The 143,827-nt window shown below is 50.0% G+C and overlaps 1 protein-coding gene across 1 annotated transcript; it reads left to right on the forward strand.

The window, feature by feature from the left end:
• Positions 1–18,605: 18,605 nt before the first annotated feature.
• On the forward strand, positions 18,606–113,804 carry ARHGEF39 (Rho guanine nucleotide exchange factor 39). Its single transcript, XM_029583468.1, has 13 exons — positions 18,606–18,701; positions 23,749–23,798; positions 41,343–41,533; positions 51,022–51,116; positions 66,005–66,125; positions 66,240–66,358; positions 79,059–79,129; positions 83,434–83,562; positions 93,835–94,064; positions 100,532–100,620; positions 109,334–109,421; positions 111,514–111,641; positions 112,811–113,804. The coding sequence occupies exons 1-13, from the start codon at positions 18,640–18,642 to the stop codon at positions 112,866–112,868; spliced, it is 1,431 nt and encodes a 476-aa protein (XP_029439328.1). The 5' UTR covers positions 18,606–18,639; the 3' UTR covers positions 112,869–113,804.
• Positions 113,805–143,827: the final 30,023 nt, after the last annotated feature.

The raw sequence follows: 143,827 nt of genomic DNA on the forward strand, positions 1-143,827 counted from the left end.
CGGTCAGAAAGCAAACAGAATGTTGGGAATTATTAGAAAGGGAATGGTGAATAAAACGAAAATGTCATAATGCCTCTGTATCGCTCCATGGTGAGACTGCACCTTGAATACTGTGTACAATTCTGGTCGCCGCATCTCAAAAAAGATATAATTGCGATGGAGAAGGTACAGAGAAGGGCTACCAAAATGATAAAGGGGATGGAACAGCTCCCCTATGAGGAAAGGCTGAAGAGGTTAGGACTTTTCAGCTTGGAGAAGAGACGACTGAGGGGGGATATGATAGAGGTGTTTAAGATCATGAGAGGTCTAGAACGGGTAGATGTGAATCAGTTATTTACTCTTTCAGATAATAGAAGGACTAGGGGACATTTCATAGGGCCGGGGGGGTGCGTTAGGTAGGGGAAGGTGGGGGGAGGGCAAAGGAAAGTTCCCTCCGAGGCCGCTCCGATTTCGGAGCGGCCTCGGAGGGAACAGGCAACACGCGCCAGGCTCGGCGCGCACAGGTTGCACAAATATGCACCCCCTTGCGCGCGCTGACCCCGGATTTTATAAGATACACGGGGCTATGCACAAAAGTACCCCCTCGCGCAAATTTATAAAATCCAGCCCTTAGTGTTTGGGTAATTGCCAGGTTCTTATGGCCTGGATTGGCCACTGTTGGAAACAGGATGCTGGGCTTGATGGACCCTTGGTCTGACCCAGTATGGCATTTTCTTATGTTCTTTTGGTAAAACTGAAAATATGATGGGAAAGAGAAGAGTGGAAGAAAAGGTAGCTAAAGAGGTAAAGTGAGGTAAAACTTTATTTCTGGTATAAATGCGATTGACCCTAGGTTTATTTACCCTGAAGAGCTGGGTGAGTCCCTGATTCAGCCAGAGAGAGAAGGTTAGAGGGGAGGGAGGTAGCTCCGTCCCCCTGGCAGCTCGGGAGCGCAGTACATTCAGGTTAGAGGGGAGGGAGGTAGCTCCGTCCCCCTGGCGGCTCGGGAGCGCAGTACATTCAGGTTAGAGGGGAGGGAGGTAGCTCCGTCCCCCTGTCGGCTCGGGAGCGCAGTACATTCAGGTTAGAGGGGAGGGAGGTAGCTCCGTCCCCTGGCGGCTCGGGAGCGCAGTACATTCAGGTTAGAGTGGAGGGAGGTAGCTCCGTCCCCTGGCGGCTCGGGAGCGCAGTACATTCAGGTTAGAGGGGAGGGAGGTAGCTCCGTCCCCCTGGCAGCTCGGGAGCGCAGTACATTCAGGTTAGAGGGGAGGGAGGTAGCTCCGCCCCCTGGCGGCTCGTGAGCGCAGTACATTCAGGTGAGAGGGGAGGGAGGTAGCTCCGTCCCCCTGGCGGCTCGGGAGCGCAGTACATTCAGGTTAGAGGGGAGGGAGGTAGCTCCGTCCCCCTGGCGGCTCGGGAGCGCAGTACATTCAGGTGAGAGGGGAGGGAGGTAGCTCCGTCCCCTGTCAGCTCGGGAGCGCAGTACATTCAGGTGAGAGGGGAGGGAGGTAGCTCCGTCCCCTGTCGGCTCGGGAGCGCAGTACATTCAGGTGAGAGGGGAGGGAGGTAGCTCCGTCCCCTGGCAGCTCGGGAGCGCAGTACATTCAGGTGAGAGGGGAGGGAGGTAGCTCCGTCCCCTGGCGGCTCGGGAGCGCAGCACATTCAGGTGAGAGGGGAGGGAGGTAGCTCCGTCCCCTGGCGGCTCGGGAGCGCAGTACATTCAGGTGAGAGGGGAGGGAGGTAGCTCCGTCCCCTGGCGGCTCGGGAGCGCAGTACATTCAGGTGAGAGGGGAGGGAGGTAGCTCTGCCCCCTGGCGGCTCGGGAGCGCAGTACATTCAGGTTAGAGGGGAGGGAGGTAGCTCCGTCCCCTGGGCGGCTCGGGAGCGCAGTACATTCAGGTGAGAGGGGAGGGAGGTAGCTCCGTCCCCTGGCGGCTCGGGAGCGCAGTACATTCAGGTGAGAGGGGAGGGAGGTAGCTCCGTCCCCCTGGCGGCTCGGGAGCGCAGTACATTCAGGTTAGAGTGGAGGGAGGTAGCTCCGTCCCCTGGCGGCTCGGGAGCGCAGTACATTCAGGTTAGAGGGGAGGGAGGTAGCTCCGTCCCCTGGCGGCTCGGGAGCGCAGTACATTCAGGTTAGAGGGGAGGGAGGTAGCTCCGTCCCCTGTCAGCTCGGGAGCGCAGTACATTCAGGTTAGAGGGGAGGGAGGTAGCTCCGTCCCCTGGCGGCTCGGGAGCGCAGTACATTCAGGTTAGAGGGGAGGGAGGTAGCTCCGTCCCCTGTCAGCTCGGGAGCGCAGTACATTCAGGTGAGAGGGGAGGGAGGTAGCTCCGTCCCCTGTCAGCTCGGGAGCGCAGTACATTCAGGTGAGAGGGGAGGGAGGTAGCTCCGTCCCCCTGGCGGCTCGGGAGCGCAGTACATTCAGGTTAGAGGGGAGGGAGGTAGCTCCGTCCCCTGGCGGCTCGGGAGCGCAGTACATTCAGGTTAGAGTGGAGGGAGGTAGCTCCGTCCCCTGGCGGCTCGGGAGCGCAGTACATTCAGGTTAGAGGGGAGGGAGGTAGCTCCGTCCCCTGGCGGCTCGGGAGCGCAGTACATTCAGGTGAGAGGGGAGGGAGGTAGCTCCGTCCCCTGGCGGCTCGGGAGCGCAGTACATTCAGGTTAGAGGGGAGGGAGGTAGCTCCGTCCCCTGGTGGCTCGGGAGCGCAGTACATTCAGGTTAGAGGGGAGGGAGGTAGCTCCGTCCCCTGGCGGCTCGGGAGCGCAGTACATTCAGGTTAGAGGGGAGGGAGGTAGCTCCGTCCCCTGGCGGCTCGGGAGCGCAGTACATTCAGGTTAGAGGGGAGGGAGGTAGCACGGTCCCCCTGGCGGCTCGGGAGTGCAGTACATTCAGGTTAGAGGGGAGGGAGGTAGCTCCGTCCCCCTGGCGGCTCGGGAGCGCAGTACATTCAGGTTAGAGGGGAGGGAGGTAGCTCCGTCCCCCTGGCGGCTCGGGAGTGCAGCACATTCAGGTTAGAGGGGAGGGAGGTAGCTCTGCCCCTGGCGGCTCGGGAGCGCAGTACATTCAGGTTAGAGTGGAGGGAGGTAGCTCCGTCCCCCTGGCGGCTCGGGAGCGCAGTACATTCAGGTTAGAGGGGAGGGAGGTAGCTCCGTCCCCCTGGCGGCTCGGGAGCGCAGTACATTCAGGTTAGAGGGGAGGGAGGTAGCTCCGTCCCCCTGTCAGCTCGGGACCGCAGTACATTCAGGTTAGAGGGGAGGGAGGTAGCTCCGTCCCCTGGCGGCTCGGGAGCGCAGTACATTCAGGTGAGAGGGGAGGGAGGTAGCTCCGTCCCCTGGCGGCTCGGGAGCGCAGTACATTCAGGTGAGAGGGGAGGGAGGTAGCTCCGTCCCCCTGGCGGCTCGGGAGCGCAGTACATTCAGGTTAGAGGGGAGGGAGGTAGCTCCGTCCCCCTGTCAGCTCGGGAGCGCAGTACATTCAGGTTAGAGGGGAGGGAGGTAGCTCCGTCCCCCTGGCGGCTCGGGAGCGCAGTACATTCAGGTGAGAGGGAGGGAGGAAGCTCCGTCCCCCTGGCGGCTCGGGAGCGCAGTACATTCAGGTGAGAGGGGAGGGAGGTAGCTCCGTCCCCTGGCGGCTCGGGAGCGCAGTACATTCAGGTTAGAGGGGAGGGAGGTAGCTCCGTCCCCTGGCGGCTCGGGAGCGCAGTACATTCAGGTTAGAGGGGAGGGAGGTAGCTCCGTCCCCCTGTCAGCTCGGGAGCGCAGTACATTCAGGTTAGAGGGGAGGGAGGTAGCTCCGTCCCCTGGCGGCTCGGGAGCGCAGTACATTCAGGTTAGAGGGGAGGGAGGTAGCTCCGCCCCCTGGCGGCTCGGGAGCGCAGTACATTCAGGTTAGAGGGGAGGGAGGTAGCTCCGTCCCCTGGCGGCTCGGGAGCGCAGTACATTCAGGTTAGAGGGGAGGGAGGTAGCTCCGTCCCCCTGGCGGCTCGGGAGCGCAGTACATTCAGGTTAGAGGGGAGGGAGGTAGCTCCGTCCCCCTGGCGGCTCGGGAGCGCAGTACATTCAGGTGAGAGTGGAGGGAGGTAGCTCCGTCCCCCTGTCAGCTCGGGAGCGCAGTACATTCAGGTTAGAGGGGAGGGAGGTAGCTCCGTCCCCTGGCGGCTCGGGAGCGCAGTACATTCAGGTTAGAGGGGAGGGAGGTAGCTCCGTCCCCTGGCGGCTCGGGAGCGCAGTACATTCAGGTTAGAGGGGAGGGAGGTAGCTCCGTCCCCTGGCGGCTCGGGAGCGCAGTACATTCAGGTTAGAGGGGAGGGAGGTAGCTCCGTCCCCCTGGCGGCTCGGGAGCGCAGTACATTCAGGTTAGAGGGGAGGGAGGTAGCTCCGTCCCCTGGCGGCTCGGGAGCGCAGTACATTCAGGTTAGAGGGGAGGGAGGTAGCTCCGTCCCCCTGGCGGCTCGGGAGCGCAGTACATTCAGGTTAGAGGGGAGGGAGGTAGCTCCGTCCCCCTGGCGGCTCGGGAGCGCAGTACATTCAGGTTAGAGGGGAGGGAGGTAGCTCCGTCCCCCTGTCGGCTCGGGAGCGCAGTACATTCAGGTTAGAGGGGAGGGAGGTAGCTCCGCCCCCTGGCGGCTCGGGAGCGCAGTACATTCAGGTGAGAGGGGAGGGAGGTAGCTCCGTCCCCCTGGCGGCTCGGGAGCGCAGTACATTCAGGTTAGAGGGGAGGGAGGTAGCTCCGTCCCCCTGGCGGCTCGGGAGCGCAGTACATTCAGGTTAGAGGGGAGGGAGGTAGCTACGTCCCCTGGCGGCTCGGGAGCGCAGTACATTCAGGTGAGAGGGGAGGGAGGAAGCTCCGTCCCCCTGGCGGCTCGGGAGCGCAGTACATTCAGGTGAGAGGGGAGGGAGGTAGCTCTGCCCCCTGGCGGCTCGGGAGCGCAGTACATTCAGGTTAGAGGGGAGGGAGGAAGCTCCGTCCCCTGGTGTCTCGGGAGCACAGTACATTCAGGTGAGAGTGGAGGGAGGTAGCTCCGTCCCCTGGCGGCTCGGGAGCGCAGTACATTCAGGTTAGAGGGGAGGGAGGTAGCTCCGTCCCCCTGTCAGCTCGGGAGCGCAGTACATTCAGGTTAGAGGGGAGGGAGGTAGCTCCGTCCCCCTGGCGGCTCGGGAGCGCAGTACATTCAGGTTAGAGGGGAGGGAGGTAGCTCCGTCCCCCTGTCAGCTCGGGAGCGCAGTACATTCAGGTTAGAGGGGAGGGAGGTAGCTCCGTCCCCTGGCGGCTCGGGAGCGCAGTACATTCAGGTTAGAGGGGAGGGAGGTAGCTCCGTCCCCCTGGCGGCTCGGGAGCGCAGTACATTCAGGTGAGAGGGGAGGGAGGAAGCTCCGTCCCCTGTCAGCTCGGGAGCGCAGTACATTCAGGTTAGAGGGGAGGGAGGTAGCTCCGTCCCCCTGGCGGCTCGGGAGCGCAGTACATTCAGGTTAGAGGGGAGGGAGGTAGCTCCGTCCCCCTGGCGGCTCGGGAGCGCAGTACATTCAGGTTAGAGTGGAGGGAGGTAGCTCCGTCCCCCTGGCGGCTCGGGAGCGCAGTACATTCAGGTGAGAGGGGAGGGAGGTAGCTCCGTCCCCCTGGCGGCTCGGGAGCGCAGCACATTCAGGTGAGAGGGGAGGGAGGAAGCTCCGTCCCCCTGGCGGCTCGGGAGCGCAGTACATTCAGGTGAGAGGGGAGGGAGGTAGCTCCGTCCCCCTGGCGGCTCGGGAGCGCAGCACATTCAGGTGAGAGGGGAGGGAGGAAGCTCCGTCCCCTGGCGGCTCGGGAGCGCAGTACATTCAGGTTAGAGGGGAGGGAGGTAGCTCCGTCCCCCTGGCGGCTCGGGAGCGCAGTACATTCAGGTTAGAGGGGAGGGAGGTAGCTCCGTCCCCTGGCGGCTCGGGAGCGCAGTACATTCAGGTGAGAGGGGAGGGAGGTAGCTCCGTCCCCTGGCGGCTCGGGAGCGCAGTACATTCAGGTTAGAGGGGAGGGAGGTAGCTCCGCCCCCTGGCGGCTCGGGAGCGCAGTACATTCAGGTGAGAGGGGAGGGAGGTAGCTCCGTCCCCCTGGCGGCTCGGGAGCGCAGTACATTCAGGTGAGAGGGGAGGGAGGAAGCTCCGTCCCCTGGCGGCTCGGGAGCGCAGTACATTCAGGTGAGAGGGGAGGGAGGTAGCTCCGTCCCCTGGCGGCTCGGGAGCGCAGTACATTCAGGTTAGAGTGGAGGGAGGTAGCTCCGTCCCCCTGGCGGCTCGGGAGCGCAGTACATTCAGGTGAGAGGGGAGGGAGGTAGCTCCGTCCCCCTGGCGGCTCGGGAGCGCAGTACATTCAGGTTAGAGGGGAGGGAGGTAGCTCCGTCCCCTGGCGGCTCGGGAGCGCAGTACATTCAGGTTAGAGGGGAGGGAGGTAGCTCCGTCCCCTGGCGGCTCGGGAGCGCAGTACATTCAGGTTAGAGGGGAGGGAGGTAGCTCCGTCCCCTGGCGGCTCGGGAGCGCAGTACATTCAGGTTAGAGGGGAGGGAGGTAGCTCCGCCCCCTGGCGGCTCGGGAGCGCAGTACATTCAGGTTAGAGGGGAGGGAGGTAGCTCCGTCCCCTGGCGGCTCGGGAGCGCAGTACATTCAGGTTAGAGGGGAGGGAGGTAGCTCCGTCCCCTGGCGGCTCGGGAGCGCAGTACATTCAGGTTAGAGGGGAGGGAGGTAGCTCCGTCCCCTGGCGGCTCGGGAGCGCAGTACATTCAGGTGAGAGGGGAGGGAGGTAGCTCCGTCCCCCTGGCGGCTCGGGAGCGCAGTACATTCAGGTTAGAGGGGAGGGAGGTAGCTCCGTCCCCTGGCGGCTCGGGAGTGCAGTACATTCAGGTTAGAGGGGAGGGAGGTAGCTCCGTCCCCTGGCGGCTCGGGAGTGCAGTACATTCAGGTTAGAGGGGAGGGAGGTAGCTCCGTCCCCCTGGCGGCTCGGGAGCGCAGTACATTCAGGTGAGAGGGGAGGGAGGTAGCTCCGTCCCCTGGCGGCTCGGGAGCGCAGTACATTCAGGTGAGAGGGGAGGGAGGTAGCTCCGTCCCCTGGCGGCTCGGGAGCGCAGTACATTCAGGTTAGAGGGGAGGGAGGTAGCTCCGTCCCCCTGTCAGCTCGGGAGCGCAGCACATTCAGGTTAGAGGGGAGGGACGTAGCTCCGTCCCCCTGGCGGCTCGGGAGCGCAGTACATTCAGGTTAGAGGGGAGGGAGGTAGCTCCGTCCCCCTGGCGGCTCGGGAGCGCAGTACATTCAGGTTAGAGGGGAGGGAGGTAGCTCTGCCCCCTGGCGGCTCGGGAGCGCAGTACATTCAGGTTAGAGGGGAGGGAGGTAGCTCCGTCCCCCTGTCAGCTCGGGAGCGCAGTACATTCAGGTTAGAGGGGAGGGAGGTAGCTCCGTCCCCTGTCAGCTCGGGAGCGCAGTACATTCAGGTTAGAGTGGAGGGAGGTAGCTCCGTCCCCTGGCGGCTCGGGAGCGCAGTACATTCAGGTTAGAGGGGAGGGAGGTAGCTCCGTCCCCTGTCAGCTCGGGAGCGCAGTACATTCAGGTTAGAGGGGAGGGAGGTAGCTCCGTCCCCTGGCGGCTCGGGAGTGCAGTACATTCAGGTTAGAGGGGAGGGAGGTAGCTCCGCCCCCTGGCGGCTCGGGAGCGCAGTACATTCAGGTTAGAGGGGAGGGAGGTAGCTCCGTCCCCTGGCGGCTCGGGAGCGCAGTACATTCAGGTTAGAGGGGAGGGAGGTAGCTCCGGCCCCCTGGCGGCTCGGGAGCGCAGTACATTCAGGTTAGAGGGGAGGGAGGTAGCTCCGTCCCCCTGGCGGCTCGGGAGCGCAGTACATTCAGGTTAGAGGGGAGGGAGGTAGCTCCGCCCCCTGGCGGCTCGGGAGCGCAGTACATTCAGGTTAGAGGGGAGGGAGGTAGCTCCGTCCCCCTGGCGGCTCGGGAGCGCAGTACATTCAGTTGAGAGGGGAGGGAGGTAGCTCCGCCCCCCTGGCGGCTCGGGAGCGCAGTACATTCAGGTTAGAGGGGAGGGAGGTAGCTCCGTCCCCTGGCGGCTCGGGAGCGCAGTACATTCAGGTTAGAGGGGAGGGAGGTAGCTCCGTCCCCCTGTCGGCTCGGGAGCGCAGTACATTCAGGTTAGAGGGGAGGGAGGTAGCTCCGTCCCCTGTCGGCTCGGGAGCGCAGTACATTCAGGTTAGAGGGGAGGGAGGTAGCTCCGTCCCCCTGTCGGCTCGGGAGCGCAGTACATTCAGGTTAGAGGGGAGGGAGGTAGCTCCGTCCCCTGGCGGCTCGGGAGCGCAGTACATTCAGGTTAGAGGGGAGGGAGGTAGCTCCGTCCCCCTGGCGGCTCGGGAGCGCAGTACATTCAGGTTAGAGGGGAGGGAGGTAGCTCCGTCCCCTGGTGGCTCGGGAGCGCAGTACATTCAGGTTAGCAGCACAGGAGTTTACCTCTTGTTGCTCTCCACTCCCAGTCAGTAGAGTCAGGCTGGCCCAGCTTGTAGCTCCTGACCAGGGTCGGGAGGGTCATCCTTCCAGATGACCCAGCAGCTGGTCGGGATATCCTTCTGAGGCTACGTTTAGGGATTTTTGGGATTTCTGTCTTGCCCCCGGGGATTGGGGACCCCTGGGTGTGAGCCGCGCAGGGATAGGGAGGATGCACCCCTGACGTGGTGGTGACTGCAGTGAGGAGGGGACTGCACTGTTGCTTTCTGTGCCTCTGGTTAGAAGATTCAGTGTTACGGCTATGGCTGCTGTGCAACCGCCTCACCACCAGGGGTCCCTCTAGTGCTGGCTCTCCTGACAGGCCCAGTCCATCTCCCCTGTCCCCTCTATGTTCTGGGCTTTCCCTTATAACCCTGCCTGACAGTTCACTCAGTGCTTCGGCATCGAGCTCGCCTGGGCTCCCTGCTCTAGCCTTCCTTGCTTGCTGTGTGTTTGGTCCCTGGACCTTGCGTGGCCTTTGGGCCTTCTACCTTGCCTTGCACTGTGTGCGCCTTTGGGCCTGCTACCTTGTGCTGTGTATGGTCTTCGGACCTTTTGACCTGCCTTGCCCTGCTTGCTGTGTGTGGCCTACGGGCCTTCTGACCTGCCTTGCTCTGCCGCCTGCCCTGACCCAGGCTGAACCCAGACACTGCTACTTGCCGCCTGCCCTGACCCAGCCTGAACCCAGACACTGCTACTTCCCGCCTGCCCTGACCCAGCCTAGACCCAGACACTGCTACTTGCCGCCTGCCCTGACCCAGCCTAGACCCAGACACTGCTACTTGCCGCCTGCCCTGACCCAGCCTAGACCCAGACACTGCTACTTCCCGCCTGCCCTGACCCAGCCTAGACCCAGACACTGCTACTTGCCGCCTGCCCTGACCCAGCCTGGACCCAGACACTGCCTCTTGCCGCCTGCCCTGACCCAGCCTGGACCCAGACACCTTGCTGCCTGCCCTGACCCAGCCTGGACCCAGACACTGCTACTTGCCGCCTGCCCTGACCCAGCCTGGACCCAGACACTGCTACTTGCCAGCCTGCCCTGACCCAGCCTGAACCCAGACACTGCTACTTGCCGCCTGCCCTGACCCAGCCTGGAACCAGACACTGCTACTTGCCGCCTGCCCTGACCCAGCCTGGACCCAGACACTGCTACTTGCCGCCTGCCCTGACCCAGCCTGAACCCAGACACTGCTACTTGCCGCCTGCCCTGACCCAGCCTGAACCCAGACACTGCTACTTGCCGCCTGCCCTGACCCAGCCTAGACCCAGACACTGCTACTTGCCGCCTGCCCTGACCCAGCCTGAACCCAGACACTGCTACTTGCCGCCTGCCCTGACCCAGCCTGAACCCAGACACTGCTACTTGCCGCCAGCCCTGACCCAGCCTGGACCCAGACACTGCTACTTGCCGCCTGCCCTGACCCAGCCTGGACCCAGACACTGCTACTTGCTGCCTGCCCTGACCCAGCCTGGAACCAGACACTGTTTCTAGCCATTCCTGTCTCTCTCCTCCTGGAGCCACCCTTCTGGGTGGTGTTCACTACCCCTGAACACAGCCTAAGCGTAACAGTATGCCGAAGCCATCAATTTCCAGGGGAAGAGATAGGTCTGTGTGCTAAACCGGTGAGTCAACTTTTTCACTATTACAAGATGCCTCCTTCAAAGTTTTATACCTGCAATTCCTGTCAGACCTTGAATTACCCAAGCTATCAGAACTGTCTAGCCTGTCAACTTGCTGGTCAGGAACACTGGTCATGCAGTAACTGCAATAAGAGAAATGTCTCTGTCTATCAAGAGTGTTTGAACTGTTTTACTCCAAAGCCAGGATGGTGGAAATGTTCATGTATTCCCAGCCTATTACCACCAGGCAAACCGTGCCCCTGTTGTTCAGCTATAGGACCAGCTGCTTCATTAGGGAGAACAGTCAGCTCTACTACTGTGCGTTCAGCTTCTGGCCCAGTTAACAACATTATTTCATGTAACAGTTTATGGATTAAGCATTCTAGCACTTCATCTCTGGACACTGTGAAAAAGACTTGCTACCAGGAAACAAGTATTAATTCTGAAAATCTTAGAACTCACCGGGTTAAGAAGCCTTCTATAACTTCCACGCTAGAGCACCAGAAACAGAAGCAGAGGGAAGTAATTAACTCTAGCAGGGCTCTGCTTCCCACAGCTGCCAAGTGGACACTAACGAGCACCTTCCCAAGACGGCCCAAAGCAGCCTGTGTTTTTTCTAAGCTGCAAGTCTCTGCTGCAGAATCAAGGAACCATGATCGGGGGTTTAAGAATTTGTCATCTATTTATTTATTTAAAAACTTTTATATACCGGTATTAGTATGCATACATCATACCGGTTTACAATGTAACTTTAAAGGTAGAAATTACAATGAACAGGGAGGGCGAACAAGGAGGAGTATACAAAGAGCAGGAGGTGGAGGAATTAAAGCAATAAATAAAAACTGCAACGGACTATTTACAGGAATATACAAGGCGTAGGCAAGATACTTGCAGAAGTCGGTGTACTTAATCAGGGTAGGCTTGTCGGAAGAGCCATGTTTTAAGTTTTTTTCTGAACTTGGCGTAACATGGCTCTAGCCTGAGAGTGGTAGGGAGGGTGTTCCATTGTTTAGGGCCTGCAATGGATAGTGCACGGTCCCTAGTAGAGGAGAGGTGGGCTTTTTTCAAAGGGGGAATGGAGAGGGTGCCTTTGTTGACAGTGCGAGTGGGTCGTTCAGTGCGTATAGGACGAAAGGGTTCATCCAACCAATTGGAATTGTGCGAGTGGATGGACTTGTGCACTATGGTTAGAATTTTGAAGAGAATTCGGGATGCGATGGGGAGCCAGTGGAGTTCTTTGAGTATTGGGGTAATGTGATCAGCTTTCCTTGAGTTGGTGATGACCCTGGCGATGGCATTCTGGAGCATTTGTAAGGGCTTGGTGGTGGAGGAGGGTAGGCCAAGGAAGAGGGCATTACAGTAGTCCAGCTTTGAGGAAAGGGTGGCTTGGACGACGGTGCGGAAGTCATGATAGTGGAGGAGGGGTCTGAGTTTCTTCAGGATGTGAAGCTTGAAGAAACCTTCTTTGAGGATGGAGTTGATCTGTTTTTTGAGATTGAGTTGTTGATCTATGATAACCCCAAGGTCTCTTACTGTGGGTTGGGGTGTTATGACGTTGAAAGCTGGATCGTTGGAGATCGGTGGTTTGGGAGGGAGGTGAGGAGAGATAAGGAGCAGCTCTGTTTTGGAGGAGTTTAGAGCGAGGTGGATGTTGGTGAGGAAGTCATTGATGTTGGCAAGACATGTGTTCCAGAAGGCAAGGGCATCTGAGAGAGAGTTGTGAATGGGAATGACGATTTGAACGTCATCTGCATAGAGGTAGAATTTGAGGCCGAGGTCTGTGAGGAGCTGACATAGAGGTGTGAGATAAATGTTGAAAAGGGTGGAGGAGAGGGAGGAGCCTTGTGGGACACCTTGAGACAAGGGATAGAGTGTGGAGTTGGCGTTTCCTATCTTGACGGAGAACTTTCTGTTAGATAAGTAGGATTTAAACCATAGTAGGGCTAGGCCTGAGATGCCTATTTCGGATAGCCGGTTGATGAGGAGGTTATGGTTGATGGTATCAAAGGCAGCTGAGATGTCGAGTAGGGCGAGGAGGTAACAGTTGCCTCGGTCCATGCCTATGAGTAAGTGGTCCGTGAGGGAGAGCAGGAGGGTTTCTGTATTGAGGTATTTACGGAAGCCGTATTGGGCTGGATGCAGAATGTTGTTGCTTTCTAGATATTCTGTAAGTTGGATGTTTACAATCTTTTCCATAATTTTGGATAGGAAGGGCAGGTTAGAGATAGGGCGGAAGTTAGCGGGGTCTTTAGGGTCTAGTGTTGGTTTTTTTAGGAGGGGCTTGACAATAGCTTGTTTAAGAGCATCTGGGACAGAGCCTGAAGAGAGGGAGGAGTTTATGATGTCTGCGATGGGTTTGGATATAGTGTTCGGGATGGAGAGGAGGGATTTTGTGGGAATGGTGTCTGAAGGGTGGGAAGCTGGTTTAAGTTTTCTGAGAATAGATTCCACTTCTTTAGCGGAAGTCAGGTCAAGGGTTTGGAGGGTGGGTGAAGTGGGGGAAGGTTGGAGGGAGGGGGAAGGGGAGGTGGATGGAGAAGGGTGTTGAAATCTGCGGAGGATGTTGGTGATTTTTGTGAGGAAATACTGGGCGATTTCTTCGCTCTTAGTGGAGGCATCATTCTCAGGGATAGTGGGCTGAGAGGATTTGGTGAGGTTGGCAACATAATTGAAAAGGGCTTTCGGGTTGTACATGTATTGGTGGATCTTAGCTGAAAAGTAGTCTCTTTTTGTTTTGAGGGTGGTTATTCTATATTGGTGAAGGGTAGTTTTGAAACTTGAGGCGAGTTGGGGTGAGGGGGCTTTACGCCAGTTTCTCTCACGCTGCCTGAGGGTATTTTTTAGGGATCTTAGTTCAGTCGTGTACCAGGGTTGATGATTTTTTGTGGGTTGGGTAATGTTACGTCTGGAGATGGGGCATAGTTTGTCAGCAATTTCAAGAGTCATGCTGAGCCAGGATTTGATGGCAGTCTCTGGACTGGAGCAGTCAAGGCTAGTGGATGTGTTGGAAATGGCAAGAGCCAGTTCATCTCCAGAGCAGGGTTTCCTGAAGGTGAAGGTGGTGTTGTTTGAGGGAGTGGGGGTAGTAGGGAAGTTAAGGGGGAGGAGGGCTTTTATGAGGAAGTGGTCTGACCAAGGTACAGGGGAGCAGGTGGGGGGGTGAGATGGTAGGAAGCAGTGGTTGATGAATATAAGGTCAAGGGAGTGACCAGCTTGGTGCGTGGGGGAGGCAACAATTTGTCTAAGGCCTAGAGCTTGGAGTGCAGTAAGGAATGCCTCACAAGAAGGGGTAAGGGGGGTGGCATCGACATGGAGGTTGAAGTCTCCTAGTATGATGGAAGGGATTTCAATGTTTATGTTGGCAGATAAGAATTCAATTAAGGGGGAGGGGTCCCGTTCGATGGATCCAGGAGGGGCATAAATGAGACAGATTTGCAGTGAGGGGGCTTTGAAGAGGCCAATTTCTAGCTTGGAGGGTGATGTGGTGTGGGAGAGTTTGAGATTAAGGTGTTTCTTGAAGGCTAGGAGGATGCCACCTCCTCTTTTCTTGGGTCTTGGAATGGATAGGAATTCGTAGGATTGTGTAGGTAGCTGGTTCAGGAGGACAATGTCTGTTTCTTTGAGCCAGGTTTCCGTGATGGCACAGATGTCTGGCTTGGTGTCAGTGAGGAGGTCATTTAGGATGGGGGTTTTTTTGGAGAGTGATTGGGCGTTGAACAGAATGATGGAGAGGGTAGTGAGTCCAAGGAATTGGTTGAGGGGGGTAGTGAGGATAGGGAGGAGGGATTTGTAGGGGGGGGTGGGACAGGGGGGATGGGAATGGGGGAGTCTGTTGTGGGGGAGGTGGATGCGGTTGATGTGTTGTGTGGTCATAGTGGGTGAGTAGGCAAAGGAGGAGGGAGGGAGAGGGGGTAGGTAAAAAGGAAACTGAGAGGATATAGGGTAGTACAAGGCGGGGATTAAGGTATCAAGGAGTTAAACTGAGAGAAGGGCACTGAGGAAAGGGCACAAAGCTGATTAGGTAGGGTAAGAGGTGTAAATAGTGTACCATGCAGGTTATACAATGCAGGTCAGACAATGCAGGTTATACAGCTTAGATAACATGCACAAATAACAGAATAGAGCAATTTAAGGTGTTAGGGGGAGTAGTCCAGTGGCTGGGAGGCAGGCTCATGAGCACCTGTGAGAGGTGGGATAGGCACTTTGAGGAGGTGCCCACTCACTCGGAGGTCCTGGAGCTGGATGGGTCTTGGCTGAGAGGCTGGCAAGTGAGCGGCGATACTTCAGGGTCAAAAGGGACTGCTGGGTGAGAAGGAGGTCCGTGTAGTACTTTAGGGTCTTCCAGTCTTTATCCTCCTTTCACACCAACATAACTACTCCCATGACTGGTGAACAATGCACAACTGACTTCAGTGCTCTGCCACCTCTGCCCAGTCTTTATCCTCCTTTCACACCAACATAACTACTCCCATGACTGGTGAACAATGCACAACTGACTTCAGTGCTCTGCCACCTCTGAATGTCAAAATACCTCAAGAGGAGCCTCCTGCTGCATCGCCCCGAGAAGGGTCCGAGCCTGAGTCTGCTGCATCGCCCCGAGAGGGGTCTGAGCCTGAGTCTGCTGTATCACCCCTGGAGGGGTCCAAACCGGTCCTACTGACAGACTTTCTGACTCAGCCATCTGAGCCTGCTGAACCGGTCCTGCTGCCGTCCCCGGAGGGGTCCGAACCGGTCCTACTGACAGACTTTCTGACTCAGCCATCTGAGCCTGCTGAACCGGTCCTGCTGCCGTCCCCGGAGGGGTCCGAACCGGTCCTACTGACAGACTTTCTGACTCAGCCATCTGAGCCTGCTGAACTGGTCCTGCTGCTGACCCTGGAGGGGTCCGAACCGGTCCTACTGACAGACTTTCTGACTCAGCCATCTGAGCCTGCTGAACCGGTCCTGCTGCTGACCCTGGAGGGGTCCGAACCGGTCCTACTGACAGACTTTCTGACTCAGCCATCTGAGCCTGCTGAACCGGTCCTGCTGCCGTCCCCGGAGGGGTCCGAACCGGTCCTACTGACAGACTTTCTGACTCAGCCATCTGAGCCTGCTGAACCGGTCCTGCTGCTGACCCTGGAGGGGTCCGAACCGGTCCTACTGACAGACTTTCTGACTCAGCCATCTGAGCCTGCTGAACCGGTCCTGCTGCTGACCCTGGAGGGGTCCGTACTGGTCCTACTGACAGACTTTCTGACTCAGCCATCTGAGCCTGCTGAACCGGTCCTGCTGCCGTCCCTGGAGGGGTCCGAACCGGTCCTACTGACAGACTTTCTGACTCAGCCATCTGAGCCTGCTGCACCGGTCCTGCTGCCGTCCCCGGAGGGGTCCGAACCGGTCCTACTGACAGACTTTCTGACTCAGCCATCTGAGCCTGCTGAACCGGTCCTGCTGCTGACCCTGGAGGGGTCCGAACCGGTCCTACTGACAGACTTTCTGACTCAGCCATCTGAGCCTGCTGAACCGGTCCTGCTGCTGACCCTGGAGGGGTCCGAACCGGTCCTACTGACAGACTTTCTGACTCAGCCATCTGAGCCTGCTGAACCGGTCCTGCTGCCGTCCCCGGAGGGGTCCGAACCGGTCCTACTGACAGACTTTCTGACTCAGCCATCTGAGCCTGCTGAACCGGTCCTGCTGCTGACCCTGGAGGGGTCCGAACCGGTCCTACTGACAGACTTTCTGACTCAGCCATCTGAGCCTGCTGAACCGGTCCTGCTGCTGACCCTGGAGGGGTCCGAACCGGTCCTACTGACAGACTTTCTGACTCAGCCATCTGAGCCTGCTGAACCGGTCCTGCTGCCGTCCCCGGAGGGGTCCGAACCGGTCCTACTGACAGACTTTCTGACTCAGCCATCTGAGCCTGCTGAACCGGTCCTGCTGCTGACCCTGGAGGGGTCCGAACCGGTCCTACTGACAGACTTTCTGACTCAGCCATCTGAGCCTGCTGAACCGGTCCTGCTGCTGACCCTGGAGGGGTCCGAACCGGTCCTACTGACAGACTTTCTGACTCAGCCATCTGAGCCTGCTGAACCGGTCCTGCTGCTGACCCTGGAGGGGTCCGTACCGGTCCTACTGACAGACTTTCTGACTCAGCCATCTGAGCCTGCTGAACCGGTCCTGCTGCTGACCCTGGAGGGGTCCGTACTGGTCCTGCTGTCGTCTCAGGAGGGGTTAGCACCTGCCCTGTCGCATCAAGAGGGGTTATGGACTATTTCTCTGCCCCAGGTGGGGTTTGTGTTCCCCTTGTCACCCCAGGAGGGGTTATGGAAATCTGCACCGCCTCTGCTACCCCAGGAGGGGTCTAACCCTGCCGCCTTGTCCCAGGAGGGGTTATGGACTATTTTGCTGCCCCAGGTTGGGGTTGTGTCTGCCTTCTCACCCCAGGCGGGGTTATGGACTGCCTTACTGCCTCGGGAAGGAGTTGAACCTGCCACATCGCCCGCGGAGGGGTCTCACGTTATTATTGATTACCTCCTGCAAAGATGGGACCCAGGAGGAGGGGGAGGCCTTGAGGGGGGGGTACTGTTACAGCTATGGCTGCTGTGCAACCGCCTCACCACCAGGGGTCCCTCTAGTGCTGGCTCTCCTGACAGGCCCAGTCCATCTCCCCTGTCCACTCTATGCTCTGGGCTTTCCCTTATAACCCTGGTGCTTCGGCATCGAGCTCGCCTGGGCTCCCTGCTCGCTGTGCCTTTGGTCCCTGGACCTTGCCTTGCGTGGCCTTTGGGCCTTCTACCTTGTGCTGTGTATGGTCTTCGGACCTTCTGACCTGCCTTGCCCTGCTTGCTGTGTGTGGCCTAGGGGCCTTCTGACCGGCCTTGCTCTGCCGCCTGCCCTGACCCAGCCTGGACGCAGACACTGTTTCTAGCCATTCCTGTCTCGCTCCACCTGGAGCCACCCTTCTGGGTGGTGTTCACGACTCCTGACTGGAGCCCAAGCGTAACATGCAGAAGGCTGCCCCTTGCTTCAAAGGATGCAGAGAGAGCACTAAAGGTACGGAGCAAGATGCAGGAGGTACTGAGCATCTTCTAACTGTGAATAAGGGAAATAACATCACCGGGGCAGGCATCCCTGGGGAGGGAAAGAAAGGATTTACTCTCTGTGCATAGACTTAGCTGCTTTTACCAGCTCGGAAGGGGTATTCAGCATCCTAAAGCCCCTGCCCGTCTGGGAGCTCCTCTTCACCTTCCTCCACGAGCAGGTACTGTGCTCGGCTTGCGGCTGCCTGCGGGTTTCCAACCTGCGTCCAGTGCCCCTTATACAGTAAGGGATGAGCGCCTCAAACGCGTGGCCAAACCCCTGGAAACCAACAGCGCTCAGCACCGGAAAACGCAAGCTGATCAGGCTGTTAGTTATCTGATTGGGAAAACGAAAGTGAAATGCGCACCAATCCGCACATTATACGCTCAGAAAGCAACGCCTGCCCGGAAACGTGTGCAGAAAAGCAGGTACTAAGTCACAGGAACCACAAACGTTAACAATAAATATAAATAATGTGCCGGATGCTCTGCTTAGGAGAATGGACGCTCAATTTTACCTGCGCTCTGTGTTAGGAGGGGCAGGGCTGTGTGCTGGGATTAGGGCTCTGTGTTAGGAGGGGCAGGGCTGTGTGCTGGGATTAGGGCTCTGTGTTAGGAGGGGCAGGGCTGTGTGCTGGGATTAGGGCTCTGGGTTAGGAGGGGCAGGGCTGTGTGCTGGGATTAGGGCTCTGTGTTAGTGGGGGAGAGCTGTGTGCTGGGATTAGGACTCTGTGTTAGGAGGGGCAGGGCTGTGTGCTGGGATTAGGGCTCTGGGTTAGGTGGGGGCAGGGCTGTGTGCTGGGATTAGGGCTCTGGGTTAGGTGGGGCAGGGCTGTGTGCTGGGATTAGGGCTCTGTTAGGTGGGGCAGGGCTGTGTGCTGGGATTAGGGCTCTGTTAGGTGGGGCAGGGCTGTGTGCTGGGATTAGGGCTCTGTGTTAGGTGGGGGCAGGGCTGGGTTTGGGGCTCTGTGTTAGGTGGGGGCAGGGCTGTGTGCTGGGTTTGGGGCTCTGTGTTAGGTGGGGGCAGGGCTGTGTGCTGGGATTAGGGCTCTGTGTTAGGTGGGGGCAGGGCTGGGTGCTGGGTTTGGGGCTCTGTGTTAGGAGGGGCAGGGCTGTGTGCTGGGATTAGGGCTCAGTGTTCGGTGGAGGGAGGGCTGTGTGCTGGGATTAGGGCTCTGTGTTAGGTGGGGGCAGGGCTGTGTGCTGGGTTTGGGGCTCTGTGTTAGGTGGGGGCAGGGCTGGGTGCTGGGTTTGGGGCTCTGTGTTAGGAGGGGCAGGGCTGTGTGCTGGGATTAGGGCTCAGTGTTGGGTGGGGGGAGGGCTGTGTGCTGGGATTAGGGCTCTGTGTTAGGTGGGGGGAGGGCTGGGTGCTGGGTTTGGGTGCTGTCCCCCTCCTGTCCGGCAGGGGGCGCAGTAGGCGGCAGGTTCCGGTCGCAGGGGGTGGGCGGCTCCTCTCTCTCCGCCTGGCGCCAGGTTTGAATGTTTCACGCTTCCAGCTGGGCAGGACTTGCTGCGGATTTTTCTCGTTCTGACGCCGAAATGTAAGAAACTTTAGAATAAAATAATTGGAGAAGGGAGATCCGGGAGGTGCTGGTCCGGTTTCAGTTCTGGAGCTCAGATTCTGCTGCTCTCCCCCCAGCATTAGGCAGAGCTTTTCCTGCTCATTTTTTCTTTTCTTGCATTTTCTCTTTCAGCTTTGGGTAACGTTCATCTCTGCTGTCTTTGTGTTTTGCACGCACAGGAGGAATTGCGTTTCGGTTTCTCTCTCTCCGGTGCCTCCTTGGGCTTTGCAGTTCCGTTTTTCTCTTCCTCCAGTCTGTGATCACTGAACCTCTGTTTGGGGAGGGGGCTGCCTGCGTTTTTCATTCATGACCGATCCTCTGTTTGGGGAGGGGGCTGCCTGGGTTTTTCATTCATGACCGATCCTCTGTTTGGGGAGGGGGCTGCCTGCGGTTTGCATTCATGACTGATCCTCTGTTTGGGGAGGGGGCTGCCTGGGTTTTTCATTCATGACCGATCCTCTGTTTGGGGAGGGGGCTGCCTGCGTTTTGCATTTATGACTGATCCTCTGTTTGGGGAGGGGGCTGCCTGCGGTTTGCATTCATGACTGATCCTCTGGGGAGGGGGCTGCCTGCGGTTTGCATTCATGACTGATCCTCTGCCTGCGTTTTGCATTCATGACTGATCCTCTGTTTGGGGAGGGGGCTGCCTGCGTTTTGCGTTCATGACTGATCCTCTGCCTGCGTTTTGCATTCATGGCTGATCCTCTGTTTGGGGAGGGGGCTGCCTGCGTTTTGCATTCATGACTGATCCTCTGTTTGGGGAGGGGGCTGCCTGCGTTTTGCATTCATGACTGATCCTCTGTTTGGGGAGGGGGCTGCCTGCGTCTTGCATTCATGACTGTGGGGATCTGTATCAGGCCACCTTCTTCGGGTTTCCGGTTTGCTCCTCTCAGTAGGAGGTGTGTTGGTGTTCTAGGGCAGACTGTAATGTGTGCATTGCTGCCTTTTGGGATGCCGGGTTGTGCTTGTGATTTTTGGGTGTCTGTGCTGGATTCCTGTGCCAGGTTTATTCCGTGGGTGCGGAGTGTGGGTTTCCCCCCGGGATTTTGTGCTGGGAGATTGCAGTGACTTTGTGTGGCTTTTACTGAGAGGACACCAGAATGCGAATATTTTTGTTTGCACGGAGAGTAAGGAGGGGAAGATGCTAATTCTGCTCTCCTCCCATTATTAGAGGAGTTTCTGTGCACACGGAGGATTTTAGATGGAAAACTGTAAAACTATGGGTTAATGATGGAGCTAAGATATCCATAATAAATCCCACTCCCCCCTCTCCCTGCTGCGGAGCCTCAGCTCCCCCTCCCTCTCACTGTATATCGGCTTCCTCCCATCCTATGGTGCTACCGTGCATGTGACTGGCTCCTAGCCCCTGCTTCTGTACCCCTCCTCGCAATTCAGCTTCATTGCTGAGCACATCCTTCCCTTTCATCTTTAGTTTCTTTGATCTTTAATTGCACTGTTATCTGGAAAAAGCAGTTTAAATGTACAAGTCCACCCTTTTCAAATCCTCTCCTCGGCAGTGTTTACTGAAACCCTCTGGCTGCCAACTCAAAGCACATTTCCTGCAGGTCTCCTCAGTGTCTTGTATGTTGCTATTAATTCTTTATACTCCTGCCTGTCCTGTCCATCCCTGCTCCTCTCTCCAGTGACAGAGCTGGCCAGGCTATTAATTCTTTATACCCTGCCTGTCCTGTCCATCCCTGCTCTTCTCTCCAGTGACAGAGCTGGCCAGGCTATTAATTCTTTATACCCCGCGTGTCCTGTCCATCCCTGCTCCTCTCTCCAGTGACAGAGCTGGCCAGGCTATTAATTCTTTATACCCCGCATGTCCTGTCCATCCCTGCTCTTCTCTCCAGTGACAGAGCTGGCCAGGCCCTGCCACACAAGGATTAGACATTCAGCTGGTCACAGAGAGCTCATCATGGCTTCTCGGTCTTCTTCTCGGATCCCTCTCATTACAATAGCAAAGGAAGGAAGGGTCCCTTCTGTCTTCTGTCAGCCCAATTTTCATCGCAGTGACATCTGAATATAAGGCCCCCTGACTCTCTGTTCACTTTGAGCCCTGTCCATGTCCTGTGCCGTGATCGTCCCCTTCCTCAGCTCTAGACGGGATGCATATTAAGAGAGCTTCTCCCCAGGCCTCTGCATGGTAGTTTTGAAGTGAATAAAGCAATCCTCTTTGTCTTCTGTACTACCATACATGCCTTCTAAAATGTCCACGCAACCCTGGCAGTAGCATCAGGCTTGGAAAGGGTCAGAGACATTAGTGCATCACGGGCAGGGACACACAAACTCTCTACAACCCTCTTCTTCTTCTCCACCTCAGTGCATTGCCATTCTTGTAGCATCTGAAGGGCCAGGACCATCCCGTGGTCAAACTCCTCCTCTCCTCCTGAGAATACCCTCAATCTCTTGTATGGGCTGGTATAATGGGGCTGCAGGCACTTCTCTAACACCTTCCCCATGGTAGCAATCAGTGCGTCGGGGGAATAGGCTGGCAGAATCCCTGCTACATCCTGCAGAGGTTTCCTCTCACTTCTTAGTAGGGCCTGCAATGTTTCCTGCCAATTACCAGAAGAACATCCACCCTCCCACTGGGGTTAAGTGGAGCAGACGCTTTACTCCCCATAGTGACTAAGGGAACAGATACCTCTTCTCCCAGCAAAACTGTAAGGAGTGGTTTGTTAGGATCTAGATCCATAGAGCAAGTACAGAAATCCTTCACCTTCCCCTGTGCATCATCATAAAATCTCCCCCTGACCTTTACTTGTGCCCAAGACCTGGAGATCTTCTAGGGCCTGTTCAGTGGCAGCTGACTCCGTGTCCTCAGGGACATCATTCATTGATAGAGCCCGTGACAAGTTAACCCCTTTATCTCTACACCAATACATCCTTAGCATCTATTTTCCCCCAATCTACCAGTCCTGTTCGCAGTAAGAAAAATCAAAATTAATCAAATTGATCCCAGCGATGCCTCCAGAAATTTATGTAATGCCCCCTTCACTGCTTACCTTGCAGGGCAAGCTGGCAGGAGCCCCCCAGGACAGACTCCGTTGGTGCCTGGTGGCTCCACTGGGAAAAACAGTGTTAGTGGGTGGTATCTCCCTCCCTTCACCCCAGGAAAATAAATGGGGCTGTGAAGAAGGCTGGCAGTATGTACAAATATATACAGGTTTATTAGACTATACAAGTATATATATTTCTACATGATTATGTAATCGCTAATAGGACGTCAGTCTCAGGAGATGGGAAATACCGCAAAACGTGGAACGATGAGCAAACACCCTAAATAAAATGACAGCGAAACAGGGGTGTTGCAGTGAAAACATTGTGTATTGCACTACTTTATACTTTAAAGTTGATGGACAATTTCAAACGAGCGTTGCCTTTAAACTGTGTACATAGCATAGACCGATGGTTTAATAAATATTGCTATGTACACAGTTTAGAGGCAATGCTCGCTTGATTATTGCACTGCTTTAAAGTATGAAGTTGATGGACCATTTGAAAGTTTTCACTGTAACTCACCTGTTTTGCTGTCATTAATAGTCTCAGGCCACACAACTATATACATTTCTACAAGGTAGGAAGAATATTTAATCTTTGGGATTGTTGGTCCCCTCAGTATACCACCATATGGAACAGAAGGGGCCTCTTGAGTTCCTGCTTAATCAAGTGTTGTTATTATTGTCCTCCACCTTGTTTCCCCAACTCTCACCCATGTCCGTTGTATCTGAATGGCTGCCATCTCCTCAATGCCACTTCTGCTCCATTGAAAGGTCTGTGCCACTGGGGTCCACGCCCTCCTGGGGGACCACTGAATCTGCCACTGGGGGGGGTCTCCTTGCTCCAGGGGGACCTAAGGTCCCCTTCCCCTTGGGGGATCGCTCAATCTGCCGCTGAGGTTCCCCCTCTTGGGAGACTGCTCTGCCTCCCGGATCTGCCGCTGACCTTCACTTCCTCTTCCTTCATAGGAGGGCTTTTCCTGGCTTGGATTTACAGCTCCACTAGGCACATGGCTTGTTTAGTTGTCAGTGATTCAGACCCTGCACAGTCTCAGCTTTTAGTGATTTTTAGTGCCGCTAAGCTCATGTCCAGTCATTGGCTGTTACCCAGCCTGGATGAGTCACCTTGCCTCGGCCAAAAGGCCAAGACCCAGGCAGGACCATGGGAAGAGATTGTGTGCACATTCTTCCATCCTGCTTGGCCTTTTCTTTTGTGGTGTTTGAGAACTGGTACCCAAGGGTCTGACTCCCCTTGTTAGTCAGGTTGAGAATCTGTTTTTTCAGTACATTTCTCTCATAAATTGTTCTTATTCAGCATTCTCCAATGTAGGACTTTTCCAGCCTTAGCTCTGCATGATTTAAAGTGATATTTCACTGCAAGTTACCAACAGGGGGCTGTGACGTGCAAATTCTACTACCAGAGTCTGAGTCATCTATTCAATGGTCATTTAACCGCCTTCACAATAAGAAGTCTTGCAAACGTTTCACTCTCATTCTGAGTTTCCTGGTCTGGCCGCTCATGTTACATAGCTGCTCTGTCCTCTTCTTTTTCTCTGCTGTAGTTCACTTTAAATGGTGGTAGAATGCCCTTTACCCTCTCTCCCTTGGGTTGGGGGAGGTTCATTTAACATTGTCTGATCATTTCCTTTCCTTGAGTCCTGCTAGTCGAACACAGGTGCTGCCAATGAACGTCTCTGGTGATCTAGACTTTCTCTCGTTTTCCCTCCCCACTCTTAGGAAGAGTGCATCCTCCAGGGTTCAAATGTTAAATTGGGGGGGAAGATGGAATAAAAGGGTGGGGGCAAAGACCCTTGATATGTTCTTGTCTGGTTGCTCTGGCAGAAGGCCCTGGAGCCACTCTTTTTTTTATAGTAGGTGTTTAAATCATGGTGGAGGTGTGGCCCCTGTCTTTAACAGCTGGGGAGCAGGAAAATCCTGAGAGCAAGGACTGATCTAGCAGGACTCAAGGAAAGGAGATTATTGTCAATAACAATTCTGATTCAAAGAATCTATTTCTCATTCAGATTTTGTGAAATGCCAAGAACCCAGAGCTCGACAGAAACAAATGAAGGATGTGAGTATGTTCTGCTTTCCCTCTCCAAGCAGACATTAAGATGCATTTGTGTGAGGTTGGGGAAGGGGCTGCCTAAGTATAATGTAAAAGGCGCTAAGAAAAAATGAATGATAAATGTTTTAAAGTTACCCGAGTAATGATGCTTTGCCTTGCCCTGGAGAGGGTACTGCATTGGCCTGACAGTGGTCTGTAGTCTGAACGAGCCGAGCTGGATAGGGCAGGGAGACGGAGGATGAGTTTATCCAGCTGCCGACGTTCCTCACTGGCCGTGGGGGGAAGGAAGAGCCTCTTCAGAGACCACATCGGGCTTTCCCACCTGATCGAGCTCAGGCCACGGGGCGGAGAAGAAGAGAAGACGCTGCCTGAGCCAGACTGAGGGCTCAATGATTGATGAGGCCCCTCTGGTGCGTCAGAACAGGGGGCAGGGGGGCGCTCTTTCACCGGCAAGGAAGATATCTGCATAGGGGAATCGCTCCGCTCCCCAGTCAGCAATAAAAGCCGCGATAAACCTTCTAAAGTAAGCAAACCTCTTTAGAAACCAATGATACAGCTGCCGCAGGTACCTGGGCACATAGTGGCTTGGTGGCTAAAAGGAAAACAAGTGGATTTAAACACTTTCAGTTTAGTAAAACTGCCGTCCGATATAGGGAGCGATCACGAGGCTGGGCCGGAACAGGCTGCGGACGGTGAGAGAGGGAGACGCCGTGGGCGGCGGGAGAGGGGGAGACGCCGCTGCAGGGAACTGATCCCCCTAGCTGGGGGAAGCCCGGAATGGGCAGAGGCTTCCGCTCAACTTAACAATGACATCCGAGGCTGGCTCATAGAGTTTCGGGCCAATTTAAAAGCACAAAAGCAGGAACTCTTGGCCTCGATGTCTGACATCCGAGAGCCTGGGCCACGGAGTTGATGAGATTGAGGTGAGAGTGGATGCGCTCGGGACTGCTTTAAATAAAGTGGCCATGCAGCAAGACACAATGGTTGGAGAAATTGTGACTACACCGGAAAAGCTGCAGGATCTGGAAAACCGCTCCAAGCGGTGCAAGATTAGGATTCGGGGGGTGCCAGAGGCCCCAGAATACAGTAATGCCATGGAAGGGGCAGGTTCAATATGCCAATTTATTCTCCAAACCAGCCACGAGCCAGGCGATTCAGCTGAGGGTAGTGTCCCCCTGAGCACATCAAGCTAGAGAGGGCTCATAGGGCTCTTGGTCCCAGAATGGACTCTAGGCCTCGAGACCTTGTTTTGTGCTGCCATAGCTTTCTTCAAAAATCCAAGATTGTGGACGCAGCCAGTAAAAGGAATTCCTGGTCGTGGGAAGGCCATACCCTGACTGTTTACCAGGATCTGGCCCCATCCACGCTATGCAAACGATTTGATTTTGAAAGAAATCACTGCTTATTTACGTGCAGAAAACATCCGGTACTGCTGGACTTTTCCGTTTGGACTCCACTTTGCGGATAACGGTGTGGCTTATTGCGTCAAAACCCTAGCAGAAGCTATTGGAGCCCTTAACAAGGCTGGCCTCCAGCCCAATATTGCAGCACTGAAGAAACCCACCAAAAATCCCAAGATGGACGACCACCCAAAATGGCGCAGGGAAGGAAAAGGTGGGAGCTGGCTACGCCGTCATTCCGAGGACTCCCGATCGGCGTTGTCAGATCAAGGATGATTTCATTATTTTGGGACACTGTTGGTTCGGACAATGACTCTACTCCCAGGCAGTTTCACTGGAGCTGACTTCCACATCCATTAGCTTGCCCGATGCAGAAGATCAACGGTGGCTGTTCCGTTGCTTGAAGGGCTGATGCCAGAACCACATGAGTAGTGAGCAAGCTTATTGTTGTATGTTCAAAGGTTATAAAAGATGGGTTTAACGTTTATCACAAGTTTCGGGAGGGAGTGTACCATGCCGGCAGGGAGTGACTCCCAGGTGCAGAGTTTTATCACCCACGAGTTATGGAGGGTTGATGCCAGACTAAGGGGTATTTTTGGGTTCTCCTTTCCAGGGAACATTGTTTATTATTACTGTATTCTTTGTTCAGGTAGCTGTCGTTTAGGTAAGAAACTCTCAACATGTCCAGATTAAATACACTTGCCAAGGGTCTGAACCCAGGGGAGCGTATTATGTCTCTTAATGTGAAGGGCCTTCACTACTGCAAAAGGTTCCTACTTAATCAAGAGCTCCAAACACATCATGTCTCTATAGCAATGATACAAGAGACGCACTTACGGAAACGACATGAAAGGGTCCTTTCGCTCCGCCACTACCCTAATGTATATCTCGCTGCTAGCACAAAGGACTCCAGATATGCGGGAGTGGGCATATTGGTTACTCGGGATTTCGTACATGAGGTACTAGAGATTGTACGGGACCCGCTGGGGCGTTTTATCCTCTTAAACATTAGGGTGGGGAAACAAGTAGTCACTTTGGTCAGCGTTTATGTCCCTAATACAGGACACAATGTCTTTTTTTTTAATACGTTGGACGGGGTGTTACTTAAGTACACTGAAGGAGCAAAAATCATGGGAGGGGACTTTAATGTGACTCATAGCCCCACCATGGATAACTCTGCACAGGCATCCACCACCCCGAGAATAGTCCGGCAGCGGTTGTCTACCTTGATATCACATTGGCAATTGGGGGATGTCTGCCGGCAGAGAAATATGCACTCCAGAAGTTATACTTACTTTTCCCATGCCCACCAATTATATTCTCGGCTGGACTATTTTCTAGTGGACAGGCAAACGCAAAATTGGGTGACTGATGCTGGAATTGAGCCCATTGCATGGTCCGATCACTCTCCGGTCTGGATTCATGTGAATCTTAATAATCAGGATCAGGGCCAAAAGTTCTGGCGGCTCAATGAAAGACTTCTCAAAGACCCCATATTTGTTCAATCCTTGGGTACAAAATTGACAGAGTACTTCCACGATCATCTCGATGATCTCACTTCTAGGCTGACTATATGGGAATGCTCAAAAGCAGTCGTTCGGGGCATACTCATTTCGCACACATCCTTTCGCAAATGCGAGAGGGAGAGACAACGGAAGGCACTTACAACGGACCTTACTCAGCTGACACAGCAGCACATGCAAACACCGGGCCCTACGATATTCCAGAAAATGAATAGAATAAGAGATGCCCTTAAGGCACTCGCTTTTCAAATGGACGTAACTAAACAGCATTATTATGAAGGGGGAAACAAGGCAGGACGTTTAAAAGAGGTTCTTGCCTAAAACAATATCACTAAAGTAAAGGACAGCTGGGGGACATCTTATTACGTCATCAGAGGGGATTGGGAAATGCTTCACCAACTTTTATGGTCAGTTATATAGCAGAGATACTGACATTGTTGGTCCTGATCGTTACTTACAAGGATTTACCATTGCAAACTATTACGGTCGAACAGCAGACGTATTTAGATGGCCCTATTCTACTAGCTGAGGTGCAAAGGGCCATTAAAGCTTTAAAACCAGGGAAATGCCCTGGCTTAGACGGCCTGACCGGAAGCTATTACAAAAAGCTTTCTCACATAGTGGCAGAACCTCTAACTGAGATGCTTAATTCCTTAAGGGGCACAGATTCCTTAGCGAATCATGCTAATGTAGCGGACATTACAGTTCTCGCTAAACCAGGAAGGGACCCAATTCATTGTGGGTCATATCGTCCGATATCGCTCATCAACGTGGATCTTAAGATATTAGCCTGCATTCTAGCAGAACGGTTAAAGGGCATTATTCCCTCACTAGTGCCCAACGATCATGTAGGATTCATCCCTTCCCGTATGGCCAGCGATGATAATAGAAAAGTGGTAGACCTGATAGATTGGGTCCATCACCATTAAACACCTGCTGCCCTCTTGGCTATCAACGCTGAAAAGGCCTTTGACCTTGTACACTGGCCTTTTCTGTTCAAAGAACTTGATAAATTGAACTTTGGTGAACTCTTCCAAACTTGGATTAAAAAGCTGTATGAGCTGCCCCAGGCTAGAGTGAAAGTGAATGGGGGTTATGGCCCGTTACTTGATATAGAAAGGGGAACGCGGCAGGGATGCCCCCTCTCACACATGCTTTTTGCACTCTTTCTAGAACCTTTTGCACGGAGACCATTACTGGGGTCCAGCTTGATCATTTGCACTTTAAACTATTGTCATTCGCGGATGACATCCTTTTCACATTAACTGACCCTGAGGTCTCCCTACAGGGTGTTATGACAGCTTTGGAGCAATTCCATTGGGTGTCTGGCTTCACAGTGAACCTAGAAAAGTCGGAACTATTGAACCTTTAATTTGCCCAGTCAGGTGGTTCTGGACATCACAAAGACATTCCCGTTTCGATGGGCACGTACTTCTATTAAATATTTGGAGGTGCAAATTGGTTCGCACAATTCTGTTATACTCACTTAACTATAACCCACTTTGGAAAAAGATAGATAAAGACCTGCTGAAATGGTATAGGGAATATTATTCATGGCGGGGGAGGCTAGCAGTTATTAAAATGGTCATCTTACCCTGCTTATTATATTTCTTCTCTACTATTCCCATTTTCATTCCAACAGCCCTACTAAAGCAAAGGCCAACCAAAATTTATGGTTTCATATGGCGGAAGAGGCCACCTAGGGTAGCTAGAACAACTTTATTTCTACCCAAGTAGGCAGGGGGCTTGGGAGCACCGAATATAATCTGGTACTGTGCCGCAGCACAATTACGGTATTTGGTGGACTTATACAATAGGATTGATACTAAACAATGGGTTCAATTGGAGCAAGTACAAGTCGGGCCTATGCCTCTACAAGCCCTACCGTCGCAACCCAAATCTACCTGGAGGCCACTGACATATGTGCCACCAGCCTTAAGCAATACTTTACGATTGTGGAAGGCTTGGAAGACCAAGCTAGTGGGGCTCTCTGACTATCACCAGATGTCCCGTCTGTTTCATAACACTCTCTCTTTAGAGGGGGCATGGATAACCCTCAATTTACAGCTCGGGAAAGACAAGGGATTTATTCCTTTCTTACGGGTACCACTATACGTGCCTATGATGCATTGCCCACTCCGGGCCCTCCTGGACTTGGACAGGTGCTTGAATTTGCCCAGGTACGACACTTCTTATTTACACTGATACATGATCCACCCATGGTTGCCCAGGTACGACGCTTCTTATTTACACTGATACATGATCCACCCATGGTTCCCAGGTACGACGCTTCTTATTTACCCTGATACATGATCCACCCATGGTTCCCAGGTACGACGCTTCTTATTTACCCTGATACATGGTCCACCCATGGTTCCCAGGTACGACGCTTCTTATTTACCCTGATACATGGTCCACCCATGGTTCCCAGGTACGACGCTTCTTATTTACACTGATACATGATCCACCCGTGGTTCCCAGGTACGACGCTTCTTATTTACCCTGATACATGATCCACCCATGGTTGCCCAGGTACGACGCTTCTTATTTACACTGATACATGATCCACCCATGGTTCCCAGGTACGACGCTTCTTATTTACCCTGATACATGATCCACCCATGGTTGCCCAGGTACGACGCTTCTTATTTACCCTGATACATGATCCACCCATGGTTGCCCAGGTACGACGCTTCTTATTTACACTGATACATGGTCCACCCGTGGTTCCCAGGTACGACGCTTCTTATTTACACTGATACATGATCCACCCATGGTTCCCAGGTACGACGCTTCTTATTTACACTGATACATGATCCACCCATGGTTGCCCAGGTAGGACACTTCTTATTTACCCTGATACATGATCCACCCATGGTTGCCCAGGTACGACGCTTCTTATTTACACTGATACATGGTCCACCCGTGGTTCCCAGGTACGACGCTTCTTATTTACACTGATACATGATCCACCCATGGTTCCCAGGTACGACGCTTCTTATTTACCCTGATACATGATCCACCCGTGGTTCCCAGGTACGACGCTTCTTATTTACACTGATACATGATCCACCCGTGGTTCCCAGGTACGACGCTTCTTATTTACCCTGATACATGATCCACCCGTGGTTCCCAGGTACGACGCTTCTTATTTACCCTGATACATGATCCACCCGTGGTTCCCAGGTACGACGCTTCTTATTTACCCTGATACATGATCCACCCATGGTTCCCAGGTACGACGCTTCTTATTTACACTGATACATGGTCCACCCATGGTTCCCAGGTACGACACTTCTTATTTACCCTGATACATGATCCACCCATGGTTGCCCAGGTACGACGCTTCTTATTTACACTGATACATGATCCACCCATGGTTGCCCAGGTACGACGCTTCTTATTTACACTGATACATGATCCACCCATGGTTCCCAGGTACGACGCTTCTTATTTACCCTGATACATGATCCACCCATGGTTGCCCAGGTACGACGCTTCTTATTTACCCTGATACATGATCCACCCATGGTTCCCAGGTACGACGCTTCTTATTTACCCTGATACATGATCCACCCATGGTTCCCAGGTACGACGCTTCTTATTTACCCTGATACATGATCCACCCATGGTTCCCAGGTACGACGCTTCTTATTTACCCTGATACATGATCCACCCATGGTTCCCAGGTACGACGCTTCTTATTTACCCTGATACATGATCCACCCATGGTTCCCAGGTACGACGCTTCTTATTTACCCTGATACATGATCCACCCATGGTTCCCAGGTACGACGCTTCTTATTTACCCTGATACATGATCCACCCATGGTTCCCAGGTACGACGCTTCTTATTTACCCTGATACATGATCCACCCATGGTTCCCAGGTACGACGCTTCTTATTTACCCTGATACATGATCCACCCATGGTTGCCCAGGTACGACGCTTCTTATTTACACTGATACATGGTCCACCCATGGTTGCCCAGGTACGACGCTTCTTATTTACACTGATACATGGTCCACCCATGGTTCCCAGGTACGACGCTTTTTATTTACACTGATACATGATCCACCCATGGTTCCCAGGTACGACGCTTCTTATTTACCCTGATACATGATCCACCCATGGTTCCCAGGTACGACGCTTCTTATTTACACTGATACATGATCCACCCATGGTTCCCAGGTACGACGCTTCTTATTTACACTGATACATGATCCACCCGTGGTTCCCAGGTACGACGCTTCTTATTTACACTGATACATGATCCACCCGTGGTTCCCAGGTACGACGCTTCTTATTTACACTGATACATGATCCACCCGTGGTTCCCAGGTACGACGCTTCTTATTTACACTGATACATGATCCACCCATGGTTCCCAGGTACGACGCTTCTTATTTACACTGATACATGATCCACCCATGGTTCCCAGGTACGACGCTTCTTATTTACCCTGATACATGATCCACCCATGGTTCCCAGGTACGACGCTTCTTATTTACCCTGATACATGATCCACCCATGGTTCCCAGGTACGACGCTTCTTATTTACCCTGATACATGATCCACCCATGGTTGCCCAGGTACGACGCTTCTTATTTACCCTGATACATGATCCACCCATGGTTCCCAGGTACGACGCTTCTTATTTACCCTGATACATGATCCACCCATGGTTCCCAGGTACGACGCTTCTTATTTACCCTGATACATGATCCACCCATGGTTCCCAGGTACGACGCTTCTTATTTACACTGATACATGATCCACCCATGGTTCCCAGGTACGACGCTTCTTATTTACACTGATACATGATCCACCCGTGGTTCCCAGGTACGACGCTTCTTATTTACCCTGATACATGATCCACCCATGGTTGCCCAGGTACGACGCTTCTTATTTACACTGATACATGATCCACCCGTGGTTCCCAGGTACGACGCTTCTTATTTACCCTGATACATGATCCACCCGTGGTTCCCAGGTACGACGCTTCTTATTTACCCTGATACATGATCCACCCGTGGTTCCCAGGTACGACGCTTCTTATTTACCCTGATACATGATCCACCCGTGGTTCCCAGGTACGACGCTTCTTATTTACACTGATACATGATCCACCCGTGGTTCCCAGGTACGACGCTTCTTATTTACACTGATACATGATCCACCCGTGGTTCCCAGGTACGACGCTTCTTATTTACACTGATACATGATCCACCCGTGGTTCCCAGGTACGACGCTTCTTATTTACACTGATACATGATCCACCCGTGGTTCCCAGGTACGACGCTTCTTATTTACACTGATACATGATCCACCCGTGGTTCCCAGGTACGACGCTTCTTATTTACACTGATACATGATCCACCCGTGGTTCCCAGGTACGACGCTTCTTATTTACACTGATACATGATCCACCCGTGGTTCCCAGGTACGACGCTTCTTATTTACACTGATACATGATCCACCCGTGGTTCCCAGGTACGACGCTTCTTATTTACACTGATACATGATCCACCCGTGGTTCCCAGGTACGACGCTTCTTATTTACACTGATACATGATCCACCCGTGGTTCCCAGGTACGACGCTTCTTATTTACCCTGATACATGATCCACCCGTGGTTCCCAGGTACGACGCTTCTTATTTACCCTGATACATGATCCACCCGTGGTTCCCAGGTACGACGCTTCTTATTTACCCTGATACATGATCCACCCGTGGTTGCCCAGGTACGACGCTTCTTATTTACCCTGATACATGATCCACCCGTGGTTGCCCAGGTACGACGCTTCTTATTTACACTGATACATGATCCACCCGTGGTTGCCCAGGTACGACGCTTCTTATTTACACTGATACATGATCCACCCGTGGTTGCCCAGGTACGACGCTTCTTATTTACACTGATACATGATCCACCCGTGGTTGCCCAGGTACGACGCTTCTTATTTACCCTGATACATGATCCACCCGTGGTTCCCAGGTACGACGCTTCTTATTTACACTGATACATGATCCACCCGTGGTTCCCAGGTACGACGCTTCTTATTTACCCTGATACATGATCCACCCGTGGTTCCCAGGTACGACGCTTCTTATTTACACTGATACATGATCCACCCGTGGTTCCCAGGTACGACGCTTCTTATTTACACTGATACATGATCCACCCGTGGTTCCCAGGTACGACGCTTCTTATTTACACTGATACATGGTCCACCCGTGGTTCCCAGGTACGACGCTTCTTATTTACACTGATACATGGTCCACCCGTGGTTCCCAGGTACGACGCTTCTTATTTACACTGATACATGGTCCACCCGTGGTTCCCAGGTACGACGCTTCTTATTTACACTGATACATGATCCACCCGTGGTTCCCAGGTACGACGCTTCTTATTTACACTGATACATGATCCACCCGTGGTTCCCAGGTACGACGCTTCTTATTTACACTGATACATGATCCACCCGTGGTTCCCAGGTACGACGCTTCTTATTTACACTGATACATGATCCACCCGTGGTTCCCAGGTACGACGCTTCTTATTTACCCTGATACATGGTCCACCCGTGGTTCCCAGGTACGACGCTTCTTATTTACACTGATACATGATCCACCCGTGGTTCCCAGGTACGACGCTTCTTATTTACACTGATACATGATCCACCCGTGGTTCCCAGGTACGACGCTTCTTATTTACCCTGATACATGATCCACCCATGGTTGCCCAGGTACGACGCTTCTTATTTACCCTGATACATGATCCACCCATGGTTGCCCAGGTACGACGCTTCTTATTTACCCTGATACATGATCCACCCATGGTTCCCAGGTACGACGCTTCTTATTTACCCTGATACATGATCCACCCATGGTTCCCAGGTACGACGCTTCTTATTTACCCTGATACATGATCCACCCATGGTTGCCCAGGTACGACGCTTCTTATTTACACTGATACATGATCCACCCATGGTTGCCAGGTACGACGCTTCTTATTTACACTGATACATGATCCACCCATGGTTGCCAGGTACGACGCTTCTTATTTACCCTGATACATGATCCACCCATGGTTCCCAGGTACGACGCTTCTTATTTACACTGATACATGATCCACCCATGGTTGCCAGGTACGACGCTTCTTATTTACACTGATACATGATCCACCCATGGTTGCCAGGTACGACGCTTCTTATTTACCCTGATACATGATCCACCCATGGTTGCCAGGTACGACGCTTCTTATTTACCCTGATACATGATCCACCCATGGTTGCCAGGTACGACGCTTCTTATTTACCCTGATACATGATCCACCCATGGTTCCCAGGTACGACGCTTCTTATTTACCCTGATACATGGTCCACCCATGGTTCCCAGGTACGACGCTTCTTATTTACCCTGATACATGGTCCACCCATGGTTCCCAGGTACGACACTTTTTGAGAAGTATTGCGAGCACTCAGGCAGAATGAAGGGTTTTCTTTCCAAGGTTTATAAATGACTGAATAATCATTCTCCATACTCTGCAGCTCACATAAAGGCATTGCATAGGGGCTTGGGGGAAGGAATTGAATAGGAAGTAAGGGACGTAGTATTCTTTCAGTTATCCAAAGTGTCAATTGCTGCCAACATACAGGAACAATGTTATAAAGTTCTCTATAGGTGGCACCTGACTCCGGAGAAACTCCATAGAATGATCCCTGCAGTTCCCAAGGTATGCTGCGGACAGCTAGCCACTTCTATTCATATATATTCATATATTCAACATACAGGAACAATGTTATAAAGTTCTCTATAGGTGGCACCTGACTCCGGAGAAACTCCATAGAATGATCCCTGCAATTCCCAAGGTATGCTGCGGACAGCTAGCCACTTCTATTCATATATATTCATATATTCAACATACAGGAACAATGTTATAAAGTTCTCTATAGGTGGCACCTGACTCCGGAGAAACTCCATAGAATGATCCCTGCAATTCCCAAGGTATGCTGCGGACAGCTAACCACTTCTATTCATCTATATTCATATATTCAACATACAGGAACAATGTTATAAAGTTCTCTATAGGTGGCACCTGACTCCGGAGAAACTCCATAGAATGATCCCTGCAATTCCCAAGGTATGCTGCGGACAGCTAGCCACTTCTATTCATATATATTCATATATTCAACATACAGGAACAATGTTATAAAGTTCTCTATAGGTGGCACCTGACTCCGGAGAAACTCCATAGAATGATCCCTGCAATTCCCAAGGTATGCTGCGGACAGCTAGCCACTTCTATTCATCTATATTCATATATTCAACATACAGGAACAATGTTATAAAGTTCTCTATAAGGTGGCACCTGATTCCAGAGAAACTCCATAGAATGATCCCTGCAATTCCCAAGGTATGCTGCGGACAGCTAGCCACTTCTATTCATCTATATTCATATATTCAACATACAGGAACAATGTTATAAAGTTCTCTATAGGTGGCACCTGACTCCGGAGAAACTCCATAGAATGATCCCTGCAATTCCCAAGGTATGCTGCGGACAGCTAGCCACTTCTATTCATATATATTCATATATTCAACATACAGGAACAATGTTATAAAGTTCTCTATAAGGTGGCACCTGATTCCAGAGAAACTCCATAGAATGATCCCTGCAGTTCCCAAGGTATGCTGCGGACAGCTAGCCACTTCTATTCATCTATATTCATATATTCAACATACAGGAACAATGTTATAAAGTTCTCTATAGGTGGCACCTGACTCCGGAGAAACTCCATAGAATGATCCCTGCAATTCCCAAGGTATGCTGCAGACAGCTAACCACTTCTATTCATATATATTCATATATTCAACATACAGGAACAATGTTATAAAGTTCTCTATAGGTGGCACCTGACTCCGGAGAAACTCCATAGAATGATCCCTGCAATTCCCAAGGTATGCTGCGGACAGCTAGCCACTTCTATTCATATATATTCATATATTCAACATACAGGAACAATGTTATAAAGTTCTCTATAGGTGGCATCTGACTCCGGAGAAACTCCATAGAATGATCCCTGCAGTTCCCAAGGTATGCTGCGGACAGCTAGCCACTTCTATTCATATATATTCATATATTCAACATACAGGAACAATGTTATAAAGTTCTCTATAGGTGGCACCTGACTCCGGAGAAACTCCATAGAATGATCCCTGCAATTCCCAAGGTATGCTGCGGACAGCTAGCCACTTCTATTCATATATATTCATATATATTCAACATACAGGAACAATGTTATAAAGTTCTCTATAGGTGGCACCTGACTCCGGAGAAACTCCATAGAATGATCCCTGCAATTCCCAAGGTATGCTGCGGACAGCTAGCCACTTCTATTCATATATATTCATATATTCAACATACAGGAACAATGTTATAAAGTTCTCTATAGGTGGCACCTGACTCCGGAGAAACTCCATAGAACGATCCCTGCAATTCCCAAGGTATGCTGCGGACAGCTAGCCACTTCTATTCATCTATATTCATATATTCAACATACAGGAACAATGTGATAAAGTTCTCTATAGGTGGCACCTGACTCCGGAGAAACTCCATACAATGATCCCTGCAATTCCCAAGGTATGCTGCGGACAGCTAGCCACTTCTATTCATATATATTCATATATTCAACATACAGGAACAATGTTACAAAGTTCTCTATAGGTGGCACCTGACTCCATACAATGATCCCTGCAATTCCCAAGGTATGCTGCGGACAGCTAGCCACTTCTATTCATCTATATTCATATATTCAACATACAGGAACAATGTTATAAAGTTCTCTATAAGGTGGCACCTGACTCCGGAGAAACTCCATACAATGATCCCTGCAGTTCCCAAGGTATGCTGCGGACAGCTAGCCACTTCTATTCATATATATTCATATATTCAACATACAGGAACAATGTTATAAAGTTCTCTATAGGTGGCACCTGACTCCGGAGAAACTCCATAGAATGATCCCTGCAGTTCCCAAGGTATGCTGCGGACAGCTAGCCACTTCTATTCATATATATTCAACATAGAGGAACAATGTTATAAAGTTCTCTATAGGTGGCACCTGACTCCGGAGAAACTCCATAGAATGATCCCTGCAGTTCCCAAGGTATGCTGCGGACAGCTAGCCACTTCTATTCATATATATTCATATATTCAACATACAGGAACAATGTTATAAAGTTCTCTATAGGTGGTACCTGACTCCGGAGAAACTCCATAGAATGATCCCTGCAATTCCCAAGGTATGCTGCAGACAGCTAGCCACTTCTATTCATATATATTCATATATTCAACATACAGGAACAATGTTATAAAGTTCTCTATAGGTGGCACCTGACTCCGGAGAAACTCCATAGAATGATCCCTGCAATTCCCAAGGTATGCTGCGGACAGCTAGCCACTTCTATTCATCTATATTCATATATTCAACATACAGGAACAATGTTATAAAGTTCTCTATAGGTGGCACCTGACTCCGGAGAAACTCCATAGAATGATCCCTGCAATTCCCAAGGTATGCTGCGGACAGCTAGCCACTTCTATTCATATATATTCATATATTCAACATACAGGAACAATGTTATAAAGTTCTCTATAGGTGGCACCTGACTCCGGAGAAACTCCATAGAATGATCCCTGCAATTCCCAAGGTATGCTGCGGACAGCTAGCCACTTCTATTCATATATATTCATATATTCAACATACAGGAACAATGTTATAAAGTTCTCTATAGGTGGCACCTGACTCCGGAGAAACTCCATAGAATGATCCCTGCAATTCCCAAAGTATGCTGCGGACAGCTAGCCACTTCTATTCATATATATTCATATATTCAACATACAGGAACAATGTTATAAAGTTCTCTATAGGTGGCACCTGACTCCGGAGAAACTCCATAGAATGATCCCTGCAATTCCCAAAGTATGCTGCGGACAGCTAGCCACTTCTATTCATATATATTCATATATTCAACATACAGGAACAATGTTATAAAGTTCTCTATAGGTGGCACCTGACTCCGGAGAAACTCCATAGAATGATCCCTGCAATTCCCAAGGTATGCTGCGGACAGCTAGCCACTTCTATTCATATATATTCATATATATTCAACATACAGGAACAATGTTATAAAGTTCTCTATAGGTGGCACCTGACTCCGGAGAAACTCCATAGAATGATCCCTGCAATTCCCAAGGTATGCTGCAGACAGCTAGCCACTTCTATTCATATATATTCATATATTCAACATACAGGAACAATGTTATAAAGTTCTCTATAAGGTGGCACCTGACTCCGGAGAAACTCCATAGAATGATCCCTGCAATTCCCAAGGTATGCTGCAGACAGCCTGCCACTTCTATTCATATATATTCATATATTCAACATACAGGAACAATGTTACAAAGTTCTCTATAGGTGGCACCTGACTCCGGAGAAACTCCATAGAATGATCCCTGCAATTCCCAAGGTATGCTGCGGACAGCTAGCCACTTCTATTCATATATATTCAACATACAGGAACAATGTTATAAAGTTCTCTATAGGTGGCACCTGACTCCGGAGAAACTCCATAGAATGATCCCTGCAATTCCCAAGGTATGCTGCGGACAGCTAGCCACTTCTATTCATCTATATTCATATATTCAACATACAGGAACAATGTTACAAAGTTCTCTATAGGTGGCACCTGACTCCGGAGAAACTCCATAGAATGATCCCTGCAGTTCCCAAGGTATGCTGCGGACAGCTAACCACTTCTATTCATATATATTCATATATATTCAACATAGAGGAACAATGTTATAAAGTTCTCTATAGGTGGCACCTGACTCCGGAGAAACTCCATAGAATGATCCCTGCAATTCCCAAGGTATGCTGCGGACAGCTAGCCACTTCTATTCATATATATTCATATATTCAACATACAGGAACAATGTTATAAAGTTCTCTATAGGTGGCACCTGACTCCGGAGAAACTCCATAGAACGATCCCTGCAATTCCCAAGGTATGCTGCGGACACCTAGCCACTTCTATTCATATATATTCATATATTCAACATACAGGAACAATGTGATAAAGTTCTCTATAGGTGGCACCTGACTCCGGAGAAACTCCATACAATGATCCCTGCAATTCCCAAGGTATGCTGCGGACAGCTAGCCACTTCTATTCATATATATTCATATATTCAACATACAGGAACAATGTGATAAAGTTCTCTATAGGTGGCACCTGACTCCGGAGAAACTCCATACAATGATCCCTGCAATTCCCAAGGTATGCTGCGGACAGCTAACCACTTCTATTCATATATATTCATATATATTCAACATAGAGGAACAATGTTATAAAGTTCTCTATAGGTGGCACCTGACTCCGGAGAAACTCCATACAATGATCCCTGCAATTCCCAAGGTATGCTGCGGACAGCTAGCCACTTCTATTCATATATATTCATATATTCAACATACAGGAACAATGTGATAAAGTTCTCTATAGGTGGCACCTGACTCCGGAGAAACTCCATACAATGATCCCTGCAATTCCCAAGGTATGCTGCGGACAGCTAGCCACTTCTATTCATATATATTCATATATTCAACAAACAGGAACAATGTTATAAAGTTCTCTATAAGGTGGCACCTGACTCTGGAGAAACTCCATAGAATGATCCCTGCAATTCCCAAGGTATGCTGCGGACAGCTAGCCACTTCTATTCATATATATTCATATATTCAACATACAGGAACAATGTTATAAAGTTCTCTATAGGTGGCACCTGACTCCGGAGAAACTCCATAGAACGATCCCTGCAATTCCCAAGGTATGCTGCGGACAGCTAGCCACTTCTATTCATATATATTCATATATTCAACATAGAGGAACAATGTTATAAAGTTCTCTATAGGTGGCACCTGTCTCCGGAGAAACTCCATAGAATGATCCCTGCAATTCCCAAGGTATGCTGCGGACAGCTAGCCACTTCTATTCATATATATTCATATATTCAACATACAGGAACAATGTTATAAAGTTCTCTATAGGTGGCACCTGACTCCATACAATGATCCCTGCAGTTCCCAAGGTTTGCTGTGCGGACAGCTAGCCACTTCTATTCATATATATTCATATATTCAACATACAGGAACAATGTTATAAAGTTCTCTATAGGTGGCACCTGACTCCATACAATGATCCCTGCAGTTCCCAAGGTTTGCTGTGCGGACAGCTGGCCACTTCTATTCATAAATGGTGGCAGTGCCCGAAGGTGATTTGTTTTGGAAAGGGGTCTCTGATTGGTTAGCGAGTGTGGTACCTGGAACCCAGGATCTGAATCCTAAGTGTGCCGTACTCAGTATACCTCTGGAAGGCCTTCCTAAACATGGCAATACATGTTGCACCCCAAGTCTTTATAGCAGCTAAGGCTTGGAAGTCCCCGGATACTCCATCTCTGGCAGTCGGTACCATATGTCTCCTCTCACTGCTGTGAAACACAATACCATGAAGGCTTTTGTGACCACCTGGTTACCTACTCAAGGAACGACCTCCTTTGGGACCGGTAATTACCTTGGACTCGGTGTATACATTCATTGACAGACCCTGACCCTAACCCTAACGCTATTTCATTACCAGCAGCAAGCAAAGAATACAGAGCTGGATAATGCCATTCATGGTATTTTATTTTATCAATGTTTTATTACTTTTTTATTTTCCGGTACTCTTCTTATCTGGAAAGGAGGGGGGAATGGGGAGTTATGTTTCTGGTTATATCATTATATAGAAAAACATGTACATATGTTTGCATAGGCACCACTATTTGGCATAGCGATGTACTAGCGGATGAGGAGCGCTCGTGTATTCGCTACATATGTCATATACCTGTTATCCATGGAAGGTATTTTACCATCTGTGTAACTTCAATTGTCTCCATTATTTATACTTATCTGTGTTTCACGCTATGTTCCATAAAGTATATGAGGGCGGAAACAGAGCATAGGGTCCTAATCTTCTGCTTTATAATCCCTACCACTCCCTCAGAGCTCCCCTGTATTTCTCTCGTGCTTCCTTTAATTCAGACACTGTCCATGTCTCCACCACCTCCACTGGGAGGCTGTTCCACACATCCACCACCCTCTCTGTACAGAAATATGTCCTAAGATTACTCCTGAGTCTCCCCCCTTCCACCCTCTCCCTCCTACTAATCCTCACTCTCTCTCTCCACCACCCTCTCTGTAAAGAAATATTTCCTAAGATTACTCCTGAGTCTCCCCCCTTCCACCCTCTCCCTCCTACTAATCCTCACTCTCTCTCTCCACCACCCTCTCTGTAAAGAAATATTTCCTTAGATTACTCCTGAGTCTCCCCCCCACCACCCTCTCCCTCCTACTAATCCTCACTCTCTCTCTCCACCACCCTCTCTGTACAGAAATATTTCCTAAGATTACTCCCGAGTCTCCCCCCTTTCACCTTATCCCATGATCCCTGGTATATAAGGGCAGGAAGATACTGTTTCTGAACAGCCCTTCTTACTGAGGTGCATTTGATGTTTTTACTCTCAGCCATAAATGTGACACTCCATCCCATAAATGTGAGACCGCAGCTCCCCACCCAGACAGGTGAGAAGCAGGTGACTGCCAGCAGCAGCGTGGAGGAGCAGAGAGCGCGCTGGGAGCGGAAACGCATCTGCACAGCTAAAGAGCTGGTAGAGACGGAGCAGAGATACGTGAAGCAGCTGGATGGGATCAGCATGGTATGTGGCATCATCTCCCTCCCTTCCTCCCTCCAACCGTCCTACTCTTCAGTCTCCTGATTACTTTTCTCCTCCTTTCCTCACTATCATAACGATATTTCCTCTTCGTTCAGGCAGGCTAGTCCACACAAGTGGGTTATGCACTCCTACCAGCAGATGGAGACAGAGAAACTGACTCGCTGATACCACTCATATGTAACTGTACACTGACATCAGCCCGCAATACTCTCCATCTCCAGCAGATGGAGACAGAAACTGACTCGCTGATACCACTCATATGTAGCTGTACACTGACATCAGCCCGCAATACTCTCCATCTCCAGCAGATGGAGACAGAGAAACTGACTCGCTGATACAACTCATATGTAACTGTACACTGACATCAGCCCGCAATACTCTCCATCTCCAGCAGATGGAGACAGAAACTGACTCGCTGATACAACTCATATGTAACTGTACACTGACATCAGCCCGCAATACTCTCCATCTCCAGCAGATGGAGACAGAAACTGACTCGCTGATACCACTCATATGTAGCTGTACACTGACATCAGCCCGCAATACTCTCCATCTCCAGCAGATGGAGACAGAAACTGACTCGCTGATACCACTCATATGTAGCTGTACACTGATAGCCCGCCAAAACTCTCCATCTCCAGCAGATGGTGGACATGCATGAATTCCTGTGAACCTAGGCCTGTCATGAAGAGACAGATTGCTTGGCTCCTTCCCTCAGTCGAGCAGATTGTAATCCTGCAAAGTTGGCAAAAGAAAGTTCGTAGGTGAAGGCTTGAAGCCCTCGCCCCCAGCAGTCACTCGCCGGCTACCAGGTTGGGTAAGAAGCTCAGTCTACTTCTTGGCTTCCCTGTTACCTGTCAGTGCTGTTGCTGCCTCTACCCTCTGATTTTGAGATAGGGCAGGGCTGTCTTTAGGGAGTGCAGTGGCTTAAAAAGGTGCAGCTTTTTGCAGCAATTTCCGTGCGGATCAATTCCTTCCCCTCTTTGTTTAGCACAATGTCAAATCTTGGCTGTCTCCCATGCACCGTGGCCTGTGGAAGGCAGAGATAGAGCTGCGATGCCAACGAGGGGAAGCTGACGGTCTCAGCTGCAGCTGTCGCGTTGTTTTGCATGTGCTGAAGTGCATGGACGCGTCTGGGTCACATGATTGTTTATGCATAACAGAGACCTGGCTCAGGGACTATGAGATTCCAGTTCTTAATCGCTGCTTCCTCCACATTTCTCATATATGTGTTTTGCATGTGATGTGCATGGACGCGTGTATGATCTCCTTTTGTCGGGATCACATGAATGTTTATGTATCACAGAGACCTGGCTCAAGGACTATGATATTCCAGTTCTTAATCGCTGCTGTCTTCCTCGTTTCTCATATATTTTCAAGCCCAGACAAGGGTCACTGAAGTTCACTGAGAGAGAGATCACAGCCCCATCACCATAGGAGTTGCTTTTCCTGAAGTTCAATTTTATCAATATTTGATTAACATCCTGCCCTCCTGGACCTTTATCTCCTAATTCGTCACCTATTATTGAAGCTGTGCTTAATCTCGATACAATTCTCATTAACACCAAAGTTCTAGGAGATTTCTATTTGCACTTTGATAATCTAACCTTATCTCGCACCGCACAAACTCTTCTAAATGCACTCTCTTCCTGTGGTTGGTAGCAGATTGCTCCTGCCCCTCACACAAGAAAGGTTGTTGTTGGTTTGGTTTCATTGGATGTCTCTATCAGGAGAAATTTCATGGAGAGATCACGTTCTCATATCCTCCTCTCTCTCACATCTAGTTCTTCTTGACTCAGATAACCAAATTTAAGTCATGAACTATACCCCTTCCCCTCTCACCCCCCTATAATCCGGTTGTGTGTTTCATTTTGTATGTCTGCCATTGTAATGTAATTATGAACCTATGCCTACCTTTGTAAACATCTTACTATTATGAATGTCTAACCTGTAAACCGTTATGATCTAGTGATTCTCACATGCAATGACGGAATATAAAACACCTAAATAAATAAACATCTACTGTTGCGATTCCCGGCTGCGCTGGTGCTACGACCGGGCCTGCTCACCTGGCGCGACCTTCTACCAGCTCCTCTCCCAATGCCTGCTCTGCTCGACTGTGGCATCCATGAGCGTCCCCAGCCCCATCGGGGCCTTCCTCCTCGCAACGCTCCTCGTGCCGGGGCTCGGTGTCCTCGGCCCCGCCTCCTAGCGCGCGGGGAACTCTAGCGAACTTAAAGAACCAAGCATGGGAAACCCTCGGGCAGCGCCAGATTCTGATGTCACCTGAGCCCTGTATAAATGCAGGGCTCAGACGCTAGCTCATTGCCTTGGCAATCGGGTCGTACACTCCGGTGTTCTCTAGTTTGCCTGTTCCAGCGTCTCTCCTGGTAGTACCCTTCAGACTGATCTCACGGTACTGACCTTTGCTTGCTCCTGACCACGTCTGTCTGCCACCTGGAACCCACCTCTGCCTGACTACTAACTACTCCTGATCGCTGCCTGGAACCTGACCTCTGCCTGTCCACGGACTACTCTTGATCGCTGCCTGGAACCTGACCTTTGCCTGAACACTGACTATGCCTGGACTGACTACAGGTACTGACCCCTGCTTCGGCTGACCATTCTGGACTGATACTCTGGCCTTGATCCTCGCTATCCACTCGGACACTCTTTTCTGGCCTCCTGCAACCTGTGGACATTCTTGCTTGGACATCGACCGTGCACACTTGTTCATGGTGGGCACTCCCCTGCGCTTCCTCTCTAGGAGACCCTGTGAGGTCCACCTAAGACCAGGCGGCCCGGTTACCCAAGGGCTCAACCTGCGGAAACCCCGGGTTGCTATTGGTGAAGCCCCAGCTAGCCTCCTTCTCCTCCTGTGCTCTGCCTCCTCGTGGCAGGTGCTCCCTGGGCCCAACCAGAGGGCCGTACCAAGGGTCCACCTCCAGCGCAATACTACCATCAAAAATCATTTACTGTTCCATGATGAGGCCATAATCACGAAGAGAGGTCTCATTGATCCCCAAAAGCTGGCAGCTGAAATTCTCACGCTCTTGGATAAGAACACCTGTGAGTCCCCTGATGAGTTTCTTCAACTCTGGAATATCTCACTGACATCCACTTTGGATAGATTAATACCTGTAAAAATCTTTTATACAGAAAAGAGCCAAAATTGTCTCATGGTTTAATATTGGCATCAGTGCCCATCTCCAAATAATAAGCCAAAAGTTACCTCCTCATCTTTCTATTTACCAAGATGCCATTAACACAGCAAAAAATGCATACTTTTCCTGTTAACTTTCTATTTCATTTAATAACCCGGAAGAACTCTATTCTTTGTTCTCTAATTATACTGCCTACTCTGGAATGAACATTGTAGAGACATTCGCACTATACTTTGACAATAGAACTATTATATTAAGAGGTAGTTTTCAAAACTCTTAATGATTCTCCTGACAAATTTATTGTAGATGGTCCTATTTGGCAAAATTTTGACCCTGTTTCAAAAGTCGAGGCACTTCATATCATCAATGGTATGAAGTCCTCTTCTAGCCGTCTTAACCCCTGATCTACTATCCAACTGAAACAACTCCATTTCTTTCTGATTTCATTCATTCTCCCCTAAAATATAGCTCTCCCAAAACGTTTGAAGCAGGCTTCAGTCCACCCTACCATCAAAAAAATATTTAAGCTGACCTGACATTACCTTCCAGCTATTGACCCATTTTCTTATATTTGGCTAAAATTCTAGAATCAGCTATACTCGGATAGAGAGTTAGCAATCTTGATTCCAACAATTTTCTCAGCCAATATCAATCTGGCTTCTGCAAGTATCACAGTACTGAGTTGATTCTCCTTTCGACACGGTGAGATGGGGTTTTGATGGGGGAACTGCTTTTTTTTACTACTGTTACTTGATATTTCAGGAGCCTTTGACACAGTTGATCACCAAAGTTTTCTTTCTCAGTTATGATCGCTTGGGTTCAGTTCTATCTTGGTTCACTTCTTATCTCACTAATGGTTTAAGAAGTTAAAATTGGTTCTCATATTTCTTCTGGATCCCTCTCAGCTCTGGTGTACCCCAAGACTCTGCACTTTCGTCTGCTTTATCATCTATGTAACACCTCTATGCCGTATATTGGCCAACCTTGGGCCTACAAGCTCTATGCTGATATTCAGGTTTTTTTTCCTTTCAAAGATTGTTGGCCTTGACAGAAATTTCTCTCTTCCTGTCTTTCAACAATTCAGAATTGGCTTATTCAAAACAAATTAGCTCTCAATATTTTGAAAACTGAAATTATTTTGCTATCTCGTTTTCCACTTGCTAACATTCCAGAAAGCAATCCGGTTTCAACAATCAAATCAGTACTCTCTCCTTTAATGTTCATAATCTTGGTATCATCCTTGACCCTGCTCTGTCTATGCAGGACCACATCAAAATGGTTAGCCAACCTTCCTTTCATAAAAAAAGTCTTCTACGGCACTTGAAACCTTTCCTAGATCCCTATGATTTCCGCTGTTTTACAATCTCTCTTATTTTTTCAGGCATTGACTCTTGCAAAACTCTCTTCATTGGTTCACCAGCTCATCAATTTGTCCTCTCCATATCATACAGAATTCTGCTGCTAGGCTTCTTACAGGTGTTTCTATTTGCAATCAAATTACCCCAGTGTTAGTCTTTGCATTGGCTCCCAGTCTCATACAGGATCCTATACAAATAACACGTTATAGTTCACATAATTTTTCATAATATTCATTCTCCTTGGATTGCTTCTGTGTTAAAAATTCATGCCCCTTCAAGATCCCTGAGCTCCTCCATTAAAGGTCACTTAGATATCCCTTCCCCAAAGGCTGCCCAGCTTGATGAAACATGAGAGCATGCTCACAACACTTTGTGAAACAAAGTTCTTTAAGAAAGCCTTAAAAATATACCTCTTTCAAAAGGTGTATTTGACCCAGTCCAATGAAAAGCCATAACTCTGTTACTCCTAGATTATTTATTTCTCTGTTGATCTTTGTGGTTGTTTTAATTGTCTTTTATCTTATGGTACATTGTTTTGTTACGCTTTTATCATTATGACCAAAGAAAGCCTGGTAAAGAGGGAACATCTGGGCCAAGATCCATAAACCTCACAATGAAGGCTTGAGGGTACCTTCCTATACCAAGGATAGGATGATGTCTGCCTCACTTTTGTCAGAGGTGGACCCACATCGGAGGTAATAAGAAATGGCTATGCCCTGGATTTTCTTCAAACACCCACAGACACCTTTATGGTTTCTCCATGCAGTGCAGCGTGAGGGAGAAAAAGAGGGGCCATACAGAGCACATTGTAGCGACAGATTGACCTGAAGGTGGTGATCCTGATCCCAAAACAGGAGGAAGGTACTGGGCAATATTCCATTTATTTTGTGGTACCCAAAAAGGGATCTTTTCACCTTATTCTAGATCTCAAGGGAGTTAAAGTTTTGCACATCCCTCACTTCAAAGTGGAGACTTTACAGTCTGTGATCATGGTGGTGCAGAAAGTGGAGTTCCTAATGTCTCTAGTTATAACAGAGCTTACCTACATATTCCCATACAACAGGAGCATCAGTGATTTCTATGCTTCACAGTGCTGGGCCGGCACTATCCGTTTTGGGCCTTGTCTTTTGGACTGGCCATAGCATCAAGGATTTTTCCAAGGTGATGGTAGTGGTAGCAGCTGTTCTATGATGGGAAGGCATTTTGGTTCATCCGTACTTGGACGAATGGCTGATCAGAGCCAGGGTGAAGGAGAAGAGCCAGATGGTGTCTCGAGAGTGATTCAACAGCTGCAGGACCTCAGTTGGATAGTCACTCTAGCCAAGAGCAATTTGCAACCAACGCATATTCTGGAGTATCTGGGAGTGCATTTTGGATATTTATTTATTTTTCTGTACACTAATGTTAAAAAAAACAAACAAACCCCTCCATATCCTAACATAAGCTAAGGACATGGAGAATTTGCAAGTGCCTAATAAGATGCTCATACTGCTAACAAATAGCCTCACTTCAACAATAAGCAGTCTCCCCACCTTGAAAGGATGACTATATGCTTATTTTGGAATTTCTGCAAGAACATTTGGTTAAAGGGTCAGCCTTCAACACTTTGAAGGTGCAGGTAGTGGATCTGGTGAGTTACCAAGGGAGGATTAATGGTAGGCCTCTGTAGTCCCATCCAAATGTTACAAGGTTTTTGAAAGAGGTAAAAAATATTTGACCTTCATTGTGGATAACTTTTCCCCCTCTGGGGTCTAAATTTGGTGGTCTTGGTAGGAACCAACTTTTGTTCTCTCCATAATCTTAATTTATACTTTCTTACCTTGAAGATGGTGGCCCTTTCATGTCGAGAGCCTTTCTTATTGATTATCCAGGACAGGGGGCAAATCCAGACATTGCCTTCCTATTTTGCCAAAGGAGGTTTCAGACATTCACGTGAATCGGTCTATGTTGCTTCCATCATTGGACAGCTCTAGAGATGAGTAAGAGTTTTGTTTTTTTATGTCCTCTGGATGTAAGACATCTGTTATGGTATTTAAAGTTACCAAACCTCTGTCAAAGACAGTTCTTTTCGTTTTGGATGGTAGACAAGGAGAAGCAGCGTCTCGAGCAACAATGGTACGTCGGATGAAGGAGGTGATAACAGTGGCATGTGTGAATGCAGGGACGCTGTTGCTTAAACAACTGAGTCCATTTTACTAGGCACAAGCTGAGTCTTGGGCAGAATTAGTTACTTTTGACATTCGAAATATGTAAGGCAGTGATGTGGTCTTCCTTGCACACCTTCTCCAAACATTGTTGTTTGGCTGTTCGGGTACAGTTCCGGAGATGGTTTTCAGGGGTGATGAGTCAGACGAACTGAAAGAAATCACTGTGAACCTGGAAGATGTAGTAGGCCAGATTGACAAACTAAAGAGTAGCAAATCACCTGGACCGGATGGTATGCATCCTAGGGTTCTGAAGGAACTAAAAAATGAAATTTCTGATCTATTAGTTAAAATTTGTAACCTATCATTAAAATCATCCATTGTACCTGAAGACTGGAGGGTGGCCAATGTAACCCCAATATTTAAAAAAGGCTCCAGGGGCGATCCAGGTAACTATAGACCAGTGAGCCTGACTTCAGTGCTGGGAAAAATAGTAGAAACTATTCTCAAGAACAAAATTGTAAAGCATATAGAAAGACATGGTTTAATGGAACACAGTCAACATGGATTTACCCAAGGGAAGTCTTGCCTAACAAATCTGCTTCATTTTTTTGAAGGGGTTAATAAACATGTGGATAAAGGTGAACCGGTAGATGTACTGTATTTGATTTTCAGAAGGCGTTTGACAAAGTCCCTCATGAGAGGCTTCTACATAAACTAAAAAGTCATGGGATAGGAGGCGATGTCCTTTCGTGGATTAGAAACTGGTTAAAAGACAGGAAACAGAGAGTAGGATTAAATGGTCAATTTTCACAGTGGAAAAGGGTAAACAGTGGAGTACCTCAGGGATCTGTATTGGGACCAGTGCTTTTCAATATATATATAAATGATCTGGAAAGGAATACGACGAGTGAGGTTATCAAATTTGCAGATGATACAAAATTATTTAGAGTAGTTAAATCACAAGCAGACTGTGATACATTGCAGGAGGACCTTGCAAGACTTGAAGATTGGGCATCCAAATGGCAGATGAAATTTAATGTGGACAAGTGCAAGGTGTTGCATATAGGGAAAAATAACCCTTGCTGTAGTTACACGATGTTAGGTTCCATGTTAGGAGCTACCACCCAGGAAAAAGATCTAGGCATCATAGTGGATAATACTTTAAAATCGTCGGCTCGGTGTGCTGCGGCAGTCAAAAAAGCAAACAGAATGTTAGGAATTATTAGGAAGGGAATGGTGAGTAGAACAGAAAATGTCATAATGCCTCTATATCGCTCCATGGTGAGACCCCACCTTGAATACTGTGTACAATTCTGGTCACCGCATCTCAAAAAAGATATAGTTGTGATGGAGAAGGTACAGAGAAGGGCAACCAAAATGATAAAGGGGATGGAACAACTCCCCTATGAGGAAAGGCTGAAGAGGTTAGGGCTGTTCAGCTTGGAGAAGAGACGACTGAGGGGGGATATGATAGAGGTGTTTAAAATCATGAGAGGTCTAGAACGGGTAGATGTGAATCGGTTATTTTCACTTTCGAATAATAGAAGGACTAGGGGGCACTCCATGAAGTTAGCAAGTAGCACATTTAAGACTAATCGGAGAAAATTCTTTTTCACTCAATGCACAATAAAGCTCTGGAATTTGTTGCCAGAGGATGTGGTTAGTGCAGTTAGTGTAGCTGGGTTCAAAAAAGGTTTGGATAAGTTCTTGGAGGAGAAGTCCATTAATGGCTATTAATCAAGGTTACTTAGGGAATAGCCACTGCTATTAATTGCATCAGTAGCATGGGATCTTCTTAGTGTTTGGGTACTTGCCAGGTTCTTGTGGCCGGGTTTGGCCTCTGTTGGAAACAGGATGCTGGGCTTGATGGACCCTTAATGTGACTCAGTATGGCAATTTCTTATGTTCTTATGAAGCAGCGTTGGTGAGGGCAGTGCTGCAGGGAGCCCAGGCAGCCTCCCACCCTTTAAAGGAGTCCCACTTGTGTGGACTTTCGTTCCTGAACGAAGAGGAAAGCGAAGTTACTTCTTACCTGATCATTTTGTTTCCTCTAGAGAAGGCAGCGTTATGCACTCCACCCAGCAGATGGAGATAAACTGACTTGCTGACGTCACCCCATGTAGCTGTACGCTGGCGACAGCCTGCTAGTCTTCCTGTAAACGCCAACTGTGGACAAGTGAATAACACTGGAACTGGAACTTAATCCATGCTACTTCACATTTACTTTCTTTAGCTTCCCATTTTTTTTTTTTAATGAGACCTAGAAGCATTGGGCTCAGTAGCGGGGACTGAACATAAACCATAGCAATAAATGCTGGATGTGACTCATTAGGAGCTTCAGTGATGCGAAACTGTTCTTAACGGTGTCCGTTTTATAATCTTGTACGAGTCTGTGAGAAGATGGAGAAACTGACCGTGTAACGGATGCAGCTCAGGAAGGGAGTGTGGACTGGGGGAAAGGAAATGATCAGGTGAGAGGTAATTTCACCATAAATATTTCTTACAGTCCACTGCCACTCATTGCCAAGAGGCGTTCTCTCCTGGGGAGTGTAAGAGCAGCTCATGAGTCGTCGGAGCTTTAGGACATCTCTCTAATACCATTTTTTAAATAAGAGGCTGTCAGTGCATTCACCCCTTTGATGTGTGGTGAATCCCGGGATCTGTGAGCTGGAGTATTGCACTCTCCAAGGCTGAGTCCCTTTACTCAGCAAAGCTGCTTGACCTCACAGACAGGAAATGGTGGGGAAGAGGGAGGAGACGAGCAGATGGATTAATTTGTGTGCTGAATGTTTTTCTTCCAGTACTTTGTGCAAATTCTGAAAGCGAGGGGTATCCTACAGCAGGATGTCAGAGAGAGGATCTTTGGACCACTTCAGACTATATGTCATGCAAACCAGTGAGTAAGCCTTCCCTGTCTGTGTTTCCATAATACATAAGAACATAGTATTGATGGCAAAAAAGAACCAGATGGCCCAGTTGCTGGTATCTGCAACTCCGTGCATATTCTACCATTGAGATACCCAATGTTTCTCTTCAGGGTAGTAACTGCTGCTCCGGGCACTTACCCCCAAGCTGCATGATAAGGGTAGCGATGTTCACAATCAAAAGCAAGCAACTGTCAAACTCATAACAAATTACTGTCAGCAACGTTTTTACTGGGTGAGCAGTCTTCCTGATAATTCAGACACTGCTGCTTGATGCTTGTCTTCTCCCAGTTCCTTCTTCCCCTGTTTTATTGTAACTTTTTTTTTTTTTTTTTTGCTTCTCGTCACCTGTTAATTGTTCTAGGTTATCACCCACCTTGTTACTTGTAAACCGGCATGATGTGATTCTGTCATGAATGCCGGTATAAAAAAGCTTTAAATAAATAAAATAAATAAATGATCTTTGCTTTATATACTGCCATACCAGATATGATGGTGGTAATGAAGAAAGGTGAATAAGTAAGTATGCTGAACAATAAATATACTATATACAACAGATTAATAAAAATATGTAAAAAAAATACTAGAAAGGGGTAAAAGTATGTCTACAACTATTATTGAAAAATATTAATTGAATACTGATACTAATAGCCATCATACCAAGGATACAATGCAATTCATAGGTCTCTGTCCATATAATTCTTCAATTCAGCCTTTTCCTCCTGTTGCTCAATCATAGAGCAAACCTGCCCTCCTTAGCACAAAGATCATCTAAATCCTTGCTGTTGATCTAAAAACAGCTGTAAATATAAAAAGGACATCGCTGTTACGCACTTATGGTAATCTTACAAGGAATGTTAAGGGGGAGGGGTTAAATTAAATTTCTTTAAAACCGTAAGACCATAACAAACATTTTTAAAAAAGGATTGTGCAACGCACATTCCATAAAGGAGTTGGAATAAAAGAATAAAAAACAAATAATTCAGGAAGTTGCACTTTATAAATCTCCAGGTCTGGATGGCCTCCCTTTTGAATAATCTCTGTAGTAAGAAAGAGAATGAGATCATTCCAGACGCAGTACTGGTGCTGCCTAAACCAGGCTAAGATTTAGCGTACCCACGCTCATGCAGACCTATTTTATTATTGCACCGGGATATGCAAATCTATAATTCAGGAAGTTGCACTTTATAAATCTCCAGGTCTGGATGGCCTCCCTTTTGAATAATCTCTGTAGTAAGAAAGAGAATGAGATCATTCCAGACGCAGTACTGGTGCTTCCTAAACCAGGCTAAGATTTAGCTTACCCACGCTCATGCAGACCTATTTCATTATTGCACCGGGATATACAAATCTATAATTCAGGAAGTTGCACTTTATAAATCTCCAGGTCTGGATGGCCTCCCTTTGAATAATCTCTGTAGTAAGAAAGAGAATGAGATCATTCCAGACGCAGTACTGGTGCTTCCTAAACCAGGCAAAGATTTAGCTTACCCACGCTCATGCAGACCTATTTTATTATTGCACCGGGATATGCAAATCTATAATTCAGGAAGTTGCACTTTATAAATCTCCAGGTCTGGATGGCCTCCCTTTGAATAATCTCTGTAGTAAGAAAGAGAATGAGATCATTCCGGACGCAGTACTGGTGCTTCCTAAACCAGGCTAAGATTTAGCTTACCCACGCTCATGCAGACCTATTTCATTATTGCACCGGGATATACAAATCTATAATTCAGGAAGTGGCACTTTATAAATCTCCAGGTCCGGATGGCCTCCCTTTTGAATAATCTCTGTAGTAAGAAAGAGAATATCATTCCGGACGCAGTGCTGGTGCTGCCTAAACCAGGCTAAGATTTAGCTTACCCACGCTCATGCAGACCTATTTCATTATTGCACCGGGATATACAAATCTATTCCAAGCTGAGAGCAGATCGTCTAAAACTGATTCTACCAGACTCGATTTCATCAGAACAAATGGATTTGTGTTTGGAAGGAAGTCAGCTATAAACATTCGTAGGTTTTCATTAGCTTTGGATAAATGCAGTAAAACAAAACCTAACGATCCTGTGGGGGGGTGAGCTTTGATGCGGAGAAGGCCTTCGACAGGGTGTGGTGGGGCTTTCTCTGATTTGGAAAACTTTTTTGGTTTTAAAGGTCCCATACAATTGTCTGTTTAATTACTGTGCAAAGCCCCCTCAGCGTGTTGATCTTTAAATGGATCTATTTCAGTCAGCTTTGATTTGGGGGAGGGGAACGCACCGAGGGTGCCCTCTATCCCCTTTACACTCGCCTTAGAAGCACTCATCCGCCAAATAAAACGGAATAAACTTATAACAGGCATTAGCACAGGCAAGCAAGCCTTGAAAGTGATGTTAGTTGCAGTGACATATTGATGATATTCAATGCCAATGCGCCAGTTACTTTTAGTGCTGGGTATAATTGGGGATTATGGCAGTTTTTCTGAGTTGAAACTTAATTTCTCTAAACCAGAAGTAGTGGATATAGCAGATCATTTGAAGGATTTACGGCCTGCTTTTCCTTTAAATATTTGGGTATTAGGATACATAGTAGACCGGACAGGTGGTGGTATTTTAATATTCATCCCATGGTACATGATTTTCAGAAGAAAGTTGGAAACAGTTCCCATTGCATAGCTCTGGTTACATTTTTCTTGATTCCCAAATTATTGTACATTATGCAATTGGTTCTGTTGGTATTGTTGAAAAAGGGTAAACAATTCAGAAATTCTCTTCAAAGCTTTTCTAGAAGGATGGTAAGGCCAGGATGACTATGGCTAGGGTAATGGCTCTAGGGATGAAGGGGGTTTTTCAATCTGTGCTTATACAACGTGGTATCTTACAGCTTCGTAAGGAATGGTTACTAGATAGCTCACGAAATCCTTTGGTTGAAATGGAACAAGATTTTGAGACAAAAACAGTGAAAGAATTCAAAGGGGCATGGGATAAAGACTGCGGATCCCTAGGTGCTAGAGGATGAGAATGAAGAAAAGAGCGCATGGGGGTAACTTGCTGGCGTGGCAGAGATACTACCCTTAACCAATAAGTCTTCTCATGGGGGTAACTTGCTGGTGTGGCGGATACTACCCTTAACCAATAAGCCTTCTCATGGGGGTAACTTGCTGGCGTGGCGGATACTACCCTTAACCAATAAGCCTTCTCATGGGGGTAACTTGCTGGCGTGGCGGATACTACCCTTAACCAATAAGCCTTCTCATGGGGGTAACTTGCTGGCGTGGCGGATACTACCCTTAACCAATAAGCCTTCTCATGGGGGTAACTTGCTGGCGTGGCGGATACTACCCTTAACCAATAAGCCTTCTCATGGGGGTAACTTGCTGGTGTGGCGGATACTACCCTTAACCAATAAGCCTTCTCATGGGGGTAACTTGCTGGTGTGGCGGATACTACCCTTAACCAATAAGCCTTCTCATGGGGGTAACTTGCTGGTGTGGCGGATACTACCCTTAACCAATAAGCCTTCTCATGGGGGTAACTTGCTGGTGTGGCGGATACTACCCTTAACCAATAAGCCTTCTCATGGGGGTAACTTGCTGGTGTGGCGGATACTACCCTTAACCAATAAGCCTTCTCATGGGGGTAACTTGCTGGTGTGGCGGATACTACCCTTAACCATAAGCCTTCTCATGGGGGTAACTTGCTGGTGTGGCGGATACTACCCTTAACCAATAAGCCTTCTCATGGAGGTAACTTGCTGGTGTGGCGGATACTACCCTTAACCAATAAGCCTTCTCATGGGGGTAACTTGCTGGTGTGGCGGATACTACCCTTAACCAATAAGCCTTCTCATGGGGGTAACTTGCTGGTGTGGCGGATACTACCCTTAACCAATAAGCCTTCTTATGGGGGTAACTTGCTGGTGTGGCGGATACTACCCTTAACCAATAAGCCTTCTCATGGGGGTAACTTGCTGGTGTGGCGGATACTACCCTTAACCAATAAGCCTTCTCATGGGGGTAACTTGCTGGTGTGGGCGGATACTACCCTTAACCAATAAGCCTTCTCATGGGGGTAACTTGCTGGTGTGGCGGATACTACCCTTAACCAATAAGCCTTCTCATGGGGGTAACTTGCTGGTGTGGCGGATACTACCCTTAACCAATAAGCCTTCTCATGGGGGTAACTTGCTGGTGCAGCGGATACTACCCTTAACCAAGAAGCCTTCTCATGGGGGTAACTTGCTGGTGCAGCGGATACTACCCTTAACCAATAAACCTTGATGCTGTTGATGCAAATCCATCATCGCTCTCTGCTTCAAAGGCAGGGGGAAAAGAGGAATTGGATTCAGACAACAATCAACAAGGACATTGAACTGTACGGTCTGGGAAAACAAATGAGCATGGGGGTAACTTGCCTGATGCGGTGGTTACTACACTTTTGATGCAACTCCAACATTGCTCTCTTCTTCAATGGCAGGGGATGGGGGAATTTGGACTTAAACAGTAAACAACAAGGGCCCTCACCTTGGTGGTGTGGGAAGCTGATAAGTATGGGAGCTTGCTGGACCGATTGGTCCTTTTCTGCCCTCATTTCTATGTTTCTATGTTATATTTATTACATGGTCCACGTTCTTCTCTGCTGTCCCACATCTCTCAATCAGTGTAGGTACGGTTTGTTAAGAAGGGTTGGAAGTTTCTTGGAGGTTTGTTAGGATTGCATTGGGGATGGTGCTATTGGTTACCCCTTCAAGGTAATCCTCAGTTCCCACAATACTGCAACAACACCGTGGTATTGTGAACATACGTACGATCCTTTAGTAACTTACAGTGGGGAGACATTTTTTCCTTTCAGTGTTGCTGTCAGAAGTTGCATTTCAGGAGCAGTGACTCCTTGCTTATTTACCATTGCGTAGTTATATCACTTCTGCGACGTCATTACACAGCAGAGGATTCACAAATAGGCCTTTTAACGATTGGGGAGAAATAGAATTTCTATTACAAGAATGTGTAATTACCTACATAATAAGCCTCAATATTTCATATTACAGTCATTGGCAGATGTGTGGTCTCACTATTTAAAGTAACAGATTAGATTTGCTTCTGGTATTTTAGTGGGGTAAGCTGTGAACAATATATTAATCATATAATTGCAATTTAGGATTGTTAATAGGATAATCTATTGGCCTAGTGGGAAAAAATTGCTGAATCTGACCAATGTCTTAAATGTTCACAATCCTCATAAAAACATAAGAAATTGCCAATCTCGGTCAGACCAAGGGTCCATTAAGCCCAGCATCCTGTTTCCAACAGAGGCCAAACCCGGCCATAAGAACCTGGCAAGTACCCAAACATTAAGTAGATCCCATGCTACTGATGCAATTAATAGCAGTGGTTATTCCCTAAGTATAATTGATTAATAGCCATTAATGGACTTCTCCTCCAAGAACTTATCCAAACCTTTTTTGAACCCAGGTACACTAACTTCACTAATCACATCCTCTGGCAACAAATTCCAGAGCTTTATTGTGCATTGTGTGAAAAAGAATTTTCTCAGATTAGTCTTAAATGTGCTACTTGCTAACTTCATGTTCCCTGTACGTACTCGGATCAGTCCAGACCATGGGTTGAGCCTCCTGTCCAGCAGGTGGAGACAGACCAAAACTGAAAGGGTGTCCTATATGAGGACAGAGCCTACCCTGTAGCCCTTCAGTATTTGTCTGTCTCCAGCAGGTGGAACAGCTCACCCTGTGGTTCCCTCTTTGCCTTATTCTCTGTCCCTTTGGGGATTCTTTCTACTTTTTCTTCTTAACGCTGTCTGGATCAAGCAAGTATTCTTTATTGATTTAAAAAAAAAATAGAGCTTGTGTGAAGTTTGTGGATAGTTTCTACAGGAGACAGTTCCTGTCTCCTTGCTCTTGCGGGGGCCTAGGGAGGCTCTGCCCCATGTTTTATATAACCTGGCTCCCTGTTCCGGGTGGTCCTCGGCTGCAGGGGTGGATATTGGTGTTGCCAGTCACTCCCCCTGTTCAGCAGCTCTCTCCCCCTCTCCCTCCATAAATTTCTCCCTTCACTGGGCTGAATCTTTTTCTAAGGCTGCCTGCTGGGATCCTTTCCCTGTCTTGTCAAAAAAAAAAAAGGGAGCAAGTTCTCTCCATTACTTTTAAAGTTTTGCAGCCTCTGAGAGTTTAGGAGCGTGCAGACCAGTCTCTGCCTCCGCCCCGCAGCCCAGCTGACTTTAAGTGCTGCGCCTCCCCCACCTCGGAGCCCTGCCGAGATCCCCGCTGTGTCTGCCTCCCCCACCTCGGAGCCCTGCCGAGATCCCCGCTGTGTCTGCCTCCCCCACCTCGGAGCCCTGCCCAGATCCCCGCTGTGTCTGCCTCCCCCATCTCGGAGCCCTGCCCAGATCCCCGCTGTGTCTGGCTCCCCCACCTCGGAGCCCTGCCCAGATCCCCGCTGTGTCTGGCTCCCCCACCTCGGAGCCCTGCCCAGATCCCCGCTGTGTCTGCCTCCCCCACCTCGGAGCCCTGCCCAGATCCCCGCTGTGTCTGCCTCCCCCACCTCGGAGCCCTGCCCAGATCCCCGCTGTGTCTGGCTCCCCCACCTCGGAGCCCTGCCCAGATCCCCGCTGTGTCTGGCTCCCCCACCTCGGAGCCCTGCCCAGATCCCCGCTGTGTCTGGCTCCCCCACCTCGGAGCCCTGCCCAGATCCCCGCTGTGTCTGCCTCCCCCACCTCGGAGCCCTGCCCATATCCCCGCTGTGTCTGCCTCCCCCACCTCGGAGCCTTGCCCAGATCCCCGCTGTGTCTGCCTCCCCCACCTCGGAGCCCTGCCCAGATCCCCGCTGTGTCTGCCTCCCCCACCTCGGAGCCCTGCCCAGATCCCCGCTGTGTCTGGCTCGTGGGGATTCCTCCTTGCGTCTCTCTAGACAGGGACTTTGTTCTAAATGTTTGCTAGGGGGGAGGGGGGGGGGAAGGTTCCTTAGATGCCCTCAGGACCCCAATCCAGATCTTCTCAACGTTTGGCCACGCCGTTCCTGGGCCGTCAAACCGCGGGAACAGCGGTCATTTTAGTTTTTTCTGCTGCTTCATTTTCAGAGCAGCCTGAGCCACAGGACCTGATTTTCTTGGACCCCCCCCCCCAACCCCCCTGGGGGCATTTAGACCCCATTTTTCAACTGATTTTGTGCTTTTGTTGCACAAATCTTACTTGGCAAGTTTACAAGAGGAGGCGGACCCCCCCTCCTGCCCCCCCCCCCTCGGCTCAGGTCCCTCAGCTCCCTGTTCCTCCCTCTCCTGCGGCTCCGGGTGGTCAGGGCATTGCAGGTCTGCATGGTTCCAGGGACGACCCCCCCCCCTGCCTTCCCAGGACCCAGATCAGGATTCGGACTCGGCTGATGTCCCTCCGCCCCTGGAGGGGGACGACCCCCGGGTCCTCCGCCTCTTTCGTAGGGAGGAACTGGAGCCCCTTCTTCCCTTCATCTCCCAAGAATCGGGGATTGACTGTCCCCCAGTGGACAAGTTTTCGGCAGCGATGCCAGCTTCCTCAGACCCGGTCCTGGCGGGGCTCAGGGCTCTGCCGTGCTCTTTTCCTTTCCACCCCATGCACAAATTAATGCTCCTCAGGGAATGGCAGGCCCCCGAGTCGGGTCTTCAGGTCGGGAGGGCCATGGAAAAGCTTTATCCCCTTCCGGAGGAGGGTTTAGATTTATTGAAGATGCCTAAGGTAGACTCCTCTGTGACGGCGGTCACTAAACACATCACCATCCCGGTGGTAGGGGCTACAGCCTTGAGGGATGTCCAAGATCGTAAGCTGGAATCCCATCTCAAGTGCATTTTTGAAATCCTGGCCTTGGGTGTTCGGGCATCGATTTGCAGCAGTCTCATGCAGCGGGCAAGTCTTAGGTGGGTCCAACAATTACTCAGCACCCAGGACCTCCCACCAGAGGCAAAGCAGGCTGACAGGTTAGAAGGCGCTATAGCTTATGGGGCATATGCCCTATACGATTTGTTCCACGAGCAGGCGAAGGCGATGGCTTCGGCGGTCTCGGCACAATGGCTCCTCTGGCTCTGCCATTGGGCGGCTGATTCGTCTTCCAAGGCATGGCTGGGTACTCTCCCTTTCAAAGGTAAGTTGTTCTTTGGGGAGGACCTGGAGCAGCTTATTAAGTTCTTGGGGGAAAACAAGGTTCATAAGTTGCCTGAGGACCGCCCGAAACAGGCTAGATCCTTTTCCATACTCGTACCTGCTTCAGGGGCCAACGTAGATATCAACCGAGAGCAAGGGGTGCCTTCTCTACGGGAACTTCCTCTAGGTACCAGTCCTGGCCCCAGTCCTTTCGAGGACGTCGGCCCTTCTGAGATCCCACGCCCAAGCCCACCTCCCAATGAGAATCCGCCGGTCCATCCCTCCTCCGTTCCCAACTTAGGTGGTTGTTTCTCTCTGTTCGTGGAAGAATAGGCCAAAATCACGTCTGACAAGTGGGTCCTTGAAACCATAGACAAAGGCCATGCCTTAGTTTGCTCACGACATCCCGGACCTATACATGGTATCTTCGTGCGGCCACCGGAAGCGGCCTGCTGTGACTCGGACACTTACCAGGCTCCAGAGACTGGGGGCCGTCATCCCGGTTCCGGTAGCAAAACAGGGAGCAGGCCAATATTCTATCTACTTCGTGGTCCCGAAGAAGGACTACTTTTTCCGCCCCATCCTGGATCTCAAGAGGGTCATCCGGGCCCTCAGGGTGCCCCATTTCCGGATGGAAACCCTTCATGCAGTGATAGCGGCGGTCCATCCCAGAGAATTTCTGGCCTCCCTCGATCTGACGGAGGCCTACCTGCACATACCGATCCATGCCGAACATCAGAAATTTCTCAGATTCCACATCCTGGGTCAACACTTCCAGTTCCGGGCCCAGCTCTTCGGTCTCGCCACGGCACCACGCATGCTTACCAAGGTGATGGTGGTGGTGGCGGCGGCCCTTCGGAAGGACGGGGTGCTGGTTCACCCGCACTTGGACGATAGGGTCTCCGACTTGGCTCGGATTAACCAATGTCATCAGGCGGTGGACTGAGTACTTTCTCTTCTCTCGTCCCTGGGATGGATCGTCAATTTTTCCAAGAGCAATCTCCATCCGACCCAGGTCTTGGAGAGTCTGGGAGGCCCACTTCGATACCCATGTCGGCAAGGTTTTTCTGCTGGACTCGAGAGCTTTCAAGCTGCTGGATCAGGTTCAGAGCTTCCTCTCCATCCCTCTTCCCACGGCGTGGGATTATCTGCAGGTCCTGGGGACCATGGCTTCCACGATCGACCTGGTCCCTGGGCGTTTGCACATATGCGGCCGTTACAGAGGGCTTTGTTGACCCGTTGACGGCCGGTATCTAAACAGTTTCAGATGTAGCTCCTGCTTTCCGCTCTGCCATCAGTGACTTACAATGGTGGCTTTCTCTCAAGCACCTCCTTCGTGGAATGTCCCTTCGGACACCGCAGTGGATGGTAGTCATGATGGATGCCAGCCTTTCTGATTGGGGTGCAGTTTCAGTCCCAAACCACGCAGGGGCGCTGGTCCCCAACTCAGTCTCGCTGGCACATCAACCGCCTGGAGATTCGTGCGGTTCGCCTGGCGCTCAAGGCATTCCTCTCACTACTTCGGTGACGAGCAGTCCGGGTGCTCTCGGACAACTCTACCACCGTGGCAAACATCAATCGCCAGGGGGGCACCAGGAGTTGGCTAGTGGCCCTCGAAGCAAGTTGACTCCTCGCGTGGGTGGAGCAACACCTGGACTGCCTCGCAGCGTCTCACATTGCGGGCAACGAGAATGTTCAAGCAGACTTCTTGAGTTGTCAACGCCTGGACCCAGGCGAGTGGGTGTTGTCGGACGACCCCCATGGCCCTAATCATCAGCAGGTGGTGTCCCCCACTCCTAGACTTGATAGCAACCCTGACCAATGCCAAGGCTCCCTGGTTCTTCAGCCGCCGGAGGGAACACTGCTCGGAAGGAGTGGATGCTCTGGCCCTTCCGTGGCCGCATGGCGTTCTTCTGTACGTATTTCCTCCCTGGCCCCTCATAGGGAGAGTGCTCAGACGGATAGAACTTCACAGCAGTCCAGTCATCCTCGCAGGCCATGGTTCGCGGACATACTCAATCTCGCTTCGGACGGTCCCCTCCGCCTCTGACATCTTCAATACCTTCTCCGCCAAGGTCCCGTATTTTTCGAATAGGCGGATCGCTTTTGTCTTGCGGCTTGGCTTTTGAACGGCGAAGGTTGAGACGGAGGGGATATGCCGTGGACGTCATTTCCACTATTTTGTGGGCTTGCAAAACTTCTATGTCCCTCGCCTATGTCCGAGTGTGGAAGGTCTTTGAAATGGTCTGCGAGGAAGCAGGCGTTAAGGTACGTTCGGCTTCAGTCTCGCTAGTCCTCTCTTTTCTCCAGCGTGGCCTCTGTAAGGGTCTCTCCTTTGGCTCGCTCCATGTACAGGTGTCTGCCCTAGGTTCTCTCTTGGGAAGCCTCGAAGGCCACGCGGTTGCGTCTCATCTGGATGTTGTCCGTTTTCTCAAAGGGGTCAAACATTTGAAGCCGCCGTTGCATTCCACTTGTCCCTCGTGGAGTTTCAATCTGGTCCTCCGGTCTCTTTGTCAGGCTCCCTTTGAGCCCCTTCGCCGTTCTACCCTTAAGGATTTGACGCTGAAGGCAGTGTTTTTGGTTTCTATTTGCTTCGCTAGATGGGTGTCTGAGATCCAAGCGTTGTCTTGCCGTGAGCCCTTCCTACGTTTCTCAGACTCTGGGGTCCCTCTTAAGACGGTCCCGTCATTCCTTTCGAAGGTTGTGTCTTCTTTTCATGTCAACCAGTCAGTGGAGCTCCCCGCGTTTTCTCCTACAGACATTGCGAGTCCCGGAGGGGAGGATCTCTGCCATCTAGATGTAAAACGTGTTCTCACGCGTTATCTGGAGGTGACTAATGACTTTCGAGTTTCCGATCATCTCTTCGTCTTATGGAGTGGCCCCAACCGGGGCAACCAGGCCTATAAGACTGATATCTCGCTGGTTGAAGGAAGCGATCTCTTTGGCCTACATCTGTCAGGGACGTTCGGTCCCGGAGGGTCTCAAGGCCCATTCCTTGCGCGCTCAGGCGGCTTCCTGGGCGGAAAGCCAGTCAGTCTCCACGCAGGAAAGTATTCTAAACATCAGAATCACAGAACATATAGAAAGACATGGTTTAATGGAACAAAGTCAGCATGGCTTTACCCAGGGCAAGTCTTGCCTCACAAATCTGCTTCACTCATTTGAAGGAGTTAATAAACATGTGGATAAAGGTGAACCTGTAGATGTAGTATACTTGGATTTTCAGAAGGCGTTTGACAATGTTTCTCATGAGAGGCTTCTAGGAAAAGTAAAAAGTCATGGGATAGGTGGTGATGTCCTTTCGTGGATTGCAAACTGGCTAAAAGACAGGAAACAGAGAGTAGGATTAAATGGGCAATTTTCTCAGTGGAAGGGAGTGGTCAGTGGAGTGCCTCGGGGATCTGTATTGGGACCCTTACTTTTCAATCTAACTAGATAAACGACGCTTGACCGACGTGCCGCAAATGCGCAGTAGAGAGCAGCTCTACTGCGCATGTGCGGGCGAGCACGTCTGTCTTAGGCAGCGTAAAAAAAACAAAAAAACATGGCGGCGGTAGCGGGCAGCGGCCAGTAGCGAGGGAGGGAGGCAAGGCGAGAGAGGGAGGGAGGGAGGGACTGAGGGAGGGACTGGGAGGGAGGGACTGAGTGAGGGGGAGGGACTGGGAGGGAGGGACTGAGTGAGGGGGAGGAAGGAGTGGGTGAGGTGAGAGTCAGGGATGTGCGTAAGGGGGAGAGGGAGAATGAGGGAGAGGTGAGAGACAGGGCCGCAGCGGCGGCGGCGGCGAAGACGGGCGGCAGCAGTGAGGGAGGAGAGAGAGAGGGAGGGACTGACTGAGTGAGAGGGAGGGAGTGGGACTGAGTGAGAGGGAGGGAGGGAGTGGGACTGAGAGGGAGGGAGGGAGTGGGACTGAGGGGGAGGGGGGACTGAGTGAGGGGGGAGGGAGTGAGTGGGACTGAGGGAGGGAGTGGGACAGGGACTGAGGGAGAGGAGGAGGGAGTGGGACTGAGGGAGAGGAGGGAGGGAGTGGGACTGAGGGAGAGTGAGTGGGACAGAGAGGGGGAGGGACTGAGTGAGAGTGAGTGGGACTGAGAGGGGGAGGGACTGAGTGAGAGTGAGGGACTGAGAGGGGGAGGGAGTGAGTGAGACTGAGTGGGAGGGAGAGAGGGGGGAGGGACTGAGTGGGAGGGAGGGACTGAGAAAGGAGAGGGAGGGTGGGGAGGAGTGGGTGAGTGTGAGGGAGGGAGGTAGGGGGTGGTGAAGAGTGAGGGGAGAGAGAATGAGGGGGAGGTGAGAGACAGAGGGATGTAGCCCGTTTTAACGGGCTTAACGGCTTGTATATTTATAAATGATCTGGAAAGAAATACGACAAGTGAGGTTATCAAATTTGCGGATGATACAAAATTATTCAGAATACTTAAATCACAAGCGGATTGTGATAAATTGCAGGAAGACCACCCAAGAAAGAGATCTGGGCATCATAGTGGATAATACTTTATAATCGTCGGCTCAGTGTGCTGCAGCAGTCAAAAAAGCAAACAATGTTAGGAATTATTAGAAAGGGAATGGTGAATACAATGGAAAATGTCATAATGCCTCTGTATCGCTCCATGGTGAGACCGCACCTTGAATACTGTGTACAATTCTGGTCGCTGCATCTCAAAAAAGATATAATTGCGATGGAGAAGGTACAGAGAAGGGAGACCAAAATGATAAAGGGGATGGAACAGCTCCCCTATGAGGAAAGGCTGAAGAGGTTAGGGCTGTTCAGCTTGGAGAAGAGACGACTGAGGGGGGATATGATAGAGGTGTTTAAGATCATGAGAGGTCTAGAATGGGTAAATGTGAATCGGTTATTTACACTTTCGGATAAAAGAAGGTCTAGGGAGCATTCCATCAAGTTAGTATGTGGCACATTTTAAGACTAATAGGAGAAAATTATTTTTCACTCATCGCGCAACACCAATCCCTGTAGCAACACAGCTTGCTCTCCAGAGTAGGTTCCATTTACCATCACACGCTGTAATCCTCGCCACCACCTTGGTGCTCACTCCCAAGCTTCTCATTTTTATTCACGTCTCCTATGGAGGACAGTATCAAAAGCATTGCTGAAATCCAAGTAGATCACATTGAGCGCTTTTTCCTCAATCCAATTTCCTAGTCACTCAATCAAAAAAATCAATAAGAATTGTCTCACAGGACCTTCCCCTGGTGAATCCATGCTGCCTTGGGTCCAGGAACCCACTGGATTGAGATATTTCACTATTCTCTCTTTCAGCAGTGACTCCATTACTTTTCCCACCACCGAGGTGAGGGTAACCGGTCTGTAGTTTCCAGCCTCCTCTCTGTTCCCACTCTTGTGAAGCGGGACCACCACCGCTCTTCTCCAATCACTCGGCACCACTCCCGTTTCTAGGGATCTATTGAACAGGTCACACAGCGGAGCCGCCAGCACATCTCTGAGCTGCCCTCACTATCCTGGGATGAACCTCATCAGGCCCCATGGCTTTGTCCACTTTCAGTTTCTCCAGCTCTTCCCATACATTCTCTACTGTAAATAGAGTTACATCTACTCCACTCCCCTCCCCTCCAGTTTCTTGTTGTGTAGAGATGGTCCTTCTCCAGGGTCCTCTTTAGTGAACACCAAACTGAACTATTCATTTAATATTTGTGCCATTTCTTCATCTCTCTCCACACATTGATCCTTTTCACCTTTCAATTTCCCTTTACCACTTTGACCTTTTCTCCTTTCTCTGATGTATCTGAAAAATGTTTTGTCACCTCTCTTTACCTCTTTGGTGATCCTTTCTTCTGCTTGACTTTTTGCCGTCTTGATTACTTTCTTCTTCTCCCTCAGTTCCACCAGATATTCTTCCCTGTCTTCCTCTTTTTGGGATCCTTTATACTTCTTGAACGCTGTTCTCTTAGCTTTTATTTTTCAGCCTCCTCCTTTGAGAACCAGATCAGTTTTATTTCTCTTACTTTGTCTACTTTTCTAACGCACAGATTTCTTCCTTTCAGTCTGGCTCACTGTTGCTCCCCCTCTCCCATCTTCTCCGTGGCTTCCAGTTCTTCCTCTAGGAACATTTCCTTGTTGACAAAGTCTGTATTTGTGAAATTGAAAACTCAGTTCTTTGTGTGTCTTCTCGGTATCCTCTTTGTGATATCAGACCACACCGTCTGATGGTCACTGGTGCTCAGGTGGGAACTACTTGGACATCTGAGACATTATCCCCATTGTGAGCCCCAGGTTAAGTATCTCACCCTCCCTCCTGCTAATGTGACTGTTCCCACAGCTCCCTCTGTATCTCCAGGTTTATGCATTGCTGTAATTAACCTCTCTCACCATGTCTTAGGGAACTGGTTTTACTGGTACTTCTGGGATTTGAGCATTTCATTTCATATCCCCTCTAGGCCTCTTGCTTTTAAGATTGTGAAAGGAGACGCCCGAGGTGCTTGGTGTTCAGTTTGAGATGTGTGTGTTCTGGTTTAGTGGACAATCATTCCCTTGCTGTTCTGTGTTTATATCTAGAGCCGATGGGTGGGAATGAGCTCTTAGGAAACTGTTAATCTTCAGTTTTACTGCTGATAACGTGCACTACTTGGGTAAAATGTACTTTGGAGGGAGTTTGATAGATAAAAGTGAGATGCGGCAGTCATGAAGTGAATCTCTTTGATGTCCGGGTCTCTGCTTGCAGGCTGCCCGGTCCCCTTGGTGTTCACTGTTTGATTGCTAAGTGTAACTCTTTCTTTTATTTGTAGCACGTTGCTGCAGTATTTGGAGAGTGGGAGCTTTGCTGCTGGATTTGACTGGTTTTGCCCCCAGCTGGGACTGTACGTGACATACACTGATGGTATGGAGCAGACGTTAACGCTGCTGCAGGTACGTGAGTGTGATTGCAGGTTTGCTGCTGCTTCCTGTGTGCATGGTGGGAAGTAGAGACGTTAGGCATGCGGGCGGCGCTGATCACTCTGTTCTCCTCTTTCTGATGTGCAGGAGCAGGTGAAGAAGAATAAATCCTTTGCACGGTTTAAGAAGCTCCAGGAGTCTCGCTCGGAATTCCAGGGCCTGATGCTGGAGGAGCTGCTGCCTCGGCCCTTGCAACGTATCCATCAGTGAGTGTGCGCGAGGAGGGGGCTGCGCTGAGTGTTGTGACTGGCATTGCAGATACAGGAAAGCAGAGTTCTGCGTCTGGGGGATACTCTTGTTTTCGTGATGTCAGGGGGTTGGCAGGGGACACACAGAGGCCATGAAGCGTGCAGGCTCCCTCCCAGGCTCACGCTAACTCAAAAGGTCAGTAGACTGCATGCTGGTTATCCCAGGAATCAGCAGTGTTTTCCCATGAATTAGCCGTGCTGTCTGGGACGTCCTGCAGGCGGCCGGGTAGCAGAAGATAGCATTCCCTTTACAACGAGGCTCCAATCTCCTGCCACCCGCTCATCTCCAAATTTATGAAAGGTGTTCTACGCCTGCTGCCTCCGATCTGGAAACCTCCAGTCTCATGGGACCTAAACGTAGTCTTGGAGTAACTAAAGCTTCCACCCTTCGAGCCTCTGGACACTTGTCACCCCAGATTCCTCTTCTGGAAGGTGCTATTCCTAGTTACCCTGACCTCAGCGAGGCGCGTCAACGAGCTGCAAACATTAGTGCACTATTCACCTTACCTAGAATCCTACCATGGTAAGGTCACACTGCGTCCACACCCAGCGTTCCTTCCCAACGTGGTTTCAGTCTTCCACCTCAAGCAGACCATTGCCCTGACCTCAGCGAGGCGCGTCAACGAGCTGCAAACATTAGTGAACTATTCACCTTACCTAGAATCCTACCATGGTAAGGTCACACTGCGTCCACACCCAGCGTTCCTTCCCAAGGTGGTTTCAGTCTTCCACCTCAAGCAGACCATTGCCCTGACCTCAGCGAGGCGCGTCAACGAGCTGCAAACATTAGTGCACTATTCACCTTACCTAGAATCCTACCATGATAAGGTCACACTGCGTCCACACCCAGCATTCCTTCCCAAGGTGGTTTCAGTCTTCTACCTCAAGCAGACCATTGCCCTGACCTCAGCGAGGCGCGTCAACGAGCTGCAAACATTAGTGCACTATTCACCTTACCTAGAATCCTACCATGGTAAGGTCACACTGCGTCCACACCCAGCGTTCCTTCTCAAGGTGGTTTCAGTCTTCTACCTCAAGCAGACCATTGCCCTTCTGACCTTTTTTCCAAAGCCACACAATAACGATGGCGAATGGAGACTCCATATGTTGGACTGCAAGCATGTGCTCACTTTCTATAAACATCGGACTCCACTCTACGCATTGAGCCTCCCAGCTTTTCGCCTCATTCAGCCCGAATGCCCCGGGACTTCCAGTTTCCAAAAGAACCCTTTCGTCCTGGATCTCAAACTGCATTCAGTTTTGCTATCAGAAACATTTGGAAGCCTTGGCAACCTCCCCTAAGGCAGCTTCCATCACACACCTTCATGAGGTACCCATTCTGGACATCTGTGCGGCTGCCACCTGGTCTTCGCTAAACATGTTCACAGCCCACTACTGCCTGGAAAAGCAGACCGCGGCAGACGTGGACATGGGCAGAACTATCCTCAAATTGGGCACTTCTTGAACACTGAACAGCCAGCAGACAAAGAACTGTCCACCTCCATTCTCTACTGTCTTGAGCGCCCTATTTGACCTCACTGTCAGGACATACTCAGAGACTTTGCGCTCAGCACATCAGCTGGGGACTCCCAGATAACACGGCTAATTCATGCTACTTTTCTACAGGAAAAGGGCGAGTTTGCTTACCGTAAACGGTATTTTCCGTAGATAGCAGGATGAATTAGCCAAGCTGACCCTCCCACCTCCCCAGACAGTTGTTCCACTGCCATCTTGCTTGGAAAAGGACTGAGGAGGACCGGGGCTGTGTGGGAACATCCACGCAGGTGCACTGCTACAAAAACAAAAACACCCTCTCTTCTAAGAGAGCTCCACCACCTGCCGCCCGGAGGTCGCCCCAGACAGCAGGGTTAATTTATCCTGCTATCTACGGAAAACACCGTGTATGGTAAGGAAACTTGCTCATTTCCCCAAGTCCACTTTAAGAACATGTCATACTTGGTCAGACCAAGGATCTATCAGTGGCCAATCCAGGCCATAAGAATCTGGCAAGTGCCCGAAAACTAAGTCTATTCCATGTAACCATTGCTAATGGCAGTGACTATTCTCTAAGTGAACTTAATTAATAGCAGGTAATGGACTTCTCCTCCAAGAACTTATCCAATCCTTTTTTAAACACAGCTACACTAACTGCACTAACCACATCCTCTGGCAACAAATTCCAGAGTTTAATTGTGCATTGAGTGAAAAAGAACTTTCTCCGATTAGTTTTAAATGTGCCCCATGCTAACTTCATGGAGTGCCCCCTAGTCTTTCTACTATCCGAAAGAGTAAATAACCGATTCACATCTACCCGTTCTAGACCTCTCATGATTTTAAACACCGGTCCAAGTACAGATCCCTGAGGCACTCCACTGTTTACCCTTTTCCACTGAGAAAATTGACCATTTAATCCTACTCTCTGTTTCCTGTCTTTTAACCAGTTTGTAATCCACAAAAGGACATAGTCTCCTATCCCATGACTTTTTAGTTTTCTTAGAAGCCTCTCATGAGGGACTTTGTCAAATGCCTTCTGAAAATCCAAATACACTACATCTACCGGTTCACCTTTATCCATGTTTATTAATCCCTTCAAAAAAATGAAGCAGATTTGTTAGGCAAGACTTCCCTTGGGTAAATCCATGTTGACTGTGTTCCATTAAATCATGTCTTTCTATATGCTCTACGATTTTGATCTTGAGAATAGTTTCCACTATTTTTCCCAGCACTGAGGTCAGGCTCACTGGTCTATAGTTACCCGGATCACCCCTGGAACCCTTTTTAAATATTGGGGTTACATTGGCCACCCTCCAGTCTTCAGGTACAATGGATGATTTTAATGATAGGTTACAAAGTTTAACTAATAGATCAGAAATTTCATTTTTGAGTTCCTTCAGAACCCTAGGATGCATACCATCCGGTCCAGGTGATTTGCTACTCTTTTTAGTTTGTCAATCTGGCCTACTACATCTTCCAGGTTCACAGTGATTTGGTTCAGTTCGTCTGACTCATCACCCCTGAAAATCATCTCTGGAACTGGTATCTCCCCAACATCCTCATTAATAAACACAGACGCAAAGAATTAATTTAGTCTTTCTGCAATGGCCTTATCTTCCCTAAGAGCCCTTTTAACCCCTCTGTCATCTATTGGTCCAATTGACTCCCTCACAGGTTTCTTGTTTCAGATATATTTTAAAATGTTTTTATTATGAGTTTTTGCCTCTATGACCAACTTCATTTCAAATTCTTTCTTCGCCTGTCTTATCAATGTTTTACACTTAACTTGACAATGCTTATGTTTTATCCTATTTTCTTCAGATGGATCCTTCCAATTTTTTGAAGGATTTTTTTTTTGGCTAAAATAGCCTCTTTCACCTCACCTTTTAGCCATGACTGTAATCGTTTTGCTTTCCTTCCACCTGTTGTAGAACACAAAATTTAAGTTGTTCTAAAGTGTGCCCATACCCCACCCAATGTTTAACCAAGGGAGCCTCCATCTTACACATGTGGATGCAGCTTCTATATTGGATAATACGAGTCTGAATGGGCGGTATGGTATGCCCAATATATAATTTAGACAAGGGCACATTATCACGTAGATCACCTGATGGGTATTAGTCAAAATTGCCTCTAAGCGTATAAACAAAAGGCAATGTAGGATGTGAAAATGACTGTGTAATCAAAACATGCATGCAAACTGAACACCTGTTGCAGGCATATTGACCACAACGCAATGTGGATAAATCCTCCAGAGAACAGGATGAGACCAATAAATCACGTAAATTACGTCCCCTAGTATGGACAAAAATAGGTCTAACATGTAACGATTTATGTAAAGCTAATATATGCCAATGTTTAAGTATAGTACCCTATGTTTAATGTTTTCTAACTGAAAAAGGAACAACACAAACCAGGCTGATGACGATATTACGATCGGCATATAAGCCTCACTTGTAAGCCTTTTTGACTGCTTTACGGGGATACCCCCTAGATAAAAGTTTATCCTGCATCACCTCTGCCTGAATCTTATATTCCATAGTGGTCTCACATAAATGGCAACGCCGTAAAAACTGACCCACAGGAATATTTGTCCGCAAATTCAAAGGGTGAAAACTCTGATAATGCAATAAGTTGTTCCGATCAGTAGGTTTAGAAAAAAAGTGTGTTTTGGTTTCTGGAGGTATATGAGAGGCTCCAGTGCAGGGGGTTCCAGCTCTGCTTTACCTGTTCGCCCTGGAGAGGGTTTAGGGACTATCTTTGGTTGGGTACAGGTCAATACTGAGGGACTGCAGGTAGCACTGTCTGTTATGTAGCACTGCCCTCAAGGTTTTGTTCTCTGCCTCCATCTGCTGGTAGGGATGAATAAATCCACTTGTCTGGGCTGATCTGTGGTATTATAGGAACGAAAATTAGCAAGTAAGAACCAATTTTCCTCTCTTTCTGGAGATGTGGTGACCAGAACTGCACACAATGCTCATTGTATGGTTTCTCTATGGAGTGATACAGGGTCATTATGATATTCTCTGTTTTATTCTCCATTCCTTTCCTAATAATCCCCAGCACTCTATTTGCTTTCTTGGCTGCTGCTGCACACAATGCTCATTGTATGGTTTCTCTATGGAGTGATACAGAGACATTATGATATTCTCTGTTTTATTCTCCATTCCTTTCCTAATAATCCCCAGCACTCTATTTGCTTTCTTGGCTGCTGCTGCACACAATGCTCATTGTATGGTTTCTCTATGGAGTGATACAGGGTCATTATGATATTCTCTGTTTTATTCTCCATTCCTTTCCTAATAATCCCCAGCACTCTATTTGCTTTCTTGGCTGCTGCTGCACACAATGCTCATTGTATGGTTTATCTATGGATTGATACAGAGGCATTATGATATTCTCTGTTTTATTCTCCATTCCTTTCCTAATAATCCCCAGCATTCTATTTGCTTTCTTGGCTGCTGCTGCACACAGTGCTCATTGTATGGTTTATCTATGGAGTGATACAGAGGCATTATGATATTCTCTGTTTTATTCTCCATTCCTTCCCTAATAATCCCCAGCACTCTATTTGCTTTCTTGGCTGCTGCTGCACACAATGCTCATTGTATGGTTTCTCTATGGAGTGATACAGAGACATTATGATATTTGCTTTCTTGGCTGCTGCTGCACACAATGCTCATTGTATGGTTTCTCTATGGAGTGATACAGAGGCATTATGATATTCTCTGTTTTATTCTCCTTCCTTTCCTAATAATCCCCAGCGCTCTATTTGCTTTCTTGGCTGCTGCTGCACACAATGCTCATTGTATGCTTTCTCTATGGAGTGATACAGAGACATTATGATATTCTCTGTTCCCTGTACGTACCTGGATCAGTCCAGACCATGGGTTATGTCCCCAATCCAGCAGATGGAGTCAGCACAAGCTTCGAGGGGGCGTCACCATAAGTACTACTACTCCCTCTGCAGGAGTTCAGTATCTTCTGACTCCAGCAGATGTGAGTAGGGGACTCAGGGTTTCTCTCCCTGTTGTTGTAAATTAATCTTTTCCCTTTTTGCTTCCTCCTTTTCTGGGCTTCTGCCTAGTTTGTCTGGTGGATGAAGTTTTTCTCTCTTTAAAAAAAAAAAAAAAAAAACAAAAAAAACTCTAATTCAGAGGCAGGCTGTGGGGAGGCGTGGCTTACCCCCTGTGTTTGTTTCCCCGCCCGGTGCTGAATCCTAGTAGTTAGGACGGGGTAAGTGAGATTATATATTTTTTTTTTGTTAGTTTTTCTTTGCAGCTCTCCCCAAGCCCGGGGCCTCGCGGCTGCCAGTGGTGACGGTCTTTCAGCGCTGGTGGCTCGGGCAGCCTCGTGGGCTGCTGGGGCACACAGAAAAGTTTTTCTTCTGCCGGGTTGTGAGGCCAGGAAGGCCCCCCCCCGCGCCGATTTCTTCAGCGGGCAGTGCAGGCTTTCTGGCCCCCCCGCAGTGGCGGTTTTTCGCGCGGTCACCCTCCCGAGCCTCAATTTATTTCTTTCTTTCAGCCGGCGTTGCTCTCGCGGGGTGCTCCCGATGCTGCGGCCGTCGCGTTGCTCGGCCTGCGGCGACCCGGGATCCAGGATCTCCCGCGAGGGCATCTGCGCTCGGTGCCTTCCCGGGGGGGAAGGCACCTCGCGGTCCATCGCCGATTTGGTGTTGCTCTCTGCGATGCCCGGGAGGCGCGGGCCGGCCCCTCCCCCATTCCTGGCGGGAACGGCGGCCATTTTGCAGGCACAGCGCCCTGAGGAGGATCCAGCAGCGCTGGAGGAGGGGGATTCCGATGCGGTTTCTCCGCCGTTTTTGCCGCCGATCTTATTGCCGGAGCAAGGCCCGCAGGGGCAGGGTCCAACGGGGGTCCCCCCCCCCGGAGCCCCCTCGGGCAGGCCGGGGTTTTCCCCGGAGTTTGTTCTTCTGATGCACACAGCTTACCTCCAGGGGTTGGAGGCTCCTGCGGGGCCTCCCCCTCCCAAGATCCCACGGACGTCCCCCCCGGCACAGGCCCCCCCCGCCCCGGCGGGCGCGGGGGCCCCTCATTTTCACCCTCCAGCTCGGGCCCGCCTTGCGTCTGCGGCTGTGGGAGCGGTGTCAGGACCAGCGGATCCGGGGTCTGATCCTCCGGATGGCGGACAAGGGGACTCCATGCCTGAGGGGGACGACCCGCGCACGCTGCGCCTCTTCCAGAGGGACGAGTTGGATGACCTCATTCCACTTATAATTCAGGAATTGGATCTGGACCCACCGCCGGACCCGCCTGCTCCAGTGGCGCCGGCAGTCGTCATTTCTTCAAAGAAGGGGGACCCGGTCCTGGCGGCCCAGGGCTCGGGCTGTTCCCAGTCACGAATCATTCCTGCAGCTCCTCACTGGGGAATGGGACACCCCGGAGGCTTCTCTGAAGGGCAGCCGGGCCATGGAAAAGCTCTACCCCCTGCCGGAGGATTTCCTGGACCTCATCAAGGCTCCAAAAGTGGACTCCGCGGTGTCGGCGGTCACGAAGAGGACGACGATACCGGTGACAGGAGGAGCGGCCTTGCGGGATACGCAAGATCGCAAATTGGAGGTTTTCCTGAAGAGGGTCTTCGAGGTCTCCGCTCTGGGTATGCGGGCAGCAATGTGCAGTTCCCTTGCCCAGAGGGCGAGTCTTCTCTGGGTACAACAGCTGCTCACGTCGCAGGAACTGCCCGCGGAGGAGGCCGCCCAGGCGGACAGACTAGAAGCGGCGGTGGCGTATGGGGCGGATGCTTCATACGACCTGTTTCGGATCCTAGCGAGATCCATGGTGTCGGTAGTGGCAGCACGGCGCCTCCTGTGGCTTCGCAACTGGGCGGCGGATACGTCCTCCAAGTCGAGTCTGGGCTCCCTTCCATTCAGAGGTAAGTTCCTCTTCGGGGAGGACCTGGATCAGATCATCAAGTCTCTGGGGGAAAACGCGGTTCATCGGCTGCCGGAGGACAGATATCGGCCTTCGCGAGCATATGCCTCTTCCCGGACCAGAGCCACGGCGCTACAGGAGCTACAGGCCATCGGGCTCTAGGCCCGCCGCCTCCAGGCCACAGACCTGGTCACGTTCCTTTCGTGGACGGAGGCCCGCCCGCACCACCCCCGGAGCAGGTAACCCCTCTCCTAAGCCTTCGCAATGATGTCAGGCTCGCCCACTCCGCCAGTCCCAGAATTGGGGGACGGCTGAAGTTTTTCTACCAGGAGTGGGCGCAGATCACCTCGAACCAGTGGGTCCTGGACACCATAGAGCACGGCTACGCATTGGAATTTGTCCGTCCTCCACAGGCAAGGTTCATTTTCTCCCCCTGCGGGTCGGTGCTCAAGAGACGGGCGGTGCAGGCGACGTTGGACAGACTTCGGGAAATAGGTGCTATCGCCCCCGTGCCCTCCGGAGAGGTGGGCTCGGGCCACTATTCCATCTACTTCGTCGTGCCAAAGAAGGACGGGTCCTTCCGTCCCATCCTGGATCTCAAGGAAGTCAACAAGTCCCTCCGAGTGGTCCGGTTTCGCATGGAAACGCTGCGGTCCGTGATTGCGGCGGTACATCAGGGGGAGTTCCTCGCCTCTCTGGACCTCACGGAGGCCTACCTGCACATTCCCATCCGCCGGGACCATCACCGTCTCCTCCGGTTCAAGATCCTGGACCAGCACTTTCAGTTCATAGCTCTCCCGTTCGGATTGGCGACGGCACCGCGTACCTTTACCAAGATCATGGTCGTTGTGGCAGCAGCCCTTCGAAAGGAGGGCGTGCTGGTCCATCCCTACCTGGACGATTGGCTCATTCGGGCGAAGTCCTTCAGCCAGGGACAAGCAGCGGTGCGCAGGGTGGTCCAGTTTCTACAGTCCCTGGGCTGGGTGGTGAACTTCTCCAAGAGCTCCCTCGTACCCTTGCAGCGCTTGGATTTTTTGGGAGCGTCCTTCGACACCCGGCTGGGCAAAGTCTTCCTGCGTCAGGACAAGGCGCAATCGTTGCGGGAGCATGTACTGCGGTTCTCTGCCTTGCAAGATCCCACCTCCTGGGACTACCTCCAACTCCTGGGGGTGATGGGTTCCACCATCGACATGGTCCCCTGGGCGTTTGCGCATCTCAGACCCTTGCAGTGGGCGCTCCTCTCCCGTTGGAAACCGGTTTCGCAGGACTACCAGATGATTCTCCCACTTCCGCAAAAGGCCAGGGACAGTCTGGGCTGGTGGCTGGAACCGTCGAGTCTGGCCCACGGAGTGTCTCTCGACTTGCCCAATTGGGTGATAGTAACCACCGATGCCAGTCTGCTGGGCTGGGGTGCGGTCTGCGATCGAAGCGCCACGCAGGGGACGTGGTCCGCGGTGGAGGCGAAGTGGTCCATCAACCGTCTGGAAACCAGAGCGGTCAGGCTAGCTCTGCGACACTTTCTGCCGCTCCTTCGGAACCGGGAGGTCAGAATCCTATCAGACAATGCTACCACCGTGGCCTACATCAACCGCCAAGGCGGCACGCGCAGCCCGCAGGTAGCGCTAGAGGCGGCGCTGCTGATGCAATGGGCGGAGCGTCATCTCGTTCGACTAGCGGCCTCGCACATCGCCGGAGTGGACAACGTGCAGGCGGACTTCCTCAGTCGTCAGCTGCTGGACCCCGGAGAGTGGTCTCTGTCCGAGGAAGCGATGCAACTTCTAGTCCGGCGTTGGGGAGCCCCCCACTTGGGTTTGATGGCCTCCGCTCTCAACGCCAAGGCTCCTCGCTTCTTCAGTCGCCGGAGAGAGCGCGGCGCGGAGGGAGTGGATGCGCTGGCCCTTCCGTGGCCGGCTCATCTTCTTCTCTACGCGTTTCCACCGTGGCCCCTGGTGGGCAGAATGCTTCGCAGAATAGAAAGTCATCAGGGGACCGTAATCTTCGTCGCTCCGGAATGGCCCAGGAGGCCTTGGTTTGCGGACCTGATACAGCTGGTGATCGACGGGCCAGTCAGACTGGGGCACCTCCCCCGTCTCTTACGTCAGGGCCCGGTATTTTTCGATCAGGCAGAACTCTTCTGTCTTGCGGCCTGGCTTTTGAGAGGCGCCGCCTCCGGCGCCGGGGCTACCCGGAGGCGGTAGTATCCACTCTACTGCGGGCACGTAAGACATCGACGTCGGTGGCCTATGTTCGAGTCTGGAAGGTGTTCGAGCTGTGGTGTGCTAGTCAGGACACGAGACCTACTAAGGCTTCGGTACCTCAGATCCTGCAGTTTTTACAGGCGGGGGTGGACAAAGGACTCGCCTATAATTCTCTGCGGGTGCAGGTGGCCGCCCTAGGTTCGCTGTTGCGTGATGGCGGTTCCCTGCTACAGCATCCGGACATTGCGCGTTTCCTCAAGGGGGTCAAGCATTTGCGGCCTCCAGTACGGGACCCGTGTCCCTCCTGGAGTCTCAACCTGGTGCTTCGCTCCCTGTCGGGACCACCGTTCGAGCCACTGAGCACTGCTACGATCAAGGATCTCACCCTCAAAGCGGTATTCCTGGTGGCCATCTGTTCCGCTCGCCGCATCTCGGAGCTGCAGGCTCTGTCGTGTAGAGAGCCTTACCTGCGTTTCTCCGACTCTGGAGTTTCGCTTCGCACAGTGCCTTCCTTCCTGCCGAAAGTGGTGTCTGCATTCCATGTGAACCAGACGGTGGAACTGCCGTCCTTTTCTTCCTCCGAGCCGAAGGCTCTCCGACTATTGGATGTCAGGCGCACGCTGCGTCTCTATCTGGAGGCTACCAATGAGTTCCGGATTTCTGATCATCTCTTCGTGCTTTGGTCTGGTCCCAGGAAGGGGTCTCAGGCCTCAAAAGCGACCATTGCGAGGTGGTTGAAGGCGGGCATTGCTGCTTCATACATTGGGGCGGGGCGGACTCCCCCGCCCGGCATTGTAGCTCATTCTACTCGTTCTCAGGCGGCTTCCTGGGCGGAGGCTCGCTCGGTCTCTACTCAGGAAATCTGCAGAGCAGCTACCTGGAAATCGTTACACACGTTCTCGAGGCACTATCGTCTGCACCTCGCCTCCTCAGTCACGGGACATTTTGGCGAACAGGTTCTCCGAGCAGGCCTCGCAGGACCCCACCCGATTTAGGGAAGCTTGGGTACATCCCATGGTCTGGACTGATCCAGGTACGTACAGGGAAAAGAAAATTATTACTTACCTGCTAATTTTCGTTCCTGTAGTACCATGGATCAGTCCAGACGCCCACCGCGCTTGGGTCTTTCTATCCTGCTCGACTCTTCTCTACGGGACTGTAGTGTGATAGGGCTTTCCCGGCTCCTCAGTCGCACTGTTTCTCACAGCCCCCTTCATGTTGGCGTGCTGTTTGCGCAGCGTCCTACCCGTTGGTAGGACGGTTCCAGTTTTTCTATTGCTGTTACACGGTTTATTGTTGCCGGTTCTTATAAACTTGATCCACTAAAGGGGTTCTATTTCTACTCGGGCTTTGATATACTCGATACTGAGCTCCTGCAGAGGGGGTAGTAGTATATATGGTGACGCCCCCTCGAAGCTTGTGCTGACTCCATCTGCTGGATTGGGGACATAACCCATGGTCTGGACTGATCCATGGTACTACAGGAACGAAAATTAGCAGGTAAGTAATAATTTTCTTTTTTATTCTCTGTTTTCCTAATAATCCCCAGCACTCTATTTGCTTTCTTGGCTGCTGCTGCACACAATGCTCATTGTATGGTTTCTCTATGGAGTGATACAGAGACATTATGATATTCTCTGTTTTATTCTCCATTCCTTTCCTAATAATCCCCAGCACTCTATTTGCTTTCTTGGCTGCTGCTGCACACAATGCTCATTGTATGGTTTCTCTATGGAGTGATACAGAGACATTATGATATTCTCTGTTTTATTCTCCATTCCTTTCCTAATAATCCCCAGCACTCTATTTGCTTTCTTGGCTGCTGCTGCACACAATGCTCATTGTATGGTTTCTCTATGGAGTGATACAGAGACATTATGATATTCTCTGTTTTATTCTCCATTCCTTTCCTAATAATCCCCAGCACTCTATTTGCTTTCTTGGCTGCTGCTACACACTGAGCAGAGGATTTCAATGTATTTTCAACAATGACACCTAGGTCCTTTTCCTGAGTAGTGACTCCTGATGTGGAACCTTGCATTATGTAGATATAATTTGGGTTGCTCTTCCCTAAGTGCATCACTTTGCACTTGTCTACATTAAATGTCATCTTGCAATTTCTCATTCCTCTTGTAATAATTTTGAATAATTTTGTGGCAGCTGCAAATGTGATCACGGCACTCATTGTTCACATTTCCAGGTCATTTATAGACCCAGTTCAGATTCTTGGGCACTCTTCTTCCCGTTACCTGCATGTTCCTGGAAGGGGGCGAGGTCTCAGCAGCTGTTCTCAGTCAATCCTCTTACTATTAGACAATTTTCAGGGGGGGTACCCATGACTTTCCCCTTTGCTGTTAGTGCACCTGGGTTCTGGGATGCAAGCATCAGGTGTAAAACTGAAATTTAATTATACATGTATATTTTTCCCTGATCCAAAACTCCATATTTAGCTGCTCTGCCTGTAATAATTTTCACACCTAGGAGACTGGGTGCCTAGCTAGATGATAGCAATGCAGCAGTTTATTGCTGTGGCGCTCTCTCTGGTGAGTCAGGTGAAGTTATTGGGTTTTTTCCCCTTGGGTGGATCATGTGGTGTGGCTGTCCCTCCGGTGGGATGGATGGGGGTGGTTGAGAACTTTCTTTGGTGTGGCTCTCTGGTGTGTGCAGTGGCAGTGTTGGTTCTTCTCCTTGGATGGATCATGTGGTGTGGCTGTCCCTCCGGTGGGATGGATGGGGGTGGTTGAGAACTTTCTTTGATGTGGCTCTCTTTTTGGGTTGGGTGGCAGTGTTGGTTCTTCTCCTTGGATGGATCATGTGGTGTGGCTGTCCCTCAGCTCCAGTCAGTGATACTGTTACTTGAGTGGCTTATGTGCTGTGGTTCTCTCCTGGTCAGGTGGGAGCAGTGGTGCTATTCCTTGCATGGATCATGTGGTGAGAGATATGTTTCAGGCAGGTCAGATGGGGCAGAGGTGCTGTCCCTTGGGTGATGGTCATGGTGAGCTTGCATGCACCTTGTGGTGCTGCTGTCTGTGCAGCTGTTCTCATGGCTTGTTCCTGTTGGTTTCTTTTCTGCTTTAGGTATAAACATCTCCTCCGAGATTTGACTGAGAACACTTGCCAAGATGCTGCTGACTTCCAGCAGCTTGCACGTAAGTTTGCTCTGCAGCCAGGGGGCGCTGTATGAGAAGGGGAAGAACACGTGTGGGGGGATAATGTGAGACAGGTTGGGAGGTGGGAATGGCATAAGAAGTAGGTGGGCCTGTTGCTTTCAGGCTGGCACTATAGGGTAGGTGTCAGGGAGGCACTGAGTGCTTGCTGAATGGAGGTGCAAGGACTGATGAAGACCAAGGTCCATCGAGCCCAGCACTACAACAGTGATCCCCAAAACGTAGTTCCTGAGCATACACAGATCGGTCTAGACAAGTGGGTTTATTCATCCCTACCAGCAGATGGAGGCAGAGAACAAATCCTTGAGGCACTGCTACATAACCCGAGGTGCCACCTGCAGTCCCTCAGTATTTCTCTGTCTCCAGCAGATGGGAGAGGTGCAGACCTGCAGTCCCTCAGTATTTCTCTGACTCCAGCAGATGGGAGAGGTGCTGTCCTGCAGTCTGAGATTAAGAAAGAGAAATTGAAGTAGGAGAATTTCGAGGAAGCTCCCTGCGGTGTTAGGCTCCTTGGTGACCATCCCTCAGGTTGAGCCGGGCGTCTGGGGGGGGTTGGGAGCCCCTGAAAGCCAGGGGATTGGTTCCCTCAGGGCCTCCGAGGCCTCTGTCTGCAAGGGGAGGACCCCTGGGTGTGTTTTGCCTTTGTATCTGTGATTTAAAGTTAAAAAAAGGAGCAGAAAGGCAAACAGTGGGTTGTTTGGGGGGATGGAAGGAATGGTAATGAGGCAGCGAGGGCTGCAGGCCCCGGCAGACAGAAGGTAACTACTGCGCCGGTCCGCGTGTATCCTGGGGGAGCGGCCAGGCCTGTGGTGGAGGAGGCGCGGCAGCAGTTTGTGCAGCCATGTTTGTTTTCCTGCGCGTCTCTGGGGGCCGTGCTGAGGCCGGAGAGCAGAGGTCGTTTCCGTGGCGGAGCCAGATTGATTTTGCTGTGCCACGGAAAATGGGGCAGCGTGGTTAAGGGGGAAAAAAAAAGTCACGCGCCAGAGCGATGTTTGCAGGTCGAGGGGCAGCCATTGGTGCGGGAGCACGTGGTATAGCAGAGGCGTGTGCCGCGCTGGTGGGCTGGAGTCTACACACTTGAATTCTTACGCCTTCTGTCCTGGTTGCGTTTTGGAAGAGGCGGGTTCCTCAGCGGGGGGCGCATGGGGGGAAGTGGATTTCCCGCCCTTCAGGTGGGATGTCGGTGGTCCAGGGGGCCCCGCGAGACGATTGCGTCCACAGAAGGTCATGGGCCAGGAGTCCCTTTTTAACTCGGGAACCCAGGGATTCCACTCCCCCATTTTCTCCTGAGGTTCGGGGGGGACTCTGACAACAGCCTGGAGCAGGGGATGGATGGGCCTCAGGGATTTTTGCCAAAATGTATCCTCTTGATGCATAAAGCCTTCCTGTCAATGAAGGGGATGAAGGGGTAGCGGGCGAGCGTTGGGCCTTCCCTATCCGCACCAAAGAAGCCTAAGAGGGCCACAGGTGGGTCCGGGGACCTTCTGCATCGTCTGGGACTGCGTTGGGTGGAGTCGGGGGGGGGGGGGGTTCCATGGATGATCCGCAGGATGTCCCTTTGGACCAGCAGGACATGTTCCAGACGCTGATGTGACTGTGGCACCGGGTGTGGACCCGAATGTAGCTAAGGACGACCCGGATCCGGATGATCCTCGAGTTGTCCCTTTATTTAAGAAAGTGGAACTATGCCCTCTTGTTCCCCAGGTCTTGGGGTGAAAGTGACTCAGGAGTCGGATAGCGAGGGGGTGAGTCCGTTCCTGGATGGGCTGAGAGTCCCCCTGAGTGCCTTTCCCTCAGCTAAGAAGATCAGGACGTTGGGGAGTTAGATCCCCTGACGGAGGAGGCTTTGGAGATACTGCGGGTACTGAAGGTGGATGCTGTGGTATCAGAGGTCACTTAAGACGACCATCCTGGTGGTGGGGGCTGCTGTTTTGAAGGACTGAGGTCCCCACGCTGAGTCTTTGGGCCGCCGTTTGTTCCAGCTTGATGCAGAGGACCTGTCTCTGTGGGGTGCAGAAAGCACAGGGCCCGGCTTTGACAGGAGATGTTACCCTGCAATGAGCTCGTTTAGAGGCTGGGGTGGCTTATGTAGGCGTTGCATTCTGTGATTTGGTTCGCACGTCAGCCAGGAGTATAGTCTCAGCGGTGGTGGCCCGCAGGCTTTTGTGGCTGCACAGTTGGTCAACGGACGTGGTCGAAGGCTCAGCTGTGTAATCTCTTCTGGAAGGATTTGGATCAGCTAATGACGATGTTTGGGGGGGGTCTAAGGGGTACAGTCTGCTTGATGATGAGCACTAGTAAGAAGGTGTTCCCGGCTCAGGGATTTGAGGAGATTTCGGTCTGGTAGGACCACCTCCAATGTGTCTGCAAAGCCGATGGGCAATCGCCAGCAGTCCTTTCATGGAGGCCGTAGAGGCTCCAGGGATGATGCTGGTCAAGGGGCCGCTGGTGGAAAGTCAACAAAAGGAAGCCAGGGTGTCCCACTCCTGCACAGAAGTTGTAGGGGGCAGCTTGTCCAGCTTTTATGTGGCGAGGACCAGGATTACCTCAGACCCCTAGGAGCAGGGAGCTGCATCTTTTGGATGTGAGAACTCTGTTACGATATTTGGAGCTGTCGAATAGTTCTGGTACTCCGATCACCATTTTGACCTGAATATGGGGGCAGAAGAAGGGAGAGAAGGCCTCTAAGGCTACCATTTCCCATTGGGTGAAAGCGGCTATTTGCACGGAGTATATTTGTAAGGGCCGTCAGGTTCTAGCGGGGCTGAAGGCGCACTCTACCCGATCACCAGCCACTTCCTGGGTAGATTGGCAGTTGCTGTCGCCTCAGGAGATTTCTAGGGCTGCGGTGTGGTCCTCGTTGTATATTTTCACCAGACATTTCCGCATGGACGTGAGGGCGCAGGAAGAAGCATTCTTTGGTGAGTGTTCTGAGTGCGGGTCTTTCATGTTCCCGTCCAGTCTAGGGGTGCTTTAGTTCATCCCACTTGTCTGGACTGATCTGGGTATGTACAGGAAAGGAAAATTTGGTTCTTACCTGCTAACTTTCGTTCCTGTAATACCACAGATCAGTCCATCCCGTCACTGCCGAAAGACTGATTTTTGCCAGCTGGTGGTTCAAGTTGGTTTGCCTTTCAGGGTATTTGGGCAGTTGATCATGGTTTGGGTTTTTCAGATTAAGTTTTTGGGAGCGTTGTTGGGTCCAATTTATGGGGGTTTCCAACCCTATAATTTTCCCTTTTAGCCTAAGAAAAGGGGTTTGGGGGTTACATCTTGGCTTGGGTACAGGTCAATACTGAGGGACTGCAGGTGGCACTCTCAGTTATGTACCACAACCTCAAAAGTTTTTTGTTTCTCTGTCTCCATCTGCTGGTAGGGAGGCAAAACCCACTCGTCTGGACTGATCTGTGGTATTACAGGAAGGAAAATTAGCAGATTTCCTATCCATTTCTTGTTGCTCACTCCCAGGGATAATAGTGGGCTTTCCAGAGTCACCTGATTAATAATGGTTTATGGACCTTTCCTCCAGGACCTTCTCCAAACCCTTTCTAAACCCAGCTATGCCAGTTTGTGACTTCATCCCTCAGTAACGAATTCCACAGCTTGCTGGTGCAGTGAGTGAAAAAATGGACCCACTCTAATCCTAGAACTATTTCAAAGACTAAATAACTGGACCCTCTTTATTCGTTCTCCCCACTCATTATTTTATAATCCTCTATCATATCTCCCTCAGCCGTCTCTTCTCCACTCATTATTTTATAATCCTCTATCATATCCCCCTCAGCCGTCTCTTCTCCACTCATTATTTTATAATCCTCTATCATATCCCCCTCAGCAGTCTCTTCTCCACTCATTATTTTATATCATATCTCCCCTCAGCCGTCTCTTCTCCACTCATTATTTTATAAACCTCTATCATATCTCCCTCAGCCGTCTCTTCTCCACTCAGTATTTTATAAACCTCTATCATATTTCCCTCAGCCGTCTCTTCTCCACTCATTATTTTATAATCCTCTATCATATTTCCCTCAGCCGTCTCTTCTCCACTCAGTATTTTATAAACCTCTATCATATCTCCCCTCAGCCGTCTCTTCTCCACTCATTATTTTATAGACCTCTATCATATCTCCCTCAGCCGTGTCTTCTCCACTCATTATTTTATAGACCTCTATCATATCATTACTGAGGCTTTGGGTCTCCCTGTTTTAGCAGCTGTGTAAGGGTACATGTGGGGGGAGTGAGGTAGAAGCCACAGTAATCACACATGGATTGTGATTTTGTTGCAGGATCTCTGAGAGACATAACCCAGGTCTCCCAGTACATCCATGACCATGCTCGCAACCAAGAGAACCAGCTGCAGCTCCTCAGGGTACAGAAACTACTGAAGGGGAGAAAAGCAAAGGTGGTGATGCCAGGTAAGAAGAGGGTAACGGGGAAGGAACAAAAAAACCGGCGTTTGAAATAAAGCTAGAGCTGTGTTCTCACATTCTCGCCATAGTGTATGCCTGGGAGTGTGAACGGCTGTTGAGTAAACACTGTTCCTGCAGTTCTGTTACAGAAATGGTATAGTGAAATTGACAAGGAGCAATGTGCGGAGACAATCAAATGACAGAAATAGTAAATACGGTATTTTATTTATATATTTACTTATTTAGACATTTTATATAACGTCGTTTGTGGTATAGATCACAACTGTTTACCAGTCCAGATGCCCGGGTTTTACCTCCCTTCCAGCAGATGGAGACAGAGATTTTTTGCACCACCGGCATATAACCTGGTGTACCACCTGCAACCTCTCAATATTTCTCTGTATCCAGCAGATGGAGGTGCAAAACCTGCAGTTCTGAAGCTCTTTTTAAAAAAAAAAAAAAAGAAGGAAAAAGATGTCCCTCCTCGGAGGGACATTTTGAGGACTGACTCCATTGGTTGATTTATTGTATAATGTTTAAAATATGATGTGAGCATTTGCACTTTATATTATAATTGAATTATTTGATAATATTTCTGATTTTCATGTTTTTTGAAGATGTTTGTTTTTAAATGTGAGTGCATGAGTATAGTATGAATGTGTTAGATAGTTTTTTAATGTTAGACAGGCTTATAAAATGCAAATAAAATATTGATGCAATTTATTGTATTCCTCTTCTTATGTATGTTGTGCCTCCTCGGAGGTTGGCAGGTCCTGCTGGGAGCATCCCTCCTAAGTAGCAGGGCTGGATGAGCAGGGGTTGCTGACCTCAATTTCCCCGTGTTTACCCACCAAAAGACGAGGATCGGTAAACACCACGGATTCTTTCTTTAGCACAAACCGTCATAAAAAGCCAGACTGAGGCCGAGTTTCGCTCTATTCTGAGCTGCTTCAGGGGCTATTGTAAACATAAACATATATAAACACATACACCATACAAACACCAATAATTAAATCACATTAAATAATGTGAATAATATGAAAAGGAATTAAATAACCATATATTTATAAAGTTGAGAAAGATAAAAACATTTAAAATCATTTTTTACAAGTGATACGGAAAAGACTGTGACACGCAAATAGTATAATGTGTTGTAGAGAATAACCAGACAAGGTTACCTATGATGGCCTTAGCTATATGCAACGTGGTCTACTTGTTGCAATCATAAGCCTTGGAAGTTAGCCTGATGAAAGACCTTAAGCATTATATAAAAAATATATTAGAAATTGATAGAGTCAGCAAATGTAACCTCCCATTAGTACATTTATACGTATAACAATGAAATGTGTTAAGCATTGATGAATTGCCTACCCAACATGAATAAAAAATAATCTATATGTACGTACATTTTTAATAAATGAATTATTATATAAAATATATTTAATTCAAAGGGGAAAAATACAAATCAGAAATCTAGAAAGGTTAAAGAACAAAGCAAGATATTTAAATTTAAGGATTATCAATTTTGCTCTAACCAGATTTACCCTATTACAAGATAAGTTTAAAAAATACTTATGAGGTATTAAAGATTCCAAAGGAGGCTTCTCCTCCTATTTCTAAGATATTATATAAAAACAACTTTTTTAGTAGGGGTTTCAGGGAGGCTTTAAAAACAGCCTCCCTGAAACCCCTACTAAAAAAACTAACTTGGACCCATCCAACCCCATAAACTTCCACCCAATCGCCAACTTACCTTTTTATAGCCAAGATAATGGAAAAACTGGTCAACTCTCGTCTCACAGACTACCTGGACTCACACGACATACTACACCCATCACAATTCGGATTCAGGAAACACAGAAACACAGAATCTCTCCTTCTCTCATTAACGGACAACATCCTGATGGGCCTCGACAAAGGTCAATCATACCTGCTAGCTCTTCTAGACATCTCCGCTGCGTTTGACACAGTTAACCACTCAATCCTCATCAAGCGCTTGATGGAAATAGGCTTCTCAGGCTCTGCACTCCTCTGGTTAAAATCTTTTCTAAGCGACAGGTATTTCAAAGTAAAAATAATCAACAAAGAATCTTCCCCCATAGCATCCAAGCAAGGAGGTACCCCAGGGTTCCTCGCTTTCCCCGACCCTATTCAACATATATCTTCTCCCCTTATTCCATCTACTCAATAACCTCAACCTCACCTACTTTATTTATGCAGACGACGTGCAGATCATAATCCCCATCAAGGATCCCATCTCCGACACTTTAAACTATTGGAACAGCTGCCTCCACGCTATCAACCTCCTTCTCACGAGCCTCAGCCTGGTTCTCAATACATCCAAAACCGAACTTCTGGTCATCTCCCCCAATGATAATAACCCACTTGCCAGCACCACAAATACACCATCAGTAAATCAAGTGAGAGACCTTGGAGCCACCCTAGACTCCAGAATGAACCTTAAAAAATTCATTAACACCACGAAAGAGGGCTTTTATAAACTTCAGGTCCTAAAACAATTAAGACCTCTCCTCCACTTCCATGACTACAGATCTGTCCTTCAAGCCATACTATTCTCAAAAATTGATTATGGCCAGGCTCTTCTCCAAACCTCTTCAGATGCTGCAAAACGCTGCAGCCAGGATCCTTACAAACACTCGCCGGATGGACCACATCACACCGATACTAAAAATACTACATTGGCTACCCATACACTTCAGAATACTCTTCAAGACTCTGACCATCATTCACAAATCCATATATCAGCAATCCTCTCTGCAACTTACCATACCCCTCAATTTACACTCCTCATCAAGGCCAACCAAATCGGCATACAAAGGCTCCTTCCAGGTTCCCCCTAGCAATTCCACTATACACAACTCCATCGAAAAACGAGCGCTATCAACCACTGGTCCACTTCACTGGAACTCTCTCCCACCAGACCTACGCCAGGAACATTGTCATCTCACATTCAGAAAAAAATTGAAAACATGTCTCTTCGCCCAAGTTTAATGCTGAAGAAACCCATGGTAGCCGCAAGGACCACCACCCCTTGGTTGCGTCCTCTTTCAACCTCTCTAAGGATCTCCTATTCTAGAACCGCTCGCGTATATTAACTTTTCAATTGAACGCCATTATGTAAATTTGTATTTAAGTTTACCCGATAAGCAACCGCTCTTTGCTTACCTGCTCTTCTATACATTTAGAATAGAAATTGTTAATCTATCCCTTGTCTTCAACAGCCTGGTTCTACTTCCCTGTTTTAATGTAACTTTCGCTTTCTGTGTTAACTGGTTTCCCCCCCTTGTTTATTGTAAACCGGTACGATAAGACCTAGTCTTGAGCATCTGTATATTAAAAGAACTTAAATAAAATAAATATCACAGGAGCAAATACCTCCTTTGGATATCTCACAAGTCCTTGAGTCTTCTACTGAAGAAATAATAGAGAAAAAAGGAACAGTATTAGTTAAATTTGTATTCCCTTCTCCCTGCCTTGCTTCTGCCTCTCCCTGGTGCAGGGACGCAGCTCTCTGCTCCGTTGTTTCTTTCTCTTTGGACTGCTCCCAGAGGTTTTTTTGTCTCGCCCCTGTTTGGCTTGTCTCCGCGTGGTTCGTGGTGTTTGCTGACACGTCCAAGGAGCTCCATGTGTAGCCACAAGTCCCCGCGTTTTCCCGTGTTACTGTTCCTAGTAAAGCAGTGGCTATTTTCTAAGACAAGTGCCAGCAGTCTGGTTCCACCCTGGTTAAGGTGGAGCCCATCCCTTCGGAAGAGACTCCCCCTTCCCCAAAAGGTTCCCCAGTTCCTAACAAAACTGAATCCCTCTTCCTTGCACCATCGTCTCATCCACGCATTGAGACTCCGGAGCTCTGCCTGCCTCTGGTGACCTGCGCGTGGAACAGGGAGCATTTCAGAGAATGCTACCCTGGAGGTTCTGGATTTAAGCTTCCTACCTAAGAGCATAATTCCCTGAACATACCTGGATCAGTCCAGAGCGTGGCTTGAGCCTCCTGTCCAGCAGGTGGAGACAGAGTAAAACTGAAAGGGTGTCCTGTATGAGGACAGAGCCCACCCTGCAGCCCCTCAGTATTTGTCTGTCTCCAGCAGGTGGATCAGCTCACCTGATTTAGGCTACTCCGCCTTCTTTTCTTCCTTTCTTTGGATCAAGCAAGTACTTCTTCCTTAAGATCTTGATTGGTTTCTCTCTGTAAAATAAGAGTGAGTTTTCTTCCCGTCTCCCAGCTCTTGCCGGACTCAGGGGGGCTTCGCCCATTGTGCTTGAGACCGTGCCTGAGTCCGTGAGTGTTTCCAGGTGTGGGGACCGAAGCTGGTGGTCCAGTTTTCATCTCCCCTTGGCTGCCTAGGGAGCTTAGAGCTCCATTGCTGTGCTCAGTCTGAGTTAGAAAAAAAGAATAACAGCAATATAATAATAATAATTTATTGGCACATTTTTTAGTTTTTAAATTTTACTTACCTGGGATTTGAACCGGCAGCCAGACAGGCAGGAGTCAGCAGGCTTCTCTCCCCTGCTTCACTCCTGCTGGCAGGGCTGCCAGTAAAAGCTATTTTTTACTTTTTTTCCTTCAGTGGCGGCTCCTCTTCATTGCCTCGCTCGTGGGCAGCCCTCGCCGCGCCTGCCTGCCGGGTGAGGAAGGCCCCTCCTTGGCAGGGCAGGCAAATTTAGTCCGGGAATTGAATCCCCAGCGTATGGCCAGGCCGTTCCCGGGTCGGCAAAGCCCGGGAGCGGCGGCCATCTTGGGTTTTTCTGCAGCTCCCGTTTCGGAGCTTCCTGGGGCTGGGGAGCTGGATTTTCACGAGTCTCCCCCCGATTTGAGCCCCAAGGCCCCCAAGGATGTGGTCCCTGACCCCCCCTCGCCCCCCTCCCCGGGAAAGCCAGGGCCCGTTTTTCTTCTGATTTTGTCGCCTGCTGCATAAATCTTATTTGGCTAGCTGGCAGGAGGAGGAGGGGTCCCCCCCATGGCCCCCCTCCCCCCGGCGAAAATTCCGCGCCACACGCCGTTAACTCTTGCCCGGCTGCAAAGCCTTCGGGGTCACTTCGGGTGTGGATGGCCCCCCTCCCTGACCCCCTGGTGGCTCCAGTTCTTCCGGATCCTGATCTCACGTCTGATCCAGCGAGCACCCTCCCGCCCCGTTTCAAAGGGAGGAGTTGGAACCCCTCATCCCCTTTGTCATCCAGGAATTGGGGCTGGAGGGACCCCCCGCGGATACCCTTACGGCCTCCTTGCCCAAAAATATGGACCCGGTCCTGGCGGGACTTAGGGCTCCGGCAAGCGCTTTTCCATTTCATCCTATGCACAAGTTGCTGCTCTTGCATGAATGGGGGACTCTGGGTGGGGTGGGCTATGGATAAGCTCTACCCCCCTCCCGGAAGAATGTTTAGATATGTTGAAAATTCCCACTGTGGACTCCTCGGTCTCTACGGTCACCAAACACACCACTATCCCTGTGGAGGTGTCGACGGCTTTAAAGGACGGACAGGACCGTAAGCTCGAGGCACATATGAAATGTATTTTTGAAGTCCTGGCTCTGGGGATCCTTGCAACTATCTGCAGCAGTCTCATGCAGCGGGCAGGTCTCAGGTGGGTACAACAATTACTCGGCACCCAGGACCTCCCGTCTGCAGAGGCGGAGAAGGCTGAACGTCTAGAAGCCGTCATTGCATATGGGGCTAATGCGCACTCTGACCTCCTCCGCGTCCAGGCGAAGGCGATGGCCTCGGTGGTGTCCGCTAGACGACTCCTCTGGTTGCGCAATTGGTCGGCCGACCCATCCTCCAAGGCACGGCTAGGCCTGGGACTACTTACAGGTCTTGGGGTCCATGGCTTCCACCATCGACCTAGTCCCCTGGGCCTTTGCTCATATGCAACCGTTACAGAAAGCTTCAAAGGTAAGTTGCTTTTTAGAGAGGACCTTGAGAAGCTTATTGATTCCTTGGGGGAAAACAAGTTTCATAAGCTACCGGAGGACCATCCGAAACAATCTCGATCTTTTACGCCCTCCCGTCCTCGCTTCCGGGACAGAGGAGGTATACACCCCGTGGTCGAGGGGGCTCCTCTAGGGGTTATTCTTCTCTGTCTCAGTCTTGGTCGCAGCCCTTTCGTGGGAGTCGATCCTCTCGCGAGGGCCAGTCCTTGCGCTCCACCCCTAAGCCTGCCACACAATGAAATTCAGTCGACCCATTCCTCTGTCCCTTTTCTGGGCTGCTGCCTCTCCCTTTTCTTCGAGGAATGGGTCAAAATCACGTTGGACCAGTGGGTCCTCGACATTGTCTGAGACAGTTATGCCTTCGAGTTTGTTTGCGACCTACCGGATCTCTTTGTATTCTCCCCATGCGGGCGTCTCAAGCGGAAAGCGGTAGAGCAAACCCTCGCCAGACTACTGAGTCTGGGCACAGTTGTCCCGGTGCCGGTAAAGGAGCTTGGCGCAGGCCAGTATTCTATTTACTTCGTGGTTCCCAAGAAGGACGGGGCTCTTCGGCCGATCTTAGACCTAAAACGGGTCAACCGGGCCCTCAAGATTCCACATTTGCGCATGGAAACCTTGCGAGCGGTCATCGCTGCGGTTTGCCCCGGAGAGTTCCTTGCCTCGCTCGATTTGACAGAGGCGTACTTCCATATTCCGATTCACCGCAATTGCCAGAAGTACCTTTGCTTCCACATCCTTAACCGGGATTTCCAGTTTTGGGTGCTGCCTTTTGGCCTCTCGACAGCGCTTCGCACCTTCACCAAGGTCATGGTGGTGGTGGCGGCGGCCCTTCGCCGGGAAGGCATGCTAGTTCACCCCTATCTGGACGACTGGCTTGTATGGGCCAAGTCAGAGGCTCTTTGCAAACAGGCGGTGGATTGGGTATTAGCTCTCCTCGCGGCTCTCGGGTGGATAGTGAATTTTTCCAAGAGCAACCTTCAGCCCTTCCAGGAGTTAGAGTTCCTGGGAGCCCACTTCGACACTCGAGTGGGCAAGGTCTTCAAGTTGATCGACCAGATTCGGAATCTGCTCTCGCTGCCTCTTCCAACGGCCTGGGACTACTTGCAGGTCTTAGGGTCCATGGCTTCCACCATTGACCTAGTCCCCTGGGCCTTTGCTCATATGCAACCGTTACAGAAAGCTTTGCTATCCCGTTGGCAGCCGGTGTCGGAACAGTTTCACATAGTCCTCCCTCTTTCGGCCTCTACCGTTGCCGCCTTGCAGTGGTGGCTTTTGCATCCCCATCTCCTCCGGGGAATGCCCCTTCAAGCTCCACAGTGGACGATAGTAACCACGTATGCCAGTCTCTCGGGCTGGGGTGCGGTCTGCCTGTCCCAGTCCACACAGGGGATCTGGTCACCAATTCAGACTCACTGGCACATCAATCGGTTGAGGCCCGGGCAGTGCGTCTGGCTCTGCAGGAGTTTCTGCCCCTCATACGCGGCAAAGCGGTGAGAGTGCTGTCCGACAACTGCACCACCATGTCTTACATCAATCGTCAGCGGGGCACCCATAGTCGCCTGGTGGCCCTAGAAGCCAGCCGTCTCTTCGACTGGTCAGAACACCTGGATTGCCTGGCAGCCTCCCACATCGCGGGCAAGGAGAACGTTCAGGCCGATTTTCTCAGTCACCAATCGCTCGATCCGGGAGAGTGGGAACTCTCGGATGCAGTCATGGATCTGATTGTCGGCAGGTGGGGTCCCCCCCACCTGGACCTAATGGTGACCTTGCGCAATGCCAAGGCCAATCAGTTCTTCAGCCGCTGGAGGGAGCACGGCTCGGAGGGCGTGGATGCTCTGGCTCTCCCTTGGCCCGCGGACGTCCTTCTGTACGTGTTCCCTCCATGGCCTCTGGTGGGAAAAGTTCTCAGGAGAATAGAAATCCACCGAGGGCCAGTGGTTCTGGTAGCACCCGAATGGCCTCGCAGGCCATGGTTCGGATCTCGTCAACCTGGCAATGGACGGACCTCTTCAGCTCGGCTACCTTCCTCGGCTTCTTCGGCAGGGGCCCGTATTTTTCGACCAGGCCGATCGCTTTTTTCTAGCGGCTTGGCTTTTGAACGGCGACGCCTGATGCGTAAGTGCTAAAAGGAAGAGGTTATCTCCACCTTGCTTCGAGCCCCGAAGCAGTCTACTTCTCTAGCCTACGTGCGCGTTTGGAAGGTCTTTGAGACTGTTTGTGAGGAGTCAGGTGTCTCTGCGCTCCGTCCCAGTCTCGTTGGTCCTTTCCTTTCTTCAGAAGGGTCTCTCCAAGGGCCCCTCCTTCAGTTCCCTGTGTGTGCAAGTTTCCGCTCTCGGCTCTCTCCTTGGACGAGTCGAGGGTCATCCCTTAGCGGGCCATCCGGACGTGGTTTGTTTCTTGAAGGGAGTCAAACACCTGAAGGGTTATAGGATAGGCTCTGTCCTCATATGGATACCCTTTTCAGTTTTCATCTGTCTCCACCTGCTGGAAAGGAGACTCAACCCAAGGTCTGGATTGATCTGTTGTACTACAGGAACGAAAATTAACAGGTAAGAACTAATTTTCCTATTTGGGTTCCAGAATCTCCCTCCCACATTTTCCTATGTCGTTGGTGCCCACATGTACCATGACAGCTGGCTCCTGCCCAGCACTGTCTATAATCCTATCTAGGTGACGTGTGAGGTCTGCCACCTACACACAGGCAGGCATGTTACCAGGCGATCCTCACATCCACCAGCCACCCTATCTACATTTCTAATAATTGAATCAACCAATAGCCCTAGGAGACTTGTTCTCAGTGTGAGAGGACAATACAATCACCTGGAGAGCAGGTCCTTGCTAGAGGATCACTTCCTGCTACACCAGGGTGATGTTCTACTGGAAGACCTTTCTGATCCAAGGCAGCACTTGGGCTGCCAGACTGGATTTGGAACTTGGATACTATGTCCCTGAAGGTCTCATCGATGTACCTCTGTCTCCCTCATCTCCTCCACGTCTACTGCTCTAGCCTCCAGATATAGGACTCGTTCCCTGAAAGCCAGGAGCTCTTTGCACTGAGTGCACACACACAATCTCTCATTGGTGGGTAAAAAAAAATCATACAAGTGACACTCAATGCAAAGACTGGAAAGCCCTCCTCTTGCTGCTGGACTGCTGCCTTCATCTTAGTTTTATTGAGTTCCTAGTTAAGTTTAGGATACTAAGGGAGCTGGAATTAGAGTACTTTAAATTTACAGATTAATTAGTAAATTCATCAGCTATTGTCCTACAAGTGGATGATTAAACTTTCAATAAGGGCTGGTACAATAGTATGATTTAGATAAGACCCTGATTGATTTTTAATTAAAATGTCTCTTGCCTAAAAATCAAGGGTTGAGTGGGTGGGAAAGACAGAAACTAGAATTAACTATGTCTGGCTTGCTTATTACCTCAGACACACACAAACTCTAAAGAATATATCCCACTATTTCACCTTTCTCCAAACTATAACTCCACAGATTTTCCCATAGCTATACTTACCAATCCTCTTTAACCACCATTAAATTGCTCTTCATTCAGTAAATTGAAGGGTTTGAGATTCGCGCACGTTTAGGCTTACGCTTCCGGACCTCTTCTATTGCAAAGGGTGCGGGGCCTCTGGAAGCTGGGGCTGTGGAATTCAATCCCTGGATTGCTTGCGGTGACCCCTGGACTATTCTCCCGGGGGATGCTGGGAGCAGTATGCAGATGAGCCCTTCCGGTCCTCTTCTACTGGAAACTTTGACAAAGGTTTTCCGTCCTGGGCTTCATTGGATGTTGTCACCCACATGTGAGGACCAATATCCTGCTGTCCTAGGAAAACATCTGTTACAGGTAAGCAACTGCGCTATATTTTGGAGAGGAGACTCGTGGCTATGGTTTTATCTTTGGGATGGGTGTATATTTTGGAGGGGAGACTCGTGACTGTGGTTTTATCTTTGGGATGGGTGTATAGTTTGGAGGGGAGTCTCGTGGCTCTGGTTTTATCTTTGGGATGGGTGTATAGTTTGGAGGGGAGACTCGTGGCTGTGGTTTTATCTTTGGAGGGGAGACTCGTGGCTGTGGTTTTATCTTTGGAGGGGAGACTCGTGGTTGTGGTTTTATCTTTGGAGGGGAGACTCGTGACTGTGGTTTTATCTTTGGGATGGGTGTGTAGTTTGGAGGGGAGACTCGTGGCTGTGGTTTTATCTTTGGGTTGGGTGTATAGTTTGGAGGGGAGACTCGTGGCTGTGGTTTTATCTTTGGGATGGGTGTATATTTTGGAGGTGTGACTATATTCAGAATTGGTGATTTACGCTGTTTGTGAACTTCTCAGGACGAGTGTATATTCGTGAAGGGTGGCTTACGGTTGTACCACAGAAGGGGGATGAGGTGAAGTTAAAGATGTTCTTCCTGTTCTCGGATATTCTGATGATGGCTAAGCCCTGCCACCCCCTGCACCTGCTGAATTCAGACAAGTTTGCCTGCCAGGCCATTTACCCCTTGGAGGAGTGCTCCGTGGAGAAGGTGTTTGGTCACACCAAGAGCCGGGGTGGTCTCATCAGTGTAAGTTGATCTCGGGTGGGTGGAAATGTTCTTATCAAATTAAATCAATCACTTTTGGAAATGGGATGAACATTCTCATTAGTGCTGGGTTCTGTCTTGTCAGGTATTGGATGTTATGGTCTTTATTTGTTCTTCTCTTCTCCCTGCCCTACATTCTCTCCTGCTTCTCAATACTATATGCCTCTGGTCTTACGCCTGCTGTAAGAATAAAAGGCTTGCATTACCAGGTTAATCCAAAGTTCCCTGTCCGTACCCAGATCAGTCCAGACTCCTAGGTTTTACCTCCCTGCCAGCAGATGGAGACAGAGAGAGTCTCACTGACACTGTACATAACCCAGGGTGCCACCTGCAGTCCCTCAGTATTTCTCTGTCTCCAGCAAGCCAGGACAGGAGAAGTTGGCGATTCCTCCCAGGAGTTGGTAGGGCCTGGTGGGGGCCATCCCTCCTGGTCTTGAGGTAGATGAGCAGGGGGTTGGGGGCCCTTTGTTTGTTCGATCCTTTGTTGCTGGAGGCTGAAATATGGTGGAGCCAGTTCCCTCTCCTCCAGAAGGGACAGCAGAGCCTGCTGCCAATATTTCAGTGCAGGGAGGAATTTCTTTTTCTATTTTCTGTTTGATTAAAATTGAAAAAAAGGAAAAAAGAGGAAAAGATGAAGGGAGGGTTTTTTGTTTTTTTTGCTGTCTTCCTGTGGCTTGGTGGCAGTGTGGGGCTGATGCTGGTCGGGGCTCAGCTTTCGCAGGTTCTGGTAATTTTATTTCCTCAGGCAATGGTCTCCTGTGGGCCTATGACCAGTGGCATACTACGTGGCAGCAAATGCGCAGCATCTGGAGAGTCGCGCGCGTGGCTCTCTCGGAACAGCCTCTGCTCTCGCTGCCTCTCTGAGGGAGAGGGAAGTTCAGGATCGACCGGCAGCGTGGGTCTGGTAGGGCCCTGGCCATGCCACGGGAAGCGTTGGACCTGTTCCCTGTCAGAGCGGGAATGGCGGCCATCTTGGCTTCCTTCACAGGAGCTGCGGAGAGGGAGGGGGATTTTCCTCCACCACTGTCTCCAGCGATCCGAGCCCCGTGGAGGCCCAAGGGGGTCATTCCAGGGTGGAAGATGACCTCCTGGGGGGAGGGTTCAGATGATTCTTTCCTTTTTCAGCACATTTTGTACTTTTATTGCACAAGGCTTATTTGACCTGGAAAGCTGCGGGGTGGCAGGGGTCCAAGCCTGAGGTTTTGTCTTGTCCACAGCCCAAGAAGACATCTAGGATCTCTGGGTTCGGTGAGCCCTTTGGGTGGCCTTGTGGGGTTTTGCGATGGACGATCTTTCGGATGGTTTTGAGGTTGGGGCCCCAGCAGGATTGGGTCTTCCTGATGTGCATCCTTCCCTTGGGGGGGGGGGGGCGGATACGGAGGAGGGACAGGGGAAGGGCCACCTGTGAAAGGGGATGATCTTAAGGTGGTGTATCTGTTCCTCAGGGAAGAGTTGGGACCCCTGATCCCCTTTGTTCTAGTGGACTTAGGAATAAAGGTTCCACAGGAAGAGTCTGATCAGGAGGATATGGATCTGGTCATGGATGGCTTACAGGGTCCAGCGAAAGTGTTTCCTTTTCATAAGTACATTAAAACACTGGTAGTCAGGGATTGGGAGACTCCGGAGACTGGCTTGAAGGTTGGAAGGGCTATGGATAAGTTATATCCTTTGCCCGAGGTGATGCTGGAACTCTTGCAAGTCCTGAAGGTGGATGCTTCAGTGTTAGCTGTGACTAAGACGACTATCCCGGTAGCCAGTGCAACAGATCTAAAAGATCTACAGGATAGAAAGCTCGAGGTGCATCTGAAAAAGATTTTGGAAGTGTCTATGCTCGGCATAAGAGCTGTGATATGCAACAGTTGCAGGCCTACAAGCCTATGTCCTCCCAGGAGGTGAAGCAGGTGGAACGGCTGGAAGCTGTGGTCATCTATGGTGCTGATGCGCTGTATGACCTCATTAAGATGTCCTCCAGGACAATGATGCAAGTATTTTCGGCTAGGAGACTTCTTTGGTTGAGGAACAGGTCAGTGGATGTTTCCTCCAAGTCTCAATTAGAAGCATTGCCCTTTAAGAGAAAATTACTCTTTAAAAAGGATCTGGAGGAGCTGATAAAGCATCTGGGAGAGAATAAGGTTCACACATTACCTGAGATCAGGGCTCAAGGAGCAAGGAGTTCCTCCTCTGGATGTTCTCAGTTTTGGCGGAATAGGTGGTTTTGGCAGGGGAGATCTTCAGGAGGAACCAGTCCTTTCGAGGTTGAAAGCTGAACAGGGATGGCCCTGGAGCCAAATCCTCACAATGAAGCAAGGCCAGTCCCAGTTATAGGAGGTAGATTGACTCGGTTTTACAAGGAGTGGGACAAAATCACTACGGACCAGTGGGTTTTAAGCGTGATAAAGTAAAGTTACACTTTAGAATTTGCTCTTCCGCTAAGGGACCTGTTCATGGTCTCCCCTTGTGCTTCTGTGGAAAAGACGGGTGGTGCAATAGACCCTCAACCATCTACAGATGTTGGGAGCCATTGTTCAAGGTACAATCACACTAAAGGAGTCCCTTACTATTCCCAGCCTGCTTTTTGTATTAATTCAAGGCTGAAACAGAGTGGACACGCCGGAAGGAATGGAGAGAATGAGACTTGATTTAAGGAAGCTGGAAGAGTGGTCGAAGATATGGCAGCTGAGATTCAATGCCAAGAAGTGCAGAGTCATGCATATGGGGAGTTGACATCCGAAAGAAATGTATTCGATGGGAGGTGAAGGGCTGATGTGCACGGTGCAGGAGAGGGACCTTGGGGTGATGGCGTCTAACGATCTGAAGTCGAGGAAACAATGTGACAAAGCGATAGCTAAAGCCAGAAGAATGCTGGGCTGCATAGAGAGAGGAATATCGAGTAAGAAAAGGGAAGTGATAATCCCCTTGTACAGGTCCTTGGTGAGGCCTCACCTGGAGTACTGTGCTCAGTTCTGGAGACCGTATCTCGAAAGAGACAGAGACAAGATGGAGGCGGTCCAGAGAAGGGCGGCCAAAAAGGTGGAGGGTCTTCATCGAATGACTTATGAGGAGAGATTGAAGAATCTAAATATGTACACCCTGGAGGAAAGGAGGAGCAGGGGTGATAGGATACAGACTTTCAGATACTTGAAAAGTGTTAATGATCCATGGTCAACAACAAACCTTTTCCGTTGGAAAAAAATCAGCAGAACCAGGGGTCTCGATTTGAAGCTCCAGGGAGGAAGACTCAGAACCAATGTCAGGAAGTATTTCTTCACGGAGAGGGTGGTGGATGCCTGGAACGCCCTTCCAGAGGAAGTGGTGAAGACCAAAGCTGTGAAGGATTTCAAAGGGGTGTGGGATAAACACTGTGGATCCCTAAAGGCTAGAGGACGTGAATGAAGAGAAGAGGCATGGGGGGGTGGCTTGCGGGAATGACAGCTACTACCTGGTGATTAATCCCCTTATTCAATAAACATACACACTGTTAATGCAACTCCAACATTGCTCCAAGCTTCAACGGCAAGAGGAAATGTGGAAAAAAGGATTCGCATTCACAAATAAGCGTTGGAGTAGCTTGCTTGTTGTGGCGGTTACTACCCCAAACCAATTAAGCCTGATACTTCACTTTGAATACATATACAGCGCAGCTCACTGCTTCAACAGCAGGGGATGAATGAAGAAAAGAGGATTTATATTTTGACAACCAACAAGGACTAAATTGCACAGGCTGGGTAAACAAATAAGCATGGGAGTAGCTTGCTTATTGTGGCGGTTACTACCCCTAACCAATTAGGCTTGATACTTCACTTTTATGCAGCTCCAGCACTGCTCTCTTCATCAATGGCAGGGGTGGAAGGAAATTAGAACCAAAAAGTTACCAATAAGGGCCCTGACCTCAGCGGTCAGAGTAACAGATAAGTATGAGAAAAATAAGTGTGAAAGCTTTCTGGGCAGACTGGATGGGCCGTTTGGTCTTCTTCTGCCATCAGTTCTATGTTTCTATGTTTCACTAAAGGAGTCTCTTACTATTCCCAGCCTGCTTTTTGTATTAATTCAAGGCTGAAACACTAAAGGAATCCCTTACTATTCCAGTAAACAAATGTTTCTTGCTTCCTTCTACCGCACTTATGATTTTGTAAACCTCTATCATATGTACTTCTCCAGGCTCTTTAGCCGTTCCGTCAGTTTTATAATTTTTTTTGGCCTTCTGTGCACACTTTCTAGGTTTTCTTCTTCTTTTTTGGATGTATTGACCAGAGCTGCACACGAGATATGCTTGAATCAAGGTGAGGTTGAGAGGTTTTATGATATGTTGCAGGCTCTGTGCCTCTGCAGGAGGAAGCGTTATGGTAAGAGCAATGGCCTGAGATGCAGGAAAGTCAAGGATCAGATCCCACTTGTACCAGTAACCCTCCTCCTTACCCTGGGCAAGTCACTTCCTCTCTCATTGTCTCAGGTACCCGCTTAGACTTTCGGTACCTGAATACTTGTCTTCATTCTACAGTGCTGTGAACTGCATGCAATCAATATTTATTTTATGTTTATTTATTTTATTTATTTAAGTTTTTCTATACCGGCATTCGCGATAAAAATCGCATCATGTCGGTTTACAATTAACAAGTAGATAGGGAACAAAAGGCAATAAATAACATTGATCTAAGTAATAATAATAATAAAATAATAGTAATAGTAGTAAAAAACGTTAAACAAGAGAAGGCTAAGGAATGCAGTTACAATAAAACAAGGGAGTAATATAACTTGGATCAGAGAAAAGAAGCAGGGGTTTAAATATATATAACATATATGCCAGTCAATGTGCTTATAGCGTTGAAGAATTGCCCTTATGAGGTAGGGATATTAATTACTATGATTAAGGCAAAGTCTGAGCGAATAGGTAATAATGGAATAGGTTTAGTTTAGTTCAGGAAAGGCTTTCGTGAATAGCCACGTTTTAAGTCTTTTCCTAAATGTAGGAAGGCAGGGTTCCTGTCGCAAATCTGGTGGGATGGAGTTCCACAATGTTGGTCCTGCAGTGGAGAAAGCCCTGTCTCTGGCGGTTATGTGCCTCATGGATTTGGAGGGTGGTACTTGTAGGGTTTCTCTATAGGACTCTCTGATTGGTCTTTTGTACGTGAATTTTTTGAGAGGAATTTGAAGGGTGAGCTGAGAGTGTTGATGTATAGCTTTGTAAATAATGGTTATGGACTTATATATGATTCTGTAATGAATTGGCAGCCAGTGCAGATCTTTGAGGATTGGTGATATGTGGTCTCTTCTCCGTGTGTTAGTTAATATTCTAGCAGCCGTGTTTTGGACCATCTGAAGGGGTTTGGTGTGAGATGATGGAAGACCTAATAGCAAAGAGTTGCAGTAATCTAGTTTCGAAAAAATTATTGATTGTAGAATAGTTCTGTAGTCATGAAAATGGAAGAGTGGTCTTATTCTTTTTAAGACTTGGATTTTATAGAAGCAGTCCTTAGTAGTTTGATTTATGAATGCTTTTAGGTTTAACCTGTTATCCATGATAGCTCCCAAGTTTCTTACTTGTGGAGTTTGTAAATTGGGTGGAGGGTTTGTGTCGATGTTACTGTTTTCAGATGAAATTAGGAGGAGTTCGCTTTTTGAAGAGTTTAGTATTAGATTAAGGTTTGAGAGGAGTCCATCAATTTTTTGAAGACAGGTTTCCCAGAATTCTAGAGTTTTGGTGTATGATTCCTTGACGGGGATGACTATCTGGACGTCATCTGCATACAGAAAGTGTTTAAGGTTTAAGTTGGTTAGCAGTTGGCAAAGAGGGAGCAGGTAGATATTGAAGAGCGTTGGTGAAAGGGAGGAGCCCTGTGGAACTCCCGTAGATGAAGAGTAGTGTTGAGATTCTTTGTTGTGAATTTTGACTTTGTATTTTCTGTTCCCTAAGAACGATTTGAACCATGATAGTGCTGTTCCTGTTATTCCGATGTTTGCTAATTGGATTAGTAGGGTGGAGTGGTTAACCATGTCAAAGGCGGCTGAGAGGTCCAGGAGGATCAGTAGATAAGTGTGACCTTTGTCCAGGCCCATGATGAGGTAGTCGGTCAGTGAAATTAGTAGTGATTCGGTGCTTAAAGCTTTTCTGAAGCCATATTGAGATGGGAACAGAATTTTATGTTCTTCGAGGTAGTCGGAGAGTCTGGAGTTAACTAATTTTTCCATTACCTTAGCTATGAAAGGGAGATTGGATATAGGACGGAAATTGGTAGGATCATTAGGATTTAAGTTGGGTTTTTTTAAGAGCGGTTTATCATGAATGTTTCTTTGTTAACCACTCAAGTGTTGATGGAGCGGGATGGAAGCATTTATGTAAATAAAATGTTATGGAGTGACCTCACTTCCACTGCTGTGTGATGGTTCTTGCCTTAGTCTTGCACAATCTCCAGTTTCAAGTCCTGATGCCTCTCTCTTGTAATCTTTTCTAGTTGTCCTTCCAGCGAGAGTCGCTGCTGCTCATGTCGACAGATCAGGAAGATATAAATGATTGGTTCCGCTGTCTGTCCACTTCCGTTGGGTGAGAATTTGTCCATCTTGGAATAATAATCAATGGAAATAGAAAGGCACTAACATTATAAATCAAGGGTGAAAAAACTCAGCAAGAGAAGAAACCAAACACCGGGCTCTGGTTATAGCTGTTGCATTTCATCTGTGTTGCACGACGTACGTTAGTTACCAGGCTAAGCTGAGGGCTCTGTCATTAGATTGTAAGGAAATAAACCAGGTTGTCTTTCTGTGAAACCTCAGTGTGTACTTTACTCCAACCTGGCAGGATTTCTTGTCCTGCTGTGGGAGCAGCCAAATAAAGCTACTTGCCTAACTCTGTTTAGAAAGATTGCTGTCGTAAAGTTAGCTGAATGACTAAAAAAAAAAAAAACATAACCGTTGAGCAGTTATTGTATCCCTGCATCTCCCCTGCCAGCACCGATCTTCTACCTTTAAAGAAAAGTCCCCAGATAGATCAGGGAAAGGAGGAAGATTTAAAATAGTGACCCTAATCCATAGCTCAGTAAGTAGAGGCACACACTATGATGTGTCAGCTCTCCCCGTGAGATCTACAAACCTCAGCGGACCCTGAGATCGATTGGCCTTATCCTATTAGAAGTGACAAGCACGCCTTGCAGAAAGCAGGGAGAGAAGATGCTACGGTATGGAGTAATCTGCCAGAGGAGATTAGAAATGGTGATGGAGCCAGTGAGGGGAGGAGCAATATTGGACCTGGTCCTCAGAAATCGAGAGAGCCTCTCAGATGTCCGGCCAGGTGCCCACCTGGGTACCAGTGATCATCAGATGGCATGGTTCTAATATAACGACCAAGAGGGAGGGACGTCACACTGGGTACCAGTGGTCATCAGACAGTATGGTTCTAATATAACGACCAAGAGGGAGGGACGTCACACTGGGTACCAGTAATCATCAGACAGTATGGTTCTAATATAACGACCAAGAGGGAGGGACGTCACACTGGGTACCAGTGGTCATCAGACAGTATGGTTCTAATATAACGACCAAGAGGGAGGGAAGTCACACTTGGTACCAGTGGTCATCAGACAGTATGGTTCTAATATAACGACCAAGAGGGAGGGACGTCACACTGGGTACCAGTGGTCATCAGACAGTATGGTTCTAATATAACGACCAAGAGGGAGGGACATCACACTGGGTACCAGTGGTCATCAGAGAGTATGGTTTAAATATAACGTCCAAGAGGGAGGGACGTCACACTGGGTACCAGTGGTCATCAGAGAGTATGGTTTAAATATAACGACCAAGAGGGAGGGACGTCACACTGGGTACCAGTGGTCATCAGACAGTATGGTTCTAATATAACGTCCAAGAGGGAGGGACGTCACACTGGGTACCAGTGGTCATCAGAGAGTATGGTTTAAATATAACGACCAAGAGGGAGGGACGTCACACTGGGTACCAGTGGTCATCAGAGAGTATGGTTTAAATATAACGACCAAGAGGGAGGGAAGTCACACTTGGTACCAGTGGTCATCAGACAGTATGGTTCTAATATAACGACCAAGAGGGAGGGACGCCACACTGGGTACCAGTGGTCATCAGACAGTATGGTTCTAATATAACGACCAAGAGGGAGGGACGTCACACTGGGTACCAGTGGTCATCAGATAGTATGGTTTAAATATAACGACCAAGAGGGAGGGACGTCACACTGGGTACCAGTGGTCATCAGAGAGTATGGTTTAAATATATCGACCAAGAGGGAGGGACGTCACACTGGGTACCAGTGGTCATCAGACAGTATGGTTCTAATATAACGACCAAGAGGGAGGGACGTCACACTGGGTACCAGTAATCATCAGACAGTATGGTTCTAATATAACGACCAAGAGGGAGGGAAGTCACACTGGGTACCAGTAATCATCAGACAGTATGGTTCTAATATAACGACCAAGAGGGAGGGAAGTCACACTGGGTACCAGTGGTCATCAGACAGTATGGTTCTAATATAACGACCAAGAGGGAGGGACGTCACACTGGGTACCAGTGGTCATCAGACAGCATGGTTCTAATATAACGACCAAGAGGGAGGGACGTCACACTGGGAACCAGTGGTCATCAGACAGTATGGTTCTAATATAACGACCAAGAGGGAGGGAAGTCACACTTGGTACCAGTGGTCATCAGACAGTATGGTTCTAATATAATGACCAAGAGGGAGGGACGTCACACGGACATTATGCAGACTTTGGCAAAATGGCAGTGACCCTGGAGGGAGGGGCTGGAAGGCTGGGAGGAGATGGGTGAAGTGGAACAACAGTGGGCAAAGTGTAAAAGGAGCTATAAGAAAGGCCACAAACTTGCATGTCAAAAAAGTAAAGAAAATATAAAGAAAAAGGAAACCAAAATGTTTCTCCAAGGTGGTGCTTGAGAAAATAAACTCCAAAGATCATTATTTAAAATGTACAAAGGAAGACTGCGAAACGTATAAGAAAATTATTACTTACCTGCTAATTTTCATTCCTGTAGTACCATGGATCAGTCCAGACCGTGGGTTATGTCCCCAATCCAGCAGATGGAGTCAGCCCAAAACTTCGAGGGGGCGTCACCATAAGCACTACTACCCCCTCTGCAGGAGTTCAGTATCGAGAATATCAAAGCCCGAGTAATCAGAAACCCCCTGAATTGGATCAAGTTAAAACAAGACGGCAATAATGAGCCGCTGAATTTAAAACAGAGAAACTGTACCATCCCACCAACGGATGGGAGGTCACAACTCGTGTCGATCCCCAAGGAAAGAACAATCACAAATAGTGAAACGGGGAACACGTGAGAGAAGATAGTAAGAGAAGACAAGAAGACACTACTGTATAACAGCTGAGTCAAGTCAGACCCCAAGACAGCCGAGCAGGAGTAGAACCCAAAAGCGGTGGGCGTCTGGACTGATCCATGGTACTACAGGAACGAAAATTAGCAGGTAAGTAATAATTTTCTTTTCCCTGTACGTACCTGGATCAGTCCAGACCGTGGGATGTACCCAAGCTTCCCTAACCCGGGTGGGATTCTGCGAGGCCTGCTCGTAGAACCTGTTCGCCAAAGTGTCCATGGACAGACGAGGCGAGGTGTAGTCTGTAGTGTCTCGAGAACGTGTGTAACGATTTCCAGGTGGCCGCTCTACAGATTTCCTGCGAAGACACCGATCGGCTCTCCGCCCAGGAGGCCGCCTGAGAGCGTGTAGAATGCGCCACAATACCGGGTGGAGGAGTCCGCCCCGTCCCGATGTAGGAGGCGGCAATGCCGGCCTTCAGCCATCGGGCAATCGTAGTCTTCGAGGCCTGGGATCCCTTCCGGGGACCAGACCAAAGGACGAAGAGATGGTCAGAAGTCCGAAAGTCATTCGTGGCCTCCAGGTAGATCCGCAGAGTGCGCTTGACGTCGAGGAGACGAAGAGTCCGTGGCTCAGACGAGGAGAAGGAGGGCAATTCCACCGTCTGATTCACATGGAAGGCGGACACCACCTTCGGGAGGAAGGAGGGCACAGTCCGAAGTGAAACGCCCGAATCTGTGAACCGTAGATAAGGCTCTCGACAGGACAGAGCCTGCAGTTCCGAAATACGCCGAGCGGAACATATGGCCACCAGGAACACCGTCTTGAGAGTGAGGTCCTTGATCGTCGCACTCCTCAGTGGTTCGAACGGAGGTCCGGACATGGAACGTAGGACCAAATTGAGGCTCCAAGAGGGACAAGGATCCCGCAATGGAGGCCGCAAGTGCTTGACGCCCTTGAGAAAACGGAAGATGTCCGGATGGTGTAACAAAGATCCCCCTCCCCGCAGGAGGGAGCCAAGGGCGGCCACTTGAACCCTAAGGGAGTTGTAAGCGAGCCCCTTTTCCACTCCCGCCTGTAGGAACTGGAGGATCTGCGGGACAGACGCCTCCGTGGGTCTTGTGTTCCGGTCGGTACACCACAGTTCGAACACCTTCCAGACCTGCACGTAGGCCACCGACGTCGAAGTCTTCCGAGACCGCAGCAGAGTTGACACTACCGCCTCTGGGTACCCTCGTCGGCGGAGGCGGCGCCTCTCAAAAGCCAGGCCGCAAGACAGAAGAGTTCTGCCTGGTCGAAAAATACCGGTCCCTGGTGTAGGAGGCGGGGAAGATGTCCCAGCCGGATGGGTCCATCGATTACCAGGTGGAGGAGATCCGCAAACCAAGGTCGTCTTGGCCACTCTGGTGCGACGAAGATCACCATCCCCTGATGAACTTCTATTCGTCGGAGTACTCTTCCCACCAGCGGCCACGGTGGGAACGCATATAGGAGCAGATCGGCCGGCCACGGGAGCGCGAGAGCATCTACGCCCTCCGCTCCCCTTTCTCTCCGGCGCCTGAAGAAGCGAGGCGCCTTGGTGTTCTGTGCGGACGCCATGAGATCCAGGTGGGGGGAGCCCCACCGCCGGACGAGTAGTTGCATGGCCGTGTCGGAGAGCGACCACTCTCCGGGGTCCAGGAGCTGGCGACTGAGGAAGTCGGCCTGGACGTTGTCCACGCCCGCGATGTGTGAGGCCGCGAGGCGGCGCAGATTCCGTTCCGCCCACTGCATCAGCATCGCTGCCTCTAGCGCGACCTGCGGACTGCGAGTGCCGCCCTGACGGTTGATGTAAGCCACCGTGGTCGCGTTGTCCGATAAGATTCTGACTTCCTGATTCCGAAGGAGTGGCAGGAAATGGAGGAGCGCCAATCTGACCGCTCTGGTCTCCAGGCGATTGATGGACCACTTCGATTCCTCCGCGGACCACGTCCCCTGCGTGGCGCTTCGGTCGCAGACGGCTCCCCAGCTGACGAGACTGGCGTCGGTGGTCACCACCACCCAATTTGGGAGGTCGAGGGACACGCCGCGAGCCAGATTCCCCGGTACCATCCACCAGTTCAGGCTGTTCCTGGCGAACTGGGGCAGCGGAAGAATCACCTGGTAGTCCTGCGAGAGCGGTTTCCAACGGGACAGGAGAGCTCTTTGTAGAGGACGGAGGTGCGCAAAAGCCCAAGGAACCATGTCGATGGTGGAGCCCATCACCCCCAGGAGCTGAAGATAGTCCCAGGAGGTGGGAGCTGGTAATGCAGAGAATCGCTGTATATGTTCCCGTAGGGCGTGCACCTTGTCCTGCCGTAGGAAAAACCGCTCCCAGTCGGGTGTCGAAGGTCGCCCCCAAGAAATCCAAGCGCTGCGAGGGCACGAGGGAACTCTTGGAGAAGTTCACCACCCATCCTAGGGACTGCAGAAACTCTATCACCCTGGCCACCGCCGCCTGTCCATGTCGAAAGGACTTCGCTCGGATGAGCCAATCGTCCAGATAAGGATGAACTAGAATCCCCTCCTTCCGGAGGGCAGCCGCCACCACTATCATGATCTTGGTAAAGGTGCGCGGGGCCGTTGCCAATCCGAACGGAAGAGCCACAAACTGGAAATGCTGATCCAGGATCTTGAACCGTAGTAGGCAATGATGCTCCTGGCGAATGGGAATGTGAAGGTAGGCCTCCATCAGGTCCAAGGAGGCCAGAAACTCCCCTCGATGAACCGCCGCGATCACCGAACGTAGCGTTTCCATGCGGAACCGGGCCACCCGAAGGGATCTGTTGACTTCCTTCAGGTCCAGGATGGGGCGGAAGGAACCGTCTTTCTTCGGTACGACGAAGTAGATGGAATAATGGCCCGAGCCCACCTCTCCGGAGGGTACGGGCGTAATGGCACCTATCTCCCACAATCTGTCCAGGGTCAGCTGCACCGCCCGTCGCTTGATGGCCGACCCGCAGGGAGAAAAGATGAACCGTCCCTTCGGAGGGCGGGCAAATTCCAACGCGTAGCCGTGTCCTATGGTGTCCAGAACCCACTGATCCGAGGTGATCCGTGCCCATTCCTCGTAAAAGAATGCCAGCCGTCCCCCGATCTTGGGAACGGCGGAGTGGGCGAGCTGAACATCATTGAGAGGATTTGGGCAAGGGCTGTCCCGCCGTGGGCGCGGCCCGCGCTGGGCGGCGCCCGCGAAAGGAACGGGACCATGGCTGAGCCCTGGAGGGAGGGGGCCGGGAGACCGCCGGCCTGTAACTCCTGTAGCGTCTTTGCGCCCTCGCTCTGGTCCGGGAGGACGGGAACGACCTGGTAGAGCGATATCTGTCTTCCGGCAGGCGATGGACCGCGTTTTCCCCCAGCGACTTGATGATCTGGTCCAGCTCCTCTCCGAACAGGAACTTACCCCTGAAGGGCAGGGAACCCAGGCTCGACTTGGAGGACGTGTCCGCTGCCCAGTTGCGGAGCCAGAGGAGTCGGCGCGCCGCCACTACCGAGGCCATGGAGCGTGCAAGGATTCTGAATAGATCGTAGGAGGCATCGGCCCCGTATGCCACTGCGGCTTCGAGCCGATCCGCCTGGGCGGCCTCCCCGGGAGGCAGCACCTGGGAAGTGAGCAGTAGCTGTACCCAGAGAAGGCTGGCTCGCTGGGCAAGAGAGCTACACATCGCTGCCCGCAGTCCCACTGCGGAGACCTCGAAGACCCGCTTGAGGAATACTTCCAACTTGCGATCCTGCGTATCCCGCAGCTCCAAGACAAGACAGAGACAGAGAAGAAAAATTCCAACTAAGGGAAAAAACAGAATAGGTTACAGGAAATCAGGAGCAAGCCCAGATTCCCCTACTCGCATCTGCTGGAGTCAGAAGATACAGAACTCCTGCAGAGGGGGTAGTAGTGCTTATGGTGACGCCCCCTCGAAGTTTTGGGCTGACTCCATCTGCTGGATTGGGGACATAACCCACGGTCTGGACTGATCCAGGTACGTACAGGGAATGGGTGAAGCTGAAAGAGACCAGAAAAGAAATCAGAATGGCCAAAGCTCCAGTCGAGGAAAAGATCAGCAAAGAGGTAAAAGGTGATTACAAAGGATTTTCCAAATCTATCAGGGAAAGGAAGAAGAAGAGCAGAGCTGATTGCAAGATTGAAAGGAGCAATGTGTGGCACAAGGTGTGAAGAAATAGCAGAAATGTTAAACAATTACTTCGGTTTTCAGTAAGAAAGAGGTTAGAGAAGGAGGTTTGCTGTTTAGCAGGATTACGGATGAGAATGAGGTGGACTCATCCTCACTTACAGAAGACATGGGCAACCTGATCAATATGAACCTCCCATATCCCAAGTAGGTATCCATCCCATAACGTACGGGTTAAGGATAACATCATCCCCAGGAAGCTGCTGATAAACTATTCAGTACCAAACCCCTTCCTCTGCCAGTAAGGCTTTGGGTATATTTGTCCCATGCATGCAGGAACCTCTTTTTGGATTTGAAGGTTGCTTGAGCGCCCAGAGCTTCCATGGACATCATAAGGTGGAAGGCGTTTCTCCACTGCCAAAATGCCGGAGGAGTCTCCTCCTGACAGTGCAGGGGTAGAGAGCGTTTCCCAGGGCTGTCCTAGGCAAACGTTTGTCACTCTCTCTTCGCATGTTAATAGCGAGGTCCACACCAAAGAGGACCACCCTCTCCATGGCCAAGCTGTCATTCAGAGACTTTGTAACCGAAAGTTGTTTAATTAGAGGACAAGACAAAGGAGTAAAGGTTCCGATCTCTTGTGAGCATTTGGGACAGGTATTAGGGTGAGTTTTGCCTTAAATGCCAAGGCTGGTGTAACGCACGCTCTGTGCCAGAACTTAAACTGTTCCTCTCGTAGATATGCATTAGAGGAAACCTCCTTCAGCCACTGAAAACACGAGAGCACGCCCGTCTGAGAGAGACAGAAGTTACTGTCTCTCTCAGATTTTATTTATTTTTAGCTTATTATTATATTTGAATCAACTATGTAATTTTTAGTGAGTTACCTGTTTTACGAGTTTTGGTTTTTATGAATTCTGCTACTGCAAATTCTAATCATTGTTAACCGCCTTGATATTAATTTGAAAGTCGGTATATAAAGCTAAATAAATAAAATAAATAAATACTCTCCCTTCTCCCCCAGAAGGATTGTGGCCAGGTTACCCTCGTCAATGTTCGAAGCCCCTTGTGTATTCATGCAAGAGAAAGTTTGCTGTGCTTTATCTGGAAAAAATCACTGAGCAAAGTTACCTTTGTCATATCCAACATCTCCTTGGGAAGCGAAGAGACCTAATGCCTGAATTGTAGGAAACAAAAGCAGCCACTGTCCAGGGCATATTGAGAAATATAAAACGTTTCCATCTGGTCCCAGAATACGCATTCACACCACTTAGAGAATGTCTGGTGTGGGCAAATCATAGCGGAAAGAGACATTTACATACCTGCAAGGAATAAATGCACAGGAGCTGATCTCTTTCATCAGAAAGGAGACTGCAGAACGAGGGGTCATGGGGTAGGATGGAGGATGCATGGGATGCGAGATCTGGTGGGGACAAATCATAGCGGAAAGAGACATTTACATACCTGCGAGGAATAAATGCACAGGAGCTGATCTCTTTCATCAGAAAGGAGACTGCGGCACGAGGGGTCATGGGGTGAGGGTGAGAGGGGGTAGGATGGAGGGTGCATGGGATGGGATGTCTGTGGAGCTGGTGATGGGGACAGTACATGAAATCAAGAGAGCATGGGAGAGGAAGAGAATCTAAAGCTGAGCAGGGGATGTGGATGGGCTGCGTGGTGTTAATCAGGCAAGTGCTGCTGCATTATCCCTCCCTCACGCTCAGTGTATTTTCCTTGCTGCTGAAGTCTGAGGTAGGATGCAATACAATTTTACCTTTTTCTTTTCCTCGTAGTCACCTGAGAACACGAAGCACCATCGTACACCGGAAAGAGAACACGATGCAAGCAAAGCCACTAGTAGGGGAGCGGAAGAGAAATATGGTAAAGCTACTCACTGCCTGAAGTGATTTCTATGTAAGGTGGGAGATTGCACACACACGGGTAATGCATGAGGGGAAATATGGTAAAGCTACTCACTGTCTGACGTGATTTCTATGTAAGGTGGGAGATTGCACACACACGGGTAATGCATGAGGGGAAATATGGTAAAGCTACTCACTGCCTGACGTGATTTCTATGTAAGGCGGGAGATGTGAATGGCAGAATGATTGCACACACACGGGTAATGCATGAGGAGAAATATGGTAAGCTACTCACTGCCTGACGTGATTTCTATGTAAGGTGGGAGATGTGAATGGCAGAATGATTGCACACACACACGGGTAATGCATGAGGAGAAATATGGTAAGCTACTCACTGCCTGACGTTATTTCTATGTAAGGTGGGAGATGTGAATGGCAGAATAATTGCACACACACGAGTAATGCATGAGGAGAAATATGGTAAAGCTACTCACTGCCTGAAGTGATTTCTATGTAAGGTGGGAGATGTGAATGGCAGAATGATTGCACACACACGGGTAATGCATGAGGAGAAATATGGTAAAGCTACTCACTGCCTGAAGTGATTTTTATGTAAGGTGGGAGATGTGAATGGCAGAATGATTGCACACACACGGGTAATGCATGAGGAGAAATATGGTAAAGCTACTCACTGTCTGAAGTGATTTCTATGTAAGGTGGGAGATGTGAATGGCAGAATAATTGCACACACACGGGTAATGCATAAGGAGAAATATGGTAAGCTACTCACTGCCTGAAGTGATTTCTATGTAAGGTGGGAGATGTGAATGGCAGAATGATTGCACACACACGGGTAATGCATGAGGAGAAATATGGTAAAGCTACTCACTGTCTGAAGTGATTTCTATGTAAGGTGGGAGATGTGAATGGCAGAATAATTGCACACACACGGGTAATGCATAAGGAGAAATATGGTAAGCTACTCACTGCCTGAAGTGATTTTTATGTAAGGTGGGAGATGTGAATGGCAGAATGATTGCACACACACGGGTAATGCATGAGGAGAAATATGGTAAAGCTACTCACTGTCTGAAGTGATTTCTATGTAAGGTGGGAGATGTGAATGGCAGAATAATTGCACACACACGGGTAATGCATAAGGAGAAATATGGTAAGCTACTCACTGTCTGAAGTGATTTCTATGGAAGGTGGGAGATGTGAATGGCAGAATGATTGCACACACACGGGTAATGCATGAGGAGAAATATGGTAAAGCTACTCACTGTCTGAAGTGATTTCTATGTAAGGTGGGAGATGTGAATGGCAGAATGATTGCACACACACGGGTAATGCATGAGGAGAAATATGGTAAAGCTACTCACTGTCTGAAGTGATTTCTATGTAAGGTGGGAGATGTGAATGGCAGAATGATTGCACACACACGGGTAATGCATGAGGAGAAATATGGTAAAGCTACTCACTGCCTGAAGTGATTTCTATGTAAGATGGGAGATGTGAATGGCAGAATGATTGCACACAGGGGTAATGCATGAGGAGAAATATGGTAAAGCTACTCACTGTCTGAAGTGATTTCTATGTAAGGTGGGAGATGTGAATGGCAGAATGATTGCACACACACGGGTAATGCATGAGGAGAAATATGGTAAAGCTACTCACTGCCTGAAGTGATTTCTATGTAAGATGGGAGATGTGAATGGCAGAATGATTGCACACAGGGGTAATGCATGAGGAGAAATATGGTAAAGCTACTCACTGTCTGAAGTGATTTCTATGTAAGGTGGGAGATGTGAATGGCAGAATGATTGCACACACGAGCTGATGCATGAGGGGAATGCAATATCCCCAGGAATTTCTTCGTTTGTTTGCATTTGCTTTTCCTGACACTGCAAGGTGGATTACATTTAGGCTCTGTAGATGTCCCCAGAGGGTTTACACTCTCTTTTCACCTGAAGCAATGGAGGATGAAGAGACTCGCCCAGCTCCCAAGGAGTGTCAGAGGGATAAACGGACAGCACCGCACCTGAGAACAGCACAATGCATTGTTGATCTCTCACATCCACACAGTAAATGATATTCTCCTCCTTTTGTAGGACGAAATATCCTCAGGGGAGGATCTGAACTTACGGCTCAAGCATTCTCAGTCAGAAGCAGTTCACAGACCTGAGGGAACAGCTCCAAAGAGAGTGAAATTATCAGACGCACCAAATCCTACTGCCAGGTACAGGAAATGTCCTCACTCTGGGGAGTGTGTGTGTGTGTGTGTGTCTCTCTCTTTTAGTGCTGTTCAGGAGGTGAGAGCAGTGAGGGAAGGTGTGTTTAGGACACTGTCTCTCTCTCTCTCTCGCTGCCGTGCAGGTGTGGGGATATCTCATCAGGGGCAGCTCTGGCTGGTGCTGAGATGGGGCAGGGTGTGTGTGTGTGTGTGTGTGAGAGAGAGAGGGAGACTCTCTTTTAGTGCTGTTCAGGGGTGAGACCAGTGAGGGAAGGTGTGTTTAGGACACTGTCTCTCTCTCTCTCTCACTGCCGTGCAGGTGTGGGGATATCTCATCAGGGGCAGCTCTGGCTGGTGCTGAGATGGGGCAGGGTGTGTGTGTGTGTGTGTGTGTGTGAGAGAGAGAGGGAGACTCTCTTTTAGTGCTGTTCAGGGGGTGAGACCAGTGAGGGAAGGTGTGTTTAGGACACTGTCTCTCTCTCTCTCTCGCTGCCGTGCAGGTGTGGGGATATCTCATCAGGGGCAGCTCTGGCTGGTGCTGAGATGGGGCAGGGTGTGTGTGTGTGTGTGTGAGAGAGGGAGACTCTCTTTTAGTGCTGTTCAGGGGGTGAGACCAGTGAGGGAAGGTGTGTTTAGGACACTGTCTCTCTCTCTCGCTGCCGTGCAGGTGTGGGGATATCCCATCAGGGACAGCTCTGGCTGGTGCTGAGATGGGGCAGGGTGTGTGTGTGTGTGTGTGTGTGTGAGAGAGGGAGACTCTCTTTTAGTGCTGTTCAGGGGGTGAGACCAGTGAGGGAAGGTGTGTTTAGGACACTGTCTCTCTCTCTCTCTCGCTGCCGTGCAGGTGTGGGGATATCTCATCAGGGGCAGCTCTGGCTGGTGCTGAGCTGGGGCAGGGTGTGTGTGTGTGTGTGTGTGAGAGAGAGAGGGAGACTCTCTTTTAGTGCTGTTCAGGGGGTGAGAGCAGTGAGGGAAGGTGTGTTTAGGACACTGTCTCTCTCTCTCGCTGCCGTGCAGGTGTGGGGATATCCATCAGGGGCAGCTCTGGCTGGTGCTGAGATGGGGCAGGATGTGTGTGTGTGTGTCTCTCTCTTTTAGTGCTGTTCAGGGGGTGAGACCAGTGAGGGAAGGTGTGTTTAGGACACTGTCTCTCTTTCTCTCTCGCTGCCGTGCAGGTATGGGGATGGCCCCTCGGTGGTGGCTCCAGCCGGTGCTCTGTGTGTGATACTGTGAGGTGGATCTGCTCCTTGCCCTGTGCAGCGAGACTACAAGCCTGGTCCTTACAGAGCCGTGGAGAGAGGACAGAGCTGATGGACTCGCATCTCCCTGCTCCCTTATTATCTTGTTTTCATGCTGCTGAGGCAAACCTTGTTATTTTTTCTATTGCACTAAGCTGAGATGAGCGATTCCCCTCCTCTGCTCCTCTCTCACCTTCTCCTCCATTCCTCCAGCTATCTCTACTCCCCCCACTCCTCCTCTCTATTCTCTGAATCCCATCCTCTGACCCCCCTCCCTCCCTCCGTCACTCCCTCCCCACTGCTCAGTAGGTTTATCTTGTGAAACGCAGCCCCTGGTTCTCCGATTCTTACAGGATAAACCCTGCGGGGTGTTGGAAACATCAGAGGAGGCTGGGAAGGTCCTTGGGTTCATCAGAGGTGATCACAGGGAGAGAAAGTGGCCCCTTCCCGCCTGCTGATACGAGCTGCAGAGAGAGGAGGAGCGTGAAACCTGTAATGTACCCTGCGATTGTTGTTTATTACTTAGACATATTCACTCCTTAGCCTCCTCTCCTCTGTTATTCTGTGGATTGCATGCAGAACCTACCAAGAAATACAAAAAGAGCAGGAGACAGAATTACCCCCAATTGTACTGATTAAGAAGAATTTCCCAGCACCCCCTCATGTGTTGCCCTTAAAGCTTATTTATAGCCCAGGAACTCCAGACGAAGGCTTTCTTTGCAAGTATTCAGAAGGACATTGAGGTCGTTCCCAACAGCTTGTGGCTTACAAATAAGATTCATTCCTGTTCTGAAGGATGTCGCTTCCTCCGGAGCTACCCTGGGCAGGACGCGCCCCTTTCTCCACATCCTGCAAACTTGTGAGAGGTGTTGCTGTTTGCTGACTGCGAGCAGCAGCAGTGCAGCAGAGTTCCCTGTACGTACCCGGATCAGTCCAGAGCGTGGCTAGAGCCTCCTGTCCAGCAGGTGGAGACAGAGTAAAACTGAAAGGGTGTCCTATATGAGGACAGAGCCTACCCTGCAGCCCCTCAGTATTTGTCTGTCTCCAGCAGGTGCAGCAGCTCACCCTGCGGTCTCCTGATTTACGCTGGTCAGCCTTCTTTTTTTCTTCTTCCTGGATCAGGCAAGTACTTATTCCTTAGGGATTAAAAAAAAAAAAAAAGAGTTTAAGTTTTAGTCTGTGCAGGCGACTCTCCCGTCTCCTGGCTCTTGCCGGACTCCTCCTGCTGTGCATAGCCTGAGTCCGTGATAGCTTCCAGGTGTGGGGACCGAGGCTGGTGGTCCAGTCGTTCATCTCACACCCCCCCCCCCCCCCCCCCGGCTGCCTAAGGAGCACAGTGCTCCATTGTTGTGCTCAGTTTTGGGTTTAAAAAAAGAAAAAAAAGAATAATAAATAAGAATTCTTAAAACCTCCCTGGGATTTGAACCGGCGGCCAGCCAGGAGCGTGCAGGCTTCACTCCCCTGCCTCCGCTCCTGCCGGCAGGGCTGCCAATCATTTCTATTTTAAACTTTTTTTTTTCAGCATGCGGCTCCTCTTCACTGAGGATGCCACGGCCAGCAGCCTGCCTTGCTGGGGGAGGCGCTCCCCTCGTTGCGCGAGGAGCTCTGCTCAGCCTGCCTGCTGGGTGAGGAAGGCTCCTCCTCGGCAGGGCAGGTAAATCTAGCCTGGGGACGGAACCCCCGGCACATGGCCAGGTTGTTCCCGGGTCGGCAAAGCCCGGGAACGGTGGCCATTTTGGGTTTTTCTGCAACTCCCGATTCGGAGCTGCCTGGGGCTGGGGAGCCAGAAATTTGCGATTTCCCCCCCCCGCCTCCCTCTTCTCCCCCCCCCCCCCCACCCAGGAAACCCAAGGCTCTTTTTTCTTCAGAATTTGTCGTCCTCCTGCACAAATCCTATTTGGCTAGCTTGCAGGCGGAGGAGGAGGACTCTTCCATGCCCCGTGCCACTGCCTGTTTACCCCCACTGCGGAACCTCCGGGGTCTGTGCGGGTGGTTCTGGGAGTAGCCCCATCCCTGACCCCCCGGTGGCCCCAGTTATTCCGGATCCTGATCCCACTTCAGATTTAGCGAGTGCCCTCCCACCCCTGGAGGGGGACAATCCTAGAGTTCTCCGCATGTTTCAGCATGAGGAGTTGGAGCCCCTTATCTCCAGGAATTGGGGCTGGAGGGGCTTCCTGCGGATACCCTTATGGCCTCCTTGCCCAAGAATATGGACCCGGTCCTGGCGGGACTCAGGGCTCCGGCAAGCGCTTTTCCCTTTCATACTATGCACAAGTTGCTACTCTTGCGGGAATGGGAGTCTCCCGAAGCGGGACTCCGGGTGGGGTGGGCTATGGATAAGCTCTACCCCCTCCCGGAGGGATGCTTAGATATGTTGAAGATCCCCACCGTGGACTCCTCAGTCTCGGCGGTCACCAAGCACACCACTATCCCTGTGGTAGGATCGACGGCTCTGAAGGACGGACAGGACCGTAAGCTCGAGGCCCACATGAAACGTATATTTGAAGTCCTGGCCCTGGGGATCTGGGCGACTATCTGCAGCAGTCTCATGCAGCGGGCAGGTCTCAGGTGGGTTCAACAATTACTCTGCACCCAGGACCTCCCGTCTGCAGAGGCGGAGCAGGCTGAACGTCTGGAAGCCATCATTGCATATGGGGCTGATGCGCTTTACGACCTCTTCCGCGTCCAGGCAAAGGCTATGGTCTCGGCGATATCCGCTAGACGGCTCCTCTGGCTGCGCAATTGGTCGGCCGACCCATCCTCCAAGGCACGGCTAGGCAAGTTGCCTTTCAAAGGTGAGCTGCTTTTGAAGAGGACCTTGAGAAGCTTATTGACTCATTGGGGGAAAATAAGGTTCATAAGCTTCCGGATGACCGTCCGAAACAATCTTGATCTTTTACGTCCTCCCGTCCTCGCTTCCTGGACAGAGGAAGTATACGCCCTGCGGTCGAGGGGGCTCCTCTAGGGGTTATTCTTCTCGGTCTCAATCTTGGTATCAGCCCTTTCGCGAGGGCTAGTCTCAGCGCCCCACCCCAAAGCCTGCCACACAATGAAGTTCAGTCGACCAATTCCTCTGTCCCTTTTCTGGGTGGTCGCTTCTCTCTATTCTTCGAGGAGTGGGTCAAAATTACTTCGGACCAGTGGATCCTCGACATTGTCCGAGACGGTTACGCTTTTGAATTTGTTCACGACCTACTGGATCTCTTCGTATTCTCTCCTTGCGGTCGTCTCAAGTGGGAGGCGGTAGAGCAAACCCTCGCCAGACTACTGAGTCTGGGCGCAGTTGTCCTGGTTCCGAAAGAGGAGCTCAGTGCAGGCCAGTATTCTATTTACTTCGTGGTTCCCAAGAAGGACGGGGCCTTTTGGCTGATCTTAGACCTCAAGAGGGTCAACCGGGCCTCAAGATCCACAGTTCCTCGCTCGATTTGACAGAGGCGTGCTTCCATATTCTGATTCACTGCGATTACCAGACGTATCTTTGCTTCCACATCCTCAACCAGGATTTCCAGTTTCAGGCGCTGCCTTTCGGCCTCGTGACCGCACCGCACACCTTCACCAAAGTCGTGGTGGTGGCGGCGGCCCTTCACCAGGAAGGAATCTTAGTCCATCCCTATCTGGACGACTGGCTTGTAAGGGCGAAGTCGGAGGATCTTTGCAGACAGGCGGTGGATCGGGTATTAACTCTCCTTCCGTCTCTTGGTTGGATAGTGAATTTTTCCAAGAGCAAGCTTCAGCCCTCCCAGGTGTTAGAGTTCCTGGGAGCCCACTTCGACACTCGAATAGGCAAGGTATTCTTGCCTCGTGCGTGGGCCCTCAAGTTGATCGACCAGGTTCAGAATCTGCTCTCGCTGCCTCTTCCAACGGCCTGGGATTACCTGCAGGTCTTAGGTTCCATGGCTTCCACCATCGACCTAGTTCCCTGGGCTTTTGCTCATATGCGACCGTTACAGAAAGCTTTACTATCCCGTTGGCAGCCGTTGTCGGAACAGTTTCACATAGTCCTCCCTCTTTTGGACTCTACCGTCGCCGCCTTGCAGTGGTGGCTCTCGCTTCCTTATCTTCTCCTGGGATTGCCCCTCTAATCCCCACAGTGGACGATAGTAACTACGGATGCCAGTCTCTTGGGCTGGGGTGCGGTCTGCCTGTCCCAGTCCACTCAGGGCATCTGGTCACCGGCTCAGACTCGTTGGCACATCAATCGGTTGGAGGCCCGGGCGGTGCATCTAGCTCTGCAGGAGTTTCTGCCCCTGATATGCGACAAAGCGGTGAGGGTTCTTTCCGACAACTTAAAGACATGGCTATTTAAGTGTGCATTTATGAAGAATGAAAATTCAGATAAAAGCATGATGCAATAATTGAACAGATAGCACGATATTTTTTTCATATTGTAAAGGCTACCAATATTTTAATATTTTATATTAGTTTTAAATCGTATACATTTTATAGTTAATTTTACAGTTCTAAGTAGAAGCCTATATTATGTCTTAACAGCTATTTATGATTTTATACTGTGTAACTTTTAGCTGTTACTCTTTTATGAACTATTGTATTTCTTGTACCCTAATTTGTAAACCGGTGTGATGGTTAGTCTGAGTCATCGGTATATAAACAACAATAAACTAAACTAAACTCCACCACCGTAGCTTACATCAACTGTCAGGGTGGCAGTCGCTTGGTGGCCCTAGAAGCCAGCCGTCTCTTCAACTGGGCGGAACGACATCTGGATTGCCTGGCGGACTCCCACATCGCAGGCAAAGAGAATGTTCAAGCCAATTTTCTCAGTCATCAATCGCTCGATCTGGGAGAGTGGGAATTCTCGGAAGAAGCCATGGATCTGTTTGTCGACAGGTGGGGTCCCCCTCACCTGGACCTCATGGCAACCTTGCGCAATGCCAAGGCCAATCAGTTCTTCAGCCGCTGGAAGGAGCACGGCTCGGAGGGCATAGATGCTCTGGCTCTCCCTTGGCCCACGCACGCCCTTCTGTACGTTTTCCCTCCGTGGCCTCTGGTGGGGAAAGTTCTCAGGAGAATAGAACTACACCGAGGGCCTGTGGTACAAGTAGCTACCGAATGGCTTCGCAGGCAATGGTTCACGGATCTAGTCAACCTGGCAATGGGCGGATCTCTCCGGCTAGGCCATCTTCCAAGTCTACTCCGGCAAGGGCCCGTATTTTTCGACCAGGCTGATCGCTTTTGTCTAGCGGCCTGGCTTTTGAACTGAAACGCCTGAGGCATAAGGGTTATAAGGAGGAGGGTATCTCCACTTTACTGCGAGCCCAAAAGCAGTCAACGTCTCTAGCTTACGTGCGCATTTGGAAGGTCTTTGAGACTGTTTGTTTGTGAGCCCGCACCGCCCCGGTCTCGTTGGTTCTTTCTTTTCTACAGAAGGGTCTCTTCAAGGGTCCTTGCACATGCAAGTTTCCGCTCTCGGCTCTCTTCTTGGATGGTTCGAGGGTCATCCCCTAGCAGGCCACCCGGACGTGGTTTGATTCCTGAAGGGAATCAAGCATCTGCGTCCGCCCGCTCGCATTACTTGCCCATCGTGGAGTCTTAATCTGGTCCTCCGGGCCCTCTGTGCTGCCCCGTTCAAACCGCTCCGTCGGGCTACGGTAAAGGACCTCACACTCAAGACCAGTTTTTCTTGTTTCTATCTCCTCCGCTCGGCGAGTTTCCGAGATCCAAGCATTGTCCTGCCGGGAGCCTTTTTTGTGTTTCTCAGATTCAGGTGTTTCCCTCAAGACGGTGCCTTCCTTCTTGCTGAAGGTTGTCTCCACCTTCCATGCCAACCAGTCAGTGGAGCTTCCAGCGTTCTCCCCAGAGGAGATTGTGGGTACCGCTGGAGGCGATCTTCGTAAACTTGATGTCAAACGAGTTCTACTCCGGTATCTCCAGGTCACCGATGACTTTCGGGTCTTGGACCACCTTTTTGTCCTCTGGAGTGGTCCCAATCAAGGCAAACCAGCTTCTAAGACCACTATTGCACGGTGGTTGAAGGAGGCGATTTCCTCGTCCTATCTTTGTCAAGGTCGGGCGGTTCCGGAGGGCCTAAAGGCTCACTCGTGTTCTCAAGCTACTTCCTGGGCGGAGAGTCAATTGGTTTCTCTGCAAGAGATTTGCAGGGGCGCCACATGGACATCTCTGCATACTTTTGCTTGCCACTACCGTCTGGATGTGCAAGCACCGGTCTTTGGTTCTTTTGGGCAGCAAGTGCTTCGGGCGGGACTGACTCGCTCCCACCCAGGTTAGGGAAGCTTTGGTACATCCCTCAGTCTGGACTGAACAGAGTACGTACAGGGAAAGGAAAATTAGTTCTTACCTGTTAATTTTCGTTCCTGTAGTACTACGGATCAGTCCAGACGCCCTTCCCTGTTTCTCTTTTTCTTACTGTCCTCTCAAAGCTTGTTATTGCAGATTTGCAGACCTTTTCTTGACAGAATACTGGGCAATTACACCGCAAGCCTTGGTTGTTCAAGCACCAAATCTATGCAAGAGCATTTAGTTATACCATGTTTTTTACATTGTTATGGAGAGTTGCTCAATTGAGCGCTTTTGGTTATTTGCTTGAATCCTATTCTTGTTTTGTTGTTTTCTGCTTTGACACTGGTTATACTGAAGGGCTGCAGGATAGGCTCGGTCCTCATAGAGGATGCCCTTTCAGTTTTGGTCTGTCTCCACCTGCTGGAAAGGAGGCGCAACCCACGGTCTGGACTGATCCGTGGTACTACAGGAACGAAAATTAACAGGTAAGAACTAATTTTCCTGTCTAAGTTCATCATGCTGAGTGAGCCACAGGTGATAGAGAGCATCGCTCTCTGCTCCAGCTCTCTGAGTCAGTGGCAGGAGATGCTGTGTTTGCAGAGGAAAGCATGGTCACTCCTCAGAGTAGGGTCAGCCCCCTGACCTCTGCCACTTCCAGCGCTCATCTTTATCCACCCAGGATAGAGCATTCTCTTTTGAAGCAGGCCAGTCAATACATTTCCTGTGTCATTCCAGTTCAATTTCAAAACCTAGCAAGAAAAAAAGAATAAAATTTGTTGGTTTCTTTTCATTTTGTTTTAAATAAACGTTGCTAAAAAATAATTATTAATCACCGCTCTGGGCCCTTAGGAGGCTTCCCTGGAGCCGCCAGCAATAACACAGGATCTGAGCTTGGGCTGAGCCGCACCCATCCAGGACCTTTCCACGACCCTCTGACACCTCAGATAAACTTCAGAGGCTGAGGACCTGCCAGGCTGCTTCCAATCCCCCTCTCCCACGCAAAAATGCTTCAGTGTCCTGCGCCTTTCCTGATCCCTTCTAACCCTCCCCTGAAAAAGCGTCAGGGCCAGGGCCCTCCCCTCTGTGGGGTGCTGAATTGTGAAAGGAGTAAGAGAGATGTCCATTCACCTTCTGCCCCAGGCCTTCTCTTGAAGATGGTGCCTATCTCAGGGCTGGCTGGTGCCATTTTGTTACGTGGCCACCCTGAGACACGTGCCACTTTTATATCACTATGGTGCTGCTCTTGGGGCTGGCTGGTGCCATTTTGTTACATGGCCACCCTGAGACACGTGCCACTTTTACATCACTATGGTGCCTGTCTCAGGGCCGGCTGCTGCCATTTTGTTACATGGCCACCCTGAGACACGTGCCACTTTTACATCGCTATGGTGCTGCTCTAGGGCCGGCTGCTGCCATTTTGTTATATGGCCACCCTGCGACACGTGCCACTTTTACATCGCTATGGTGCTGCTCTAGGGCCGGCTGCTGCCATTTTGTTACATGGCCACCCTGAGACACGTGCCACTTTTACATCGCTATGGTGCTGCTCTCAGGGCCGGCTGGTGCCATTTTCAAGAGATGTATCATTGTGGCAGGAGATAAGTGGGACCCCCTGTCTACCCCTTTCACAATCCAGCATTGTCAGGAGCAGGGAGTGGGCCCGGGGACGCTTTGTTTTGGGAGTTGTTTCTAATATTTGGTTCGGTTCAGCAAGCAAATTTAACTGAAATAAACATTAAACAAAACAAAATTGGGGATAAAAAAATATCTCCCCAACAATGAAAAAACAAAGCACAATGACATTTTTATGGTTGCACATGTCTAATAGTTACAGATGCTGGCAGGAGAGAAAATTATCCTCCCACTGCAAAGGAGATGTCAGCACACATATCAGCGCTCCATTATCTTCTGTTGCCCGCAGCGGAAGAGGCCACAGATCTGTTGGCAAATTGGGCATCTAAGCCCATCATCTGTCCAGCCGATATGGCCTACCATTTTTTGTCCTGCCCACCAGCCAGCTTTCCTAGTGAACATGCATTCTCAATAGCAGACCATATTATGAGTCCACATTCACAGCTGGCGCCAGAAAAGTGGAAAAGTTCCCTCGGTTGGATTTCCAGGAATTTCCATACAAGTGGCAAGAAGACTCTGCTTTTGTCAGCCCCTGCCCATAGTACTGGCCCTCAGCGCCTTGCTGTCTTATTGTAACATAGGAAGTGTCAGCAGATAAACATCAAAATGGCCCATCCAGTCTGACCAGCAGTGAGTGTACATGCATCAACCCCAAACCCCACTCCCACTGTGTGTCCTTTAGGGCTGCAAATGTTGTTCCCCGCAAGCTACCCCATTCTCTACAGTCATATCACTGCTGCCCTGGGCTGAGCTGTTGCTTAGTGAAAACTGCCCAGTGCTTCGTTATCATTCTCTTGTCTGTCTTCTCCCATACTGCTTTTCTGTTGGTTACACTGGAGTGTTTTGTCCTCCAAAAAGTAAAAATGTTAAAGACGAAAAATTGAAAGTTTCTTTTCCTAGCCCACCTTTTTCCTTGTTGTGTGCCTTGCTGTGATAGTCTGCCACTGTTAGTGTCTGAGCTGTTCCTAGCCCTCTCATGGTACCTGCTCTACTGTTTGGACCCTTTGATGATCCGTTTTTGTTGGTGCCCTTTGCCTCTCTCACGATTCCCATCTGCTGTCCGTCATACCACACACTCTACCTCTTGGATGTTTTGATGCCTCAATGTTGTTTGCCATCGTTTGCACTCTACACCTTGGGAGTTGTGATGCCCATATGCTGTTTGCCATACCCGGCTCTCTATGGCTTAGGTGTTTTGATGCCTCTGCTATGTTTGCTTTACTCTGCACTCTATATCTTGAGGGCTTTGATACCTCTATGCTGTTTGCAATACCCCATAGTAGGCTTGGCAATACTCTAGGTTGTCCAGCTCCAGCTCTGGAGTGGCTCCAGTTACAGGGTGGCTCCAGAGCCAAGAAAAACCTTCAGCTCCAGTCCTGAATGCTCTAGAGCATCTCCAAACTGCTTCACTAGCTCTGGTTGTTTTTACCAGGCTTTAGCGCCAGAGCCATGGGGAAAGAAATATAAAAGAAAGGGTGGTGCAGTAATAAACTTAATAACATTTTCTAACTTATGCTACTCAATAATATCTTGCATGATTATTATGTATTTGTATGAAAAAAGATGATACTTAAAAGCTGCTTATTAAACTTGAATTGTTTTATTTGTATATGCTACAAGTCAGCAACTATGGCATTATGAAGAGGGCTGGGAAAGCGATATATTTCTCTTTTAAACAATGAACTGGCACAGAAACTATATTTGAATGACATTAATTGCATATTAAAACACATTTCCTAAACAAAGGTTGGCTTCCATTTTTTGTCCCTTGATAAACTGCTTTGGTCCAATATGCCCCTGCTGACAGCATCCTGGAGGATAATTTGCAGATTATTGAAATGACTGTCTCAGCATTTGCAGAACTCAGTCTTCTTTCTCGATGGTGTTGGGTAGGCTGGGGAAAGTATGTACAGGATTCTTCTGAAAGAAAAATGTCCGATCAGGATCAGTCAAGATGCAAAGCTAAACAGAAATGCGCTTGTTTTTAAGAATACTTTTAATTATAGAGGCAGAGTTTAAAAAGGAACTAAAGGCCAACAAATAGTACTATTTATTATAAAAAGCTGCATTTTAATTTCTTCGTTTTCCCTGTGGTAACAGATTTACTTGCCATGTTACAAATATACCTGCCATGACAGTCTCATTGCCCTTCTCCTTCATATGAAATCAACCATGCTTTTGTCATATTGTATGTATAATTTGTATAGGAAAATTGGTACTTAGCTGTTAATTTTCAATCCTCTAGTACCATGGATCAGTCCAGACTCCTGGGTTTTGCCTCCCCTCCAGCAGATGGAGACAGAGTTTTACTGACACTTAAGCTGAGGGCCACCTGCAGTCCCTCACTATTAATCTGTACCCAAGTCAGAACAGTAAACAAACAAATTCAGCTAGGCTTCCCTGAGGGAGAAGGCAACCCCTCAAAACACGAAATTGTGCCCACACTAGAAAAAGGAATCATGTAGGACTAACGGAACCTCTGCTATTCTTCAGAGAGCGAACAGAAAAGACCAACACATCAAGCGGATTCTCCCAACTCCTCCAGAGGGCGGGGCTCTGGACTGATCCGTGGTACTACAGGAACACAAATTAGGTAAGAACCAATTTTCCTTTCCCTGTACGTACCTGGATCAGGCCAGACTCCTGAGATGTACCAAAGCTTCCCTGAATAGGGTGGGACTTGGAAAGTCCCTCTCGAAGCACACAACAAAACCCCTGGTCCCTGGAGTCTGGACATCGAGACGATAATGCCTGATGAAAGTGTGCAATGACTTCCAAGTAGCCGCTCTGCAGATCTCCTGTGGAGAAACCAGCTGACACTCAGCCCAGGAGGCTGACTGAGAATGAGTAGAATGCACTCTGAGACCCTCCAGAACTGGGCGCCGCTGACATATATACACCGAACTAATAGCTTCCTTTGACCACCACACAATGGTTGCTTTCCACGCCTTATGTCGTTTCTTGATACCACTCCACAGAACAAAAAGATGATCTGACAAGCAGAAACTATTTGTGACCTCCAAATATCACAACAAAGTGTGCTTGATGTCTAAACACCTTGTCCTTAAAACCTGGCTCCGAGGGATCCAAAGCTAAGAAGGATGGGGAGCTCCACTGATTGATTTAAGTGAAAAGATGACACCACCTTAGGTAAAAAGGAAGGAACTGTCCACAAGGACACCCCATCCGAGATTCTCAAAAAGAGCTCCCTGAAAGATAAAGCTTGAAGCTCAGAAATCCTACGAGCCGAACAGATAGCCACCAAGAAAACCACCTTCAATGTGAGGTCCTTCAAGGTCGCTTGCCTCAGAGGTTCGAAAGGAGGTGCGCATATACCCTTTAAGATCACATTCAGGCTCCAGGAAGAGCATGGCTAGTGGACTGGAGGGCATAAATGTTTCATTACCCAAAGAAAATGTACCACATCCAGCTGAGCTGAAAGAGCAATTCTGCGAAACTTTCCACGTAGACAACCTAAAGCTGCCACTTGAACCTGGAGGGAATTAAAAGATAACTTCTTGACTAAGCTGTTCTGAAGAAAGGCCAAAACATGACTCAACACAGCTTGCCTAGGATCCAATTGTTGACCTGCACACGAGAAGTCAGAACCCTGCCAGACTCTCGCGTAAGCTAGAGAAGTGGGGGACTTCCTAGACTGCAAAAGGGTAGTGACGACTGCATCTGAATAACCCTTTTCTTTCAAGTGTTGCCTTTTAAAAGCCAGGCCGCTAGACAAATCAATCCGCCTGATAGAAAAAAAAAGGGACCCTGATGTAGAAGATTTGGTAGATGAGCAAGCCATAAGGGCCCATCCACTGCCAAACTGACTAGATCTACAAATCATGGACACCTAGGCCACTTTGAAACAATGAGAATCACTTCGCTCAGATAAGCTATGGGTCGCAAGATCTTGCCTACTAGTGGCCATGGATGAAACACATACAGCAGGGTAGTGTTGTGGTTATGTGTGTTTTGGTGGATCCTTGGGTGCTGTGGAGATGACCACGCCCATGGGGAGGAGCCCCGTGAGGAGTCACCGCACTGGGCTAGACTCGTGCTACACAAATAGTTCTTTATTGGACAGCTTGAAGAGAGCCACCAGGTGGCAGTAGTGAGGCAGTCTGTAGTTGCAGTCTCAGGGACCTTGGCAGAGGGAGCCCTTCTCTCCTAGATGACATTACGATGTTCCGCAGCAGGTCTCCCAGCGAGGAGATACAGTGGATGACATAGACTGAGAGTTTGAGTACTCACTAGGTGTTTGCTGTAGACATGCGATTCCACCAGGTATGTTGGAGAAGATACAGGCACCGAGGCAGGGAGAGCAGGCCCTCGCGGAGCGAGTACCTGTTCCCTATAAGGCATCTGAAATAAAGCAGAGGGCCCCCGAGGAGCGGGTACCCATGTTAGCAGTTACTCCAAAGGGCAGAGAGAGAGCTTCCTGCAGCAGCACGGAAGCGGCAGAGTAGTGTAGACAAGAACACATTTGAGTCCTTGCTAACTCAAAGAGCTAGCAAATTAGTGAAGGTAATATACCCGGATGGCATGATGTCAGCAAAAGGGAACGCCCTCTAGGTTCGTGCCAAAGGGTGATACAAAGATGTGGGTTGCGCGTGCACACCCTAGTAGGTACCTGGGAGGAACAATGGTGGGAGGCTGTACCATAGCAGTTCCGGTGACGCCAGAGAGGTTGGCTTGTAAACGCCTTTCCCAGGAAAGCAGGAGGAGCCATGAATAAGGTGAGGCAAATGGGGCGAAGCCGTCTAGGACTGATGGACGCAACAGTACCCCTCTTCAAAGGGCTTCCACGCTGTTTCCTACCAGGTCTTGGTTTTTGAGGATGCAAATGATGGAAGTCCTGTTGCATCTCTTTATCCAGGATATTAGAGATTGGTATCCAAGAGTTTTCTTCAGGGCCATACCCTTTCCATGACAAGAGGTATTCCCATACTCTGCCTCGTCTTCTCACATTGAGAACTGCATCTACTTTGTATTCGATGTCTTCTGCATCTATAGGTGTAGCTTCAGGTATTTTGTTGGAGAGCTCACTAAGAATCAATGGCTTCAATAGTGAGACATGGAATGCATTGTGGATCTTTAAAGTAGATGGTAGCTTCAGACAGGTGAGATTGCCCAGTCATTGGAGAATGGGAAATTGTCCAACGAAACGAGGAGTGAAGCGAGCTGAAGAAAGTTTAAGTCTTAATTGCTTCGTGGAAAGCCAGACTTTATCACCAGGCTTGAAGTCTGGAGCCTTGCAATGATGAGCATTGTATTCTTTCTTTGCTTGAAGTCCTGCTTTAACAAGCATCTCTTTTGTCTGAGTTGAAAGTTGTTGGATATCTTTGGCAGTAGCTTGAGTTGCCGGGGATGACACTGATAATGGAAGTAACAGTGGTAGTCGTCCGTAGACCACTTCGAATGGTGTTGATCCAGTGGATGTTGCTGGATGAGAATTAATGGCAAATTCTGCCCATGGTAACAGTTCACTCCAATCATTCTGGCGAGTGTTCACATAGGCACAAATGAACTGCTTGAGTGTCCTGTTCATCCTCTCTGCCCGTTGGATTGAGGATGATATGCTGAGGTGAAGTGGAGAGAAATATCGAACTTCTTACATAGTGCCTTCCAGACGTTAGCTGTGAATTGGACTCCTCGATCTGAGACTATGTGCTTAGGCATGCCATGCAGGTGGAAGATGTGCGTAATGTATAGATTGGCGAGCTCCATGGCGGTGGGTTAAGCCTGGGAGAGCCATAAAATGAGCCATCTTCAAGAACCGATCTACGGTTACCCAAATGGTCTTGTTTCCTCCTGAAGATGGTAAGTCTACCACAAAGTCTATGGCAATATGTGCCCATGGTTCTTCTGGCACTGGCAAGGGTTGGAGTAGATCTCAAGGATGACCCGGCGGTGTCTTCTGTTTAGTGCAGGAAGCAACATAAGAGAATGTGTCTTCCTTCATAGTGGGCCACCAATAAAAGGTTTGAAATTTAGACAGGATTCTATGTTGACCAGGATGTCCTGAAAGTTTAATCATGGGTCAATAACGTCTTTGAGGTTCTTGGGTACGATGGTCTTTCCTGCAGGTACTGAGTGGGTAGCTGCCAATATGACTGTCTCTGGGTCAATAATGTGTTACGGTTCTTCTGGAATGTCCTCTGAGAGGAATGAGCAAGAGAGCGTCAGCTCTGATATTCTTATTTCCAGGGCGGTACTTGAGCACAAAGTTGAATCTGTTGAAAAACAGAGACCATCTCGCTTGTCTACGATTCAGGCGTTGTGCGTGGCGGAGGTACTCAAGATTCTTATGGTCTCTGAAGACCGTTACTTGATGTTGTGCTCCTTCGAGCCAAGGACGCCATTCTTCGAATGCCATCTTTATAGCCAAAGCTCCTTATCTCCTATGCCGTAATTTTTCTTTACAGGAGAGAAACGACGGGAGAAGAATGAGCATGGTTGTGGAACCTTTGAATCAGCAGCTTGGCTTAAGACTGCCCCTACGTTAACGGCTGAGGCATCGACCTCCACGATGAAAGGCTTGGAGGGGTCAGGATGTCAAAGATACAGCTTGCTTGAAAAGGCATCTTTTAGTTTCTGGAATGCAGCTATAGCCTCTGGAGACCAATTAGCAATGTTGGCACCTTTCTTCGTCTCATAGCTGTAAGTGGTACTGTAAGTGAAGAGTAATTCTTGATGAAGTCCTGTAATAGTTGGTGAAACCTAAGAAGCGTCTGAGAGCTTTTAACCCAGTGGGTTGTGCCCATTTCTTGATTAGCTTCTGTGGATCCGTTTGAAAGCCTTGATTGGAAACTATGTAGCCTAAGAAAGGCACTGACTCCTTGTGAAATTCACATTTAGATAGCTTGGCGTAGAGATGGTTCTCAGGGAGCCTCTGTACTACTCTCTTAACATCCTCCTGATGAGTGGTCATGTCTTGAGAGAATATCAAGACGTCGTCCAAGTAAATAACAGCACACTTATAGAGGAGATCCCAGAAAATGTCGTTCATTAAATTTTGAAAGACAGCCGGGGCATTGCACAGGCTGAAGGGCATCACTAGATATTCAAAGTGACCGTCCCGAGTGTTGAAGGCAGTCTTCCACTCATCGCCAGCTCGATTGTGAAGTAAATTGTAGGCTCCTTTCAGATCCAGTTTGGAGAAGATTTGAGTTCCTTATAGTCTGTCAAATAGCTCTGAAATCAGAGGCAGGGGATAATGATCCTTTATTGTTATTTCGTTGAGGCCCCTGTAATCTATACATGGGCATAATGTTCTGTCCTTTTTGCCCACAAAGAAAAAGCCTGCGCCAGCAGGGGACTTGGAGGGTCTTATGAAGCCTTTTTGGAGGTTTTCCTGAATATATTCGGATATGGCTTTATTTTCTGCCACGGGCAGGGGGTATACCCCTACCCTTGGGTGGCTCCGTATTAGGCTTCAGATTAATAGCGCAGTCATAAGGTCTGTGAAGTGGTAGTACATCGGCAGCTTCTTTTGAAAAGACATCTTGGAAAAATGCATATTGAGGGGGCAACTCCAGCATTACTGGGGTGGTAGGCATACAGCGTAGCGGAGCTACCTCTATCAGACACTTATTATGGCAGTCTGGACCCCATCTTGACAGTTCCAGTGTAGCCCAATTGAATTGAGGCATATGCTGCTGCAGCCAAGGTAATCCCAGTACTATAGGGTCCATGGCCTTTTCTAAAACAAAGAAGGAGATGGTCTCAGAATGGAGGGCACCAGTCCACAGACACACTGGTTCGGTGAGTAGCGTTACTTCACCCGGTAAGGGCTCTCCATGGATGGACGAAAGAAGTCGTGGAGACTTCATAGTGGAAGTGGGGATCCGTAGGTGCTCCACTAATCATTGTAGAATGAAATTGCCTCCAGCCCCAGAGTCCACTAGGGCAAGAGTCTGGTACTCTAAAGATCTGCAGATCAAGGATACAGGAAGAGAGAGCAGAGTAGAAGGAGTGGTGAGACTTAAGAAGAGTCTCCCGCAGGATTTAGGTCTGCCAGTTTCCCGGACATATAGGGCAAGTTTGGACAGCATGACCAGCTTGTCCACAGTACATACACAGCCCCAATTTCTTTCACGTTCTTCTCGCTTTTGATGTCAGATGGCTGCACCCTAACTGCATCGGTTCTTCTTCGCCAGCTGCTGGACTCTAACTTCACCCTGAAAGGGTCTCCGGGGAGTCTTGGTCTCTTGAACCTTGTCACGAAGTTGGCGATCGATCCTTGTTGCCAACTTCACTAGTTCAGTTAAGGTCTCAGGAATCTCACGAGCGGCGAGTGTGTCTTTCAGACGGGAGTCCAGTCCTTCAAAGAAGAGTGTCTTCAGGCATCTCAGGTCCCAGGATAATTCAGATGCCAGTGTCTTGAATTCTATAGCAAAGTTAGCTAGTGGTTTGTCCCCTTGCTTCAGGTGAACCAAAGAAGATCCTGCAATGGTATACCAGGCAGGAGCATCGAAAACTGACTTAAACCATTCGAGAAATCGTTCAAGGTCATGAAGAATCGGATCCTCGCGCTCCCACAGTGAAGAGACCCAAGACAATGCTCATCTGTCTAGATCCGACAGATATAGGTGGTCTTGGCATAGGCTGTGGGAAAGTGGCCAGGTTGTAATGCAAAGTGCATGCAGCACTCGGTAATGAAGTCTCTGCATTTCCAAACTTCTCCCGAGAAGCGGGTAGGAGCTGCTAGAGGCACAGTAGTCTTGACCATTACCTCGGACAGTTTAGCTTCTTTACCACCTTACGAAGCCTTTGTCCCAACTTCTTCCACCCTCGGATGGTGTTTGCCAAGCAGGCACTATCAAAGATGGCATTTGCAAATTTAATCTCAGCCTCCAACGCAGCTCGCGTCCAGGCAAAGGATCGTAGATAGTGTCGAGCTTGGAGGAAAGCATAGAAGTGGCCCATGGGTAATTGGAAGGTCCGTGCCAAGGTAGCAAAGTCCATTAACATACAAGAATCTGGATCATACATATGAAAAGCAAACATGAGTCCATTATCCGCCCACAGTTGAAAAGCCACCCCACTATCCCGGCCCGGGAGAAACTCCATATTCCTCAGTAAGGGAAGTAACAATGAATGGACTCCCGACATGTTACTCAGCCTCCGCACCAACCTCCAAGCCCTTATACAAGGATATAGCAGTATCTGTAGGTAATTCACAGTAGCTCTCGTTTCGGCGCGCAGCTGGATAACGCTCAAAGGGGAGCCAGGGGCCGACATACGGGCCAGCATCACAGTAATGATAACATCCCGTAAGCCACTCTCCCGCAAACTGGAGTTGACATGCTGCATTATAAAGGCGGAAATCTGGCAAGTTAAAACCCCCTGCTCACGGGGGTGTTCTAATACAGTATATGCAAGCCTTGTGTGCCTCCCCCATCACAAAAAACGCTGTATATTGGCGTGCAGGCGCCAGATATCTGACACCTTCAGCCAGCAAGGGATCATGCGTATCAAATAGAGGATATTTGGCATCAGCACCATTTTAACCAATGCGCACCTGCCAAAAAAGGACAGTGGAAGAGGGTTCCAAGCCGTTAGCTGTGCCTGTAGCTTGACGATACAGGTTGAAATGTTCAGAATGTAGAGACATTTCAAATCCCGTGAATCCAAACCCCCAAATACTTAAACTTGCCCGCGGCCCACTGAAAGGGAAAGGTTCCAGCCCACGTGGATGGGAGGTGAGGGCTTAAAGCTAAGGCTTCCAATTTGGTATAGTTAATGTGGAGGCCAGCCACCAGGTGAAAGTGGTCAAATAATTGGATAACGACAGGTACACTAACACGAGGCTTGCCGACAAACAGTAAGATGTCATCTGCAAACATAGTTTTTAAAGAGTGACCTCCTACACTAATCCCGCTAAATCTTTCCCCTCTAAGGCGGATGGTGAAGGGATCCAAGGCTAAAACAAACAACAGGGGAGAGAGAGGGTAGCCTTGCCGAACCCCGCAATGTAAGGGGAAAGCTTTAGTAGGCAGTCCGTTAAAGAGTATAGCAGCACTTGGGTTACTATAAAGGATCTGCAGCCACTGCAAATAGGCACCTGAAAAGCCATATTTCCGTAAGGCCCAAAACATGTACTCCCATGATAAGGAGTCAAAAGCCTTCTTGGCATCCAGACTGAGAATCAGTGCCTCAGCCTCCGCCTGATAACTAAGCGCTGCCAAGAGGCGCCTTACATTGCGTACTCCCTGACGGCCTGCCACAAAGCCTGTCTGGTCTGCATGGATAAGGGAAGGCAGTATATTGTTAAGCCGAGCAGACAGCACTGATGCTAGAATTTTAATGTCAACATTGAGCCAGGGATATGGGTCGATATGACCCGACCTCCAAGGGATCTTTACCTGGCTTGGGAAGTACTACGATAACAGACTGGTTGGAGTTGGCAGATGACATATTAGTATTTAGTAGATCCCCAAAATAATTTTGAAGAGGGGACAGAACACCAAAGCGCAGGATTCTATAATACTCCGACCCAAGTCCATCCTGCCCGGCCGCCTTGCCCAGTTTCAACTTCTGGATCACAGAGTAAATCTGCTGAGTAGTGATTGGGTTATTTAGGGTACAGAGATGTTCCATTAATTGTGGCCAAGAAACTGTGTTAAACAACGTCTCTGCGGCAGCCGCGTTCATGGCTTTGGGACCATACAGTGACTGGTAATATTCTAGAAATCGGGCCGCTATCGCTTCGGGGGCAGTCTGGTGTATGCCTCGCCCATCCTTAATACCCACTACCTCTTTCCGCAGCCCCCGGGGCCGGACCAAATGAGTCAAATCTACTAGCCCGGTTGCCATAGCGGTAAAGCTGATACCTATAATATCTAAGGCAGAGCTTTCCAAAGTGTGTGTCGGGACACATTAGTGTGTCGCCTGTAATGTGGAGGTGTGTCGCCCGGTCCACAGGGCCGGCGGAAGCAGGGAACTATAGCAGGAAGATCGGCGGGCAGTGGTGGAGCTTACATCACCACGGCCCGAAGAAAAGGGTCACGTTCACTCCTCCTCCTTCCTGCCTGTGCAGCCCTGGAAGAAAAACGTTGCCGGAGCCGCGTGGGCAGGAAGGAGGAGGAGCATCTGCTGCGTACAGAAGAAGAGCAGCATTAATGGGCCGTTGTGGATCCCACGTCGCGACGGCCCGAGAAGAGGAGGAAACCCGATAGCAGGGCCGCTGCAGATCCCATGTCACGGCCAGGGAAGATCAAGGCCTCTGAAGAGCCCATCCTTCGGCAACCCGTGCAGAGGGACAGCATGTGCCAGTGAGAGCCTGTGCTTGAGCAAGAGAGCATGTAGGAGTGAGAGAGCCTGTGTGTGTGAGAGTGAGACAGCATGTGCACGAGAGAGACAGTATGTATGTATGTATGTATGAGAGAGAGGCATGTGAGAGTGAGAGCTGTGGATGTGTGAGATTGCATGTGAGTGAGAGCCTGTGTGTGTGAGATAGCGTGTGAGAATGAGAACCTGATTGTGTGTTTGAGGGAAGACAGATGGAGAGAAAAGAAATAGAAAAAAAGACCCTGTAAAAGGAATTGGCAAAAAAACAAGAAAGGAAAGGTGGAAAAAAAAGCCTGTGACCAACCGATTAGAAAACTAAGATCAGACAGCAAAGGTAAAAAAAAAATTACTTTTTAGTGATTGGCACATGTAATCTTTGGGAATGTGCAAGAGTAGCACTTTCTCTATGCCGATCTCACAATGTACGAGATCAGCATGGAGGAAGTGGAAGCCTGCAAATATTTATTATGAGATAGGTTGTGTTGTGAAACATTTTATTTATGTATATGTTTAAGGAAACATACATAAATTGTTGAAATACATTTTGTTCGTTTAACCTTTAACTTCTGGTTTGCTGGTAGACTGAATTACTGTGTCACGAAATTATGTTTGTCTAAAAAGTGTGTCACCAACATAAAAAGTTTGGAAAGCTCTGATCTAAGGGATTTAGACGTCCTCTGGTGAAGCAAGCTATTAAGTGCTTCACGAGGCTTATCCATGAGGGCTTTTGCCTCAGCGGTGAGCTGCGTCATGTGCCTATGTTGGGCATCCTTCAGAACCGCAGTAAGCCTCAGAATTTCGGTATTGCATTTCCTATTTTTTTGGGTCACAAACTATTATAGCCTCTCACATCACCGCTTTCCCAGCCTCCCATACTGTCGCAGGGTAACATCTGTGGTAGTGTTGTGATCTATGTACTCCTTCCAGCATCCCTGTAAATAAGTGTGAAACTCCTTCTCCAAGTAGAGATCAGGGCGCAGGCGCCAGAGGTCGGGTAGCCACACCACACTGGATAACCATTGTCACGGGAGGGATCGTGTAGCAATACTGGCAGCTTTGAGCTTAGGGAAGCTCTGGTCGGAAAGCAAAACATAGTCGAGGTGATGCGGGTTAGAGAAAAAAGTGAAATCTCTGTCCAGTGGGTGGAGGACACGCCAAACATCTATTAATTGCAGTTTGTGGCACAAAAACTTAACCCCCACCATAGCATCATTCCCAGTAACAGATTTGGGAGGGTTATCACCCAGACACTTGTTTGCCACTATATTAAAATCGCCACCCAGTATCAGAGTATATTCGGGAAAGTCCGCCAGTAAAGTGACCAATTTAACAAAGACTGCATGGGAGTATACATTTGGGGCATATACATTATAGAAAACTATTTTCTGCTGATATAAGGTTCCCGCCACTATGATATATCGGCCTTCTTCATCGCTACAGGTGCACGCCAGCTGAAATGGCAAGTTCTTAATATGAACAAGAATGGCGACACCCCCCCTGTTTGTGTCTGGTAAAAGAGGAATAATAGCATTGACCCACCCAATCTTTCCGCGATTTACATTGCTCTCCATCCCCCAGATGAGTTTCCTGTAGGAACACCCCCTGCGCGTGCAAACGCTTAAACATGGTGTTGGGAGTGGTTGCCATCCACGTTCAATGTAACCAACTTAACCTGCACCATAACTCGGTAAAAATATATAAACTATGAACGGGTCCATCGGGGCCCCATAAAAGGTATTCACCCCAAGGCCTCCCAGCCTAGGCCTCAGGGGATGGGAAACATACGATACCACACACCTGACCTTGTACCTTTGATTTAACTCGGTAAAACCTCCCCCCCTCCCCCACTATCACACATACCCCCATGCACACCAATCACCCACACCAGTCGCAGCACAACCATACATACAGACCTCAGCTCCAAGAGGCGCAGGGTGATCCCCATCCCGCACTTCCTCCCTCGGGTACCAGGGTCACCCCCCCTCCGACCCCACTCCCCTCCCCCTGCCATCCGAATTCTAGACTGTATAATCTCACCCCAACAGAGTCTTAGGAGAGTGAGTCCAGAAGGGTTCCGTGAGGCAGTTGCGTATATACAGCAGCAGGCTTGAGAATTCAATCCCGAAAAAGGGTGAACATGTAGTAGAGTAGTAAGAAGAATTTGTTCCATCAACCGAGACCAGCATCCACGCAATAGACAGGACGTGGACCAATACTAATTATCCAGTGGCTTTTGCAAGCAATAGGCTGGCCTCCGCCAAGTGGTGGTGCCCCCCGGCTGACAATTCCCTGCTGGTAAAGCAAACAGCGATCACTGTCACAGCTCGTATAACAGGGAGTCAAGGCCACCACCCGCAGGGGTGGGCCAGGTAGAAGAATTCCTCCCAAACTAGGCAACCATAACTATGAACTGAGAAGCCAAAACCGACTCTCAGGAGCAGAATGTCCGCTACTCCACTCCAGGTTGAGGTAGGGAGGCAAGGAATCCATCAGCTTCTTCTTTGGTGGTAAAAAAGAAGGTCTTGTTGTTGTGATGGACTCGCAACTTTGTGGGATATAACAACGCAAATCAGATGCCCCACTTGTGGAGCGCTGTGCAGGCAGGGGCCAAAATCTTCTGCTGCGCCGCTGTACTGGCGGAAAAATCATTGAAGAGTAGCAGCCGGTGCCCCTTATACTCCACCACTTCTTTCTGCCGATAAGCCCTGAGGAGTTGGGTTTTGTGGTCCCAGTTAAGTATCCGAGCCGTTACCGGCCGTGGCCTGCCCTGTCCGTCAGGCAGTGGGCCCACCCAGTGCACCCGCTCACATTGAAGACGTTCTGCGGCCAGCTCCAGCCCAACCTGTTGTGGGAGCCACGTCTCCACCACTGCTCCCAGCTCCCCCTCCATCACCTCCTCTGGGAGACCGATGATTTTCAAATTATTTCTCTGTTCCTCCATCTTAACCATCAAATCGCGCTGCCGGTCTTGGAGGTCCGCCACCTGCCGTTCAGAGGTGGCTAAGTGATCCCCCAAATCAGAGATGGTACCTTCCGCTGAGTCCAGCCATTTAGAGTGTCCTTCCATCGCATATTTTAGATCTTCCATAGCAGTTTGCAATTTATATAATCTGCCATCCAGCGCATCGGTAACCCGCTGGGAAATTTTCTGTAGGGCTTCTTCAGTGACGGCAGCCATGACGGGCTCTCCGGTCGGAGGTGCTGCGGCCATCTTGTCAGTGCGGGTGCGGGGTGGATGGCCAGCTAGGCTGGAGCATACGCTCTTATTTCTCATCACCCGTGTAAAACGGGACAGAGATTAGGGTCAGCGGCTTGTCCAACAGCTGATGGGGGAGAAAAGCAGCCAAAAGGAGTGGCGAAAACTTGTTTTTTTTACCGATTCGCGGGAGCGGGGCCGCGGAGCTTTCCCCTTGTGCTTCCGCCTCCTTTACGTCATTGCCGGAAGTCCCCACCCCATCTTTTTAATACAACCGCCATCATCACTACCACTGCACCCTCCAAGGAGGATCACATTATGCCTTCCATGTTGGGAGAACATAACTACAGACCTATGGGTTCTAGAAATTGTAAGACAGGGATACCAACTTCGTTTCCGCAACAAACCCAATCTACCCCACCTAATTCCCAATCGAATTCCAGGTCACCAAAATCAATTAATACAGGAAATTTCGTCCCTACTTCAACAACGAGCAATCCAACGAATTCCCATCCATGCTCGACACAAGGGATTTTAGTCACCTTATTTCCTGATTCCCAAGAAAACAGGTGGACAACTACAAATTTTGGATCTATGGGAACTAAACAAACACCTAATCAAGGAAAAGTTCAAAATGGTGTCCCTAAAGGCCATATTACCACTTCTTCAACCCAAGGACTGGATGTGCTCAATAGATTTGAAAGATGCTTACACCCATATTCCTATCCACCACTCTTCGTGGCAGTACCTATCTTTCCAGTTTCGGGAACGACACTTCCAATACAGAGTACTAACTTTTGGCCTCTCAGCAGCCCCCAGGGTTTTCATCAAGTGCATGGCAGTGGTGGTGGCACATCTCCACCAGAAAGGCATCAAAATCTTTCCTTATCTGGACGACTGGCTCATAGTGGCATCCACGCCACGGAGCCTCAACGAATACCTTCACCAGACGTTACACTGCCTACAATCAGGCCGATACAGAAGCGCGGGAGAGCACGTGCTCTCCTGGCGTGCGCACAGGCCAGTGTCCTGTGTACGCGATACAGTAAATAAAAAATATTCAAATTAGGGCCCGCTGTAAAAAGAGGCGCTAGGGACACTAGCGCATCCCTAGCGCCTCTTTTTTGACAGGAGCGGCGGCTGTCAGCGAGTTTGACAGCCGACGCTCAATTCTGCCGCCGTCGGTTCTCAAACTTGCTGACAGCCCCGGGTTTGGAAACCGGACGCCGGCAAAATTGAGCATCCGGTTTTCAACTTGCGGGCCGATTTTACATTTTTTTTTTTTTAATTTTTGATTATTTTTAACCTTTGGGACCTCCGACTTAATATCGCCATGATATTAAGTCGGAGGGTGTACAGAAAAGCAGGTGCCGAGAGAAATTAATGCCTACCTTTGGGTAGTTGCTAATTTCTGAAAGTAAAATGTGCGGCTTGGCTGCACATTTTACTTTCTGAATCGTGCAGGAATAACTAATAGGGCCATCAACATGTATTTACATTTTGCGGGCGCTATTAGTTTTGGGGGGGGGGGAGGATTGGACGCGTGTTTTCCACGTGCTATTACCCCTTACTGAATAAGGGGTAAAGCTAGCGCATCGAAAACGTGAGTCCAACCGCAGGTTAACAGTGCGCTCTGCCGGAGCGCACTGTACTGTATCAGCCTGATTGTTTGGGAATCATTGTAAACTATCCGAAATCCAATCTGGTTCCGACGCAATCGCTTCAATTCATTGGGGCGTGTCTGGATACAATCAGCACCAGAGCTTTTCTGCCAAAAGAGCGGAGATTAGAGATGCGACGACTCTTCCGCTCCACCCGGTTGCTCAAGCAGCCTTCAGCGCAACAGGTCCTCATAATCCTGGGTCACATGGTGGCAGCCATTCATACGGTTCCGAACACGTGACTGCACATGCGTCGACTGCAAAGGGGACTCAAGAGACAGTGGAAACAGCACTCTCAGACATTAATGACCCGAGTGCGACTGACTCAATCCATGCTGCAAGATATAGCGTGGTGGCTCAAGGAACCAACGCTCAAGAAAGGAGCATTGTTCACGATACCCCCCCCCCCCCCCACCCAACAATATAGTTATCACCGATGCCTCTTGCAAGGGCTGGGGAGCTCATTTAGACCATCTACAAAAACAAGGCATCTGGTCCCCAGAGGAACAGAACCTACAAATCAATCTACTCGAACTCAGAGCGATAAGGAACGCTCTCCAAACATTCCTTCCGCACTTAAGAGGCCAGCGAGTCATGGTCTACACCGAAAATCAAGTGGCCATGTACTACATCAACAAACAAGGAAGGTCCGGTTCATGGTCCCTCTGCAAGGAAACCTTACAAATCCTGGAACAAGCATCATGTCACTCAATATACGTTCAAGTGACATATCTACCAGGAGCCATCAACACTCAAGCCGACCGTCAAAGTCATATATTCTACCCCCACGAGTGGTCACCCAAACAGCAAGTAGCGGATACTCTGTTCAATCAATGGGGATAACCAACAATCGACCTCTTCGCGACAGAACTCAATGCGAAGGTCTCTCGCTTTTGATTGGTATGGGCCAGCACTCGTCAAACGTCACAGGATGCGTTCCTCCTACTATGGACAGAACCTCTGATGTATGTGTTTCCTCCAATACCTCTCATTACAAGAACATTGCAAAAGTGCATAAGCGACACAGCTCAATTGATTCTGATAGCGCCGGCGTACTCCTTCAGGGGTCCCTTTTCTAGTTTCAGAGTCAGTCTCAGGGTGTGCTCCTTCAGGGGTCCCTTCTCTGGTTTCAGAGTCACTCTCAGGGTGTGCTCCTTCAGGGGGTCCTTCTCTGGTTTCAGAGTCACTCTCAGGGTGTGCTCCTTCAGGGGATCCTTCTCTGGTTTCAGAATCACTCTCAGGGTGTGCTCCTTCAGGGGGTCCTTCTCTGGTTTCAGAGTCACTCTCAGGGTGTGCTCCTTCAGGGGGTCCTTCTCTGGTTTCAGAGTCACTCTCAGGGTGTGCTCCTTCAGGGGATCCTTCTCTGGTTTCAGAGTCACTCTCAGGGTGTGCTCCTTCAGGGGGTCCTTCTCTGGTTTCAGACTCGCTCTCAGGGTGTGCTCCTTCAGGGGGTCATTCTCTGGTTTCAGAGTCGCTCTCAGGATGTGCTCCTTCAGGGGGTCCTTCTCTGGTTTCAGAGTCACTCTCAGGGTGTGCTCCTTCAGGGGGTCCTTCTCTGGTTTCAGAGTCACTCTCAGGGTCTGCTCCTTCAGGGGGTCCTTCTCTGGTTTCAGACTCGCTCTCAGGGTCTGCTCCTTCAGGGGGTCCTTCTCTGGTTTCAGGGTCACTCTCAGGGTGTGCTCCTTCAGGGGGTCCTTCTCTGGTTTCAGAGTCACTCTCAGGGTGTGCTCCTTCAGGGGTCCTTCTCTGGTTTCAGACTCGCTCTCAGGGTCTGCTCCTTCAGGGGGTCCTTCTCTGGTTTCAGGGTCACTCTCAGGGTGTGCTCCTTCAGGGGATCCTTCTCTGGTTTCAGAGTCGCTCTCAGGGTCTGCTCCTTCAGGGGGTCCTTCTCTGGTTTCAGAGTCACTCTCAGGGTGTGCTCCTTCAGGGGGTCCTTCTCTGGTTTCAGACTCGCTCTCAGGGTGTGCTCCTTCAGGGGGTCCTTCTCTGGTTTCAGAGTCGCTCTCAGGGTGTGCTCCTTCAGGGGGTCCTTCTCTGGTTTCAGACTCGCTCTCAGGGTGTGCTCCTTCAGGGGTCCTTCTCTGGTTTCAGAGTCACTCTCAGGGTCTGCTCCTTCAGGGGGTCCTTCTCTGGTTTCAGTCACTCTCAGGGTCTGCTCCTTCAGGGGGTCCTTCTCTGGTTTCAGAGTCACTCTCAGGATGTGCTCCTTCAGGGGTCCTTCTCTGGTTTCAGAGTCACTCTCAGGGTCTGCTCCTTCAGGGGGTCCTTCTCTGGTTTCAGAGTCACTCTCAGGATGTGCTCCTTCAGGGGTCCTTCTCTGGTTTCAGAGTCACTCTCAGGGTCTGCTCCTTCAGGGGTCCTTCTCTGGTTTCAGACTCGCTCTCAGGGTCTGCTCCTTCAGGGGGTCCTTCTCTGGTTTCAGAATCACTCTCAGGGTGTGCTCCTTCAGGGGTCCTTCTCTGGTTTCAGAGTCACTCTCAGGGTCTGCTCCTTCAGGGGGTCCTTCTCTGGTTTCAGAGTCACTCTCAGGGTGTGCTCCTTCAGGGGGTCCTTCTCTGGTTTCAGAGTCACTCTCAGGGTGTGCTCCTTCAGGGGGTCCTTCTCTGGTTTCAGAGTCACTCTCAGGGTGTGCTCCTTCAGGGGATCCTTCTCTGGTTTCAGAGTCGCTCTCAGGGTCTGCTCCTTCAGGGGGTCCTTCTCTGGTTTCAGAGTCACTCTCAGGGTGTGCTCCTTCAGGGGGTCCTTCTCTGGTTTCAGAGTCGCTCTCAGGGTGTGCTCCTTCAGGGGATCCTTCTCTGGTTTCAGAGTCACTCTCAGGGTCTGCTCCTTCAGGGGATCCTTCTCTGGTTTCAGAGTCACTCTCAGGGTGTGCTCCTTCAGGGGGTCCTTCTCTGGTTTCAGAGTCACTCTCAGGGTGTGCTCCTTCAGGGGATCCTTCTCTGGTTTCAGAGTCACTCTCAGGGTCTGCTCCTTCAGGGGATCCTTCTCTGGTTTCAGAGTCACTCTCAGGGTCTGCTCCTTCAGGGGGTCCTTCTCTGGTTTCAGAGTCACTCTCAGGGTCTGCTCCTTCAGGGGGTCCTTCTCTGGTTTCAGAGTCGCTCTCAGGGTCTGCTCCTTCAGGGGATCCTTCTCTGGTTTCAGAGTCACTCTCAGGGTCTGCTCCTTCAGGGGGTCCTTCTCTGGTTTCAGAGTCGCTCTCAGGGTCTGCTCCTTCAGGGGATCCTTCTCTGGTTTCAGAGTCACTCTCAGGGTGTGCTCCTTCAGGGGATCCTTCTCTGGTTTCAGAGTCACTCTCAGGATGTGCTCCTTCAGGGGTCCTTCTCTGGTTTCAGAGTCACTCTCAGGGTGTGCTCCTTCAGGGGGTCCTTCTCTGGTTTCAGACTCACTCTCAGGATGTGCTCCTTCAGGGGTCCTTCTCTGGTTTCAGAGTCGCTCTCAGGGTGTGCTCCTTCAGGGGATCCTTCTCTGGTTTCAGAGTCACTCTCAGGGTGTGCTCCTTCAGGGGATCCTTCTCTGGTTTCAGAGTCACTCTCAGGGTGTGCTCCTTCAGGGGGTCCTTCTCTGGTTTCAGAGTCACTCTCAGGGTCTGCTCCTTCAGGGGTCCTTCTCTGGTTTCAGAGTCACTCTCAGGGTCTGCTCCTTCAGGGGATCCTTCTCTGGTTTCAGAGTCACTCTCAGGGTCTGCTCCTTCAGGGGGTCCTTCTCTGGTTTCAGAGTCACTCTCAGGGTCTGCTCCTTCAGGGGATCCTTCTCTGGTTTCAGAGTCACTCTCAGGGTCTGCTCCTTCAGGGGGTCCTTCTCTGGTTTCAGAGTCGCTCTCAGGGTCTGCTCCTTCAGGGGATCCTTCTCTGGTTTCAGAGTCACTCTCAGGGTGTGCTCCTTCAGGGGATCCTTCTCTGGTTTCAGAGTCACTCTCAGGATGTGCTCCTTCAGGGGTCCTTCTCTGGTTTCAGAGTCACTCTCAGGGTGTGCTCCTTCAGGGGGTCCTTCTCTGGTTTCAGACTCACTCTCAGGATGTGCTCCTTCAGGGGTCCTTCTCTGGTTTCAGAGTCGCTCTCAGGGTGTGCTCCTTCAGGGGGTCCTTCTCTGGTTTCAGAGTCACTCTCAGGGTGTGCTCCTTCAGGGGATCCTTCTCTGGTTTCAGAGTCACTCTCAGGGTGTGCTCCTTCAGGGGTCCTTCTCTGGTTTCAGAGTCGCTCTCAGGGTCTGCTCCTTCAGGGGGTCCTTCTCTGGTTTCAGAGTCACTCTCAGGATGTGCTCCTTCAGGGGTCCTTCTCTGGTTTCAGAGTCACTCTCAGGATGTGCTCCTTCAGGGGTCCTTCTCTGGTTTCAGACTCGCTCTCAGGGTGTGCTCCTTCAGGGGATCCTTCTCTGGTTTCAGAGTCACTCTCAGGATGTGCTCCTTCAGGGGTCCTTCTCTGGTTTCAGAGTCACTCTCAGGATGTGCTCCTTCAGGGGGTCCTTCTCTGGTTTCAGACTCGCTCTCAGGGTGTGCTCCTTCAGGGGGTCCTTCTCTGGTTTCAGAGTCACTCTCAGGATGTGCTCCTTCAGGGGGTCCCTTCTCTGGTTTCAGACTCGCTCTCAGGGTGTGCTCCTTCAGGGGTCCTTCTCTGGTTTCAGACTCACTCTCAGGGTCTGCTCCTTCAGGGGGTCCTTCTCTGGTTTCAGAGTCACTCTCAGGATGTGCTCCTTCAGGGGGTCCCTTCTCTGGTTTCAGACTCACTCTCAGGGTGTGCTCCTTCAGGGGGTCCTTCTCTGGTTTCAGAGTCACTCTCAGGGTGTGCTCCTTCAGGGGGTCCTTCTCTGGTTTCAGAGTCACTCTCAGGGTGTGCTCCTTCAGGGGTCCTTCTCTGGTTTCAGAGTCGCTCTCAGGGTGTGCTCCTTCAGGGGGTCCTTCTCTGGTTTCAGAGTCGCTCTCAGGGTGTGCTCCTTCAGGGGATCCTTCTCTGGTTTCAGAGTCACTCTCAGGGTCTGCTCCTTCAGGGGGTCCTTCTCTGGTTTCAGAGTCACTCTCAGGGTGTGCTCCTTCAGGGGGTCCTTCTCTGGTTTCAGAGTCACTCTCAGGGTGTGCTCCTTCAGGGGATCCTTCTCTGGTTTCAGAGTCACTCTCAGGGTGTGCTCCTTCAGGGGTCCTTCTCTGGTTTCAGAGTCACTCTCAGGGTCTGCTCCTTCAGGGGATCCTTCTCTGGTTTCAGACTCGCTCTCAGGGTCTGCTCCTTCAGGGGGTCCTTCTCTGGTTTCAGAGTCACTCTCAGGGTGTGCTCCTTCAGGGGGTCCTTCTCTGGTTTCAGAGTCACTCTCAGGGTGTGCTCCTTCAGGGGGTCCTTCTCTGGTTTCAGAGTCACTCTCAGGGTGTGCTCCTTCAGGGGGTCCTTCTCTGGTTTCAGACTCGCTCTCAGGGTCTGCTCCTTCAGGGGATCCTTCTCTGGTTTCAGAGTCACTCTCAGGGTCTGCTCCTTCAGGGGATCCTTCTCTGGTTTCAGAGTCGCTCTCAGGATGTGCTCCTTCAGGGGATCCTTCTCTGGTTTCAGAGTCACTCTCAGGGTGTGCTCCTTCAGGGGGTCCTTCTCTGGTTTCAGAGTCACTCTCAGGGTGTGCTCCTTCAGGGGGTCCTTCTCTGGTTTCAGACTCGCTCTCAGGGTCTGCTCCTTCAGGGGATCCTTCTCTGGTTTCAGAGTCACTCTCAGGGTGTGCTCCTTCAGGGGGTCCTTCTCTGGTTTCAGAGTCACTCTCAGGGTGTGCTCCTTCAGGGGGTCCTTCTCTGGTTTCAGAGTCGCTCTCAGGGTGTGCTCCTTCAGGGGTCCTTCTCTGGTTTCAGACTCGCTCTCAGGGTCTGCTCCTTCAGGGGGTCCTTCTCTGGTTTCAGAGTCACTCTCAGGGTGTGCTCCTTCAGGGGGTCCTTCTCTGGTTTCAGAGTCGCTCTCAGGGTCTGCTCCTTCAGGGGGTCCTTCTCTGGTTTCAGAGTCACTCTCAGGGTCTGCTCCTTCAGGGGGTCCTTCTCTGGTTTCAGAGTCACTCTCAGGGTGTGCTCCTTCAGGGGATCCTTCTCTGGTTTCAGAGTCACTCTCAGGGTGTGCTCCTTCAGGGGGTCCTTCTCTGGTTTCAGAGTCACTCTCAGGATGTGCTCCTTCAGGGGGTCCTTCTCTGGTTTCAGAGTCACTCTCAGGGTGTGCTCCTTCAGGGGGTCCTTCTCTGGTTTCAGAGTCACTCTCAGGATGTGCTCCTTCAGGGGGTCCTTCTCTGGTTTCAGACTCACTCTCAGGGTGTGCTCCTTCAGGGGGTCCTTCTCTGGTTTCAGAGTCACTCTCAGGATGTGCTCCTTCAGGGGTCCTTCTCTGGTTTCAGAGTCACTCTCAGGGTGTGCTCCTTCAGGGGGTCCCTTCTCTGGTTTCAGACTCACTCTCAGGGTGTGCTCCTTCAGGGGGTCCCTTCTCTGGTTTCAGACTCACTCTCAGGATGTGCTCCTTCAGGGGGTCCTTCTCTGGTTTCAGAGTCACTCTCAGGATGTGCTCCTTCAGGGGGTCCTTCTCTGGTTTCAGAGTCACTCTCAGGGTGTGCTCCTTCAGGGGGTCCTTCTCTGGTTTCAGAGTCACTCTCAGGATGTGCTCCTTCAGGGGGTCCTTCTCTGGTTTCAGAGTCACTCTCAGGGTCTGCTCCTTCAGGGGGTCCTTCTCTGGTTTCAGACTCGCTCTCAGGGTGTGCTCCTTCAGGGGGTCCTTCTCTGGTTTCAGACTCGCTCTCAGGGTGTGCTCCTTCTGGGGGGCCTTCTCTGGTTTCAGAGTCACTCTCAGGGTCTGCTCCTTCAGGGGGTCCCTTCTCTGGTTTCAGAGTCACTCTCAGGGTCTGCTCCTTCAGGGGGTCCTTCTCTGGTTTCAGAGTCACTCTCAGGGTGTGCTCCTTCAGGGGGTCCTTCTC

Source organism: Rhinatrema bivittatum, chromosome 1, assembly GCF_901001135.1.
Source record: "Rhinatrema bivittatum chromosome 1, aRhiBiv1.1, whole genome shotgun sequence".
Taxonomy (NCBI): domain Eukaryota; kingdom Metazoa; phylum Chordata; class Amphibia; order Gymnophiona; family Rhinatrematidae; genus Rhinatrema; species Rhinatrema bivittatum.

Coding starts and splice junctions, on each gene's coding strand:
- ARHGEF39 (XM_029583468.1), top strand. CDS start 18,640: ATGTTTCACGCTTCCAGCTGGGCAGGACTTGCTGCGGATTTTTCTCGT. Junction 23,799..41,342: donor GACAGAAACAAATGAAGGAT/GTGAGTATGTTC, acceptor TTTTACTCTCAG/CCATAAATGTGACACTCCAT. Junction 66,359..79,058: donor CCCTTGCAACGTATCCATCA/GTGAGTGTGCGC, acceptor TTTCTGCTTTAG/GTATAAACATCTCCTCCGAG.